The sequence below is a fragment of the Amblyomma mixtum genome, chromosome 1 (assembly GCF_055824585.1).
Source record: "Amblyomma mixtum isolate Tamu chromosome 1, ASM5582458v1, whole genome shotgun sequence".
NCBI lineage: Eukaryota > Metazoa > Arthropoda > Arachnida > Ixodida > Ixodidae > Amblyomma > Amblyomma mixtum.
In genome coordinates this window covers 60708210-60849638 of record NC_143012.1, presented here as the reverse complement: position 1 = coordinate 60849638, position 141429 = coordinate 60708210, and the positions used below count along the sequence as shown (strand labels likewise).

Genomic DNA, 141429 nt, shown 5'->3' with positions numbered 1-141429 from the left:
CTCAGACGGCGTCGTAAATCTACGCAGCTGGTTGAGATGTCGGCGTGCTACTGTGCCATGTATGTTGACGAGCCAAGAGCGCAGGCCTATGCGTCTGACAATTGTAGCTTCCTCCCAGCGTGGCTTTTTCAGAAACTGTCGGGCGAGGACGCGCTGCCCCTCATTAAGCGTGCCGCAGCGCGGAATTGCTTTTTCTTCCCGGAACGTCTCTGCCTTTGGCTCGGGGAGGATGGCTGTGAGCTGGGTTCGCATTTCACGCTCGAACATCATTTTCGAGGGGGTCTCGCCTGTTGTGCTCTGAACCGTCGTGTGCTGCTTGAAGAGAAAGCGCGCAAGGCGGCGCTGCAGCGAGCCTGTCTGATCTCTTTCAAGGTCGCGTTTTAGCTCGGCTACGTAGCGCTCGGCTTGTCCGTTTGTCGCTGGGTGGTAGGGGGCCGATGTAACTGATGAGATCCCGTTGTCGCGATAAAACTTGAGGATCTCCGCAGACACAAACGGTGTTCCGTTGTCCTCCACTACCTTGCGCGGCAGGCCGAACGTTGCAAATAGTGATCGGAGGTTGTCAATGACTGCTGCCGAAGTCGTCTGTCCCATTTGCCTTATCTCAAGCCACTTTGTGTAGGCATCTACGACCACAAGGAAAGTGCAGCCCTCAATTGGTCCTGCAAAATCAATGTGCAGTGTGTGCCATGGTGTGTCTGGCTTTTCCCATTCTGGGACAGGAGCTTTCGGCGGGGCGCTCCGGCTGCTCTGGCAAGGCTTGCATTCTCGCACCACTGTTTCGATGTCGTTGTCAATGCCAGGCCACCACATGTAGCTTCTGGCACACTTTTTCATTGCAACGATGCCCCGATGTCCGGCGTGGATGAGAGACATAGCTTGTGCGCGTAGTTCTCTCGGCATCACAACTCGGGACCCAAATATGATGCAGCCGCGATGGGTGCTCAACTCTGTAGCTCGCCTGCGGTAAGCGTCGAAGTTGTCCCCTTTGAGTTTATGCACGTTGCCTTGTTGAACAGCTGTGTAAACTAGCCGGAGAGCTACGCACTTCTGCGTAGATGCTGCAACTGTGCCTGCTGTAAGCGGAGGTTCTGGCAGTGCTTCGAACATCAGAACGTCTCCTGGTGGAAATGGTTCGTCAACAGTTGCGTCTAGTGGCAGACGGCTTAGCGCATCGGCGTTTTGATGTTTACCAACCATGTTCTGGCTCGGCGTCTGGTGTATGCCGCATATCATCACGCCTAGTGGAGAAAACCAGTTTCTCCCTAGAAGGCTTGATCCTGTGCCCTTCACAACAAGCAGAGGTAGCGTATGGGTCTGGCCGTTGTAGTTAACCTGCACGTTGGCAGAGCCCAATAGTGGCAGATTCTGTCCTGACCACGTTCGCAGGTGCGTGTCGTCTTGTTGCAGGGCGGGTGCGTCAGATGGCCATGAAGTTCGGAACGTGTCCTCACTGATCAGAGTACAGGCTGCGCCGGAGTCCACCTCGAACTTAATCAGCTGGTGATGTACGCTTACTTCTGTAAAAATCTTCGGTCGCGTGCCGAGATTCATGGTGTTCAGGTCGTACAACACAGATGGTGTTGCTGATGTTGTTCCATGGAGATCAGATAGCGGCGTATTCTCTGAGGCGTTGACGCTGTGATTAGGCTGGGAAGGTGACTTTATCTTGGCAAGTCTCCGTTTCGTAATGCATGCTCTTTCGATATGCCCTCGCTTGTGGCAAAAATTACACGTGGCTGACTAGAATCGACATCCCTGGGGGTTGTGTTGGTCGTCACACCGCCAGCAGCGTTGTGCCTTTTTGACCGATTTTACAACAACAGAAGGCTTGCGCACCTGGTTGCTTGTCTGGTGTACCGGCTCGGTGTTCCGGCGAATCCCTCTCTGCTGGTGACCGGCGCTCTCCGCTCGAACGGCGATGTCGTAAGCTTTGCTGAATGTGAGGTCCTTCTCAGCGAACAGGCGCTGCTGCAGTGACTCGTCACTCAGTCCGCACACAAATCTGTCGCGTAACATCACGTCCAAGGGAAGCATGGTGGTGTTAGCAGAAGAAGCTGCGTCTCCCTCCTGCCCGGTAGCTGTTGTCGACAGCGTTCCAAAATTGCAGTCGGCAGCGAGCTTCTTGAGCGCGGCTACGTAGGCGCTCACAGTTTCTCCTCCCAGTTGATCTCGTCGTTGGAAGCGAGCCCGGCTGTAGACCTCGGATGGCCTTGGGTCGTAGTGCTTTTGCAGTGCTGATACGATGTCGTCGTAAGACACTGCCGCTGGTGTGCTTGGCTGAATAAGGGCGCAGACAGCATCGTAGGTCTGCTCCCCGCACAGCGTCAGCAGGTTGGCCCTCTTCAAGGCTGGGTCTGTGATGTTGTTAGCTTCAAAGTAGAACTGAAGGCGTCCAACCCACGATGACCACGATGAGCCGTTGAATTCTGGTATCTGATTGGGAAACCCTCGCGTAGCCATGGCTTGTCAATAGCGTTGCGTAGCGCGGGTCGAATCCACTTTCTCGTCGCCACTGTCGTGTCCGGTCGCTGTGTTGAATGCAGCGAAAGACGCACACGGTACTTTAAGACTTCGTTTATTTAAAGCCGATGAGGGTGCGACCAGCGTCGACCGAGGCAGGAGCCGAACTGGCCGCCTGAAGAAAGGGGGGAGCTGAGAAGCGTCCACGGGAGGGAGTGGCTTCCCAGAACAGGAGGAGGGTGCGGGGGCGCACCGTGGGGGGGCATCTGGTGACAGCGTGCGACGAGGGGCAAGTGTCGTTAGGAGGAGGATTGAGTGGTCGTTAGGAGGGGGCGCACACACACAAAAGCGATAAGGGGACACAACAGAAGGTGAACAATTTTTCGAATCAACAACAGTTTCAACCAACAGCGCTTACTGCGACGCCCCTAGCTGCATTTGGCCTATGAAGGAAGGAGGGTGCATCTCTGTGGCGCCGTGAATTCATGTGTTGGCGATCATAGACCTCGTGTATCCAATACTGAACAAGCCCCGCCGCGGTGGCTCAGTGGTTACGGCGCTCGGCTGCTGGCCCGAAAGACGCCGGTTCGATCCCGGCCGCGGCAGCTGAATTTCGATGAAGGCGAAATTCTAGAGGCCCGTGCACTGTGCGATGTCAGTGCACGTTAAAGATCCCCAGGTGGTCGAAATTTCCGGAGCCCTCCACTACGGCGTCCCTCATAGCCTGAGTTGCTTTGGGACGTTAAACCCCAATAAACCAAACCAAACCAAACCAATACCGAACAACGTGAAGAGATAGCCGGGTTCAGGAAACCCTGCCGCCAGTACCCGAACTCGGAAGCCGTGACTCATACTTCGTGCTTCTTTCATCTACCAAAATGTGGTTCTAGTTTATTTATCAATTGCAAAAGCATATTTCTTATTCTTAAGTTATGTTGTGTCTTCTACTGAATGGATACGAGTGTACCTTTATTTAACAGCCACAGCGATAACTCTATGCTGTTCGCTATAGCGCGTGGTGCAGCGCAGGCGCTTTGCTCATTTCGCACGCACTCCACGACTAGGGAGTATATGATCGAATTTTAGCATGATCATTTAATTCGTAATCGACATGGTAGCAACACTATTCTATCTGTATTCTATTCGGTTTTGGAGAATTATCATTCGTACATCTCTAGTACGGAGTAAAGGACCGATAAAAGTATCATTAACACCATTATACCCATGTTTGCTGAATAAGTCAAGCAAGCCTTGCAAGCCATAAAAAAGGCCGACTGGTGTGTCAAGCGGCCGCCGATCTAATGAAAAAAAAAAGGCTGTGAAGCTTGCAAGGTTGTTTCCAAAATTATAACTCTAAGTGCACGAAAAACAGAATAATGTGAGTGTTATATCAATCCAAGGTAGGCGATGTCAAAGGCCTGAAAATCATTCACTACAGTACCTTATTCTCTAGGGGGTTGAAGGCTAAAGCAAGCTTATATTAGCAGTTTTCATAAAATTGACACCACGCTGCGGCGGCTCCACGAACTAGCCATAATGATCGTCGCGCGAACCGCGCCATTTGCTTCGTTGTGTGAGTGGTTCGCTAGCACACAGACGTTTTTGTTACAGTTTTGGTGCAAAGATATACCTGTTACATAGATATATGCATGCTCACGAGAAAGTCGAGGCGACACGTGTCAGTGCGCGAGTTTTATGGAGCCAGCAACCCATTCGTTCAGACGTAATCGTGCGGACAAGCTCATGCAAACATAGCCATACAATGCTTACGCATTAAGGACATTTTTGGCTCTAGTTAAATAACTATTTAACCGACCTCAACCCCCCAATTTCCGCTACGAGAATTTTTGATGCTCCTTCCGATGGCACCATTCCTTTTCGCGTAAACTTATTGGTTCGGACGTAATCGTGGGGACATGTTTTTGCAAACATAGCCATACAAAGCTTACGCATTAATAATCTGGAATGTGAAATAATTCCTTCACTGTCTCTCCTTTCCTTGAATTCCTTCCTTGAAATCCTTGAAATCGATAAATTGGTTAGTTTGGTTGGTTTATGGTGTTTAACGTCCCAAAGCGACTCAGGCTATGAGGGGCGCCGTAGTGGAGGGCTCCGGAAATTTCGACCACCTGGGGTTCTTTAACGATAAATCGATAAATTACATCTACTGCCTGATCTATCGACCGCCAAATGGTCAATTCAGTAATTTCATTTCCCACATGGAATTGCTGTTCAACTACGTGAATGTAAATAATTTGGAATTGTTACTTGCGGGTGATTTTAACACTGATGTGCTGAAATCTTGCCCTGCGCAGGAGACCTTTCTTTTGACAGTAGAAGCAAATGGTCATGCTATCTTTACTAAAACTTCAACACACATTGTACTCAGAGACTTTGATAGGTATTTTTATCACCCACATTGATGCAAAAAAATGCAATATCGGGAGTTCTATATAATGAAGCAAACGACCACTTTCCGTTATACCTTTTTGTTGAATATGAAGATGAAAGAACGCATGCGCAAACCTCGACGAGAGTAATTATCCAGAACATCACCCCTGTAACCTTGGAATCTTTCTACTCGAGTCTTGTGAGTGAAGACTGGGATGATGTGTTCCACTGTGACACTGCAGATTAAACGTATCAAACATTTATATCCATTTCTAAGCGCATTTGCGCTGAACAATTTAGAGAAATAATTTTAAAGCCGCTTCATAACAACCGAAAGCCCTGAATCAGCCGTGAATGTTTAAGACGAATAAGAAGGCTAGATTGTATAAAAAGTTTGTCAAAATGAGATCAATTTTAGATTTAAAAATATTTAAGCAATACAGAAATAAGCTTAATTCCTTCCTGAGAAATGAAAAGCGGTGTTTCCTGCAGCATCTCTTCCAATAGGAATTCTGTAAATATAGTGCAGACGTATGGAAAAAACTAAATAAGTTGCTACATCGAACCCCATCGTCGCCAGTTATCAAAGATATTCTTTTCCAAGGCCACCGCATACATATAACAGAACTTCCAGAAGAATTTAACAAATTTTTAAAGATGTCAGCAGTTCTCCAAACCCTCATTCTATGAGCTGCACAATACCTAGGAATAACCGCAGCATTTATTTTGATCCGACAGATGGACGCGAGGCATGTACTGTATTCAACTCGCTGAACAATACCAAACCACGCGATATTGATGGCGTCCAAATTCTTCCAGTTAAATATCTGCTCAATGTTATTTCCCCTCTACTTTCTTACATATATAATGTAAAGAGGAAGATGAGCAACGGCGGCAGCCGCACCGCCAGCACACGGCGCGAGATCGTTGGGTTGATGACCGAAGCTCGGACAAACATTTTGGCTTGCTGTCCTTAGGCTATTTCCCCGTAAATCCTGCTACAATTTGGTGGAGGTGCTGGGTACAGCCTTTGGCCTACGTCCCGGAGCTTCGCAGCAGAACCATCGCTTCGGCTATGTCAACCGACGCAAGCCAGTCACCTTCCCTTTCACCTAGGCCCGTCGTTTGCCCTGGCGCTCTCCGACAGCGGGACCCAGCCATTTTTAGCGGGTCCGATGATCACGACGAGGAGGATTGGCTTGCCTCCTACGAACGGGTGAGCGGCTACAACGGTTGGGACGACGCCACGAAACTGAACAACGTGGTGTTTTGCCTCTCGGACGTAGCCAGCCTATGGCACAGTAACCATGAAGCAGACTTTACCAGCTGGTCTGCCTTCAAACGAGCCTTTTCAGATATCTTCGGGCGCCCTGCAGTACTCAAGCTGCGCGCCGAACAGCGCCTGCGAGTGAGAGCCCAGCTGCAGGGAGAATCGTTCACGAGTTATATCGAGGATGTCATCAACCTCTGTTCAAGGGTAGACTCGTGTATGTCCGAGGCAGACCGGATTAAGCATGTCCTGAAATGCACCGAAACTGAAGCATTTCAGATGCTTATCGCCCGGAACTCTACCACCGTTGCCGAAGTATTCAATCTGTGTCAGAGCTACGATGAGCTCCGCAAGCAGCGCATTTTGGTGCCATCACCTGCCGTGCAGCCTGATTCGCTTTCCAGCCTCGCTGTGACAACCTCTCACAGCTCGCTGCATGCTTGACCAGATAAAAGACTTTGTACGTCAGGAGGTGGCTGGACAGCTGTCACTTCTTCACGGTGTTCAGGGACCTCCCTCCAACCTGGCTCTGACCCTCCAAACTGTGATTCGCGAGCAGCGGCAGCAAGCCGTGAACACCATTTGAAAAACTGCTCTTTTGCAGTGCCGTCTACTTCGAGGCCCCACCGAACGTGCATACGAAGCGCTGCGTCGACTTCTGGCTCTACATTTCACGGATCCGCCCTGGTGACGAGGGATTTCCTGGCAAGAAGTCATCTGCACATGCGCACCCAGCCAGCTCGACCCAACAAAAAGCGGAGTATCTTCGGCCACCCGTCACTTGGCAGCAGCGGCAGCAAGCCGTGAACACTATTTGAAAAACTGCTCTTTTGCAGGTTAGTAGCCCTATGTTTCCATAATATCCATTTAATAGTATTTCTGCTGCTGCTGCCATTTGCTGACATTTGTTGACATTTGCTATGCTTTTTGCATTACTGAGATTCATTTTGCGAGTACTTCTGTACACTTCAAGCAAGGTCTGATTCCTGTATCACGTGATGTGATCATCTCTGAAGAGCCATTTGTGGAATATTCCAAATGCGAGAGCAACTATCACTTTGGAAAATGTGCTGGTCTTACTGAAAAGACCTTCAAATCGAAGTATGAGGCCACAAAGAAAGCGTGGCAGTGCCCATCATGCAGAAGTGCAGGAAGTAGCAACACATGTAGTAAAGAGAGTAGTGGCTCTGAAACAGATATCAAACTTGCGCTCTTCTCAATTAACCAAAAGTTAGAGCGGCTGATGCCCCTGGCAGAAAAAATTGAAAGCATGGAGGAGTCTCTTAGCTTCATATCTTCGAAGTTTGATGAATTTGAGCAAAAGGTCGGCCATCAAGAGGCTGATATGGACCTAAAAAAGAGGATATCGGAGCTTGAGAAAAAGGATGACTTAAATCAGGCCGCACAAGCTCAGTTTGAAAAGGAGATACACGATCTTGAATTCCGAAGCAGGCAGCTGAACTTGGAACTGCATGGCATACAAGAAGTGCAGGATGAGGATCTAACAGTCATATTAAATAACGTGGCTGATAAACTTCGAGTGCCTCGCTTGATGGAATCGGAGATAGCAACTGTTCATCGACTTCCCGCTAAACGTGATAAGACGCCAGGCATCATTGTGCGTTTTCCGAAGCAAGCTACAAGAGAAAACTGGTTGAAGAAGAAGGAGAACCTAAAAGATAGCGACCCGCCCATTTTCATGCAAGAAAATTTAACACGCCGAAATAGAGAACTGCTTCAGGCAACTAAAGTCTGTGCCAAAGAAAAAGGCTATAAGTTCACTTGGTATGTCACTTGGTATGTAATCTTTATGTATCCTGATCTTTATGTACTCTGTAATCTATATATAATCTGCATGTAATCCGCCCATCCCTCATGTAATGCCCCACAACCGGGGCCTTTGAGGTAATAAATAAATAAATAAAAAGGTTTTCGTTAGGCGAAGTGAGGGAAGGAGTGCCATTCATGTGAAGGGAAAGAGCGATTTGGATCGGCTATAGCACTCAGCATGGTATCTTTCGAGTTTCTTCTTGAAACATAATCGACATGCAGCAGATGTATAATCTGCGGAGTGACTTGAACCGCACTGCTTCGTGTGTTGCGCTGACAACGCTTAACGCTATTCACCTGAACGCACGCTCTGTAAAAAAAAAAACAAGATATTGTGTTTAGAGGAGTTCTTTGGCGAATTTTCATTTGCTTTTTCTTTGATCATGCTCAGTGAGACTTGGAGCACAGATGATTCCAACGTTTTCAGGATGACCAATTACAAAACTTATTACTTGAACCGCTCCGGCCTCCGGGGGGGTGGAGTGGCTTTACTGGTGTCAGATGACATTGAATGCGACAAGCTGGACTCGTACAGTCTTATTACTGAAGATTTTGAAGTGCCATCAGCCTGTACTGGAAGGTTCGTGTTTTCGGTTTGCTATCGTCCACCGAAGGGAAATATGGTTAGGTTTTTGGAATTTTACGACTGTTTTCTTTCATTTATAACAGATAACAAATACACTCTAATAGCTGGAGGTGATTTTAATATCGATATGTTGAAGGATAACTCCTCTACTAGAGACTTTAACGCAGTCTTGGCCTCGAACGGATTTATTAATATTATTAACGATCCAACAAGGGTAACACAAGAAAGTGAGTCACTTCTTGATCTGCTGATTACGAACACTTCCCAACCGATAGTTGAGTCGGGCGTGATATCATGTGCGATCAGTGACCACCTTCCAGTGTTTGCATGCATAAATAAGACTAGACTGGTAAAGTACCGACAGGAGAAAGCGAAGTACTAAAGTATAACCAATGCTACCCTCAATTCATTCCACAGCTCATTGGAACAAGTTGAGTGGGATAGTATTGACGTTACCAGTGACGCAAATGAGGCTTACGATGAGTTCCTCCGAGTATTTAAACAGCTCTACCATTCCTCTTTCCCGCTAAAAGTGCGTGCAATAAAGCGTAAAACTCGCCAACATTGGATATCTTCTGAGTTGCGCCAAGAAATTAAAACGAAAGACAAACTGTACAAAATCTTTTTAAACACAAGTTCAGCAGATGACCTAAGCATTTTTAAGAAATACAGAAATAGATTAACAAAACAGCTACGTCTCGCTCGTGCGGAATACTTCGCGACATTTCTTGAAATTAAAAATGGTCGCCACGATCTGTTGTGGTCAAGGTTGAATTTCTTACTGAGGCGTGAGCAACCACAGGCTGCCCCGCGGGCTTTAAAGCTTGATAATAAAGATGTATCCGGCAGAGAGTTGGCAGATGCCTTCAACAACTTTTTTACCACCCTTGCCCATAACACCCTGTCAAGTGATTTCAACACCTATTTTAGCTCTTACAATAGGGACACAATATTTCTGAACCCAGTTACGAAATAGGAGGTTATCTCAGTCGTACAAAGCCTAAATAACAGCCATAGCTGTGACATTGACGGCATTCAAGTGAGGCCTGTCAAGCATGTTATAAGAGTTATTGCCCCTGTTCTTGCAGATATATTTAACTTATGCTTTACTACTGGCACATTTCCTAAAAAAATGCAAATAACCAAAGTAACGGTTTTGTATAAGAAAGGAGACCGCAATGATTTAGGAAATTATTGACCAGTATCGATACTCCCAATCTTCTCGAAAGCCTTTGAAAAAGTTCTGTATACACGGTTGTCTGATTTTATTGATAAACATGACATTTTGTCACCTAATCAATTTGGGTTTTGTAAAAATAAATCTGCCGAGTTAGCACTACTCGAACAAAAGGAATATATACTAACACAGTTTGAAAATAAGGCCTTTGTTATTGGTGTCTTCGTGGACTTCTCGAAGGCATTCGATTTAGTAAACCACAGTGTACTCCTGAAAAACTTGGAGCGTTGTGGTATTCGTGGACTGGCTCAAATGATCCTGAAATCATATCTTTCGCATAGAAAACAGGCTGTAAGCATAGACAATGTGACATCTGAACTAAAACTTGTTACTTCTGGCGTTCCCCAGGGTAGTATATTGGGACCATTACTTTTTAATATGTACCTAAATGATATCTCCAACATTAACTCCGCCGCTAAATTTATTATCTACGCTGACGACACTAGCATCTTTTTTACTGGAAATGATCTTGATCTCCTTGTTCGGGAATGCAATGACACCTTGAGTGAATTACAAAAGTGGTCCGAATCCAGATACATGCGTATAAATGAGAAGAAAACAAAAGCTGTCATATTTCGTCCTAAAAACAAAGTACTTCCTTCCCCCATCGAGATTAAACTAAACTCGCGACGTATAGACATAGTTGAACAATTTAAATGCCTTGGAGTAGTTTTTTCTTCCAGAATGTCTTGGGAACACCACACGGACCATATTGTCACGAAACTGGCTCAAATAACCGGAGTCATAAGTCGGCTCAGATACGTCATTCCAAGAACAGTAAAGTTACTGTTCTGTAATTCACTTTTCTACTCCTATTTAAACTACTGCCATCTAGTGTAGGGCACAGCTACGGTTAGCTGTCTTCAGCGTATCTACATTTTTCAGAAAAAGTTTCTTCGTCATGTTTACAATGTCCCCTGGGACTCGCCAAGCAAAGAACTCTTTCTACAAAGTGGTGTGCTAAAAATACACAACTTGTATATATATCGCTTGAGTGTCCGGTTTAAACTCGAAACACGTAGAAATGTAAACCACATACGTAAACTTGCTGAACTACATACCCGAGATGCAAGCTACACAACAAGGTATGCGGAGACATGGATAGTCTCGACCCCACGGTTAAACTCGGGTAGAGAACGCCTGCAGTTCACTCTTCCGTCCCTGCTAAACGCGTATATATATAATAATTTTGACCTTTTCAGTTCGTCAAACAGGTCTTTGCGTGCTTTGTATGCTAGCATGTAGGATTTTTGTTTTGTGCTTTTTTTTCTTCGTTCTCTTTTTTTTTCTTTGCTGCCATTACCTGTGTCTACCCAATGGGAATATTGTGTCAATATTGTATAATGTTCTTTCGTTTTCTCTTGTACCTGCTCATTATTGTATACTTGTTATCACGCTTTACAACTGCCTTTTGTATTAAAAGCCTTGCTGTCAAGCTGCTGCCAAGCGAAAGGGGGCTGCGGCTTAGTCAAGCTGTCTCAGCTTTTTCTGCGCCTCCGCTGTCTGTATCTTTACAAGGCAGAAATAAAGATTTTGAATTTGAATGTCCTAAGCGCTACCACCTGTTCGTCCGCCGGCTCCTGCTGCGACGCCGCTCGCATACGCTGACGCCGTCCGAAGACCAAGGGCCGAGCCGTTTGTCCCGTTCTATCCTCCGACGTCGCCGCCTGCCTTTCAAACCCGACCACCTCCTGCTCCTGTCAACCCTTGGCGCACGCGTGACAACCTTCCCATTTGTTATGCATGTGGTGTCCCTGGTCACGTTGAGCGCCTCTGCCCACGCCATGTGCTACCACCCGTGGATGACCCCAGAACCTATGTCTACGCGGCACCACACCCCCGCTACGTCCGTCGTCTGCCGAACAGCTTGATGCCTCCGATCGCCGCCCGTATTCTCGCCGCCGTTCGCCATCCCCTCGGCGCCGTTCTGTTTCGCCACTGCGAACTCATTCCCCTACGCGCCAGAAAAACTAGTTGCCGCAGTTCCCGAGGCAGGAACTGCGTATTCGGCGACAAGTTTAAGGCCTCGTTTGTCCCCAGCGAATGTGCTCAGCGTTTTTTTGGAGGGCCACACCGCCTTGGCGCTTGTCGATACTGGCGCTGCTGTTTCTGGGATGAATGAGAAACTGTGCCGCAAACTTCGCAAAGTAACGACGCCGTTATCCGGATTTTCGCTTCATGCAGCTAATGCGCAGCGAATCTCGCCTTTGGCCGCGTGCACAGCCAGTGTCATCATTCACGGTTCTTTATATACTGTCGAATTCGTCGTTCCCTGATCGTGCTGGCATGAGATTATTTTAAGTTGTGAGTTTTTCTCCAGACATGAGCCCTTCATCGACTGCGCTCGTACCGAGCTCGAACTTCTTCCGTGCAGTGCTACCTCGCCTGATACGTCATCTTCGTGGGGAAAACTGTCTGTGGCTGACGAAATTGAGAATCCTCCATGCTCATCTGTTCCTGTGCGTGTATCCTGCCTCACTGCATCTGATGGCGCCGTCGTCTTTACACCATCCGACGTCTTCATCTCTCGACACGGTCTGCCTCTGCCATTCGCTGTGCTCACTGTTCAAGACGGCTGCAGCCTCATCCCGATCTCGAACCCTTTTCTGAGCCCCTGCATATTTCTCCGTGGCGAATGCCTTAGCCATATTCAGCCCGTCGACTCTTTGCTCGAACCCGAACGTTGCGCCGAATCATGTTCTCTTCCTACTCGTTCTCTTACTTTGCCCGCATCTCCCGCTTTGGCCACAGACGACGCCTTTGCTGATTACGTCGACGCCAGTATTGCCACACCGCAACGCGCCCGACTACTTCACCTACTGAACCAGTTTCGCTCTTCTTTCGACGTTGCTCAAAACCGACTCGGCCGCACGTCTACCGTGGCCCACGAGATGGATACCGGAGCTTACTTGTCTCTTCGGGAGCCGAACGCCAGATTATCAACACTCAGGTGGACGACATGCTTCAGCGAGGCGTCATTCAACCATCCAGTAGTCCGTGGGCCTCTCCTGTCGTTGTAGTGAAGAAAAAAGATGGCACAATACGGCTTTACGTCGATTATCGGCGCCTTAACTAGATCACCCGCTAAGACGCTCACCCGCTGCCGCGAATCGATGACGCCCTTGACTGCCTCCAGAGCGCGGAATTCTTTTCATCTTTAGACCTGCGATAGGAATATTGGCAGCCTCTGCCCTGTGGCAGAGGCTGACCGTGCCATGACGGCTTTTTTTACACCAGATGGCCTGTCCGGATTTACCGTCATGCCTTTCGGTCTCTGTAATGCCCCAGCGACTTTCGGGTGAATGATGGACTCCATTTTACGCGGCCTGAAGTGGACAACATGTCTGTGCTACTTAGACGACACTGTCGTCTTCGTGCCTGATTTTGAGACGCAACTTCACCGCTTGGAGCACGTGTTGACATGTTTAACCGCCGCGGGGCTCCAACTTAATCTCAAAAAGTGACGCTTTGGCGCCCCGCCAACTGACAATTTTAGGTCACGTCGTCTCTAGAGACGGCGCGCTTCCTGACCCAGCCAAACTTCGTGCCGTCGCTGATTTCCCCAAGCCGTCGACTCTAAAGGAACTTCGCAGCTTTCTCGGCCTGTTTTCTTGCTTCCGACGTTTCGTCCGAAGTTTTGCCTCTATCATCGCGCCTCTTACGAGCCTTCTTCGGAGCGCCAACGACCTGTCCGGTTGGTCACCTGGCTCCGACGACGTCTTCATCACCTTGCGCCGGCTGCTCACAACGCCTCCCATCGACCCCACTGCTCCCACCGAAATTCACACCGATGCCAGTGGCGTTGGCCTCAGTGCTGTCCTTACACAACGTGGGAACGCTGAGGGCGCGCGAAGGGAGAAGACGGGCGCACATCGGCTCCGATTCTGATCGCTCCTTATTGCGGTCTGTCAACCCGGACCCCACGAATCTTGGCACCATCGTCTCCGCGAAGATCAGCGGCACAAGTGGGCCCCACTTCCATCAAGGTGGGCCCATTTTTGACGAAATTCTGAGATTTTGAAGCTTTCGCCCACCGCCGCGGCGCTAAGCCTAACGGCGGCGGGGCGTTCGCCGGCGTTCGCCAGCCCCGGCTGGGGATTCCCCGGCGATGGCGGCTCCAAATACGATTACCGGCTATGATCCGCTGTCCATGCAAGTCGTACGCATGGAAACCGTTCAACCCGAGGACCTTCCAACATCGGAAGATGACTATTTGGCAGATATGGTCAAAATCTGGAGACGCCGGCAGAAGACGAACGCTCCCAAGACAACTGGAGCCGCCGCCCAGCACCAGGCGGCAGTTCGGTCCGCGCACGCTTCGCAAGGAAGTGTCGGTGGCGCGGCCTTGAAGGACGCAACTTGCAAACCCCAGTGGCGGCCGCAGCAGACGCCGCGCATTGGACGCGACGACCTCATCGTGGTGCTCAAGCCACGCAAGACGCTGGATCTGAAGGCCACCTTCGCTCCAGGTGAAGCCGGAGTTGCCGTGCGCAACATCATACGGGACTGTGGAGAGGTGCAACTCTCTGTATGGCCCGTGTGGGACCAAAATGTGCTGGTGTGTGGCGTGAACTCTGTGCCAGCCGCTGAGAAGCTCCTCGGCGATGTCACGCTGACGGTCGGCGACCGCCAGCTTCTGTTTCGCGGGCACGCCAAGGCTTCTGGCGAGGTCTGCAAGGGAGTGATCAACGTTCACCCCGGCGAAACGTCGGCCTCCCTCAAGCAGAAGCTGGAGTGGAGACACGGAGAAATCCTTTCTGTGCGAAAGCTGGGCGGCACCGCCATCGCAGTGGTCACCTTTCAAGGGAAGAAGGTACCCCGCCAAATCTTCTGCAGCGACCAGGGCATCCCTGTGAGACTGTACAAGAAGACGATCCCCGCCTGTCATCGATGCGGCACGGTGGGGCACCGGGCTGACATCTGCCCGCGGCCGCAGTCGGGACGCTGCGGCCTCTGCGGCTCTCAGGTGGCCACCACACCCGAGGGCATAGCACAACATGAGTGCACCCCCCGATGTCTGCTGTGCGCGGGTGCCCACTTCACCGGTGCTGCCGGCTGCGTCGGCAAGTACCGGAAACCGATCAAGCCGGGACCATCACGGAATCAAGGCAAGCGGAAGTCGGCTCAGAAGCAAGCTCCGCCCACCAATGCAAAGGACAGCAAGTCCACTTCTGCGCCAGGCAAGTCCGGTCATGTCAAGACGGCTGTGAAGTCCGGGACCAAGGCGAGGTCGCCGAACTTCAGCGCTGGGGATTTCCCGCCTCTAGCGACCGCCCAAAACAAGGTGAGCGATTGGGCTAGGGCTGCCTCCGGGCCTCTTTCTCCCTCCCTCTCTCCTACGGAAGCCGCCCTACAGAGGCAAAATGCTGAACTTAGGCGCCAAACAGAATTCCTAGTGCGGAAAATTCAGGAGCTGGAGGCTAAGTTAGAGGGACGTAAAGAACCTCAAGCTGCTCCTTCCGAGCCTATAGAACTAGCCGAGCCGGAGGACCGAGATGAGAGTGCCTCGGTCGCATCTGGGCTGACAAGCGTGTCGCAGCAGTCGGCCAGCACAGTGGTTGGTAGGCTGCCAATGGTGGAGAGCCGCCTGTACAACTTGGAGAGCGAAATTGATGCTCTGCCAGGTAAAATCATGGAAGCGGTCCGGGGCTCCATTCAGCAACTTCTTCAGGCCGAATTGGCAAAAATCATGCCTGCTATAGGGGCACAGGTTGCTGAGACAGCTCTCTCTGTCGTTCAGGACCAAATTGGAGCTCAACTCAGTCAAAGCCGCTCCCGCTCGCGGTCTCCGCGACCAGACCTCCGCAGGCGGAAGGTGGTCCTTCGCCAGGCCACAGGCTCACTAGAAAACATTCCGGCCGCTCTCTCTCCGGACGTGCTGGTGCCTCTGCCTGAGGCCCCATCACCTTCGGGGGTGGGACTTGGCCCCCAAAATTAAATAATCACGTTCACGATGGCTAGCCGACCCCAGCGGAAAGCCAACAACAATTCGGAGCAATTCGAGATCATACAGTGGAACTGCAGGGGTCTACGGAGCTGGAAGAAACGGTCACACCTCCAGCTCTACCTGCAGTCTCTCGGTACCGCACCGGCGCTCCTAGCTCTTCAGGAACCCGGCGCAGATGCTAAATTCACAGGGTATAGCTCGTTTCAAGGGGGTCCTACAACGTGCATCCTGGTGAACAAAGCGTACACCGCAGTCCCAGTAGACCTCGAACTGGAGACTGAACAGGAATACAGTATGGTCAAGGTCCTGCCGCTCAAGCGCCGCGACCCATCAATACATGTCCTTAACATTTACTGCCCCCCGCATAAGCCGCGCGTGACCTTCAACGAAATCTTCTACCGCGCGCTCAAATCGGCTGACAAGGAACCTCTAGTGATCGTTGGGGACTTCAATGCTCCCAGCCTACATTGGGGCTACCACTTTGAGAAGGCCAGAGGACGCAAGCTGGCGGAGCTCATCTCCACACTTCGTCTTACACTCCTCACGGATCCGTGTTGTCCCACACGTGTGGGTAACTCGGTTACGCGAGACACATGCCCTGACCTGACTCTCGTTACGAACACCAGAGACGCTACTTGGGAGAACCTGGGAGAGACTCTTGGTAGCGATCACTGCCTTCTCCGGGTTACTCTTCTGGCGAAGGCGGCTCGCAAAAAGTGGGACCACACTAAATTGACCGATTGGCATAAGTTTCGAACAAAAGAGATACCTCCCGTGCTCTTTTCCGGCGGATATGCGGAGTGGGCAAAGCAATTAGACACAATACAAAGACAACACGTCACGACACTTCAGACCACTGAAGAGATCCCTGCAGTGGACAATCACCTCCTGCACTTGTGGGAGGCTCGCCGGAGTCTTACCAAACGGTGGAAGAAGCAAAAGCTGAATCGCAAACTTAAGGCTCGCATTGTCGACCTCACGGAGCAGGCTGCGGCGTATGCTGCCCAGCTCACCGATTCAAACTGGATAGAGAAGTGTAATTCGGCAGCGCGTCAGATGAGCTCGAGAGGAACATGGCGCTTCTTTCGCAGTCTCATCGACCCCACTCAAACGAGAGGGGAGACGCAAAGACAGCTCCGGCGGGCTTTGCACGGGTACCAAGGTACGACGGCTCAACTCGCGGACACCCTGTGTGACAGATATCTCTGCCGCATAGAGGACCCAGTTGGGCCCGAGTACGAGTACGCGGGAAAGCCGAATCCCGACATTGATGCCCCTTTTGAGTTACACGACCTTAAGGCGGCTTTAGCTAAAATGCGGCGAGGTACGGCTCCGGGTCGGGATCGCATAACAGTCAATCTGTTGGCCAACCTCCCAGATTCGGCCTACCTCCACCTGCTAGAGTACATTAACCAGATTTGGGACGGGCGTCCACTCCCTCCCGAATGGAAGACCTCCTTGGTCACTTTCATCCCTAAGCCAGGCAAGCCAGTGAATACCGACAACCTGAGGCCCATCTCACTAACCTCTTGTGTGGGCAAGCTTATGGAGACGATGGTTAGGGATCGCCTCTCTCCACACATAGAGACCAAGGGCCTCTTTGCAGACACTATGTTCGGGTTCCGACCACATATGTCTGCGCAGGACGTCCTCCTCCAGTTACACCGCTACATAATACGACCCACTTCCATGCGCCACAACGACAAGGCCATCCTTGCCCTCGATCTTAAGGGGGCCTTTGACAACGTTCGTCATAGCAGCATCTTGGCTAACTTGAGTACCACTGATTGTGGGCGCAAGGCATTCACATATGTAAGAGACTTTCTCTCGAAGCGTCAGGCCTTCCTCAAGATTGAGGATGACGAATACGGACCATACACGATGGGTACACGGGGTACACCCCAAGGGGCGGTCTTGTCGCCACTTCTTTTCAACATTGCCATGATGCAGCTTCCCCACCAATTGGCCCGGGTGGAAGGCATTCATCACGCACTATACGCGGACGACATAACAATTTGGACTACCGAAGGGAGCCTTGGGGAAATGGAGGACCGCCTTCAGCGGGCCGCCACCATAACCGATAGCTACGCTATCGGCTGTGGTCTCCAATGTGCTCCCGCAAAATCGGAACTTCTGCACATCAGATCCGATCCTAAGGACAACACGAGTTTGCAAATCTCTCTGACGGGAGGCCCTATCAAAGAGGTCGGGGAGCTCCGCATACTAGGTCTGTTCATCCATAACAGGCTCAGCCCGGAATCCACTATTGCCAAACTCAAGCGCGTAGGCGAACAGGTCGGACGCATGATCCATCGCGTTTCTAACAAGCGCGGCGGGTTGCGAGGCAGGGACGCGCTTCGGCTCGCCCATGCCTTCGTGACCAGCAGGATCCTCTACTCCGCTCCCTACCTTCGCACTACGAAACAACACGAAATAAGAATCGACACCATCGTTAGAAAGGCTACAAAGCGAGCACTGGGCCTCCCAGTGGCCACCTCCAATGCTAAGTTGTCGGCGTTGGGGGTGATCAACTCCTACCAGGAGTTACGAGAGGCCCACCTCGTGAACCAATATACGCGACTCTCGCAGACGGCATCCGGGCGCCGCCTGCTAGACCGCTTGCACATCCAACACGAGTGCACTCCAGAGGAGACGTGTCGGATTCCGGAGCTATGGCGTCACAAGCTCTGGGTCCCTCCACTCCCGCGCAACATGGACACACATACACACGAAGGCAGACGAGAGGCGCGCGCTCGGGCCCTCGAACACCAACACGGATCCAAACAGGGTGTATACTACGTTGACGTGGCAGGGCCGTCGCCCAATGGATTCTACACGGCCGCAGTAGTTCACCAGGATCAATGCGTTAACGGGCTCTCCTTTCGAGCTCGAAATTCAGCACAGGCTGAGGAAGTAGCAATTGCGCTTGCCGCCTCGGACTTGAATTCGAAGGTAATCGTGACAGATTCGCGTCGAGCCTGTCAACACTACCTGGCTGGCGAGATTTCACCTTTAGCCTGGAGTATATTAAAGCGCGCAGTGAGGGAATCGGACCCTTCGCCCAAACGCATAGTTTGGACTCCAGGCCATCAGGGCGTTAGAGGTAATGAGGCTGCGGACGCGGCTGCCCGAGCGCTTACCTACCGGGCACCTCACCCAGGCTCTTCCGGCTCGGAGATTGTGCAACCGCTTCTGCGGTTCAGAGAAATTCTGGACGACTATTGCGAACGCCATCGTCTTTTCCCGGTCCCTGCTAAGGGCCTGAGTAAAGCTGATGAGCGAACTCTGAGGCGCTTGCAGACCAACACTCTGTTGTGTCCTGCAATAGTGAAACATTTCGACCCCAAAATTGATGGGCGCTGCCCTCACTGTGGGGAAGTTTCCGATACCTTCCACATGGTTTGGGCCTGTCAAAAGAATCCTTCCCTTCCCCCCAATCCTTCCCCTTCCCGAGAGGCATGGGAGGCAGCCCTGCTCAACTGCTCGGGGCTGGAGTCTCAAAGGGCTCTAGTCCAACGGGCGCGAGTAGCGGCCTCGTCCAGCGGGGTCCCGGACTAAGGACTCCACCTATGTAAACGGCCATTTTTGGTCTGCAAACTCTCCTGTTGTTTATTAAAAAGTTTTCACCACCACCTACACAACGTAAACCCGGATTTCCCGAGTATGTCGTTGCCTACGTGAGCCGTGCACTTACAAAACCGGAATCCAACTACTCAGTCACCGATAAAGAATGCTTGGCCATTGTTTGGGCGATCGGAAAGTTTCTCCCTTACGTTTATGGCCGCCCTTTCGACATCGTCATGGACCATCACTCCCTGTGCTGGCTGGCCTCGTTGAAAGACCCTACAGGCCGCCTCGCTGGCTGGGCCCTACGCCTAAAAGAATAAGATATCCGTGTCATCTATCGCTCTGGCCGAAAACATAACGACGCCGACGGTTTGTCCCGCTCTCCACTGCCGCCAGACGTTGTCTGCCACTCGCCAGTCGGTTGCGCTTCGCTGTCGTTTCCAACAGATACCATGGGCAGCGAGAAACAAAATGACCCCTGGATATCTTCGCTTGTAAGTACGTTTTCTCTCCAATTCACCGGCGGCAGCCGAGCGTCGTGCCCTACGCCGCCAGGCTGCTCACTTCGCCATTCGTGATGGCCTCCTGTACCACCGCAACTACGTCTATACCGACCAGAAGTGGTTGCTTGTAGTCCCTGGTCATTTCCTGTCGACATTCTGCGCCCTGTTTCACAATGACCCGCAATCTGCTGATGCCGGGGCCTTTAAAACATACACGCGACTCCGTCTCCGCTATTATTGGCGCGGTATGTTCACCTACGTCCGCAAATACGACCGCTTGTGCACTGCTGTCAACGTCGCAAGCCGGCTCCTCACCACTCAGTCGGCCTGATGCAGCCTCTCCCTTGCTCATCCCGTCCTTTTGACTGAGTTGGGATTGACCTCTACGGCCCCCTTCCTTACACTGCTGCTGGCAACCGCTGGGTTATTGTAGCCGTCCACCACCTCACGCGTTACGCCGAAACCGCGGCTCTTCCTGATGCTACGGCACCACACGCTGCCTCTTTCACCTTGCATCACTTCATTCTTCGCTATGGAGCGCCCCGGGAACTGCTGAGCGACCGCGTGGGCGCGTCTTTCTGTCCGAGGTCATGGAATCTCTTCTCAAACAGTGTAAGATCACTCACCATACCACCACGGCCTACCATCCTCAGACTAACGGTTTGTCAGAACGCTTCAGCCGTACCTTGGGCGATATGCTGTCAATGTACGTGTCTTCCGACCACTCCGACTGGGACAGGATCCTACCGTTCATCGCCTACGACTACAACACCGCCACGCAGACCACCACCGGCTTCTCACCGTTTTTACTTCTCTACGGGCGAGAACCTTCCTCACCGCTCGACACTGTACTTCCTTACCGGCCTGACGAGTCTGAGTGCACCACCATTTCGGAGGCTTCGAAGCATGCCGAGGAGTGCCGTCAGCTCGCTCGGTCGTTAATATCCGGCGAGCAGGGGCATCAAAAATTCCGTTTCGACACAAGCCACACTGACGACAGTTTTCTACCCGGCTCTCACGTCTGGCTTCACATGCCGTCTAACACACCCGACCTCTCCTCCAAACTTCTCCCCAAGTACCACGGACCTTACCGCGTTGGTTGGTTGGTTGCGACTGAGAGAAGGATGAAAGGGAAAGTGCACGGGCCTGCCTACTGGCTCAAGCCGAGCCACCACCGCTGCCACGTGCAGATAGAAGAGAGGTGAAAGACATGAGGAAAGATATAAAGAAAGAGACGCGCGTCGCAACAACCGCGTCCGCCGAAGCGGACGCTGGCTGAAAATACAGATATGCGGCCGAAGCTGCGCTCGTTTCACCTCCTCCCACCTTACTTACCGCGTCGTCAACTACCCGGTCAACTACATTACCCATTCAACTACATTACCCGGTCAACTACATTGTCGACCCCGTGACACCCGCCACAGATCAAGGCCGACGTAGCCGCGAGACTGTTCATGGGTCCCGCCTGAAACCGTACTATGACCCGTGTATATTGAGGCGAAAGCCTTTAATCGCTCATACTGTCGTGACCAAGAAGTGTTAGCAAATTTGTCCGCGTTTCAGATTGGTCGAAATGGCCGTGACGTCACTGCGCGCGAATTTTGACGGGTGTCCACCGAAATATGCGAGTTTTTTCCTCAAATACAATTTTCATTTTCTTCATTACAGGCCCTCTTTGTCTTCTTTCACTCACACTTCCTCCCTTCCTGTACGGTGCGGTTCAGGTGTCCACCGAGATGACAGAGAAATACAGCGCCATTTCCTTTCCTCAAAAAGCGTTACGTTCAAAGGGCAACGCATCGCGCCGAACGGGTGGTGGCGTTCCGTGGACTCCCTGGCAGGGCTACAACACGCTGTCGCGTTCCACTCCTAAAAGCGATGTCAGTGCACGTTAAAGAACCCCAGGTGGTCGAAATTTCCGGAGCCCTCCACTACGGCGTTTCTCATAGCCTCAGTCGCTTTGGGACGCTAAACCCAAATAAACCAAACCAAAGATTGGTTTATTGGTTTATTGGGGTTTAACATTTATTGGTTTATTGGGGTTTAACTCAGGCTATGAGGGACGCCGTAGTGAAGGGCTCCGGAAATTTCGACCACCTGGGGTTCTTTAACGTGCACTGACATCGCACAGCACACGGGCCTCTAGAATATCGCCTTGATCGAAATTCAGCCGCCGCGGCCGGTATCGAACCCGCGTCTTCCGGGTCAGCAGCCGAGCGCCGTAACCACTGAGCCACCGCGGCGGCAAAGATTAAGCGTCATTAACTGGCAGTTAATTAATGCACCAACAGAATGTGCAGTGAACAATCGCGTAGCAGAATGCAGCACTCAGGCTTTCGCCTTTCACTACTTTAGCCGCTTAAGTTCCTCGTAATTTTTGTCTCTCTGACTCGCCAGGATGGCTTCGCCTTCAGCCGGGTGTGATTGTAAAGAGGAAGAGGAACAGCGGCGGCAGCCGCACCGCGCCAGCGCACGGTGCTAGATCGCTGGGTGGATGACCAAAGCTCGGACGGGCATTTTGGCTAGCTGTCCTTAGGCTATTTCCTTGGAAATCCTGCTACAATATATAATCTGGCGTTATGAACAGGTTGCTTTCCCTAATTAATGCAAATCTCTAGACTAAATATGCTTTTTAAGAGTGGCGATAAAAACGATATGTCCAACTATCGACTCGTTTCTATTCTGCCAATTTTTTTCTAAAGGCCTAGAAAGAGCACTTCATAAAAGACTAATGAACTTCCGCAATAAGCTTAACGTCATTAATCCGTCACAACATGGTTTCCGCCCAAACAGGTCGACTGAAACAGCCTTACTAATGCAAAAAGAGGTAATCCTCGACGCACTCGAAAGCAGGGAGCAGCGCACAGGTGTTTTTGTGGATTTATCGAAAGCTTTTGATCGCCACAACCATCAAATACTATTCAACAAGTTATAAAGATATGAAATCTGTGGCACTGCAGCTTGTCTATTTAACCACTCTAACCACTTTATCAAAACCCGTCGGAATGCTCGCAAAATTTTGCTCCTCTCTATCCGTATCGATTAAATTAATAATATACAACGCATTATTCATGTCGTATGTAAACTACTGTTTCCTTGTCTGGGGCACTACTACTGAAACTAACCTGCACAAGATGTACATGCTGCAAAAGAAAGCAGTACGTTACATAGCAAATGTTGAGTACATCGCACATACCGACGAACTGTTTCAGTGATTACAAAATTACGCCGGTTCATAACTTTTACGAATTTTTCTTAGCCATACGATATAGAAAATTCATTTGTCACTGTGACCACTTCTTGTTATCATTGTCATCTCTAGAACCAAACTCAACGCCATACTCATTTCGAAAACACGAACATTGGAACATTCCCTTTTGCTGTACAGAACATGGTCGAGGGATGATGCATCATGCAGTTTCTAGGTAATTGAATAAATTCATATATGAACGTTTTTCTCTTGAAACGTACAGTTCACAAACTCTGAGAGAGTATTTTTGTGAGCCGCTGTGTTGCCTTTGTGCTAAAATGTGAGACGTATGACATTTGCGTCTGTGCTAACACCTATGATTTGCGCATTAATGAGCATGTACCAAGAGTTCACATCGATGGTTCTGAGTTTCTTGTATTATATTCTGTTATTTAGGATGTATGAATTTTTTAACTTTCTTTTAACTTTTGGCCATGCTGTTCGCCCTGTAGGGTGCTCGGGCTCCCTCAAGCGAAAATCGTTCGCTTTTGCCTGAGCCTGCCCACATCAAAATGATGAAAATAAATCTGACTTGACATCTGCCTAGTTTCCTCTTCATCGTTTTTAGACTATTTCTGTTCTTTAGAGCAAGCTCGATTCTCTCTATACATTACTTGTCACTTTCCTTGAGGTTATTGATTAACTTTAATAGCTTTGCCAGTTCTGATCTTTCTTGTGGGTTAGATGCTTCCATGCTTCGGCGTTTCTTAATCAGATCTTTCGTCTCCTGAGAGAGCTTGCCAATATCCTGTCTAACCACCCTAGTGTCTACTTCTACTGCGCGCTCTGTAATAAAAACCGTAAGATTATCGTTCATTGCTTGAACATTAAGGTTGTCGTCCTTAGTTAAAATATCTGTTGTGCAGCGAAATCCTGAATGCATCTATTTATTCACAAAGAAAAATTTGGTCACTGACCAAGTCAAAAGATGAAAAATGACGTTTCGGGTCCCATACGGGGCCCTTGTTCACAATAAGGCTATCACAGAAGAAGGGATGGTTATATACGCTTCAGAATCTTCTGCAAACTTCTGCAAACTACGGAACACCCTGACCAGACGGTGTTCCGTCGAACCCTGGAACATGAATGCATCTACTTTCCCTCTTAACGCTAACTCGTTAACTGGCTGCTGCTGCACTAGTTTCCTCCGTTCCCTCTTCAAATCTAAGCTAATACGAGACTTTAGCATTCTGTGGTCGCTGCAACGGACCTTTCTGAAGATCTCCACATCCTCTACGATGCCAGGGTGAAGTCTATTTCAAGTCTCACCATTGGGGCTCATCCACGTCCACTTCCTGTTGTGTTCTAACTTAGTTCATTGCTGATTCCATGTCTTCATAGCAGCTTTTGATGACTTGGTCATCATGTCTGGATGCTGGCGCGTAGGCCTGCGCCACCTTCCGTTGGTGCCACTTGCTAAGCCTAATACGATACCTGTCACCCTCTCATTAATACTACAGAATTCCTCGATGTTGCCAGCTATATATCGATTGATGAGGAATCCTACAATTAGTCCATGTCTGTCCGATAATGTACGATAAAATAGTACGTGTCCATTCTTTAGCACTCTATACGCCTCATCTGTCCTAACCTCAATAAGCCCTGTGGCATCCCATCATCCCATTTAATACCCGCTTGTTCCTCGAACAGCCCTCCTAGACTAGCCTCACTAGATAAGGTTGTAGTGTTAAACGTTGTCAGGTTCAGTTTACAGTTCACCTGGGCTCCGCTGATTTCTTATCACGGCGTTGGAAGAACAGGGGTTAGCCACAGTTAGGAATTGCAGAAGTGTTATTAGAAAGCAGTTGATAAAAGTCGCTGGACTGGGGATACCCACAGTTAACTTCATGCAAAAGCACTTGCAAAACAAGGAAGAAGCTTGTAGTAAGGCTTTAAAAAAAAAATCTCTGCCTCTCCCGCAACCGAGAGTAGAGTAAGCTTGAAATGTTCACGGGCATAAAACATTGGTTGTAGATGGTACTAGTCAAAACCTTGAAATGGGTCTAGTGTTCAACACACCACACTCTTCTTGTTGGTCGAAGCGATCGCCTGCTATAGTGCGGGCTTAGGTAGGCAGTCGCGAACCGTGGCGGCCTTGTCGCTTTCGGGAGCGGCCACATAATCATGGCGTTGTCGGCAGGGGCGAGCAGTCTTCTGCTGTGGCGTATCACTCGCAAAGCGATCGCTTTCCGCAAGACGCTTCCTAACTCTCCTTTCATCAGGCTCCATTGCTCGGCTTAAGCAGCTGTGACGGTGGCGGCATTGAAATGCAGGACGATGCAGAAGCGTACGCGGACAGGACGAGACGCATGCCTGACAAGAATGTATATGCAGCGCGTTAAAATACTCCGCGAGCGTGTACACATCTGCCTGCTAAAGGGGGGAACTTCATAAGCTGAAGGCCCAGCGGCCGGTCTTTTACATGCGTGAGTGTGGGACCGCAGCGCCATCCTTGGGGACGGCGCGGAAGCGCGGCCCTCTCTCTTAGAGAGTCTCGTTAAATCTCGTACGGTGCCCGGATGCTCTCGTTTCAGTGCCCGGATGAGTGGAATTCGGTGCCCGGATGTTGGCTCTCGGTCTCGGCGTGACGTCACCACACTGCCGACAACGGGAGCTAATAAGCATTTCATGCTTAAAAAATAAAAAAAACTTTACCTGCTGAAATATAGATTGGGTCATTTTATCGGCCTGGATTCCACCTGAAAGTCCAAAAGACAGCAGCGCTGTTAAAGGCAAGAGGCACAGTTTCTTAGCCATGTTTTTTCAAACCCGCAACTATGCTATCTGCTCCGAGAGAGAGTCTGCATCGCAAAATATGTGACAGGTTCTGTATAAATATAATGCAATTACTTGTACGCTCTTCGACTTTTTGCTCAAAGAAAAGTTCACCGGAATCATCTTGACACGTCACCTCGCGAGAATAAATGAAGAGGTAAAAAGACTGTGGAGAACCAAACGACAGCTGTTATAAAGCGGTCAACGCCCACGCCTGAAAGTCATCGCCAGGCTGAAACTGCAACTAATTTGCACAAGACACTCTATTAGCCACTAGCAGAATGCATAAATATGCGACAGATAGAGGCTTAAGCAACGCAGCTAATAGGAATTTGCGTTACATTCGAGAAAACGAACAGTTCATACTACGTTTTATTACGAATTACGGAGAATTCTAGTGAATACTGGTCGAAAATCAAAGTGAAGACAGGCAAATTGTCTATTCTATAATCTAAAACAACATGGTGGCACTCTTTCTGAACGAATATGACGCTGCGTGCGCAGTAAACTGGATATTACTGGAATTCATTTTTAGCGCAGAAAGACACCACAGGAAGGAACAAACTTGGCAGGAAACTACTCTACTCTTTGAAACCACTCAAAATATTTCCCATGATTGCCCATGTGGCCTGCAAGTCCACAGTACTTGGTTAGTGCTCTGTTCTGTCAAGTTCGTTTCTTCCAATGGTACCTTTCTGCACTAAAAACGAAAGTACCTAGTAGCCTGCAAAAACATTCTCAAAACTGGATACACCTAGCTCGTGTTTTTTTTCGCTGTTTTCGCTCTATTATACTAGTACTAACTAGCCTATGTTGCTAGTCTGTCAAAAATTGCGGCACTCAATGCGCGTTAGTCATTGCGTGACCACATCAACCTTTAGCAATGCCTCCGCACTAACAACCACAAATGTTTTGAGCCATTCTTTGAAAATAGGAATTTCTCAATAGCCAGGACTGAACGACTGACCTGTCCACAAAGGCTTCCTGCCACCGCCGGCTGGTTTCACAGGTAGGAGCGTGTAACTGAGGCAAGAGAAGTATTTATCATTATTTGCCGGTAATAACTAATTTTATCATAAAGTCAGAAGCAGTGGGTATTGAAGCATTTCTGTTTAAAGAAGGATATGCGTAATGAAAGGAACATATTTGCGCTAAAATCATACGATGGATGCAAGTAAGTCTTTTTCAAGGGTCACACAAATCGAGGGTACACAGTCAACTACATTCGTCCGAACTGAAAAAAGACATTGCATTTTGAATGAACCACAGGCTGGTACACGCGCGATGGTGGCAGGGTACATCATTATTCCAGGTTATGTAGATTTCGGTTCCAGTAATACAACTGACCCGACAGCCGATTCGAGTTCTGTAACTTAACCAGGGCTCATACTACAAACGGGAGTGCGCTAGAGGACTGCTTACTCTTTTTTAAGGGCTAATGGGCACATGTGCCCATATGGCCTCATATCACCTCCCATATCAACTGCACTTGCTCCCCTATACCCTATAAATGTGATATTGGTTCCCATATAGCACACAGATGTGTCCCATACAAAATCATATGGGACTTTTTCAATAGGGTTAAATTTATAACTAATGCAAGGTAGGATACTCAACGTAAACATGATTAACTACACAACCCCTATGTAACCCAGGTAGCCCGCAATGTCGGCAATCGATGCTTGGACACCACTTATATATCTACACTGCCCTCATGTGAATGACGTGTTGAATAATCAATTTTGGGCTTAAACTAGCACAATCCGGATCTCCCCATGTCGGTGTTGGAACGGCAAACCCACGAGCAAATCAAGCATTTATCCTCATAGGCTGGCCAAATCTGTTTATGACGAAAGGGAGCCTTGGTGTGTTACCCACATTGGTCTGACGTGGGCTGGAGGTTTAGAACCCTTATAGGCTTCACATGGGCTGCTTGCATCGCTCCAATGTACGACCTATAGAGAGCTTAGTGGGCTGATCCCTTTGGATCTGTGTGGCCCCACATCGCCTGCCCGCATCATGCCCAAGGGGCTGCCACTTACACCCTACTTTCAGCTACATGGGAAATTAAAATTATAAACCTCGAATCAATTAAACAGAAGTGTCCATATAAGAAAGCCTCAAATATTGCCTACTTCAGTCTAGGAATGTGGTCTCTCCGCACCTCTAATATTAGTAGATTTGAGGTGTGAATGCACTCTGTTATTTTTGACACCAAAGGCCTACGGTTGAACAAAAAATCTGTATGTTCATTTCCCATCCTCTTAAACATGGGGAGCAGATGGTGAAATTCAGTTACCGCACACAGAATCGCAAGGGCTGCAAGAGCGCACTGTTGCAAGAACGCTTTGACACGAACTTCATTTTGCAGAACTGGGCGGAAAACCGCTGTGTGGTGGTAGCGCTGGTATGCGGTTCTGTGATCACAATTGTCGACCTTCGCCATGACGCGTGTACGTACTTAGCCTGAACATATGCTGCCCTTCTTGGAATTCGAAGAGCAAGTATGATCAGTAACAAAAAAAAAATGTAATATTCACTCTCGTAGCTTGGTATCTGCATATCGATTGCTGTTCGAAACAGCATTCCATGTGCTGCACTTACATGCATGATGAGTAAAAAAAAAAGCCATATTCACACTCGTAGGTCGTTGTCCGCATAGCGAGTGCTCTTCGAGACAGCATTCCATGAACTGCGCTTATATGAATCAAAGGTTGCGCTCTGACATTTGAGAATGAGCGTACTCTCTATACGGTTTAATATCATGCGGAGACAAAGGAAAGCAAGGTGGCAGTTTACGCAGCATATACAGAGTGCAAAACTCTTGTCTAGAACACGTTCAGGGCCTGTTTCGGGCTGACCACGCGATATCTAGCGATAGCTTTTTGTTAGAAAAGGTAAGGATGTAAGCATGTGTACTTAGCCTCATAAATTTCATTGACATTTTTTGATATATTGGTCGCAGCGGCTTTGGGGGCTGTGGAACACACAGTTCATTTGTTCTAGACATGCGTTTTTCCCTCAGTACTTCCAGCGCTTGTGCTCACAGAATAGATCCAAATATTTTCCTGCATGGAATCATTCGTATTCAAACACCCAATCAGGACAGAAAAGCTGACCGACCTGAACATAAATAAAATCACTGAACACATATAACAAAAGCACAGTACTTAAATGCAGAAACCATTCCGGATGCATAAACCATATCACTGGAGTAATCCGCACTTGAATGGGGTTCGAACATTCGGTTTTCAGCTCGGTTTCATGCTCCAGATCGTCGGCGGTCCAACCTTCGCCGGATATACAGGGTGTTTCACATAACTTGAACCAAGGATTTAAAAAAAAGCGGCAAACTGCAGCCCGCTGAAAGCAGCGATACATTGTTTTCCATCATGTGGCGCCCCTCAAAATATTTTTTATTGCGCTTAGTTAGTTAAGTAAAATGAATTATGCAAATTTTCAAATATTCATTTTAGTGCCAAGACCGTTACGTTAGGTTGTAAAGCAGGTTTATAAACAACCGATCCAGTTTATTGTAGCATAGTATCTCCTACGGGGTCCTTTTTTCCGGCATCTAAAGAAAGCCCGCGAAATAAGAGAAAAAATACCGCGTGACTACGCTCGTGCACTACCAAATTGCAGCGCTCTCAACGCGTCGCTTCGACCAAACGGAGCGTGCCCGCTGACCGCGGCAAAGTGAACGGCCGCCGCTCTTAGCAGCGGTTGACAGTGCGTCAGCACTTTCCGCAGCGGCGCGGCGGCCGTTCACTTTGCCGCGGTCAGCGGGCACGCTCCGTTTGCTCGAAGCGACGCGTTGAGAGCGCTGCAATTTGGTAGCGCACGAGCGTAGTCACGCAGTTTTTTTTTTGATATTTCGCGGGCTTTCTTTAGATGCCGGAAAAAAGGACCCCGTAGGAGATACGATGCTACAATAAACTGGATCGGTTGTTTATAAACCTGTACTACAACTTGACGTAACGGTTTTGACACTAAGATGAATATTTGAAAATTTGCATAATTCATTTTACTTCATTAACTAATTAAGCGCAATAAAATATATTCTGAGGGGCGCCACATGATGGCAAACAATGTATCGTTGCTTTCAGCGGGCTGCGGTCTACCGCTTTTTTTTTTTTAATCCTTGGTTCAAGTTACGTGAAACACCGTGTAGATCACAACAACAAAGTCGGAATTCCATTTTGCAAAACCAATGCCACGTTTCAGTCATTCCTTCCGCGCACAGCTGCTCAGTGCAGACACCTTCCCGCATCAACCGCTACAATTCCTGACAACCAACGCTTCAAGACAGCATTAGAAAACATTGTATTAGTAGGAGCATCTAATTATTTTTCTCCAGCATTTTGTTTTCACTGTATTGCTGCACTGTATGTATTGTATTGTATTGTATTAACCAGCACATCAAGAACCCATTATATAATATTGTACAACTAAGAGCCATCATTTCTCTATCGCTAATTACTTTGCTGCACTGTACGTTGTTTTATTTTTAAGTTTATGTAGCCACTCCCCTCCTAATGCTTCTGGCCCTGAGGGTGCATGAAATAAACAAATATACTCGTTCAAACGGCGAAGGATGAAAGAAGAAAGAGATAAGGGGACTGCACGACTAGCCTACACGAAAATAGCCGTGAATATGTGCCATTAAGCCTGAGGACATCATCATCATCATTGAGCTAACGGCGTCCGGGTGTTGGCTGCTTTATGACCCTCTGCGCAACGGGCCTCCATCTTAACTGCTGCAGCCTCCGGTTTGCAGAAGCGTGTAAAGTAGCGGAGTAATACCTCAAAACGCAAAACTGCGCCACTTAACCTGCTCTTGATGCTGGGCTAGTTGGTTTTGGTTCATAATTGAATAGGTTTTAGGCGCAAAAAACAGACGAGACACATAGGAAGGTAACAGGACGAAGCGCCACATTTGTCTCGATGTGTCTCGTTTGTTTTTTGCGCCTAAAACCTATTCAATTATTTTAATCTGCTCATTTTATCCTCTGAGTGTAACTCCTTCGATAGTCAGCTAGCTGTGGCGTGTATAATTAAGAATACTCGCCTTTTTCGGTTAAAACAGAATATCGAAAACTGAATTCGGCTGACGTGTATATTTTTTTTGGAGGGGGGGGGGGGGGGGGGGTTGTAAACCGAAAAGTCTAGCAAAGCCAAAACTTGAGCAAGTTGGATAACGTTCATGATGTAACAATAGCGCACAAGGAACACGAGGGACTGATTGATAACAACTTTTATTTCCACCGATGTAGGAGGCCCCCTACTCCCCGTCCCTGGCACGCAGGCCTAGGGGACTGAGGACGGGACCTCCGCGACTAAAGACTGGCGAAGTTACATTGTCTCTTCGCGGCTTCAGCCGCCAGGCGGACAGCTCGTTTCTGGTCGGCGGGGACCTCGCTTCGCAGAAGGGCCTCCCAGGCTGCTCTACTCTTAATATTGTCCTCAGCACCCGGGGATCCAGGGCATTGCCAAATTTTATGATCGAGGGTCCCCCTCGCTCCGCAGGTCTTACATTCGTCATCTTTTTTATCGCCTAACGTGGTTTGAAATAACCAGATGGGGTTAACGAAATTTCCGGCCTGTAATCGTCGCCAGGTGATTGTCTCTGTATTGGTTAAGTTTGGATCTGGTGGTGGCATTAGAGCCTGCCTAAACTGTAGTGCACGGCGATTTCCGCGTACGTTTGCAAACGTTCGTCCATCCCCTAGGGGTCGGGTGGCTCTATTGTTCCCCGGAAGTACAGATCTCGGGCTAACATGTGGGCCGCCTCGTTACCGGGGACGGATGTGTGTGCTGGGACCCAAATTAAGGTGATCTTGCGATCAGTTTTGGCTGCGGACAGAATTCGAGCCGTTTCTGGCGAGACCCTGCCCTTTCCGATGTTGCAGATTGCTGTTTTGCTGTCACTAAGAATCAAACTAGCCTTGGTTCCGGCGCAAGCAAGCGCTATTGCGACCTCCTCGGCCGTATCTATGTTTCTACTCCTAATGGAGGCGGCGGCGACTGGTGCACCTCGGCCGTCGACTACTGAGGCGACCGCCGCCCCCGACCTGCTACTCGCTGCGTCCACGTAGGCAACCTCATTCGCCCTGAAATTCCCGGCCCTTTTAACCAGCGCCTCCGCCCTCTTCTCCCGTCTTTCCCTGTGATGTTCTGGGTGCATATTGCGGGGGAGGGGGGGAACGATGATATTCTCGCAACATTGTGGCGGTAGGGCGACCTTGTCGCATATGCCCCTATCTACATTTCGGCCGACCCACTCTAAGATGGTCCGGCCCGTATTCGTTGTACTCAGTCTTTCGAGCTGGGCGATTCGCACCGCCTCAGCGAGTTCAATCCAATTATTATGCACCCCCATTTCCAACAGGCGGTCTGTAGAGGTGGAAATAGGTATGCCCAGCGCCCTCTTGAAGCAACGCCGAATAATTGCGTCGATCTTCTCTCTCTCGTTTACCCTAATATCGAGGAATGGCGTGGCATAGCATATTCGGCTAATAATATACGCCTGCGTCAGTTTCAAGAGGCTACTTTCTTTGAGGCCCCTGCCCTTCAGCGCGACCCTCCTGAAGATCCCTGTTACTTGCGCAGCGTAGTTGCTGAGCTTCTTGATCGTTCCTTCATTATAACCGTCCTCTTGGATAAAAAGTCCGAGGATCCTGATGTGATTAACTTTCTGTACAGCTTTGCCCTGTACCTTAATTTCAAAATTCCAGTCGCGCTTGCACCGGAGCGCTTTCGGATTGTAAACAAAAAGTTCCGATTTCTGCGGCGAACACACAAGGCCCCTTTCGACCGCGTAGGACATTACAGTGTCTGCCGCTGCCTGCAGCCGCTCTTCTATGCTACTGTCACTACCAGGGCCGTTCAACCTTATGTTGATGTCATCTGCGTACAAGCTAAATTTTATGCCGTCTATATTCCTGAGTGCGGCGGGAAGGCCCCTCATTGCCACACGGATAGGAAGCGACGCAGAATAGCGCTTGTCTTCGAAAAGTCTAGCCCTTAATTATGCGCATTGTCCAAGTGCTCTGAAGGCAAAGAACTGTACGATGAGAACAGCGCTGTTGTGCTACCGATTTCCGAAATTATCCGAGATGCATTGTGTCGATAGAAGACCTCGCCTGCACTACAGTTGTATGGCGAGCAATATGCGACACAATGCTCATTCAGTGAGCTTCAGGGGCAATTAAGGAATGGGCCCCTAAAGTGAAAGTTGGTCTGATGTAAATAAGCCCGCAGCTACTTATTGAGATTGCCGCCGCTGTGGCTCAGCAGTTATGGTGCTCGGCTGCTGACCCAAAAGACGCGGGTTCGATCCCGGCAGCGGCGGCTAGAATTTCTTTGGAGGAGAAATTCTAAAGGTCCGTGTACTGTGCGATGTCAGTGCACGTTAAAGAACCCCAGGTGGTCGAAATTTCCGGAGCCTTTCACTACGGCGTCTCTCATAGCCTCAGTCGCTTTGGGACGTTAAAGCCCATAAACCAAACCAAACCAAACCACTTATTGAGATTAACTAAAGTACATTTCAATCATTTCAATTCTCCCTAAAGCCATTTTTCTGGTGTTCATGAAGTATGTTTGAAAAGGACTCCCATGATGGGGAGAGAGCGAAGCCCGTCAAAAAAAAAAGTCAGTCGATTTGGGTAATAAGGTCAGATCCGGATATGTGCGCTAGTATCACGTGAATTGTCGATTGGAGTAACGACCTACTTGGTGGTGCCAAACTACCACCTAGTTACCACCCCAACTCATTTGGAAAGCAAAGGGTTGAATACGTGCACTAAATATGGACATACAATGTTAAGATCGAGGACATGCTTTATAGGTCTAATGTGAATACTCTCAATGTCGAGCGCTTTACTATTCTTTAGGCACAAGAAACGTGTGGTACACTTCCGATTCGTAGGTGGGTTTCAAAAACAGGGTCTCCGGGGTATAGTATTGCAAGAAGCACGAAGTGTAACTTAGCGGCGCGTCTTTTTTGGCCTGGCGACAAAGTGGTAGTCAATTCGCTCAGATAATTGACGCTGAAATCTTATCGCAATAAATAAAAACGCAGTTTGTCCTTGTGTCCGCTTTCCGTTTTTTAGTACGCATCGTTGCCAGTTATTCTTAAGAAAAAAAATTAGGACGCATCTAATTCGCACTTCTATAAGGCACTAATGCAAACAATGCTTTAAATGCCACAGAAGGCGCTGCTGGCAGCCTCTGCCTTCTGTCCGCTTGTCGGCTCAGCGCGTGTGCTTCTGATGAGGCCGAGCAAGAGTCCCACAATGATTCCAGCCGCGTTCCCAGCCGTCCAAAGAAACGGCATAGCAGCGCGAAGGAAGGCAGCCTCGAGGATGGCGCCCAGGAGCGGAGAACACGGCAGCTCGAGCCAGAGGAAAGGGTACCGCCCTTTAAGCCATCCGAGGCACCACGGCGCCGACGCTGGAGCGACGCGCCGGGCGCCTTGGGACAGAGAAACCTGCGAGAGCGGTTTTAAGGCGAAAGCCTTTAATGCCTCATCTTGTCGACAAAAGCTTGTCGACAGAAGGTTGTCAGCAGAGGTGCCACGCTTTTCGCTTGGTCGAAATTATGACGTCAGAGTGCGCGGATTCGCAGTAATGAGGTCCCCCAAGGATGCCTAACGCCACCTTTTGGAGCAGACGACAACTGATAAAATAGTTGTCGCCCGCTCCGACAGGGGGCCTAAGACGTTCGTGGGTGACCACATTACAGACCTCATTACTGCGTACAGAGCCATCGATACAACCGAACTCATCGAAGCAGAGAGAGAGTCGTGATGAAGAAGCGCTCAAAGTCGGCATTCAAAGTGTGTAGTCGTAATGTGTAGCCAAAGTTCGTAGTCAAATAAAGCACTAGTACAGCACAAACAGTCTCACAGTCAATGCCAAACAGTGCGCCAGGAAATGTTTTCGCCTTGCAGCACTTTAGAGAGCCAAAGTGGCCCGTAATTTTTTATGCTGAACCACAGTGGGACATCGTTTAAGCTATGAATGTTGGAAAGCTTATCCATGGACTCATACAGACGCGGTTTGTAGGTTGCAGCGCGAACTGGTATAGATAGATAGGGCTACAAACCGAAATGTGCACTGCGAAACAGCCACTTACGATCACATATTATGGAACAGTAAAGAGGAGCCGCCACCGGAATCTCTGATACAGGTTCCTACACTCGAGCAATGGGAGGCCGTGTTGGTCAGCTCACAGCTGGGCATTCAGTCCCGGGCCGTTGAGTGGGCTACTCAGGTCTCTGTCAGCTATGAACTGATAGCCACCCAGCGCGGATCATATGCATTTGCATTTTCTGACGAAATAAATGTTTTGTAATCTATCGATATCACGGGTCGATGCCACTAGACGGATCAGCTGGCCCACAGGGTCTACTGCTGCGTTCAGTGACTTCCTTGTAGCGGTGCTTTTTTTTTAAATCATATCCCACATTCTCGGACAGAAATTTTGAAAATTAGAAAAATGTAAGATACTGTTACGGAAATATTGAAGGTAATGGTCCATTCTTGTGATATGTAGCAAAATCTTTCTTCAATCGCATCGAGCAGTTCAGACTGTCATAGAAAACCAATGGGGAAGGCTTTTGACGATAGCAAAAATGTGAACAGAAAAAAAAAATGCTAGAGCGCCGTGGGTGATCCGCGGATATATTGATTGTTATAGAGAAATATTGATTATAAGGAAAAATTTCGTTTATAAATGGGTTCCCGCTGAACAATGCTTTTGTTCCGGATTGTTTGGTATGAAGCCTGAACTTGCTAAAGAGAAAAAAAGTGTTAATTTGCACCAAACACCTAAAAAATTACAAGGAATTTCCACAAAATACTTTTTTTAGCGGTAATGGAAACTGCACTTCAAGGAGGCCTCCAGCACATAACAGATGGCGCTTCGCATATTACCGTCATGACATATCCGCTCTCAAAAATGGCCAGGGGCTGGCGATGAGATCATTTGTTCATAATCGGACTGTCCACCCAGCGGCTTTATCGTAAGTACCGTAGATAAATTGGCAGATAATTTCCTAACATCAAGGTTCACGTAGACGACATGCAGCAAAGGCTAGGAGCAAGCTGTGCACATTAATCACGTCTCTTGTAAAGTAAAAGCTTGCAAGCCGCAGCTGGGAGTATGAGGCATGTATTAAAGGAACACTCTGGACATCATCATTCATTTTTTGTTGTCAAAATTGATTCAATGACCTTTAACAGCTATGTTAATCTGCGTCTGGGAGCAAGAGGTGCATTTCTGGGCTGCAAAGAATTGGTTTTTAGTTTTTAGGTCACTCGATCCGGTAATGACGTCATGACTAAAAGGACTCCATAGTCACCGTGAAAGCTGAATAGCGATGTAACCTGCCCTCAGAGATCTGTGCGAAAAAAAAATCGCCTGGACGCACCGCAGTATGCTTCCGAATACGGCCGGTGGGGGCAGCACCTGTTTTTATTTTTTTTACCTTTTTTATCTTATAAAAGCTTCGTTCTCAGAGTAGCACCCTTGTTTGTACGCGTAACTAGAAAGAATTAATTTATCAGCACAGGCCAACTTCAATTTCCCCTGAATGTCCCTTCATAAAAGAACGGCGTGCACTTCTGCACACGTTCAATTACAGCATGTTCTGTAGCACAGATCATTCATCAAGGGAATGAACAATATTCAGTAGAATACTCTCCATGATGCATAAACTGTAACCTGAGCAGAGAATCATTGTTCATCGAAGAAATCACGCGTGTACTTGCTCAGTGATAATCTTATATTTGTATAACTTTCAACTTATTTGTTAGTCATTCTGTTTTTCATTTCTGTGTGCCCCACCCCTTATGTAATACCCTCTAACGAGGGTCTTTAAGGTATTAAAGTGAAGTGAAGTGAAGTTACGTGAAATAGCGTTATTAACCGCTGCCTTCAGACAGCATTGCATCGTTCGCAGACGTGGCACCTATTTTCTTTGATCGCCGTTCGAGCGTACTAGATACTTTTGTCCCCAGCTGCAGTGTGGGAGAAAGGAACGCTGTGCAGCAAATGCCCTACATGTCCATTTTTTTCAGGCTCTCAGAATAATAGACTATCATTATCTTAGTACGCTTTTCACTATCTGTCAGTCCTTACTGAGGATCAACATTGGTGGCAGATACTACGGCCAGTGCAAGCATGCCTTGTAAATAAATAGACCGGTAGTTTTGCGCACTGATCATCATCATCAGCCTGACTACTCCCACTGTAGGACAAAGGCATCTCCCATGACTCTCAATTAACCCTGTCCTTTGCCAGTTGCGGCCACCGTATCCCCGCATACTTCTTAATTTCATCTGCCGCCCCCTGCTACGTTTGCCTTCCCTTGGAATCCACTCCGTTACCCTTAAGGACCAGCGGTTATCTTGCTTTCGCATTGCATGCCCTGCACAAGCCAATTCCTTCCTCTTGGTTCCGACCAGGATGTCATTAACTCACGTTTATTCCCTCACCTATTCTGCCCACTTCCGAACTCTTAACGTTACACCTATCATTTTTCTTTCCATAGCTCGCTGCGTTGTCCTTAACTTAAGCTGAACCCTCTTTGTTAGCCTCTACGTTTCTGGCCCATAGGCGAGTACCGGTAAGATAGAGCTGTTGTAGACTTTTCTTTTGAGGGATATTGGCAAACTGCCAATCATAATCTGAGAGAACCTGCCATATGCGCTCCACCTCATTCTTATTCTTCTAGTTATTTCCTTCTCATGATCCGGATCTGCAGTCACTACCTGCCCTAAGTAGACATATTCTCTTACTACTTCCAGCACCTCGCTACCAATTGCGAACTGCTGTTCCTTTGCTAGACTGGATCCAGGCTCCGGATCAAGGACACGTCACGGGTATTTACGCACAAGGCTGTACACCCTGGCAGAGTGTGCTTTCCTCGACTCTCACCTTTAAAGCCAGGAGGACAGCGGTGCAACCCGTGAAGCACTTGTACGGCACCTCGTACGGGTGTACGCCGTCTATGCTCCACGTGCCCAGCAAAGGCGACGGCAGGATCGTCCAGGCGCTCAAGCAGTACACGAACCCCGTGGCCAGCGTGACCGTAAGTATTCGAATCGCGAACTTTATTGAGCCCAGCTCCCTCTCGTAGCGACTGGCGAGGAACATCAGGGAGCAGACAACGTAGGCCGCATGGAGGTCACTTGGCGCATGGAGCGGGGACAGGATCAGCAACTCCCAGTGGCCCCTGCCGGGGATGAATCAGTGCACAGTAGGAGTGATTATGAACCAGGCTTAAAGGGCAACTGCAGCACTTTTTTTGGAAATTTCACGATATTCAAGGATTCAAATCTATATAGGCTGTAGGTAAAGCATGCCAAGTGTTTTTGCTCTAGCATATAAAATAGTGACGTAATCGACTATTGAATTCTGCGCTCCTCCTCAACGCATCGGAGGAGCGCAGGGAAGCTCAGTGTGACGTCACGGAAGGTATGATTTCAAATTACCGCTGTCGTCAGCCACACCCTGCCCTGACTCGTTAGACGCTGCCAAAGAACTCTCGACAGGGTTCGCCTTCGGTGGCGTTTTTTTTTTTTCCTTGAAAGCAGGCGTTTGTGCATTGGAAATGTACCGATACTTTCGATGACGTCATCATGCGCCCCCCACTTGGCGTTTTGCGCTGCGGAGAAGCTTGATTGCCGTCCAGATTTTAATCAGCGATTACTTCACTATTTCAAGTGCTAGCCCAAAAAGACTTCGCATGCTTTACCTACAAGATTCACACATTCAACCCTCTTAAGTTCGTTGATTTCTAAAGCCTATGCAGTTTCCCTTTAATGCCAAGGGAGAGAGATTCGACGCGAATGCACTGTGCCTGAAAACCATACAGCATGCAAACTTAGCGATTTCGCAGGCACACTTTTCTACACCTTTATTATCTGCAGTTTTCTTTTTGCAGAGACAGCGCACTCAAACACTCCAGTACCCTTAATACATCTATGCACCATTTAAGGGTGCAAATTCAGAAGCTCAGTAGCTTAATACAGGTGCAACGTCCTTGAAAATCACTAGCCATCGTCCAAGGCACCGTAGGCAAGGATCAGCGAACCAGCTGGCTACGATACTATTTGGAGCATCTCAACACGATGAAAAATGTTCTAGCTGGCAAGAACTGCCCTTCAAAGTCGTTGAATATGGTCTGCCAAAAAGCAACTATAGCTTTGAACGAGGAAATGCACTCAGTAAACGACCAAGAGCTAACAATGAGCGTCCCACTTCATAACTGGGTATGGTGTCCTTCCTAATAAACAATTACTGTAAGCTTGTAACAGCCGATAACAACTAGGAACACCCCCCCCCCCCCACCCCAAACACACAGGCACGTCGTCTCAACGAATTATTCCCGAAAAAGCCAGGGCCATATGCAGACGATACGCAAGCCTCAGAGGTTTAGCGCTTGTTAAACCTATAGTGATGCTGAGCATAAGCTCTGTTAAGCATGGTTACGCATGGTTTGGCACCGGAGTCGGTCCGGCGACCCCCCCCCCCCCCCCCTCTTGAATTTTTTTCGAACCGTCACGCACCGCTGACCAAAACAACCACCGGTGCCGGAAGTCATTCTGGATTTTGTAATCTACAATGTCTTTTTCAGACTAGAAAATACATTTTTTTTTGCTCGAACATGGCTAACTCGGGTCGGATTTCATTAAACGCCCATGCACCTGGAGTCACGTAACGTAAGGAGCCCCATCTTAGTACAAACTTTCAAAGGCGTATCGATGGCAAGCGGGCTCGCTAGGGTATCTCGCGGCGGCCGCGGTATAGTGCCTAGAATATACTGGCATATTCTAGGCACTATAGACGCGGAGTCTACGGAGCCACGCATTTCAATTCAGAAACTTAATGAGTATGAAGTTCTCATAAAGTTTTGACGCGAAAGCTCCACTGAGATTTCAAAAGTCGTGCTTTAGATTTTCAAATCGCGAGCTTCAATTAATTTATTATTCTTATACTTTGCATATTCCTGCATATTTTTCAGAACTCTTTTATACATGTGCTCGCTGTTGCGACTAAAAATTTGGTGCAATTACTCGCAACACATGACCGGGGATAGCTGCTGCTGCGCAGTACACTGGAACAAAGGACAGCATTATTGAGATTTTTCCGTGCCGTTGCATCTGTGTAAAAATGTAAAGGTTCTTGAACAAGAAGCATTTGTCCTCTACTTGCTGATTTCATGACATTTACGTTGTTCACATCAGCGGCATGCACTGCTTTGCTGGTTTCGGACTGATATAATTCTAGACTTCGCGTGATATTTTCTTTGCTCATTAAATACGCAAAAACATAAAAGCATTGGTATCAGTTACACCTGCCACGATTTTTAAGACATACTAATAGATTCTTTTATTTTAAAAATGCATATTTCACTTTTCTAGAAAGTGCGCAGCATTATCTAATACACAATAGCACTGTCAATGGCAATGCAGTTATTATTCATGCGTTTGATCTCTCCACAATTCCTTCTACCGTAGTGGCTCAGTGGTTATGGCACTTAGCCTCCCCGAACATAATTTCTGGCTACGCCACTGCCGCAGCAAGAAAAGCAGCTGTAAGCGCTAGCAAGGAACTGCGCACCTGTTGAAGACCAGGTCGGCGCTTAAGCAAGGAGCGTGAAGCATGGCTGTCCACGATGGCGGCAGCGCCGGGGCTCGAAGCGCCACGATCAGACCCGAGACCAGCGTGGCCACAAAAGTCGGGGTAAGGAGTGACGAAGAAAGCGACATGCCGTAGACGTATGCGAAGCCGACAAGCACGCCGGCCATGTGACCCAGCAAAGAGCTCTGCGGCGCCACGACGTGGATGAAGACCACCTCGAGCCAGACAAGCCAGGCAGGCAAGGCTTTATCTTGGTTCCACTCCATGTTTTTCAGCACCTGAGGGCACGGAGCAAAGAAAAAGAAATGTTCTGTAATATTAGCTGTGCAAATCAAATCAGGGAGGGAGGCGCTAGCCAAGCATGCTCTTTGGTTTTGTGTATCATGCGCTTCCCTGAATTCTGTAAGAGCGGATTCCACAAGAGAATAACACGAAGCGCACATCAACGTCCGGCCGTGTTCTACTCCGCATTGTGCTTGCCTGGAACGAGCTCCAATACAGGGTTCCACATAAGATTTTACACAGTTTTTAAAAATAGGCTTTTTGAGTTAGAAGATACCATTTTTTTGGCAAAGCATTGTCAGCGGAGTAGTACAGCACAATACAGCAAAGGCGTGCTAACTACCAGGCTTTTAACTAAGACTGAATGGTTAACTTTTTAACTATTACTGTTAAGCTCCTTAATTATTGGGAGGCATGTAGAACATCGCACGTAATACCCATATCAGTTTTTAGAATTTCAAAACGCGGTTACCCTCGGCGGTGTGGCCCAACAAATTCTGGCTATTTGGACGAGCTGCGTGCACTGGAGAGGTTGCTTTGCGTTCAAGCTTCTCGAAAGCGCATGTGTTTTGGTAGCCAAAATTTGTTGGGCCACAGCACCGAGGAAAACAGAGTTTTCGGAATTCTGAAAACAGATATGGATATTACTTACGGTGCCATACACGCCTCCAAATAATTAAGAAGCCAACAGTTATTAGTTAAAAATAAACTCTTCAACAACAGTTTACCAGCCTGCTAGTTAGCCCGTCTTAGCTGTATTCTTATGTAATACACCGCTGGCAGTGCTACTGCGAAAAAAAAGCGTGCTTGTAACTCAAAAAGCCTATTTTTGTGGTTTATGGTTTATTGTTCATGGGGGTTTAATATCCCAAATCGACTCAGGCTATGAGGGACGCCATAGTGGAGGGCTACGGAAATTTCGACCACCTGGGGTTCTTTAACGTGCACTGACATATCGCACAGTAGACAGGCCTCTACAATTTCGTCTGCATAAAAATTCTTTAAAACTTGTGTACGATCTTACGTGAAACGTCCTGCTTACGCCGTATATCATCGCTAGCCCAGACAAATTTATTTCATTTTGTGCCGTGTTCATAAATACATTCGTCGGAAATGTAACATATACAGCCTGGTGTCCTTCAGCGCTTCGACCACCGCGCTATTTCACGCCATCACTTCACTCATTTTCTCTTCCGTCGTTTGAGGAGGCTAACGATTACAAGCTGCCACGCAATACTGGCATTTCTGTTGGTGCCCCCTCACCCCCCCCCCCCCCCTACACGCTTTGTTGCCTTTCGGTAGCATTTGTAGTGGTAATTAGCGCACAAACGAAGCGCAACCTAACTGCATGAATTCTCGCGCTCCTCCTTTATTCAGTACGTTAAAATTAGGCATTAATCACCTTTAGCTCCCATTGTCGGCATACAAAACGCCTCGCATTATACAGCCTGTATGATACCGATTAGTCTACTTTCAGTAACGCTTGCGGAGAACAAAGAACGACTGTCTTCAGGCAAGCGCTTTTACTGCAGATGTCCCTCATAAGTGGCCGCTATAATGTCACAGCCGATGATATAAGGTTGAAAGCGAGTAGCATAAAAATTTAATATCAAAAATTGGCAGTGATTTAGCTCTGGTCAAACCTGGAGGATTGCCACAGCAACTAGCAGAGAGAGAGAGAGAGGCGATGGAGAGCGCGCAGCAGCGGCGGCGGCCCCGGCACGCTAGCTATGCGCCGCTACTGCGCATGCGCAACTGGCGAGCGAGGCAGCGGCACCTCTGAGTCACCCGCGCAGCGACGGCGGCGCGCCAGCCAGCTGTGCGCCATGTGACGTCACTGCTCCTCGCGCATGCGCAGTATATGGCCTTTCGTCTGCTCCGCGAAATGGCTCGGCGACTCGCGTAGTGTTGCTTTCGCAACAAAACAAACTTGTGCACACTAGCATTAACCACCAAGTGGATTTGTGTAAGCTATGCAGGCATTGGAACCAATGGTATGGTATCAGTGGCGTAACCTGAAATATTTTGCGGGGCGTGTCATACGCCGCCTGTAAAAAAAATTAATGAAAAGAAAGAGAGCCTGCGCTCAAAAAAGTAGTCATTTTTTTTTCTGCTTTAATTAAGCCAAAGGGTTAGTTGTCTCGTTCACTAATATTTACACGAAAGTACCAGTGCATGCAGGACTCCGTGGGCTTGATTTGACTTTTTCTCTCACAAAAAAAACACTAGTCTGAAAAATCGCGGCTATTTGTAACATTTTTAATATATATAAAACCATGCAAAAGCTTCTGCTCTACAACAAAGTCAGCAACTGTGAACGAATATACATTTCTCAAAACTTGCCGCCGCGGTGGCTCAGCGGCTATGGTGCTCGGCTGCTGACCCAAAAGACACGGGTTCGATCCCGGCCGCGGCGGCTAGAATTTCTTTGGAGGAGAAATTCTAGAGGCCCGTGTACTGTGCGATGTCAGTGCACGTTAAAGAACCCCAGGTGGTCGAAAATTCCGGAGCCCTTCACTACGGCGTCTCTCATAGCCTTAGTCGCTTTGGGACGTTAAACCCCATAAACCAAACCAAACCAATTTCTCAAAACTTCTACCCCATGCATGTGAACCTGCGCCCGGCCGCAGAGTCGCTTTAAAAACACACACACACTTTTTATTTTCGCGAAAGTACATGATCATTTGACGACATATACAGGATGAAAAAGTACGCTGACATGAAAAGCTATGCTTAATTGGGTGAACTGTGCCTACAGTTAAAAGGAGTGCCATACGTCGTGCGATGGCGAAGAAGAGTGACTCTTTTCTGCAATAACTTCCGGTCCCTATTTTAGAGCCGTGACAATGTACGTCAATAGACACCTTTAGCATACCGTGTACCGTGCCATCGCTACCGTTTCCGGAGTACCGGGTGGCCGCCCACCGGCGGTGAGCGCGCGCTGATTGGTTCCGACGCTGCGTGCGCGATCACAGCTGCCGGGTATGTGGCGCCATCTGGCGCCGTCAAGGCAATTTACGCATGCGCATTGGCTGCGCGCAGGCTCCCGGTACTCCAGTACCGGTAACACGGTGCACGGCATGCTAAAGGTGTTTATCTATTTTCGAGAATAGAGAATGCAAATACATCGGAACATTCCTGAATAATTACTGAAACACAAAAATAAGGGCCACTGTTTAAAATTCAACACGGAACTGTCACTGAGGAAAAATAACGCTATTAAAATATGGTCATGGCAATGCATCAAATTTCTGTGAGTTCCTCTACAAGGTGAACATTACTTAAAATCGTCCGTTCACCTCCGTGACCGTAAAATGTTGGAGTATGCAGCGCTCAGAAAATTTCGGGGGGTGTTCTGACACCGAAACACTCCCCCCCCCCCCCCCTGGCTACGCTCCAGTATGGAATGGTATGGTATGGTATGGGATGGGAGGGTATGTTTCGTGGGGCTTTTATGAGCGCCGTGGTGGAGGGCGCGGGATTAACTTAATCCACCTGGAAATATACTGGGCAACAAGGGCGTCCGCAGAACTTTTTCCATGGGGGGGGGGGGGGGTGGAGGGGGACTCCCGATATCCGGGGATGGGGGCGGCGGAAGGTTAGCACCAAAAAGAAACTAGTGCATAAATAATATCTGTAATTCCAGGGGGGCGGGCAACCGCCCCCCCCCCCCCCTTGGCCCCCCTTCCGGACGCCCATGCAGGACAATGACGACACTGACACTCCAAATAGGCCCATTCACTGTAAATACGGGCACCCCGTTTAGCGCTTTTTTTCCACCGTATATAAGAGTAGCTCGCTGCCATGGCAACTCTTTGCTAAGAGGCGAGCCTTACTGCTGTTCAATTTGGTAGCTGAGGACGGTGTGCAGTTACTAAACGTAGACAGCCAATGCTCTCTTGCTGCTATCAAGGTGCTCCTTGGCAATGCGTGTACCAAAACTGAATCCTAAATCTTGACAACAGCAGACAATTAGCGGCATTACACACTTTAACGAACTATGGCGAAAGTCATAACAAAAAGTAACCCCCCCCCCCGCGTCCAATGAGCACATTCTGTAATTAGGTAGGCCTAACATAATATGCCGCCTCTTTTGTAACATGGCACAACCGCAAGACAGCAAGACACCGTCCTCCCTTCTAGACTTCGACCTTTGAAAATAAATGGAATCCCACAATATATTGCCTGTACAGCTGGAGGTCATGGTGGCGATAGAGGGAGAGAAAGGAAGTGTTATTTGTGAAAAAGTGCAGATGAAGTGCTCAGTATTTCCTGCACCTGCAGCTGCTTAACCAGGGTGACCTGGTCTTCCAGCTTGGTGGAACACTCAAGCACCCTAGAGGAGGGGTTATGGAAGGGGATGAATTCTAGAACGCTTCAAAGCAGTATCCGATGTACAAGTAAAGGAGTCGCCTTGCCTTGAGCGCGAACACGACGCCGGAGAAGCCGATGGAGCAAACGAGGCAGGCAATATCTCCGTAGAGCAGGCCGCCGAAGTTGGCCGTGAGAAGCAGGGAGACGGCCCCGACCTCGACCAGGAAGACCAGCAGAACGCGAGCGAATCTGGCGCTTCCCATCTCCTTCTCCAGGCGGATGCCCTTCCAGACGAAGGAGGTCATGTTGCCGTAGAGATGCCAGCTGTCGGCGTGCTCCAGCTGACTCAGGATGAGCCGCCTCCACTGCCTCCGCCACAGGACGGTGCTCACGCTCATGCACACGTCCCAGGGCGAACGCCACGGTACGGGCAAGAGCCTGCAGTAGATGGCCACCTGCAGCATCGCCGCCGTTGCGGTGACGGGTGGGATGCCGCGGGGCCCAACCTCGAAGAGCATACGCGCCAGAAGGAAGCCGACCCCCCACAGGTCTCTCACCCGACGACGCAGCAACACCGCGGCTGTCTTGGGCCAGGACATTTCTGGTAACACCTTCTCCGTGGGGCCGCGCGTGTTCACGAGCCCCAGAGAGCTGTTGTTTATTTTGTACCAAAAGAAAAAAGGAGGCACTGTCAGCTTACGAATATGTCCCGTAGCATCGGTGTTACAATAAAACACGCACACAAACACATTTCTTAGTTGTTGTTGCTGTTGTAGGCCTCTGGTGGCGTGGTTGCTGTTGTTGTTGTTGTCCTCTAGATAATGGCGCGTACCCACTGCGGGGGATTGGTTGGTTGGTTGGTTGGCCTCGAGTAGAATGGCACATACCCACTACGGGGGAGTGGGGGATGTTTCAGCTGCCTGAGCTTTCGTCTTCTTTTCTTCGAAGCGAATAGCGTACAGGTGAATACCAACCTTTACCTCTCGATTCTTGGCCGATCCCTCAGTGTGGGTATGTGCCATTCTGTCAAAGGCTACAACAACAACAACAACAATAGGAGACTGAGAAGAAAGGATGGGCACGAATGTTTTTTGAGCACCTTTTTTTGTTTTTCTGTCTATTTCTTACTTTTTGGCCATGAGAATGTGCAGTTTATTACCCTTTCTATGCCTCCCGGTTTTTGGCTGGTCTCCCGCTGCGGGTATGGGCCATTTGTTGTTAGGGCAACAACTCTACAGCCACTGTCTGTAGACCCTTGACTCTTGCTCTCTTTGCACGGTTTCGAATAGTCCTGATCATCTCTTGTGACAGGTACTGTGCAATAAAGTTTGAAAGATACTTTCCTAGGAGGCACTGCTTCTCAAACAAGATGAGAAAGGACTACGTGAAGTCATCCGTCTCCACCCGGGCGCTGCTGAGATCCAGGAGATCCCGCTCGAAGGCTGAGGGGGAGGACATGGACATGGTTGGGACCAAGCTGTGCCTCGGATCCCTGTTAACTTTTTGATGGGTGTTAATAAATGTTATTTCTTTCTCTCTCTCTCGCTCTCTCTCTCTTGGAGAATACTTAGTTGCATTACGTGCGTGATGGGATAGTATGGCGCCACTTGACGCCCGAGCGCCAACTTCCAAAAACTTCCGGTCTAGTGACCTCACTTCCCGTTTAGTCGACGTCACTTCAGATCTGGTGACGTTACTTCCAGTGTATGTCCCGAGTCACGACTGGTCCTGTGACTCATACTCACATAAATAGTTGACACACAGAGCATTCGTCACTTCCAGCCTGGTGGCGTCCCTCCAGTCTATGTCATGAGTCATAACTTTTCATATGACTCGTACGCAGTTGCCACGCACGATCACGGCACTACCATACAGCGAAACGCCACGTACAGTACGGTCCATTGTTAAAGGGAGCAGGCGATCGCGTGCCCTCTGCGCTTCACGAAGCACTGCCGCCTAGATGCGGCGAGAATAGGCGGCATCAGGCGCATGCGCGGAATGACCAGCCACCATGCTTACTGCGCATACGTCTTGTGCCGACAATTCCCACAAGTTCTCGGCGGCAGCGCTCCGCGAAGTGCGGAGGCCGCGCGATCGCATGTTCCCTATAACAGTGTACCATACTGTACAGGCTAGGCTCTGGTGTGACGTCATGGCGTCAACGCAAAATGGACCGACAAGCTCCTTATGCTGTCGCATCATAGTTCCAGGAAACAGATTTTTTTTGCCAAAAAAGTTGTGCATCAGAACTGGCCGAGCTATCAACAGATAGATGAGTTTATTGAATGGAAGTGCAGAGAGGTCGGCCGGATCGATGAATAACTGGATTGCTACTCTGAACTGGGAAGAGGAGAAGATATTGTACATATTTGTTATTTCATGCATTCTCTTGTTATTGTTTTACTGCTGTCTGTCATCGCCGTGCCAAGCCGCTACGGGAGATGGGAGCTTTGTCAAGCCGCGTGCGCGGCTTTTTTTTCCTTTCTCCTCAGCCATTGTACATGACTGAAATAAATGCACTGAACTGAACTGAAAGGGCGTCATGACAAGGGACGACGTGGTGAGAAGAGATAAAAACATACAGAGGCACAGTTGTTAGCATTACAATCGCGAGTCCATCTAGCTATCCGCTTATATTTCTCCCCATCATATACAAACATCCTCCTCGGACACCATAGACTAGAGAATACAAACTGGCATATTTTCTAATCATCCCATTTCAAACACGATAAGTCACAAAGTACCCAGGTTACTGTCCTTGATGCAGGGCAAGTCCCAGCTCTGTCATAACTTTGGGGAATGCCAGGACAAGCCAGACCAAGACGTTAATAGTGCCACACCCGACACACGAGCAGTGAAAGTGGCTTTTGGCAGCAACTACCTGGACCAGCAAGCCTGGATCATCCAGCTAGTCCGCAAGTCAGCTGCCGCCAGCGGAGCCTTGGAATAGAATTACCGACCGCCAGGCTCCTGCAGTTCTCTTTTCGAATGAAGTTTCCTCTTTCCCTCTCTCCTACTGCTTACGCTTACCGAGCTATCAAAGTTCATCAATAAGCGAAAGGTAACTGATCTAAGGAAGTAGAATATAGAGAATACAGCATGCTCTAAAGATCGGAGGAAGCCTAAAAGCTGTCGGGAGAAAATTAAGCATAGGCAGAAGTCAGACGTATGCGCTAAGAGACAAGGAGGCAACGTCATTGCCATTACGGATAAGATAGTTATAGTATCCGAGGTGTGCTGCACAGACCCACACAGCAGCCGAAGCAGTCAGGACGCTAACGAGAGAGGCAATATACTACAGAGCAATTTTACATCCCTCCAGTAAGGAAAAATTGGCAGTGGCTTAGTTCTGGTTTAACCGGGTAAATTGCGTTAGCAATGGTGCACGCGTTCTTCTGGCGATTCCTCGGCGCGTTGCCTTCGCCTGGTAGCATTGCGGCGTTCCCGAGCAGTCAGGTATTGAAATTCATCAGTGACCGATGACGTGTAACCACTCTGCGAGGTAGAACGTTGTCGCCGAGCTGCATACTTAGCACGACGCCTTGCAAGATGTTATTCACGCTGTTCTGGCGTCTCTTGTGCACGTTGTCGCTTTCTCGCTTCTTCCTGTCACTGCCAATTCTCCTTAGAGGACTGCACAGCAAAGCATTCACGCCAAGCGCGCATTCATAGACGGTTTACAGCGCGGGAGCATGGGCGCCGCCATATTTGGTCACGTGACCATTCCGCCACGCTGCCAGGGAGTCCACAGAACCCCATCGCCCGTTCGGCTGTACGCCTTGCTCGTCGGTGAATTGGTTTTTGAGGAAAGGAAATGTATCTGTCTCGCATATCGCGATGGACACCTGAACCTCGCCGTAACGGGAAGAGAGGACGATGGTGCACGAAGACACCATATTCACTAGACGCGCCTTTGTTCATTCCAAACCATCGAGCTGGCATGGCGGAGTGGTTAGCGTGCTCGTCTCCCACTTTGCAGACCCTGGTTCGACTCCCCAACTCGACCAATTTCCTACTGGGTGTTATTTATATATGTGGTCTGACTAGAAATTAGGCTAATTGCTTAACCGATATCATGGATGCCATCGACGCACTGCGCGCCAATGTTGCTAACGCGGGCTTCGAAGGCCAGAAGTGGCGAACCTTCTAGTGGCGCCATTTATCGTAGACAGAGCAAACTGCTCTGCGCCGCTGCCCCGCTGCGCGCTGACGGCGCTGCCGTCTGGCGGAGCGCGGCTGAAGCAGCGCTGTTCAAGGTCATCCGTCCCTACCGACCCGGGCTACGCGACGAGGCGAAACCTACAGCAGTATTGCTAACGCAATGAAAGGAATCGAAGGATATGGTGGGGATACTACCCTGGAAAAACTAGCCGCTCTGTATACGCAATGCGTTATGACTTCGATCGAACCGGAATCTTGAAAGAATGCTAACATCACCTTAATTCATGAGCAAGGAGACGTCAAAGCCTTGAAAAATTACATACCAACCAACTTACTGTCCGTTTCCTACAAGGTACTTTACTAAGGTAATCGCTAATAGAATCGAGACAATCTTAGACTTCAATCAACCAGATGACCAGGCAGGCATTCGTAAAGGCTACTGAACAGTATACCATATACATACTACCGATCATGTGGCAGAGAAATGCATAGAATATAACCAACGCCTATGTACATAACCCCTTATTGATGACGACAAAAAACTTGACTCAGTAGAAACATCAGCAGTCATGCAGGCATTACGCAATCGGGTCTCCTTGGCCTCCTGGATCGTCCCCGAGGGGAGACTGATGCGAAGCGGAGTTTTGTCCCGGGCGGAGAGACCTGCGTGCACAAATTCCGATTTAGCTCGGGCCCACTGGAGTCAGCAGTAGGCCGCGCGGTCGTCGACTAGGGTCGCCGCTGCTTGCAGGCAGGATTACATGTGGCCCAGGCTACCTTGAGTGGCCCAGATTGTAATGCCATCCACATAAAGAGCGTGATGTATCCCGGGCAGGGAAGACAATTTGGAGGGAAGATGAAGCATTGCCAAATTGAAGAGGAGGGGAGACAGGATCGCGCCTTGTGTTCCCCTCGAGACGATGGTGTTTGGCCCATGTTTCACATCTTGTATGCATGCATATTGGGCTTGATAGTCTGTAAGAAATTGTCTTATGTAATGGATTGTTTTGTGGCCACAATTGGTCTGACGGTTACTTCGTGTATGACGTACGTTGTCGAATGCACCTTTAAGATATCCAAGGCGACGTTGTCGTTGTGGGGCATTCGACAGGATCTATAGGATGTCGCGGTGGGGCTGCAGAAGTGTATCCTTTGCTGACTTGTGAGGGCGAAAACCGAACATGGTGTGCGCGAAAAAGTACTGTTTCGATATTGACCCGGAGTGTTTAAACCCTACCGCGACGGCCGCGTTTCGATGGAGGGGGAATACGCAAAAGGCGACTGCATGCTGAGCGACGTCAGTGGACGTTAATGATCCCCAGGTGCTCTAAATTATTCCGGAGACCTCTACTGCAGCACCTCTTTCTCTCTTATTTCTCTCGCACCTTCCTCCCTTCCCTTACGGCGCGGTTCAGGTGTCGAGATATGCGAGACAGATCGATACTGCGCCATTTCTTTCAAAAACCAATTTACCAATTTTAAGGCAAGATAACGAATGATCCTAAGGGAAGCGTAGCAGGGGGCGGCAGAAAATTAGGCCGGTGAATAAGATTAGGAACTTTGAAATTTAAAGGTGGTAACCACACGCGCACGCACGCGCGCACACACACACGCAAGCAGGCGCACACACGCAAGCACACACACGAGAAGTGGGCAGATCGCCCCTCAAAACTGATTTATTTTACAGAAACCACACACACACATATACAGCCAGCCAGCGCCTGTGCAAGGAACAAATTTACGCATCAAGTCGTACATGATGAGCATCGCTCAATAAACTTTCTTCTGTGGAGAAAAACGAGAACAACGAAAAGACGAAATGCCAAGGTGAAAACAGAAACCGAGACGGCGTTGCCTACTTCCGGTGGCTTCAACTTTGAAAGTGCGTCATCCCCATCATTATCCAGTGGAGGTCAGTGACGTCAACAGGCTCGGTTTCTCTTCGGTAGGCGCGCTATTTTGTTTTCTGCTTCGTTTGGTTCGTTAGACCGTTTTTCGAAGTTCTACCTTTGTCTTTCTCGCGTCATGGACCCCGAGCTCGAAGCGCGAATTCGGCAGAGGACCGCCGAGGTTTTCCTCGAGCCCTACAAATTTCTTGACAACGTTGAAAATGATTATGATGAGTGGTAAGTGACGAAATAATTCGACGGAACGGATAATGACATTCTGCACATCTTGACGGTTATATCAATTATTTACAGCGTTGTACAAGTCGTACAACGCTGTAAATAATGGGTAGTGTGAGTGCTTGAAGGCTGTAACATCAGATCCCTACGTAATGACTCTGCAGAGCATCTCGATTGTGCGCGTCCGATGGCATTGTTTTCAGCTGTCGCTTTTTTTTACAACATTGGCACCTACATGTTCCGCAGGTATACATTTAAGGCTAACGCAGGTGCAGTTGCGGCGACTGCGAGAAAATGGCCTCGCCATCCAAACAGGTGTGTTGCCGCAACATTCCCGTGGACGTAGCCCATCGCAGGAACGGCTGCATCACCCGCAGCCCCGTGTTCAAGGCCATGTGTTGTACCCCAGAAGTGCTCAGGGCCGCGTACTGGGAGTTGCGCGACAACGGCGTCGACGTGGAGGGCGACCTGGAGGTGGACGAGGAGAGGCACAAGTAATGATTGTTATTAAGGCGAAAGCCTTTAATGCCTCATACTGTCGTTAGCAGACGCGTCGGCAGCCGTGTCGACAGACGCGTCGGCAGCCGTGTCGACAGACGCGTCGGCAGGAGTGTCAGACGCGTTGGTAGGAGTGTCGACAGACGCGTCGGCAGATTCGTCCGCCTTTCGGCGTCACTGCTTAAAAGGCTCAAGGTTCCAGCAAGAATAAAGGCTCATCTAGTGAATGCATAGGCTTCATAAATAAAATAAAAGAAGTAAAGTCAAGAAAAGGAAAATAAACAAAAATAAAGATAAGATGTGAAAATAAAAATAAAAACAATAAAATTAGGAGAAGGAGCAAAAAATGAAAAATAAATACAAAATATGAAAAATAAAAAAGTAGGGGTGTGCGAATATCAAATTTTTCGAATACGAATACTTGAATCCGAATATCGAATCGAATATCGAATAATCAAGGATAGACGCATTTAACCACTACAAAACATTTATTTGAGCACCCAAGAACATCACAGTTCAACTATCGATGATTAAATGAACACAAATGGTGTGTGTGGCTGCACAAAAAGTATCAAAGTCTCAAACATTATTCTTAGAAGAGCGGAAATATCGGAAAGGATGGCTAGTACCCAGCATTGATTAAGGCAAGCTTGCCATCAGCACAAAACTGCGTTGCTGGGATGAACATAAAGGGTTGTCGTGAAGGAAAACCAGCTGCTCCACATGGTCAGGCAGAAGTAGTTCCCTTCTAGCTGAAATGACTCCCCCAGCCACAGAAAATGACCTCTCACTTGGCACTGACCTGGCACGTATTGCGAGGTACTTCGTGCACAGCTCTGACTATAGCAGCTTCGCAGGTATAGCCACAAAAAAGCTCACCAGCGCAGTCAGCTACGGAATGGCCCTTGGAGGAAGTAAAAATTTTCCTTCCTCCAAGGAAAAATTCCAAGGAAAACTTTGCCTTCATCCATGCGCATTGCTCTGGGCGCCGCCATGTTGTTATGTCTCTGTCGATAGGGCTTGCGGAGCGAAATGAATGCCGGTGGTCTCAATGAATATTGGGCTAGATACGAATATTCGCGTCGGGTCGAATAATCGAAAGAACCCGAATACTTGGATTTCGAATCGAATACGAATACTAAAAATATGATATTCGAAATATATTCGAAAATTTCGAATATTCGCACACCTCTATAAAAAAGTAAATAAAAACAAACAGTGGCCAGGAAATGCTTTCGCCTTGCAGCACTTTAGAGAGCCAAAGTGTCCCCTCTATTTTTGTTGTTGTTGTCTCGCACCTGAAACACAGTTGTGCCTCACCGTAATCCCTGGCTTTTTTCAGGGCGTACCGCTTCATTGCTCAACGATTGTTCGTTCGTTGGATCTGGTTAACACTCGAAACGGCAGATGTGCTGCTGCCAGCATGCGTCGTCTGCCAAATTCGGCGAGCATTTCCTTCTGCTGACGACTGACTGTGGGTAATGGTCTGCTGGTATCAAGGGACATCTACATTTTTGTATTAAAGGCTTGTTTGCCGTCTAATGCTGCCAACTGCTTGTGTCTGTCATGAACTGTTGTGATGATGTTGGCTAGTAACCTGAACCAATGGCTTCAACTAGAGAACACCAGGTGATGACATCAGCCGTGCTCAGGGCCAACGGATACATGCAATTTGTGCATTTAATGTTGTGTGCGCACAGTCTCATGTGCATGCCCCTTTCATTTTTCTCCCACCTGTGAAGCAAGGCTGCAACATGCACAAAGAAAGTGTAACTTGTGCTTGCTTGAATGGCAAATAAAATATAAAGATCACGAGTACATGAGTGTTTAAAGACTGGCAGCAACTGGCATACTGAGACAGCCTAACGTGTGCATAGAAACGAGACATACTGCAGATATTGTCATTGTCTCTATAGGTAAACGTCACTCATTTTGTTTTTCATCTGTACTCTCCTATATCCCTTCAGTACCATTGTCGTCGGTGGATAAGAATTCTTGGTTTCTGTCTGCCACTGAGTTAGGTTTTCTTTTTTACCAGAAACAATTCTCCAGTGGTTAGAGTTGTTGTGTTTGCTTTCATACTGTGCTGTTTGCCTCGCTACAAAGGTCAAGAATGTAGACATCCACCTTTGTCAGAATAGGTGCGCGTGACTCAAGACGGATGCAAGAAGGACCCATGTTTGCATCTGCCAAGAAAAAATTGTCTACTTGCTTATTGTTTTTCACTGGTTTTGCATTTGTATTCTTTCCCTTTTTAAGTGTTCTTTTTCAAGTGTTCCCTTGACCATTTTCCTCAACATCTCGATCTCCATGCCTCTTCAGTGGCGTCATGCTCTCGGGAACGGGCTCACAGGCTTTACATTTACTGCCTGTTACGTCAGCCAGTGTAATTGGCAAAAGCTCACTCACTTTGTTGTATGTGTAGGTTAATGGCTGATCGTTAGGCATTACTTCCACTTTTGTTGTCGGTACCAACCCTTGGAACAAAAGCATCGCCCAGTGACCATTCTCTATGGCAACGTCATTTGCTTACCGTTATCCTTTCTAGAAATTCTTCCAGACTTGCTCTTACTTAAATCCATGTGCAAGCTTTGCTTCATTTTGGAGACGCATTCTATAGCGCCTTAATTGTGCAGCATGTCTTTATTGGCTCTCTTGAGCATTATTGCAATCTTGCGTCTTACGGCGTCTCTCATAGCCTTAGTCGCTTTGGGATATTAAACCCCATCAACCAAACCAAACCAATCTTGCTGTAGACAACCGAGCCTGATCCTCCTCTTTGCTGCAGAACTTCAAAAAGCTTGCGAGAAACTGCCTGTTGTGCTGCTATGACTTGCAGATGTACAGCTTTTGTCACTGCACGTTTCACATGAAAAACACAATGTACAGTTCCATGACTTGCACGTTCGCTTTTCTGCACATTGGTCAAGTAAAGTCTACAGGGGCTGAACAGTGAACTTGCTTTCAAACTAGCCTGGTTCTTAGCCAGATGGCTTTGCATGAAACCATTGGTAATCGATGCTACCAAGTTGGCTTCTTAGCCAGTTGTCTACTAAGCGTAATTCTAGTAACTGGTGTTCACAGCTGGAAGTGTTGCAGGGATTCCTCCGTGTAAGGTTAGACGATTGTGCCGTACAAATGCCTCTGCATCCGCAGAATTGGGGAGCAATATATGGTGATGCCTGTTACTCGGTCCAATTTCTGCAGGCATTTTTTACACCTGCCTAACCCTTCTTTATCTCTGAATATCTCTGTCTGATGAAAAAAACTTTCCATCTTTAGTTGCCTGGTAGTTGCCTGGACATACCAGTTATTCATGTCCTTTATCGGAACTTTTCCCCAATTCCAGTAATAACGGCTCTTATGATCTTGCCTATTCCGAGTTGAGAGTCTCCATTATATTCCGTTGCCCTCTTGCATTCTGTAATACCTAAGAAGCCAAGCTGTTACTCTGAGAAGGCATCCACCTGTTCCACATTTTTGTGCTTTCAATGCTAGTGATATTGCTGCTGTCAAAGGATTAGTTGTAGACACTTCACTGTTTTTTTTTTCTTTCTACTCTTGTAACCTTTGCTACCTCTGGCATCTTTTTTTCTTCAACCAGCCATTTTGGTCTTCGACACCATAGTCCTAGCAGTAAATGTTCTGCAGACAAGCCTCTTTTCTTCATGTTGACAAGATTTTATTGGTTGATATTTTTCCAAGCTGACCTTTATGTCCGAGGAAGTATTTGTGTTTTCCTGCTTTCCGGAACGGGGGTTCTCGCCTTTTGTTTGTTTCATCCGACTTACAATAGTGTTGGAGTTGGAGTGTATCATCATGCTAGTCTGCCAAATGTGTATGTGTTGAGAAAGGATGGGCTCTGTCCGAAACGTCAAATCGCAATAAATGTTTACCTAAATGAAGCATTTCCCAATTTCTCATATGTATATATATGTATACATACACGCACACACATATTAGTTCTGCATGAAAATGTGCTTATAGCAAAAACACTGCAAATGCGCCTGGTCTATCGTCATTTGGTGCTACCATACGATCTTGACTTGATGTATATCTATTAGGCACTCTGCCTCTTTAATCTTGCTTTCACATTTATTAAGGCGGAAGCCTTCAATGCCTCATCGTAGCAGGAGTTGTCGACAGAAATGTCATGCTTTTCAGTTGGTCGAAACGGTCATGACGTCACAGTGCGCGAATTTCAAACGAGGCCTAATGTACTTTGGCTAGTAACCATGCAACCAATTAAAGGGATAGTATAGTGATGTGCTAAGTAAGTGGGACTGAGTTTAGTTAATTAGTTATTAACCAATTAGCCTAATTAACCTTTCTAGTCAGACCAGATAAATAAAACCGGGTAGGAAATTGGTCGAGTTGGGGAATCGAACCAGGGTTTCTGGAGTGGGAGACGAGCACGCTAACCACTCCGCCATGCCAGCTCGATGGTTTGGAATGAACAAAGGTGCGTCTAGTGTCTAGTGAATACGGTGTCTTCGTTCACTCCCATCTTCCTCCCTTCCCTTACCGCGAGGTTCAGGTGTCCACCGAGCTATGACAGATACATTTCCTTTCCTCAAAAACAAATTTACCAACGAGCAAGGTGTACAGCTGAACGGGCGAGTGCGTTCAGTGGACTCCCTGGCAGCATTGCAAGATGCTGTCGTGTTCCACCCCTGGAGGCGAAGTTTAACATCTTAACCACACATCAGTGACACAAGCAGCAACACCACACTTGAGGCTTTCGCCTCACCACACTTTAGGTCAACAAAGTGTCCCCCTGAATTTTTCTTTTCATCAAGGAAGGTAGATCCCACCTCGTTCCTTTCTTCCATGTAATTTCCATATATTGCTTTACTCAAACAGTTAAAAAGTACCTCAAATCCCAGGTAGCCACACAGTCTTGCCACTATATCTAATAGCACTCCTTTTGTTTACGGGCACTGTATTGAGCTATTTGCAACATCAGTGCGCAGGAAAGACTATCAGTTTTGACCTATGTTGCGTATGATGCCCAGAAGTTTTGACTCTCTTAGCTTCTCTTCTTATCTGCATTTCTGGGAACCCACTTGATTTGTGACAATTTTCACTTTCATTGAGAGCTTTTCAAAAAACAAGTCTTCTTCTTATGGCCCCCATAGTGATGTCACTGAAATAATGTCCTCCAGCTTTGACATCTGTCTAGGGATGTGCTTTCAAGCTTACTGAAGTGGTGTTGAACGTTTGCTGTAGGAAGTACAGGCCTCGACTTGGACAACACATTCCTTTTTCTTGCTCAAAGAACGAGCTGGCTTGCAAGTTTTGGCGACTCGTCCACCTTTCCTTCACCATAGCCGTGTAAAGCTACAGCTTGTTACTTTACAACTTCTGACTGGCGCCAATAGCTATAACCTTTTCCAGCATCAGCTCCACATTCAGCTGCATTCATTCTGACAACTAGTGGTCACTGATGCCTACTACATGCAGTGCCCTGAAGTTGCACAGCATCGCAAGTCAGTTACACTCTTAGACTGTTGCCTTTTAACGTGATAGCATTTCAAAAGCCCGGTTCACCAGGAACTGCAGTGTCGGCACTGTTGCCAGAGTCTGCGTAGTGAGCAAAAAATCACGAGTATGACTGCGGCAGGTGGTCCTCAGAGAGCAAGCTAGGAAGTAGGTGGACCATCCAGGACACATGACCTTGAGCTGTCATCACAACCTGCCCACCAGATAGTGAGCAAACTGCCCAGCATGCAGGTGGCAGTTAAGTTAATAATTGGTGGCTAGGGAAGAGCAACCTTGGTCGCACAACACCCTCTGGTGGCAGCACCTGCCATCGCAGGGCAATGGCGCATCATTTAACTGCTGCACCATTGTGCCAGGAACGGTATGGGGACTCCCAGGGTTCTATGAATGTAGAGTGACCAGTTCTGCATATATGGGAATTAACCTATTACAGTATCGCGTCATACCCTTAAGGCAGAGCTTAACTGCCACCTCTAATTTTCTTCTCTCTTCTGAAGAACACAGCCTGTTCGTAGATATTTCCAGGTAGTACAAAGTGCTTCTTGAATGCCTGCAGTACGTCATCGTAATACCTCTTCTGATCATCCGTTAATTGAGGATGAGCAGATTATAGTCTGCTTTATCTCCCACGAAGTAGATAAGTGTGTACACCTGCTCCTTGAGAGGCTTTGCAGCGAGGCTGCTCTACTCGAAAACGTTCAAACTGGTGCTTCTATTATGGCCACTCACTTGGGTTTGTGAAGCTGAATTTTTAAGAAAGCTTGCACTGGAAGCTGAATGTGGCCATCTCAGTCCAAAGCGTGCACCCTCCATTGGTGCTGCTTTCAGGGTCCATTCATGTACTTCAAGCATATAGTATTGCATGCACGCAGCAAGCTTAGAGAATGACCAACATGTTCGGTGTCTAGGTACAAAAAGGTGTTTATTCTTTCACTCGCATTCCCATGTTCCAGCTCCCCAGTGCAGGGCCTCTCTCGTATGGTATCATCTTGCAAATGATGTTTATTCCGCCAACCGCAGGAGCATCACCTCCTCTCTCCATTGTTGGTGCTACAGGCCATGTGACTTGCTGCCTACAGCATTTTTCTGTCTTCTGAAACATCATTGGCAAAGCTTTTTGTGCCCAATAAAGAACAAATGAGGACATTATGCTGTTCAGTACCAACAAAGCAGTGTTAGTACAATTTATTTAAGACTTGTTTATTTGGCACTACAAAGAAACACGAGACGAAAAAACTTTTTTCAAGAACAGAAAAAAAGCTGCAGGACTTGGACGTCACCAGTCGGATACTGTGGGACACTGTGAGTGTGAAAGTTTAGAATATAGTTGCATTTAACCTGCACTTACTGACTAGTTTTGATAACCGGGGTTAGAGGCTTCTATGCTTTTTGCACTTGTTAATCAGATCTTCCATCTCCCGAGACAGCTTACTGGTATCCTGTCGAATCATCCTACCGCCTACCTCTACTGCGCACTCCGTATTGATAGCTGTGAGATTATCGTTCATTGCTTGAACGAGACCATTTTCCTTGGTTAAAACTGATTATCTGTTCTACAGCAAGATCCTGAATTCCTCTACTGGCCCACTTACCACTAACTCGTTAGTGTGCTTCTTCCTTACTAGTTTCCTCCACTCTCCACATCTAGGCTAATTCAAGACCTTACCATCCTACGGTCACTACATCACACCTTTCCAAGCTCCTCCATATCCCTACCAATCAGGCTCTTCCATGTCCACTTCATGTTCTCCCATTGGCAGAAGAAAGTATTCATGATCCATACATTATTTCTTTCCACAAACTCTACCAATGACTCCTCCGTGCTGTTCCTAGAACCTGCACCATAATCACACGCTGCCTGGTTCGGGCTGGTCTCCTGCCTCCTCCTTGCCTACCTTGGAACTGAAGTCGCCCATCAGTACGGTGTAGTGTGGTTTTGCTTTACTGATTGGCAAATTCACATCTTCCTATAAGGTTTCAACTATTCCGACTATCTGGTTATCATGGCTGGATGTAGGCATGCAGGCACCTACATCCAGCTTTACTACTACGTTCAGTTTATACCTCTCCTTAGCACTATAGAATTTCTCTATGTTGCCAGCTGTATCCTAATTGATAACGAATCCCACATCTAGTTCTCGTCTGCCCACTAAGCCACTGTAGCATAATCATGCCCATTCTTTTCTTTAGTACCATAAATGCCTCATTTGTCGTAACCTCACTAAGCCCTGTGTCATCCCATTTTTACACCCACTAGTTTCGAAAAGCATTGCTAGGCTAGCCTCACTGGATAAGGTTCTCGCGTTAAGCACTGCGAACTTCAGTTTCCAACGGCAACCTGTATGCAGCCAAAGATATTTAGCACCCTCCACTGCATCACTGGTGTGACCGCCGCCTTCGACAGTTGCTCTACAGCTACTGGGGACCGAGGCCAAGGGGTTAATTGGTGTACTCTTAAAGAAGGCTGTGGCCAAATCCTGCTCCAGTGATGGAGTGCGTTGCCAGCTCCGGTCGGCTCAGGTCACAGCTAAGCCGGTTTGCTGTTTACATGATTCCATCAACAAACGGATTTGATTTTTATATGTGTGTTTAATGTGGTAAAGAATTGCACCATATCGGGATTTTAATTTCAGTCCTCTTGCACACAAGGCAGATGTCCTACCTTTAAGCCATTGCTGCGTCACCCCTGTGAAGTACCTGTCTGTTAACACGAAAGTATATTGTTTCCGTTCGAATGTTTCCATAAGACTCTTAGCACAGCTTTCACCAAGACAACTCCTGCATGCCTTGATCCCAAATTGTGCACTTGCCAATATAGATAGCAAAGGCCAGAACCAAGCCACCTGGAGATGCCATTAAAAAAAATTAGACCAAGAGGATTCCGCTTCAAAGGAACTGATTGCCATGAAGAGCACCTTCCTGAAAAATTGCGAGGACACTTTGGCAACTAAAGTGTTGAGAGGCAAAAGCTGAGGACACTACCCAGATAACCACTTATGTCCTTTGAACATCCTAAGAATGCCTAGTGCTGGATATTGTGTACTTCTTATAGACATCCCAATTAGTGCATGGAATGCACCGGAGATGTTCCATAGATCATCAGAAATGCATCGGTACCTCTAGCATAGGATGTGCATTAGATCAAATGGTTGGATATTTGTCGCATCCAGGGGATATCTATGATCATAAAATGTTCTTCTAATGGATATCCTAATTTGTCCATGGAACACACTGAAGATATTCTATAGATCACCAAAAGGGCTTCTTTACCCCTAGTAATGAATGTGCACTGAACCTCGCAGTTGGATATCTGTCGCATCCACTGGATGGCCACAAAAGCTACATAGCCAGCGTTGTAGAGCAGCAATGGAGAGCTGCTGAAGCATAATACAGCCCTCTTACAGCAATACGCAGGGACTTGCAATCAATAGTGTGTGCACTAAAGCAAGGAAGGAAAAATTAATTACCTTTGTAATAGAACTGCACCATTTTAAAAACAATGACAAGTTAGTTAGCATCAGTGCTTTTTATTTAGAATATCTGCATCAGAAAAGTCATAACAAATAAATCTAGCACAGGGTGGTAAAAATGTCATAATAAAGAAAATGAGAACATGCTTTGACTTTTTCAGCTTCCGATGGAAGAAAACTTTAATAAATTCATTCCATGGCGCACATCTTAGGATTCAGGCTTTTCTTATATGTTCGAATGTGGTACTAAAGCCGCCGAAGGTATATGGCACGTCCAATGTCTATGTTTTTTGGACATTAACATACTTTGCACATCTATTGTTCACGCTTGGTGGACATGCACGAGATCATATATTAGGCATCTAGTGTCCATGCTTCGTGGACGTGCTCTAGATTTAAAAGCAATCATAATATTGATGTCCTATAGACGTCTAGCGCATCCAAACATGCCGGTGATCCTTATGATGCACATCTAATGACGCCCCTTTTAGGACATGACGTTTGGATCTTTCCGGTACGTCGAATGGATATTTGTGGTTCACTGGGTATGCCGTGATGACTTCCGGTGGATGTAACGTCGTACCGTTCCCGTGGGTATAATGACGTCTGCGTTATTTCAATGCAATTTTGACATTTTTGACTATAAATAAATAACTAATTACTCTACAGTCATCAAACGTGGCTTCTAGGTTCATTTTTTTCCTCCTCTATCTGAAGCAACCATTCATTTTTTCCTATCTTTCTTAGTTCCCAAGGTAACATGCTGCCAAAGGTGTGACGCCCTCTGCTAACGGATGACAGTATGAACCATTAAAGGCTTTTGCCTTAAAATGGGATCATCTGTTTGTCAGTGGACGCGTCACGAGGCCGGGGTAGATCCAAGTAGGCATTTCTGAATAAGTCAGTGACTGGCTTTACTAGAAACAGCACATTTTCTTCTTTTTCTGGTAGTGACACCTTGCAGGCAAAGTGGACATAGCTACTGAGCTCAAAAAACTTGTTTTGGGTTATTGCCTTTTCAATTAAATAGACTGAACATTCAAGACCAGTAAAGTCTCGCTACTGGGGGTTTTAGAACTTCTATGACACTGTGGATGCTCACAAATACCGAATTGCCTTGAACCTGCTTGACGTGACTTCCGTCTTGCCTGAATGGAATTGAGGTGTTTGAAAGGCACATTTCTCCCACAAACCTTCAGGAAAGTGTTTAATAAACAGTGTGTCCCAGACTGCGCAGCACTTCCTCAATTCATTAAGCCAGGAAATCTGATTGGAAGGAAAACGTGAATTTAAGTGCACAGTTTCAATACTACTCTCTAGAGATCACCTTTTATTTCACTTCATGTGCGTTTAGAAAGACAAAAATGCATACATTCCGCTTGTCCGCCTGGTTGCAGTCTTTCCTTTTCGTTGCTGGTCATTTGTGTTGTCCTGCATGTCTTCACTGTCATCACTTTCAGATTCTGTGTCAATTTCTGACCAGATAAAACTGTTCATGTCATCCGAATCTGAAATAGCAGTGTCACTTTCATGCAGAAGAGCATGGATCTCTTCATCAGTCAAGCACTTGGCTGAAGGCTATGAAGGGAGATGTTTTCCAGGCTGGTGAAGTCACTTCTAAGCCAGTAATGCCAGTGATGCACTAGCGGTGTGCAATATGAAGTGATGAGAGTTACGACAAGGTGTCTGAACCAGGCTCGTTAAATGAGTTTAACTTCACTGAAGTTGACTTGTATTTGCATGGTGCCTTCATGAACTTGCACAAAGCTTGGCATGCTCAAGCCTTGTGGTCGTTTCATGCAGCTGGCTTTAACAGATCATTCCGAATTAACTTTTTTTGCAAACAGTGGCCGTAGGACTAGGTTTGGAGATGTGTAGTAATACATCTCATACTCCTCATTCTTTACTGGTTGGTCATTGTTGCTTCAGGGAGCTCTAGCATTGCATCTGCTACTCATATTTCCTCCACTGTGTTGTCTGTGGTTTAGGGTGGCCCTCACTACCACTCGTACCCAATGTGATGTATTATCTGACAAGCCAGCAGGAAGATAGACACCATATGATTCTCAATGTGCAAGTCATGGAGGAACATAAGCAGTATTGCATTTCCAGAAGAAATTCGTAGCAGTTTAATTCACTGGTAAACGGCTGTCACTCCGCAGGAGCCGATGAAGTGTGCTGCACGACCCATCACACTGCAAAACGTGCACAATGGTGAAGCTGCTGGAGTGATCTTGAGCAACTACACTCGCACCAGTTCAGCTGGTGGCAGTTAGAGGAGTGTAGCCTCCTCTCTTGGTGGGTCTCGCGACACAGCACTGGTTCAGTTATGCCGGGATTGAGAAGTGGATGGCAGAGAAGGCAGCAGGAGTGGTTGTGGGGTAGATTTTAAATACCAGGAATGCCAGGTAGAAATAAGGTCTTGTCCTGCGGGCCTGCAATAGTGGCTTGCCATATGGTTCAATGTCAGTGGCACATTTCTCATCAAGCTCTCTTTGTAGGATGGGCCCCGGCACCTTTCCAATACATCCTTCAAGAGATTTTCAGCGTAGCCTGGAGAGAAAAGCATCAAACTGAACATTCTTCGAGTGCAGAACAGCAGTGTACAAATATCTGCGCAGGTTTGCAGAATTCTCATCAGTATGCTGATAACTCAATAAAACATGCGTTTCCATTGAACCAAAGACTTGTAGTAAATCTTTTGGTGTTACTCTAAGTCAAGGAAGTAGCCCATGTGACAAGGATATAGTTCCATAAAAGTGCTTTTTTCAGTGCAGTGTTTCTAGTGCATGCAATTGGCTGGCTGGTTGATTTTGGGGAAAGAAAGTGGCGCAGTAACTGTCTCACATATTGTGGTGGACACCCGAACCTGGAGTAAGCAAGAGATACAGGAGGGAGTGAAAGAAGAAAGGAAGAAAGGGGTGCTGTAGTGAAGGACTCTGGAATAATTTCAATCACCTGAGGACCTTTAACGTGCACTGATATTGCATAGCACATGGGTGCCTTTTGCGGCCACCGTGTTCAATTCGAATCCGAGTGCCTCGGCTCAGTAGCCGAGCGCCCTAACCACTGAGCCACCGCAGTGGGTGGCATGACTGCTATCTGCAAACGTGTTAGGAAGTCGTCATGCAATAGCCAGTGCAAACTGAGCACAAGTTATGCACTGTTTGCTTGCTGTATATAGGCTGCTCTTTTAGCGGAGAAACTGAGAGGTGCCCCCTTCTTGGTTTTGGAGTTATTAGAGTTTCCACTTGCCCCACTTGGCATTTTCATTGAAGTGCATCACAGCCACGTGAATTCTGAATGAAGAGAAGTGATAATGCCATTTGCTTGCATGCCACGCGTCAAAGTTCATCATAGTTACAGAATAAACACAGTTTCCTTCCCCAAAAGAATCTCTAACTTTGGCCAGGTGCCTTCATTTCAGCCATACAAGTGATGTATGCATGTTTGGGCCCTGTAGCATGAGCTGCAATTCTTCCCTTGAGTTTCTTAGCAGAGTTATGCCGTCAGCGGATCAAAGGTCATTGACAACTACTATAACAAGGTACCCATGTGGGCCAGTTGGTGTACATCAGACATAACTTCACCAGCGAAAGAACGAGACACGAGGAGAAAAAGAACACAGGACAACGCTGGACTAACAACTGAAGTTTAATCGAGAAACGTCTTCTGGTAACCTAGGTTGGCCGTTTCTCGATTAAACTTCAGTTGTTAGTCCAGCGTTGTCCTGTGTTCTTCTCCTCGTGTCTCATTCTTTCGCTGGTGAAGTTATGTCTGACAACTACTACTTTTTATCTCCAACTCTTCCCAGTCCAACCCCCTTAATACCACTTGTAAACATGCAGTGAACAGTAGCGAAGTGAATGTGTACCATCTGAAACTTTCCGACTGGGATTTGATCACTGAGGAGGTCCATGGTTGATATGTGCCTCCCTGGAGGTCCTTTCAAGCATCATCATGATGATTATCTTGATTATGTATGTCCTGCTTGTGTTTCCACTGAATTAAATGCCTTTTTGTAATTTAGCCTGGTTGTTATGTTTCGTAATCGCTGTTCCTTCTCCCCTTACTGGTGGAGATTTGTGGTGGCATCAGAATTTGAACCGTGGACCTTCGTGCATGGGAAGCAGATGCTCTTTGCCATTGTTGTATTGCACCTTGCATTCACAGATAATAAAAACTCATCTCCTTTACTGCAACCAGCTCAGTGCAGACAATTCGGCCAACATGCATGGCTAGCAGGCTTTAGGTAGGTTACTTGGCACAGTACCCTGGCGAGTCACAGCAGCCATCACCATCAAGGCCTCCAAGCTCAATGCCAGCTTTGCCTGTGGCCCCTGAAAAACCTGCAGGCAATATAACACATGCTTTTCATTCTCCTTGTTTAATTAGTAGGCAGTTCACTATCTGGAAATGCATAGAAGCTATACTTTTCAGGCAGAGAACTACACCTGCAAGAACGCTTTCCCGCATCTTTTTTGAAATGCGCGTGGAAGCTACCTGGCAAGGATGAGCAATGGGCGCGGGGATTAGGGGTACGTTTGTTTGCCAGGAAGCCTTCTTAAAATTTTTTCTCTTCTCTAGCTTGCCTTGAGAGTGCTTTGCAGACACCTCCGAAGCACTCAAAGGTTCACAGACACGAAGTGTCTTCAAACCTTTAAGAAGAATCGCTTTGGTTATGGTTGCTGTGAAAGTTTGTCTTAACCAAAGATGTGAAACAGGTTGTCTTAAGATTTTTTTTATCATTGGGTCTATGAGAAATCAATTGAATATTCTCATATTGTTCGCATAGCTGGCACAGAAAAGAACTCCCAGTAAGCGTTGTGTGAACACTTTTATGAACTACATCATAAGTTTGGAGCACACAAACTCGTCCTTCAGTAAGCAGACTTCTAATATGCAACAAACAGAAAATACACGTGGTTAGGTGAGACATTCTTTTGGCTCGACTCTACTTTTTCTCAGTGATACAAATGATGTAGCTGTTAGCACAGCTTTTTGTAATAGTCTTTTGGTTGTGATTGTGTCATTTACCAAAATATCAGCAGTGATTCTGATGGTTTTTCTCCTGTATCAGATATTAACCATGTTTTCTGATGGTGTAATATGTGGCGTAATAACTATGTTATGGCTGCCACACAGGCCAGTCGTCTCAAATGTGTTCATTTATCAAGGGACGTTCATACGCTGTCCGATAATATTAACGGCAGGAGAAAGCATCATGAGGGAGAACTACAATAAATCGGTTCCTGGCCCACCCACCCAGTACATGTTTGCTGTCGACTATATGTAGCGTGCGTAACCACTAATCTCCCACGAAAAACGCACGTCGAATACATCCTTAACAACGCTCACCAAGTGTTCGGATGTCTCCACCGAAATGTTTACCTCACACTTGCCTAAGTGGAACAGTTGGAGCTAAGAGTTAATGGAGAATACATAAGTAATCTGCGATTCGCTGATGACATTGCCTTGCTAACTCACTCAAGGACATGAACTGCAAAGTACGATCAATGAATTAGACAGGCAGAGCAGAACAGTGGGGCTAAAAATTAACATGCAGAAAACCAAAGTAATATTCAAGAGTCTAGCAAGAGAACAGCAGTTCGCAATTGATGGAGCAGTGCTGGAAGTAGTAAGAAAATATGTCTATTTATTGCAGGTAGTGACAGCTGATCCGGATCATGAGAGGGAAATAACTAGAAGAATAAGAATGGGGTGGAGCGCATATGGCAGGTTCTCTCAGATCATGAATGGCAGTTTACCAGTATCCCTCAAGAAAAAAGTATACAACAGCTGTATCTTACCAACACTCACCTATGGGGCAGAAACGTGGAGGCTAACAAGGGTTCAGCTTAAATTAAGGACAACGCACCGGGCTATGGAAAGAAAAATGATAGGTGTAACATTAAGAGACTGGAAGTGGGCAGAGTGGATGAGGGAACAAGCACGGGTTAATGATATCCTAGTTGAAATCAAGAGGAAGAAATGGGCTTCGGCAGGGCATATAATGCGAAGGCAAGAGAACCGGTGGTCCTTAATCTAAGAGAAAGCGAACATAGCAGGGGGCGGCAGAAAGTTAGGTGGGCAGATGAGATTAAGAAGTTTGCGGGGATACGGTGGCCGCAACTGGCAAAGGACAGGGTTCATTGGAGAGACATGGGAGAGGCCTGTGCCCTGGAGTGGGCGTAGTCAGGCTGATGATGATGATTATTATTAGTAATATGCGGTTCGCTGATGAGATTGCCTGGCTAAGTAACTCAGGGGACGAAATGCAAAGCATGATCAATGACCCATAGACAGGCAAAGCGGAACAGTGGGTCTAACAATTAATATGCATGGAGATAGCTAAAGTACTGTTCCACAATCTCGGAAGCGAACAGCAGCTTACAATATGCAGTGATGGGCTGGAAGCCATAAAGGAAAACATGCACGGTACTTAGGGCAGGTAGTGACAGCATATTCATGCAGACCACTGTAGTGAAATCACTAGAAATATAATAATGATGTCTATAGCATGTGGCAGGTAATCTGAGATCACGAATAGCAGTTTACCAGTATCCCTCAAGAGAAAAGTATTTACCAGCTATTTTACCGGCACTCACCTATAGGGCAGAATCGTGCAGCCTAAGGAAAAGCGTTCTTAATCTGAGGACAACGCAGCGAGCTATGGAAAAAAAGATTTGAGAGGCGCTTAACCTCTGCCTCAATGGAATGACGCAATAGTGTTGATGGGTTAATGTCCATATATGTAGAATTGGTGATTCTCTATGTTGCATTCATAGATCGCTGGGAGACCTCGTACTATTCCTGGCGCAGTGGTTATGCGATGAGCCACTGCCCTAACAGGCCTGTTTCCAACTCAGCTACTGGTATGGCTTGTGAGACCCTTGTTGCTCTTCCCGAGCAACCTGCAGTGTCTAATCGTTAATTTTAACAGCCACCTTTCACCTTGGGTAGTTTACTCCCAGTCCGGTGGGCAGGTTTTGGTGGCTTCACAAGGTAACATGACCTAAGTGGCAGATGGGCCACTCTCTTTTTTGTTCACGCCGCCGTCGACGACACCAAATTTTCTGCAAAACGGAAGCCTTAACGTCCTCGCATTAAAAATAATAGGTGTAAGGTTAAGAGGCAGGAAAAGAGAAATGCGGCAAAGAGCAATGCATTTACTCGAGTCAACGATGTCAACAAATCGAGTTAATGACAACTTAGCCGAAATCAAGAAGGAATGGGAATGGGCAGGTCATGTAATGCAAAGGCAAGATACCCGCCGCGGTGGCTCAGTGGTTAAGGCGCTTGTCTACTGTCTCGGAGGTGATGGTGAAAAACATTTACCGTCTATTTTTACAGAGAGGTGAATGGAGTAGGGCCCTATTAGCACTTTGCCCTCACAATACTAGGTGGAGCTGCTATTCCGGAGCCCCATTAGCAAGCAACACCGCTCGCGTCCATTGAACCAAGGCCTTTTGGGTCTTTAGGTCATGACAGCCAAGCAGGGCTGCCTCCCAGTCCCCTCTGGTGGGGATGGGGTTGGGGGGGATAGATTCGTTTTGATTGACATGCCTAAGCCATGTGGAAGGTGTCAGTCACCTCCCCACAGAACTGGCACATGTCATCAAAGGATGTGTTGAAATGCTTAAGCACCACTGGGCACAGTACAGTGTTAAAGAGAATTTTGATGAGGAAGCCCTCGTCAGCGTGATCCAGTCCCTTACAAGGGGACAGCTAGCACCAGTGCTCCTCCTTGTAGTAATCGGTGATGTGTTGGAATGTAAGGGCCAAATCTGATCGGGAGTAGGCTTCCAAGGACAGGGAGATTGCCCGGGGAGAGAGTGCCTGGGCGGCTTGATCAGCCCGTTCGTTTCCCTGGAGTCGGTGACCAGGGGCCCAAATCCGGTTACGTGGAGTTGGATCTTCGCATCAGCCTCTATATTACAGTATGCACCAGGCAAGCGGGGGCGCCCAGCCCAGCTCATAATTCCGACAGTCCCCTCGTGAGTCGGTGATGATGTGTTTCAACTTGGGGTTAGCGAGAGCCAGAGCAATGGCAATCTCCTACACGTGTGCTGCACTGTAGGCTTTGAAAGTGAGCCCTTTAACTGTGTTTGTGTCGTGTACGACTGTGACCGTGTACCAAACCCCGTGGTGTGGGCCGGCAACGTCCACGTAATACACGTTTTGTTGGTTACCATAGTATCGCGCCAACGTTTCCGTGTGCGCCTGGCGACGACTGCAATGGTCTTCTCTGGACATGTTGCGGGGAAGGGGTCGGACCCGGAGTGCACGTCTCCAGGGTTCTGGCACTCTCTCCCTTTCCTTAACATGGTAGTCGTGTTTGATGTGCAGCCGGTCCAAGAGGCGGCGACCAGACGTGGTCTGTGCAGGACACGTGTGCTGGTTGACTAAGTAGGCTTTTCGAATCTCCCGTAATGTGTTCACCACGTCCAAGGCAAGAAGTCTCTGGTTGGACGTGGCGACCGGGAGGTCGAGAGCCCACCTGATGACTTTCCAGTGGATGACCTCCATCACCATGTTTGCTCAGGTGCAAGTAAGTGGTTGAGTAGAGGATTCTACTCGTTACAAAAGCATGGGCAAGCATCCTTGCTTCGTAATCCGCCCTGCTTGTTGGAGACCCGGCGGACCATGCGGCCCACCTGCTCTCCCACCGTGCGAAGTTTGGCCAGGGTGGTGTCGGCCCTGCGTTGGTGGTGTATGAAGAGGCCAAGGACGCGGGTCTCCTTGGCCTCCCGGATCGGCCCCGAGGGGAGACTGATGCGAAGCGGAGTTGTGTCCCTGGGGGAGAGACGTGCGTGCACAAATTCCGATTTAGCTGGGGCGCACTGGAGTCAGCAGTAGGCCGCGTGGTCGTCCACTAGGGTCGCCGCTGCTTGCAGACAGGATTCCATGTGGCCCAGGCTACCTTGCATTGCCCAGATTGTAATGTCATCCACATAAAGAGCGTGATGTGTTCCAGGCAGGGAAAACAATTTGGAGGGAAGATGAAGCATTGCCAAATTGAAGAGGAGGGGAGACAGGATCGCGCCTTCTGTTCCCCTCGAGACGATGGTGTATGGCCCATGTTCCACATTTGTATGCACGCGTATTGGGCTTGATGGTCTGTAAGAAATTGTCTTATGTAATGGATTGTTTTGTGGCCACAGTTGGTCTGACTGAGTTGGTCCATGATTACTTCGTGTTTGAAGTTGTCGAATGCACCTTTAAGATATCCAAGGCGCAGGAATGCGTCTGGCGACGATTGCAGACTAGATGTTTCTTCAACCCATACGTGTTGAGCAAAATCTACCCGGACATTCAGCCGGAGTGCAAATGGTGTCACGAATTGGCAACCTATGACCACATATTATGGAGCTGTAGCATAGCACCGCCACCGGCGGACATTATGCGTGATCCTTCCCTCGAGCAGTGGGAGGCCGTGTTGGCCAGCTCAGACCCGGTCGTCCAGACCAGAGCCGTGGAGTGGGCCACCCAGGTCGCCGTCAGCCATGGGTTGATGCCCATCTAACACGGAATCGTCCACACATGCTCTCTGACGAAAATAAAGTTTTTCCATCCATCATGCCGAGATATGCGAGACATATACTGCGCCATTTCTCGCAGAAACCAATTTACCAATTTTAAGGCAAGATAACCAATCATCCTAAGGGAAGCGTAGCAGGGGGCGGCAGAAAATTAGGCCGGTGGACGAGATTAGGAACTTTGAAATTTAAAGGTGGTAACCACACGCGCGCACACACACACGCAAGCACGCGCACACACGCAAGCACACACACGAGAAGAGAACTGGACAGACCGCCCCTCACAACTGATTTATTTTACAGAAACCACGAACGTAACTCCGGCGCCGACGGAGGCGCCTCTCGCGGCGAGCAGCGCAGCGGAGACGTGGATACGCTCGCCGTCGCACGCATTGGCAGTCAGCTCCGTATGCCATCTGATCGCCGCGGCTGGGCTGCGTACTCTTTTTGCGAAGAATGCCGGGGTCAAATACGAATGATTCTCCTGCTGTTGTCAATCTGAAATAACAATGAGAGATGCGAGCCAGAAAAATACAAGCGATGAACAGACGTAGCTTACCTCGAGATCTGCACGCTCTTCGGCGGCGCGTTGATTATACCTGTTCTACACGGGTACTTTCGAATGACATCTGAGTCGAATGGCAGTCGAGACTTGGAATGGAATTCGAACTCGACGGACTCCCGCGGTGCTACACGGCACTTTCCAAACGCATTCGAAATTCTCAGCTCGTTTTCAGTGTACAACGACGACTACGGTCACGCTAGTCCGACAACGGCACTATCACGGTGAACAGCAGCATGTGATTATAGCGAACTATCTAGTTTATTATAATATTATTGTAGTGGCACAAGTTTTTTGGCTAAACGACACCGACTAGTCCGATCAGCGGACGGTCAGCTTTCATGCCCTCGGGAGTTCGGCGGCTGAGCGAAAACGCGCGCTGAGGTGACGGTGCGAATACATGCGCGCTTATACATTATGCGGATTGGAAATAAGCGAAACGAGCGCCTATATTTCACATGTGCACACATGGACACTCACTAGCGACAACCACTTGCCAAATTAATTTCAGTCGACGACAACTCCGTTCCCTTCAGCGACGACTGGCGAGCCCGCAGGGTTGGATCGGTGATTGTGAAGAACGAATTCACAAGTTTTAGCGAATGCAAATGGTCAACGATTGTAGTTTTGACAAGAGTGACATGAAAGCAACTATTGCTTACATCGCAGGACGAGCATACGATGAACGGGAAGCGGCGGTGTGACTCGGGCTGCCGAGCAGTGCTTTACGGCCAGCAGCAGTCGTCGCCGTCGCTAGCTTGTGGGTATCAAGTTAAGCCATTTCAGTTAACGCGAACGGTCACCAAACATGCTTCTGGATAAAGTAGTTTAAAATAAAGTACGGGGCATGTCGGAGGAAGCCGGGAAAATTAGCGAGAAGCGCCGGTCCTACGCGATGTCAACAACCCGGCTGTCAAGTGTTTCTCAGGCGAGCGATCGTGTCGGCGCTTCCCACAGATTGTCGCACTGCGTAAACAGGCACGGGTACAACCGGTACAGAAGAGAGGAGATTATTTAATAGAACTAAAGCGCATATTTCGTTTTATGTCTTGCAAACCAGTACAAGCTGTTCATACGCAATGATGTAAACAGCAGCATGAGTACAGTCGTCCTCATCAGCGCACTCCTGGGGAAATTTCATGCACACGCGGTAAATGTTCGTTGGTGTACTATTATCTGCAAGCACTCACTTAGACGGAACATGAACTATTTGCTAAACAAACAGCAGAAAAAAGCGAGTAGCGGGTATCGAAATGAACAGCCACAGAGCCGAAAGCAGTCGCGCGGCTGTGGGCGGGGCGAAGCGACGGCGGCAGCGACGGCTTCGGGCTGTGCTCGCGTTTCGAAGGCAAAAATCTGGAATGTCTCCGCGGAGCTCCGTCGACTCGAGTGTCATCTGAACCGAATGCCGTTGAAAAACTTTGTGTAGCAGCGTTAGCTCGGCAGTCGAGTCGAATGATATTCGGTTGGAAGGCATTCGAAACGCCCGTGTAGCAGGGGTCTGCGCCATGCATTTCCCCCTTATTTCGGAGCCGCTTGAAAGCACGAGCTCTTTCAGGTTGTGCACGTGACCGGCTTCAAGCAAAAGCTTGCCCTTTTTCAAGTTCGCTCCTCGGAAGAAGGAATTCAAATCGTCCAAATCGCGAAAGGCCGCCGATATAACCATCGGCACGCTTTCCACCGCCATTCTACCAGCCTCGCGCAAGGCTGCCATGCCGTCTGCTACGGCGGAGCAATCCTGCGATATGTTCCCCGCCTGCCCGCTAGATGGCGCTGGTTGTTCAGCGGTTGTTCAAACGGGGTTTTATGGGTGTGTAGGTATATCCAGCCGGGGCACCTTTGGTAGGCGCCCACTCGTTACAAAGGGAAGGCTACATCATCATCATCATCATCGTGGCGGCTCCTGACGACTGCCCGTTGCCTATACAGCCAGCCAGCGCCTGCGCAAGGAACAAATTTACGCATCAAGTCGTACATGATGAGCATCGCTCAATAAACATGTTTCTGTGGAGAAAAACGAGAACAACGAAAAGACGAAATGCCAAGGTGAAAACAGAAACCGAGACGGCGCCGCTTGCTTCCGGTGGCTTCAACTTTGAAAGTGCGTCTACCCCATCATCATCCAGTGGAGGTCAGTGACGTCAACAGGCTCGGTTTGTCTTCGGTAGGCGCGCTATTTTTGTTCTCTGCTTCGTTTGGTTCGTTACACCGTTTTTCGAAGTTCTACCTTTGTTTTTCTCGCGTCATGGACCCCGAGCTCGAAGCGCGAATTTGGCAGAGGACCGCCGAGGTGGTCCTCGAACCCTACAAATTTGAGCCGTTCAAGGTCTCGGCTTTCAATCCTGACAACGATGAAAATCATTATTATGTGTGGTAAGTGACGAAATAATTCGACGGAACCGATAATGACGTTCTGCACATCTTGACGGTTATATCAATTCTACAAGGCGTACAATGCTGTAAATAATGGGTAGTTTGAGTGCTTGAAGGCTGTAACATCAGTTCCTACGTAAGACCTCTGCAGAGCAACTCGATTGTGCGCTTCCGATGGCATTGTTTTCAGCTGTCGCTTTTTTTACAACATGGGCACCTGCATGTTCCGCAGATACACTACATTTAAGGCTAACGCAGGTGCGGTTGCGGCTACTGCGAAACAATGGGCACGCCATCCAAACAGGTGTGTTGCCGCGCCATTCCGGTAGTCGTAACCGATCCCTGGGGCGGCTGCGTGACCCACAGCCCCGTGTTCACGGCGATGTGTCGTACCCCAGAAGTCCTCACGGCCGCGTACTGGGAGTTGCGCGACAACGGCGTCGACGTGGAGGGGGACGTGGAGGCGGACGAGGAGAGGCACAAGTAATGATTGTTATTGTTGTTGTTGTCTCGCACCTGAAACACAGTTGTGCCTCACCGTAATCCCTGGCTTTTTTCAGGGCGTACCGCTTCATTGCTCAACGATTGTTCGCTCGTTGGTTCTGGAAAACACTCGGAACGGCACATGTGCTGCCAGCATGCGTCGTCTGTCAAATTCGGCGAGAATTTCCTTCTGCTGACGACTGACTGTGGGTAATGGTCTGCTGGTATCACGGTACTTCTACATTTTTATATTAAAGTCTTGTTTGCCGTCTAATGCTGCCAACTGCTTGTGTCTGTCATGAACAGTTGTGATGATGTTGGCTAGTTACCTGAACCAATGGCTCCAACTAGAGAACACCAGGTGATGACATCAGCCATGCTCAGGGCCAACGGATGCATGCAATTTGTTCATTTAATGTGTGCGCACAGTCTCATGTGCATGCCCCTTTCATTTTTCTCCCACCTATGGAGCAAGGCTGCAACATGCACAAAGAAAGGGTAACTTGTGCTTGCTTGAATGGCAAATAAAATTTGAAGATCAGGAGGACATGTTTGTTTAAAGACTGGCAGCAACTGGCATACTGAGGCAGCCTAACATGTGCATAGAAACGAGACATACTGCAGATATTGTCATTCTCTTGATAGCTAACCGTCACTCATTTTCTTTTTCATCTGTTCTCTCCTATATCCCTTAAGTACCGTCGTCGTCAGTGAATAAGAATTCCTGGTTTCTGTCTGCCACTGAGTTAGGTTTTCTTTTTTACCAGAAACAATTCTCCAGTGGTTAGAGTTGTTGCGTTTGCTGTCATACTGCGCTGTTTGCCTCTGGTCTGCAAAGGTCAAGAAGGTAGACATCCACCTTTGTCAGAATAGGTGCAGGTGACTCAAGCCAGATGCAAGAGGGATCCATGTTTGCATCTGCCAAGAAAAAATTGTCTACTTGCTTAATGTTTTTCACTGCTTTTGCATTTGTATTCTTTCCCTTTTCAAGTGTTCCCTTGACCATTTTCCTCAACAACTCTTTGATTCTGATCTCGATCTCCATGCCTCTTCAGTGCCGTCATGCTCTCGGGAACGGCTCACAGGCTCTACATTTACGGCCTGTTACGTCAGCCAGTGTAATTGCAAAAGCTCACTTGCTTTGTTGTATGCATAGGTTAATGGCTGATCGTTAGGCATTACTTCCACTTTTGTTGTCGGTACCAACCCTTATGACAGAAGCATCGCCCAGTGACCATTCCCTGTGGCAACCTCATTTTGCTTGCCGTTATCCTGTCTAGAAATTCTTCCACACGTACTCTTCAATCCATGTCCAAGCTTTTTTTCTTTTGGAAACGCATTCTGTAGCACCTTAATCGTGCAGCATGTCTTTATTGGCTCTTGAGCATTACTGCAATCTTGCTGTAGACAACTCGGCCTGATCCTCCTCTTGCTGTGCAGCTTCAAAAACCTTGCGAGAAACAATCTGTTGTGTTGCTATGACTTGGAAATGCAGCGTTTGTTACCGCGCATTTCACATTTAAACCACGATATACAGTTCCATAAAGCCTTGCAGGTCCGCTTTTCTGCACATTAGTCAAGTAAAGTCTGCAGGGGCAGAACAGTGAACTTGCTTTCAAACTAGCCTGGTTCTTAGCCAAACGCCTTTGCATGAAACCATTGATATTCGATGCTACCAAGTTGCCTTCTTAGCCAGTTGTCAACTAAGCATAATTCTAGTAACTGGTTCACAGCTGGAAGTGTTGAAGGGGTTCCTCACGATTGTGCCGTACAAATGCCTCTCTATCCACAGAATTGGGGAGTAATATATGACGACGACTGTTACTCGGTCCAATTTCTGCCGCCATTTGTTTACACCTGACTAACCCTTTATCTCCGAATATCTCTTTCTGATCTTTGGTTGCCTGGGCGTGCCAGTTAGTCATGTCCTTTATCCAACTTTTTCCCAATTCCAGCAATAACAGTTCTTATCATCTTACCGATTCCGAATTGAGAGTCTCGATTACAGTCCGTTGCCCTCTTGCATTCTATAATGCCTAAGAAGCCAAGTCGTTACTCTGAGAAGGCATCCACCTATTCCACATTTTCGTGCTTTCAGTGCTAATGATATTGCTTCTGTGAAAGAATTGGTTGTAGACTGATCACTATTTTTTTTCTACTGCTATGACCTTTGCTACCTCAAGCATCTTTTTTTCTTCAACCAGCCATTTTGGTATTCGACACCACAGTCCTTGCCGTAAATGTTCTGCAAACAAGCCTCTTCATGTTGACAAGATTTTAATGGTTGGTATGTTCCCAAGCTGACCTTTATGTCCGAGGAAGTATTTGTTTTTTCCTGTTTTCCGGAACGGGGGTTCTCCCCTTTTGTTTGTTTCATCCAGGGTTAGAGCTGATGTCTGTTATCATGCTAGTCTGCCAAATGTGTGTTGAGAAAGTGCAGGCTCTGTCCAAAACATCAACTCGCAATAAATGTTTACCTGAACGAAGCATTTCCCAATTTCTCATATATATATATATATATATATATATATATATATATATATACACACACACACACACACATGTACATACGCACACACACATATTCTGCATGAAAATGTGCTTATAGCAAAAACAATGCAAATGTGCCTGGTCCATTGTCATTTAGCACTACATTACCATCTTGACTTGCTGTATATCTGTTAGGCACTCTGCCTCTTTAATTTTGTTTTCACATTTATTAAGGCGGAAGCCTTTAATGCCTCATCGTTGTAAGCAGGAGTTGTCAACAAAAAATGTCCCGCTTTTCAATTGGTCGAAATGGTCGTGACGTCACAGTGCGCGAATTTCAAACGAGGCCAAATGTACTTTGGCTAGTAACCATGCAACTAATTAATGGAATGGTATAGTGATGACCTGCAGCGGTGGCTCAGCGGTTATGGTGCTCGGCTGCTGACCCGAAAGCCGCGGGTTCGATCCCGGTCACGGCGGTTGAATTTCTGTGAAGGCAAAATTCTAGAGGCCCGTGTAATGTACGTTGTCAGTGCACGTTAAAGAACCCCAGGTGGTCGAAATTTCCGGAGCCCTTTACTACGGCGTCCCTCATAGCCTGAGTTGCTTTGGGACGTTAAACCCCATAAAGCAACCAAACCTATAGTGATGTGCTAAGTAAGCGGAACTGAGTTTAGTTATTTATTAACCAATTAGCCTAATTAACCTTTCTAGTCAGACCAGAAAAATAAATAAAACCGATTAGGTAATTAGTTGAGTTGGGGAATCGAACAAGGGTCTCCGGAGTGCGAGACAAGCATGCTACCACTCTGCCATGCCAGCTCGATGGTATGGAGTGAACAAAGGCGCGTATAGTGAATACGGTGCCTTCATTCACTTCCATCTTCCTCCCTTCTCTTACCTCGAGGTTCAGGTGTTCACCGAGCTATGCGAGAGAGATACATTTCCTTTCCTCAAAAAGCAATTTACCGACGAGCAAGGCGTACAGCCGAACGGGCGAGTACGTTCAGTGTACTCCCTGAGAGCGTTGCAAGATGCTGTCACGTTCCACCCCTGTAGGCAAAGTTTAACATCTTAACCACACATCAGTGATGCAAGCAGCAACACCGCGCTTAAGACTTTTGCCTCATTGCACTTTAGGTAAACAAAGTGCCCCCCTGATTTTTCTTTTCATCAAGGAAGGCAGACCCCACCTCGTTCCTTTCTTCCATATAATTTTCATATGTTGCTTTACTCAAACAGTAAAAAGTACCTCAAATCCCACTTAGCCACAGAGTCTTGCCACTATATGTAATAGCACTCCTTTTGTTAACCGGCACTGTATAGAGCTCTTTGCAACATCAGTGGGCAGGAAATACTGTCAGTTACGACCTATGTTGCGTATGATGCCCAGAAGTTCTGACTATCTTGGCTACTCTTCTTATCTGTCATTTCTGGAAACCCGCTTGATGTGTGACAATTCTCAGTTTCATTGAGAGCTTTTAAAACACGTTTTCTTATGGCCCCCATAATGATGTCACTGAAATAATTTCCTTCTGCTTTGACATCCGTCTAGGGGTGTGCTTTCAAGCTTACTGAAGTGGTGTTGAATGGTTGCCGTAGGAAGTACAGGCCTCGACTTGGACAACACATTCCTTTTTCTTGCTCAAAGAACGAGCTGGCTTGCAAGTTTTGGTGACTCGTCCACCTTTTCTTCACCACAGCCGTTTAAAGCTGCAGCTTATTACTTTACAACGTCTGACTGGCGCCAATAGCTATAACCTTTTCCAGCGTCAGCTCCACATTCAGCTGCATTCATTCTGACAGCTCGTGGTCACTGATGCCTACTACATGCAGTGCCCTGAAGTTGCACAGCATCTCAAGTCAGTTACACTCTTAGACTGTTGCCTTTTAACGTGATAGCATTTCAAAAGCCCGGTTCACCAGGAAATGCAGTGTCGGCACTGTTGCCAGAGTCTGCGTAGTGAGCAAAAAATCACGAGTATGACCGCGGCAGGTGGTCCCCAGAGAGCAAGCTAGGAAGCAGGTGGACCATCCAGGACACATGACCTTGAGCTGTCATCACAACCTGCCCACCAGATAGTGAGCAAACTGCCCAGCATGCAGGTGGCAGTTAAGTTAATGATTGGTGGCTAGGGAAGAGCAACCTTGGTCGCACAACACCCTCTGGTGGCAGCACCTGCCATCGCAGGGCAGTGGCGCATCATTTAACTGCTGCACCATTGTGCCAGGAGTGGTATGAGGACTCCCAGGGTTCTATGAATGTAGAGTGACCAGTTCTGCATATACGGGAATTAACCTATTACACTATCGTGTCGTACCCTTAAGGCAGAGCTTAACTGCCACCTCTAATTTTCTTCTGCTCTCTTCTGAAGAACGCAGCCTGTTCGTAGATATTTCCAGGAAGTACGAAGTGCTGCTTGAATGCCTGCGGTACATCGTTGTAAGACCTCTTCTGATCATCTGCTTGACTTGAGGAGCAGATTATAGTCTGCTTTATCCCCCCCCACGAAGTAGACAAGTGCATACACCTGCTCCTCGACAGGCTTTTCAGCTAGGCTGCTCAACTCGAAAACGTTCAAACTGGTGCTTCCATTATGGCCACTCACTTGGGCTTGTGAAGCTGAATTGTTCAGGAAGCTTGCACTGGAAGCTGAATGTGGCCATCTCAATCCAAAGAGTGCACCCTCCATTGGTGCTGCTTTCAGGGTCCATTCATGTACTTCAAGCATATAGTATTGCATGCACGCAGCAAGCTTAGAGAATGACCAACATGTTCGGTGTCTAGGTACGAAAAGGTGTTTATTCTTTCACTCGCATTCCCATGTTCCAGCTCCCCAGCGCAGGGCCTCTCTCGTATGGTATCATCTTGCAAATGATGTTTATTCCACCAACCGCAGGAGCATCACCTCCTCTCTTCATTGTTGGTGCTACAGGCCACGTGACTTGCTGCCTACAGCATTTTTCTGTCTTCTGAAACATCATTGGCAAAGCTTTTTGTGCCCACTAAGGAACAAATGAGGACATTATGCTGTTCAGTACCAACAAAGCAGTGTTAGTACAATTTATTTAAGACTTGTCTATTTGGCACTACAAAGAAACACGAGACGAAAAAACTTTTTTCAAGAACAGAAGAAAAGCTGCGGAACTTGGATGTCACCAGTCGAGTACTATGTGACTGAGTGCATGTGATAGTTTAGAATATAGTTGCAGTTAACCTGGACTTACTGACTAGTTTTGATAACCGGGGTTAGAGGCTTCTATGCTTTTTTCACTTCTTAATTAGATCTTCCGTCTCCCGAGACAGCTTACTGGTATCCTGTCCAATCATCCTACCGCCTACCTCTACTGCGCACTCCGTATTGATAGCTGTGAGATTATCGTTCATTGCTTGAACGAGACCATTTTCCTTGGCTAAAGCTGATTATCTGTTCTGCAGCGAGATCCTGAATTCCTCTACTGGCCCACTTACCGCTAACTCGTTAGTGTGCTTCTTCCTCATTAGTTCCTCCGTTCTCTCCATGTCTAGGCTAATTCGAGACTTTAGCATCCTATGGTCACTACATCACACCTTTCCAAGCTCCTCCATATCCTTACCAATCAGGCTCTTCCTTGTCCACTTCATGTTCTCCCATTGGCAGAAGAAGGTATTCATGATCCGTAAGTTATTTCTTTCCACGAACTCTACCAATGACTCCCCCGTGCTGTTCCTAGAACCTGCACCATAATCACACGCTGCCTGGTCCGGGCTGGTCTCCTGCCTGCTCCTTTCCTACCTTGGAACTGAAGTCGCCCATCAGTACGGTGTAGTGTGATCTTGCTTTACTGATTGGCAAATTCACATCTTCATATAAGGTTTCAACTATTCCGACTATCTGGTTATCATGGCTGGATGTAGGCGTGCAGGCACCTACATCCAGCTTTACTACTACGTTCAGTTTATACCTCTCATTAACACTATAGAATTTCTCTATGTTGCCAGCTATATCCTAACTAATAACGAATTCCACATCTAGTTCTCGTCTGCCCGCTAAGCCACAGTAGCATAATCGTGCCCGCTCTTTAGTACTGTAAATGCCTCATTTGTTCTCCTAACCTCGCTAAGCCCTGTGACATCCCATTTAATACCCACTAGTTTCGAAGAGCATTGCTAGGCTAGCCTCACTGGATAAGGTTCTCGCGTTAAGCACTGCAAAGTTCGGTTTCCAACGGCAACCTGTATGCAGCCAAAGATATTTAGCACCCTCCACTGCATCACTGGTGTGACCGCTGCCTTCGTCAGTTGCTCTGGGGTTAATTGGTGTACTCTTACAGAAGGCTGTGGCCAAATCCTGCTCCGGTGACGGAGTGGGTTGCCAGCTCCGGTCGGCTCAGGTCACAGCTAAGCCGGTTTACTGTTTACATGATTCCATCAACAAACAGATTTGATTTTTATTTGTGTGTTTAATGTGGTAAAGAATTGCACCACATCGGGATTCGAATTGCAATCCTCTTGCACGCAAGGCAGATGCCCTACCTTTACGCCATTGCTGCGTCGCCCCCGTGAAGTACCTGTCTGTTAACACGAAAGTATCTTGGTTCCGTTTGAATGTTTCCAGAAGACTCTTAGCACAGCTTTCACCAAGACTGAACTCCTGCATGCGTTGATCACAAATTGTGCACTTGCCAATATAGATAGCGGAGGCCAGAACCAAGCCACCTGGAGATGCCATTAAAAAAAATTTTTGAGACCAACAGGATTCCTCTTCAAAGGAACTAATTGCCACGAAGAGCACCTTCCTGAAAATTTGCGAGGACACTCTGGCAACTAAAGTGTTGAGAGGCAAAAGCAGAGGACACTATGCCGTGACGACTTCCGGTGGATGTAACGTCACACCGTTCCTGTGGCTATATCGATGCCCAAATTATGCATCTTTCGGGGATCTTAAGTGTTAATTACGCTTAGTTACACATTTTCTATCTAATTTGACACAAATCCAGCGTTTTTCCAACCATTCTGTGACAATTTTCACTATGCTGTGAAGGCTTCCGGTGGATGTGACGTCACACCGTTCCTGTGGCTATATCGACGTTTGCGTTATTTTAACGCAATTTTGGCATTTTTGACTATATCACGTGCTGCGGAAATAGACGCGCCCCGTAAAATGCTTCTTTCAGCTAAACGGGCTCATTGTTCGAGCTCAAATTTCGCATAGAAATGTTTAATACCACATTTGCTTGGGGTACTTACTTGATTCGAACAGAATAAGTCGGATATTCACATCGTCTGCGGCGAAGACGAAGGAAATTAAGCCGCTCCGTCAGCTATCGCACCGATGGTGCCATCTCGTTTGTTGGTCGTGAACAACCAGCAAAGGAGGGGGTTTTAGGGGGTTTGAAGACGCTCTTTCAATTGGTTTTTTAATGCTCAGAGAAAACTTAGCTTGGCAAAACTTAGTTTTCAGCAAGCTAAGTTTTCTGTGAGCATTAAAGGGACACTGAGGAGAAATTGAAGTTGGCTTGTATCGACAGAATACCAGCTCCCGATTACAAAAACGCCACTCATACTGACAACAAAGCTCTTGTAACGTAGAAAAGGACAAGAACCAAAATACAGGTATCGCCGCCACAGGCCAAACTCGCAAGTACAAGCGTGATGAGGTCATAGGACAAAACAGTGTTGCTAGAACGAATGGTTCTAGCAACACCAGGAACCGAGAAGCCATGAACCACTGAGGCGCAGCCAATGCATGCGCAAATCTCCTTGACGTCGCCAGATGGCGCCACGTGCCCGGCAGCTACGCGCGCTCATGAAGCATCGGGACAAATCAGCGCCTGTTTTCCGGCGGTAGGCGGTCTCCCGGTATTCCGCTAGCGGTAACAAGGTACACGGTATGCTAAAGGTGTCTATTTGCGAGAACTTCGTTGACGACTTCGAGAATGAGATCCATCGTAACGCTGGCAAAACGCCAGTGCAAACGTAATCGAAGCAACTGTAGCGACGGCCGCAATAGCCGATAGATGCCTTCAACGTGCGGCCGGCGGTAGCTTTCTTTTCGGCTGCTGCTAGGCCGCACTGCTGGCCGCCAGAAATCACGGAGTCTGCGTTATGTCATGCGCACGTCATGTTTCGCGTCTCTTAGTCCTGTGTCGTCATAGGAGAATCCCAAGTCTGAATCAGAGCGGCGGGAAAAACTTTTTCAACTTCGAATCCAAATTTCTTAGAAATAAATGCATCTTTCGCTGCCGGCCAAGTGGCAACAAAGCCATAACATGCCGAACTATCGGATTTTACTATAAAAAAAATATTAATAGTGCTCTCCTCAGTGTCCCTTTAAAAAACCAGTTGAAAGAGCGTTTTCAAACCCCCCGAAACCCCCTGCTTTGCTGAATGTTCACGACCAACAAACGAGATGGCGCCACCGGTGCGATAGCTGACAGAGCAGCTTAATTTCCTTCGTCGTCGCCGCAGACGATGTGAATATCGGACTTATTCTGTTCGAATCAGGTAAGTACCCCAAGCAAACGTGGTATTAAACAATTCTGCCGACCAAATGCCATTTCTATGCGAAATTTGAACTCGAACAATGAGCCCGTTTAGCTGAAAGAAGCATTTTACGGGGCGCGTTTATTTCCGCAACAGTCGATATATAAATAACTAATTACTCTACAGTCATCAGACATGGATTCTAAGTTTATTTTTGCTCCTCTATCTGAAGCAACCATTTGTTTTTTCCTTTCTTTCTTAGTTTCCGAGTTAACATGCTGCCAAAGGTGTGACACCTCTGCTAACGGATGACAGTATGAGTCATTAAAGGCTTTTGCCTTAAAATGGGATCATCTGTTTGTCAGTGAACGCGTCACGAGACCGGGGTAGATCCAAGTATGCATTTCTGAATAAGTCAGTGTCTGGCTTTACTAGAAACAGTGTATTTTCTTCTTTTTCTGGTAGTGACACCTTGCTGGCAAAGTTGACGTAGCTCCTAAGCTCAAAAAACCTGTTTTGGGTTATTGCCTTTTCAATAAAATAGACTCTGAACATTCAAGATCAGTAAAGTCTCGCTACTGGGGGTTTTAAGACTCCTATGACAATGTGGATGCTCACAAATACCGAATTGCCTTGAACCTGCTTGACGTGACTTCCATCTTGTCTGAATGGAATTGAGGTGTTTGAAAGGCCCATTTCTCCCACAAACCTTCCAGAAAGTGTTTGATAAACAGTGTGTTCAAGACTGCGCAGCACTTCCTCTATTCATTAAGCCAGGAAATGTGATTGGAAGGAAAAAGTGAATTTAAATGCACAGTTTCAATACTACTATCTAGAGATTACCTTTTATTTGACTTCATGTGCGTTTAGAAAGACAAAAATGCATACATTCCGCTTGTCCGCCTCGGTGCAGTCTTTCCTTTTCATTGCTGGTCATTTGTGTTGTCCTGCATGTCTTCACTGTCATCACTTTCAGATTCTGTGTCAATTTCTGACCAGATAAAACTGTTCATGTCATCCGAATCTGAAATAGCAGCGTCACTTTCATGCAGAAGAGCATGGATCTCTTCATCAGTCAAGTACTTGGCTGAAAGCTATGAAGGGAGATGATTTCCAGGTTGGCGAATTCACTTGTAAGCCAGTAAAGCCAGATACCAGTGATGCACTAGCTGTGTGCAGTCTGAACTGATGAGAGTTGAAACAAGGTGTCTGATCCAGGCTTGTTAAATGAGTTTAGCTTCACTGAAGTTGACTTTTATTTGCATGATGCCTTCATGAAATTGCACAAAGCTTGGCATGCTCATGCCTTGTGGTCGTTTCATGCAGCTGGCTTTAACAGATTATTCCGAATTGACGTTTTTTACAAACAGTGGCCATAGGACTAGGTTTGGAGATGTGTAGTAGTACATCTCGTACTCCTCATTCTTTATTGGTTGGTCATTGTTGCTTCAGGGAGCTCTAGCCTTGCATCTGTGTGCTCATATTTCCTCCAATTTATTCTCTCTGTGGTTGACGGTGGCTCGCATTTGTACCCAATGTGATGTATAATCTGACAAGCCAGCAGGAAGATAGACACCATATGACACTCAATCTGCCAGTCATGGTGGAACATAAGCAGAACTGCATTTCCAGCAGAGAATTCGTAGCAGTTTAATTCACTGATAAATGGCTGCCACTCTGGAGGAATCAATGAAGTGTGCTGCATGACCCATCACACTGCAAAACGTGCACAATGGTGAAGCTGCTGGAGTGATCTTGAGCAACAACACTCGCACCAGTTCAGCTGGTGATAGGTAGAGGAGTGTAGGCTCCTCTCTTGGTGGGTCTCACGACACAGCACTGGTTCAGTCGTGCCAGGATTGAGAAGTGGATGGCAGAGAAGGCAGCGGGAGTGGTTTTGGGGTAGATTTTGAATACCAGGAATGCCAGGTAGAAATAAGGTCTTGCTCTACGGGCCTGTCATAATGGCTTGCCATATGGTGCAATGTCGGTGGCACATTTCTCATCAAGCTCTCTTTGTAGGATGGGCCCCGGTACCTTTCCAATGCATACTTCAAGAGGTTTTCAGCGTAGCCTGGAGAGAAAAGCACCAAATTGCACATTGTTTGAGTGCAGAACAGCAGTGTACAAATATCTGCGCAGGTTTGCATAATTCTCATCAGGATGCTGATAATTGAATAAAACATGTGTTTCCAGTGAACCACAGACTTATAGTAAATCCTTTGATGTTACTGCAAGTCTAGTAAGTAGCCCATGTGACAAGGATATAGTTTCATAAAAGTGCTTTCTTCAGTGCAATGTTGCTAGTGCATGCGATTGGCTGGCTGGTTGATTTTGAGGAAAGAAAGTAACTGTCTCACATATTGTGGTGGAACCGTGGAGTTAGGAAGGGATAAAGGAGGGAGTGAAAAAAGAAAGGAAGAAAGAGGTGCTGTAGTGGAGGACTCTGGAATAATTTAAATCACCTGAGGATCTTTAACGTGCACTGACATTGCATAGCACATGGGTGCCTTTTGCGGCCACCGTGTTCGAGCTCGAATCCGAGTGCTTCGGCTCAGTTGCCGAGCACTGACATTGCATAGCACATGGGTGCCTTTTGCGGCCACCGTGTTCGAGCTCGAATCCGAGTGCTTCGGCTCAGTTGCCGAGCGCCCTAACCACTGAGCCACCGCAGTGGGTGGCATGACTGCTATCTGCAAATGTGTTAAGAAGTCATCATGCAATAGCCAGTGCAAACTGAGCACAAGTTATGCACCGTTTGCTTACTGTATATAGGCTCCTCTTTTAGCAGAGAGACTGAGTGGTGCCCCCTTCTTGGTTTTGAAAATATTAGAGTTTCCACTTGCCCCACTTGGCATTTTCATTGAAGTGCATGACGGCCACGTGAAGTTCCCTGAATGAATAGAAGTGATAACGTCATTTGCTTGCATGCCACGCGTCAAAGTTTATCATAGTTACAGAATAAACAGTTTCCTTCCCCAAAAAAATCTCAAACTTTGGCCGGGTGCATTCATTTCAGCCATACAAGTGATGTATGCATGTTTGGGTCCTGTAGCATGAGCTGCAATTCTTCCCTTGAGTTTCTTAGCAGAGTTATGCTGTCAGCGGATCAAAGGTCATTGACAACTACTATAACAAGGTACCCATGTGGGCTAGTTGGTGTACATCAGACATAACTTCACCAGCGAAAGAACGAGACACGAGGAGAAGAAGAACACAGGACAACGCTGGACTAACAACTGAAGTTTAATCGAGAAACATCTTCTGGTGACCTAGGTTGGCCGTTTCTCAATTAAACTTCAGTTGTTAGTTCAGCGTTGTGCTGTTTTCTTCTTCTCCTCGTGTCTCGTTCTTTCGCTGGTGAAGTTATGTCTGACAACTACTACTTTTTATCCCCAACTCTTCCCAGTCCAACCCCCTTAATACCACTTGTAAACATGCAGTGAACAGTAGCGAAGTGAATGTGTACCATCTGAAACTTTCTGACTGGGATTTGATCACTGAGGAGGTCCGTGGTTGCTATGTGCCTCTCTGGAGGTCCTTTCAAGCATTATCATCATGATGATTATCTTGATTATGTATGTCCTGCTTATGTTTCCACTGAATTAAATGCCTTTTTTCAATTTAGCCTGGTTGTTATGTTTCGTAATTGCTGTTCCTTCTCCCCTTACTGGTGGAGATTTGTGATGGCATCAAAATTTTAACCGTGGACCTTCGTGCATGTTAAGCAGATGCTCTTTGCCATTGTTGTATTGCACCTTGCATTCACAGATAATAAAAACTCATCTCCTTTACTGCAACCAGCTCAGTGCAGACAATTTGGCCAACATGCATGGTTAGCAGGCTTTAGGTAGGTTAGTTGGCACAGTACCCTGGCGAGTCACAGCGGCCATCACCAACAAGGCCTCCAAGCTCAATGCCAGCTTTGCCTGTGGCTGCTGAAAAACCTGCAGGCAATATAACACATGCTTTTCATTCTCCTTGTTTAATTAGTAGGCAGTTCACTATCTGGAAATGCATAGAAGCTATACTTTTCAGGCAGAGAACTACACCTGCAGGAACGCTTTCCCGCATCTTTTTTGAAATGCGCGAGGAAGCTACCTGGCAAGGATGAGCAATGGATGCGGGGAAGCTCTCCTTAGGGGTACGTTTGTTTGCCAGGAAGCCTTCTTAAAATTTTTTTCTCTTCTCTAGCTTGCCTTGAGAGTGCTTTGCAGACACCTCCCAAGCACTTAAAGGTTCACAGATACGGAGTGTCTACAAACCTTTAAGAAGAATCGCTTTGGTTATGGTTGCTGCGAAAGTTTGTCTTAACCAAAGATGTGAAACAGGTTGTCTTAAGATTTTTTTTATCATTGGGTCTATGAGAAATCAATTGAATATTCTCATATTGTTCGCATAGCTGGCACAGAAAAGAACTCCCAGTAAGCGTTGTGTGAACACTTTTATGAACTGCGTCATAAGTTTGGAGCACACAAACTCGTCCTTCAGTTAGCAGACTTCTAATATGCAACAAACAGAAAATACACACAGTTAGGTGAGACATTCTTTTGGCTGGACTCTACTTTTTCTCAGTGATACAAATGACGTAGCTGTTAGCACAGCTTTTTGTAATAGTCTTTTAGTTGTGATTGTGTCATTTACCAAAAGATCAGCAGTGATTCTGATGGTTTTTCTCCTGTATCAGATATTAACCATGTTTTCTGATTGTGTAATATGTGGCGTAATAACTTTATGTTATGGCTGTCACACAGGCCAGTCGTCTCAAATGTGTTCAGTTATCAAGGGACGTTCATACGCTGTCCGATAATATTAACGGCAGGAGAAAGCATCATGAGGAAGAACTACAATAAATCGGTTTCTGGCCCACCCACCCAGTACATGTTTGCTGTCGACTATATGTAGCATGCATAACCACTAATCTCCCACGAAACACGCACGTCGAATACATCCTTAACAACGCTCACCAAGTGTTCGGATGTCTCCACCGAAATGTTTACCTCACACTTGCCTAAGTGGAACAGTTGGGGATAAGAGTTAATGGAGAATACATAAGTAATCTTAATGTTTCAGCAATCTTACCACTTCATCGACAGTCAAGCCACACCAGCCATCCTAAAGCCGTCTATCCGACCCCAGCACAGACCACAGCCCATCTTCGTTCGTTTTTTGTTCAGATCGCTCGGGACTGGAACAAACTGCCTGTCGACGCTGTGCACCACTCCGACCCACATTTCTTCAAGACTGCCATCGAACCACTCTTCACTTGAACATTATGCCCATCCCTCATGTAATACCCCACACCAAGGGGCATTTGAGGTACTAATAATAATAAATAAATCTGCGATTCGCTGATGACATTGCCTTGCTAATTCACTCAGGACATGAACTGCAAAGCACGATCAATGAATTAGACAGGCAGAGCAGAACAGTGGTGCTAAAAATTAACATGCAGAAAACCAAAGTAATATTCAAGAGTCTAGCAAGAGAACAGCAGTTCGTAATTGATGGAGCAGTGCTGGAAGTAGTAAGAAAATATGTCTACTTATTGCAAGTAGTGACAGCTGATCCGGATTATGAGAGGGAAATAACTAGAAGAATAAGAATGCGGTGGAGCACATATGGCAGGTTTTCTCAGATCATGAATGGCAGTTTACCAGTATCCCTCAAGAAAAAAGTATACAACAGCTGTATCTTACCGGTACTCACCTATGGGGCAGAAACGTGGAGGCTAACAAGGGTTCAGCTTAAGTTAAGGACAACGCACCGGGCTATGGAAAGAAAAATGGTAGGTGTAACATTAAGAGATCGGAAGCGGGCGGAGTGGGTGAGGGAACAAGCACAGGTTAATGACATCCTAGTCAAAATCAAGAGGAAGAAATGGGCTTCGGCAGGGCATGTAATGCGAAGGCAAGAGAACCGGTGGTCCTTAATCTAAGAGAAGGCGAACATAGCAGCGGGCGGCAGAAAGTTAGGTGGGCAGATGAGATTAAGAAGTTTGGGCGGATACGGTGGACGCAACTGGCGAAGGACAGGGTTGATTGGAGAGACATGGGAGAGGCCTGTGCCCTGGAGTGGGCGTAGTCAGGCTGCTGATGATGATGATTATTATTAGTAATCTGCGGTTCACTGATGTGAGACTGCCTGGCTAAGTAACTCAGGGGACGAAATGCAAAGCATGATCAATGACCCATAGACAGGCAAAGCGGAACAGTGGGTCTAATTATTAATATGCATGGAGATAGCTAAAGTAATGTTCCACAATCTCGGAAGTGAACAGCAGCTTACAATATGCAGTGATGCGCTGGAAGCCATAAAGGAAAACATGCACGGTACTTAGGGCAGGTAGTGACAGGATATTCATGCGTACCACTGTAGTGAAATCACTAGAAATATAAGAATGATGTCTATAGCATTTGGCAGGTAATCTGAGATCACGAATAGCAGTTTGCCAGTCTCCCTCAAGAGAAAAGTACTTACCAGCTATCTTACCGGCACTCACCTATAGGGCAGAATCGTGCAGCCTAAGGAAAAGCGTTCTTAATCTGAGGACAACGCAGCGAGCTATGGAAAAAAAGATTTGAGAGGCGCTTAACCTCTGCCTCAATGGAATGACGCAATAGTGTTAATGGGTTAATGTCCATATATGTAGAATTGGTGATTCTCTATGTTGCATTCATAGATCGCTGGGAGTCCTCGTACTATTCCTGGCGCAGTGGTTATGCAATCAGCCACTGCCCTGACAGGTCTGTTTCCGACTCAGCTACTGGTATGGCTTGTGAGACCCTTGTTGCTCTTCCCGAGCAACCTGCAGTGACTAATCGTTAATTTTAACAGCCACCTTTCACCTTGGGTAGTTTGCTCCCAGTCCGGTGGACAGGTTTTGGTGGCGTCACAAAGTAACGTGACCTAAGTGGCAGATGGGCCACTCTCTATTTAGTTCACGCCGCCGTTGACGACACCAAATTTTCTGCAGAACGGAAGCCTTAATGTCCTCGCATTAAAAATAATAGGTGTAAGGTTAAGAGGCAGGAAAAGAGAAATGCGGCAAAGAGCAATGCATTTACTCGAGGCAATGATGTCATCAAGTCGAGTTAATGACATCTTAGCCGAAATCAAGAAGGTATGGGCATGGGCAGGTCATGTAGTGCAAAGGCAAGATACCCGCCGCGGTGGCTCAGTGGTTAAGGCACTTGTCTACCCTCTCGGAGGTGATAGTGAAAAACATTTATCGTCTATTTTTACAGAGCGGTGATTGGAGTAAGGCCGTATTATGCCTTTCCCCTCACAATACTAGGTGGAGCCCCTATTCCGGAGCCCCATTAGCAAGCAACACCGCCCGCGTCCATTGAACCAAGGCCTTTTGGGTCTTTAGGTCATGACAGCCAAGCAGGGCTGCCTCCCAGTCCCCTCTGGTGGGGATGGGGTTGGGGGGGATAGATTGGCTTTGACTGACACACCTAAACCATGTGGAAGGTGTCAGTCACCTCCCCACAGAAGTGGCACGTGCCATCAAAGGATGTGTTGAAATCTTTAAGCACCGTTGGGCACAGTACAGTGTTAATGAGAATTTTGATGAGGAAGCCTTCGTCAGTGCGATCCAGTCCCTTACAAGGGGACGGCTAGCGCCAGTGCTCCTTATTGTAGTAATCGGTGATGTGTTTGAATGTAAGGGCCAGATTGTGTGATCGGGAGTAGGCTTCCAAGGACAGGGAGATTGCCCGGGGAGAGAGTGCGTGGGCGGCCTGATCAGCCCGTTCATTTCCCTGGAGTCCTTGGTGACCGGGGGCTCAAATCCGGTTACATGGAGTTGGATCTTTGCATAGGCCACTATATTACAGTATGCGCCAGGCAAGCGGGGGAGCCCAGCCCAGCTCATAGTTCCGACAGTCCCCTCGTGAGTCGGTGATGATGTGTTTCAACTTGGGGTTAGCGAGAGCTAGAGCAATGGCAATCTCCTCCACGTGTGTTGCACTGTAGGCTTCGAAAGCGAGCCCGTTAACTGTGTTTGTGTTGTGTACGACAGCGGCCGTGTACCATCCCCCGTGGTGTGGGCCGGCAACGTCCATGTAATACACGTATTGTTGGTTACCATAGTATCGCGCCAACGCTTCCGTGTGCACTTGGCGACGACCGCAGTGGTCTTCTCTGGATATGTTGCGGGGAAGGGGTCGGACCCGGAGTGTACGTCTCCAGGGTTCTGGCACTCTCTCCCTTTCCTCTATGTGGTAGTCGTGTTTGACATGTAGCTGGTCCAAGAGGCGGTGACCAGACGTGGTCTGTGCAAGACACGTGTATTGGTTGACTAAGTGGGCTTTTCGAAGCTCCCGGAATGTCTTCAGCACGTCCAAGGCAAGAAGTCTCTGGTTGGACGTGGCGTTCGGGAGGTCGAGAGCCTGCCTGATGACTTTCCAGTGGATGACCTCCATCACCATGCTTGCTCAGGTGCAAGCAGGGGGTTGAGTAGAGGATTCTACTCGTTACAAAAGCATGGGTAAGCTTCCTTGCTTCGTAATCCGCCCTGCTTGTTGGAGACCCGGCGGACCATGCGGCCTGCTCTCCCACCGTGCGAAGTTTGGCCAGGGTGGTGTCGGCCCTGCGTTGGTGGTGTACGAAGAGGCCAAGCAAGCGGGTCTCCTTGGCCTCCTGGATCGTCCCCGAGGGGAGACTGATGCGAAGCGGAGTTGTGTCCCTGGGGGAGAGACGTGCATGCACAAATTCCGATTTAGCTGGGGCGCACTGGAGTCAGCAGTAGGCCGCGTGGTCTTCTACTAGGGTCGCCGCTGCTTGCAGGCAGGATTCCATGTGGCCCAGGCTACCTTGCGTGGCCCAGATTGTAATGTCATCCACATAAAGAGCGTGATGTGTCCCGGGCAGGGAAGACAATTTGGAGGGAAGATGAAGCATTGCCAAATTTAAGAGGAGGGGAGACAGGATCGTGCCTTCTGTTCCCCTCGAGACGATGGTGTAAGGCCCATGTTCCACATCTTGTATGCATGCATATTGGGCTTGATGGTCTGTAAGAAACTGTCTTATGTAATGGATTTATTTGTGGCCACAGTTGGTCTGACTAAGTTGGTCCACGATTACTTCGTGTTTGACGTTGTCGAATGCACCTTTAAGATATCCAAGGCGACCACCTTGTCGTTGTGGGGCATTCGACAGGATCTAATATGTCGCGGTGGGGCTGCAGAAGTGTATCCTTTGCTGACTTGTGAAGGCGAAAACCGAACATGGTGTCCGCGAAGATGTACTGTTTCGATACCGACCCGGAGTGTTTAAACCCGACCGCGGCGGCCGCGTTTCGATGGAGGCGGAACGCAAAAGGCGACTGCATGCTGTGCGACGTCAGTGCACGTTAATGATCCCCAGGTGGTCTAAATTATTCCGGAGACCTCTACTACGGCACCTCTCTCTCTCTCTTATTTCTCTCGCACCTTCCTCCCTTCCCTTACGGCGCGGTTCAGATGCCGAGATATGCGAGACAGATACTGCGCCATTACTCTCAGAAACCAATTTACCAATTTTAAGGCAAGATAACCAATGATCCTAAGGGAAGCGTAGCAGGGGGCGGCAGAAAATTAGGCCGGTGGATGAGATTAGGAACTTTGAAATTTAAAGGTGGTAACCACACGCGCACGCACGCACGCACGCACGCACGCGCGCACACACACACGCAAGCACGCGCACACACGAGAAGAGAACTGGACAGATCGCCCCTCACAACTGATTTATTTTACAGAAACCACACACACATATACAGCCAGCCAGCGCCTGCGCAAGGAGCAAATTTACGCATCAAGTTGTATATGATGAGCATCGCTCAATAAACTTTTTTCTGTGGAGAAAAACGAGAACAACGAAAAGACAAAATGCCAAGGTGAAAACAGAAACCGAGACGGCGCCGCCTACTTCAGGTGGCTTCAACTTTGAAAGTGCGTCATCCCCGTCATCGTCCAGTGGAGGTCAGTGACGTCAACAGGCTCGGTTTGTCTTTGGTAGGCGGCAAATTTTGTTCTGCTTCGTTTGGTTCGTTACACTGTTTTTCGAAGTTCTACCTTTGTTTTTCTCGCGTCATGGACCCCGAGCTCGAAGCGCGAATTCGGCAGAGGAGCGCCGAGTTGGGCCTCGAACCCTACAGATTTGAGCCGATCAAGGTCTCGGCTTTCAATCCTGACAAGGATGAAAATGGTAAGTGACGAAATAATTCGACGGAACCGATAATGACGTTCTGCACATCTTGACGGTTATATCAATTCTACAAGGCGTACAATGCTGTAAATAATGGGTAGTTTGAGTGCTTGAAGGCTGTAACATCAGTTCCTACGTAAGACCTCTGCAGAGCAACTCGATTCTGCGCTTCCGATGGCATTGTTTTCAGCTGTCGCTTTTTTTACAACATGGGCACCTGCATGTTCCGCAGATATACATTTAAGGCTAACGCAGGTGCGGTTGCGGCTACTGCGAAACAATGGCCACGCCATCCAAACAGGTGTGTTGCCGCGCCATTCCGGCAGCCGTACCCGATCCCTGGGGCGGCTGCGTAACCCACAGCCCCGCCTTCAAGGCCATGTGTCGTACCCCAGAAGTGCTAAGGGCCGCGTACTGGGAGCTACGCGACAACGGCGTCGACATGGAGGGCGACGTGGAGGTGGACGAGGAGAGGCACAAGTAATGATTGTTATTGTTGTTGTTGTCTCGCACTTGAAACAGAGTTGTGCCTCACCGTAATCCCTGGCCTTTTTCAGGGCGTACCGCTTCATTGCTCAACGACTGTTCGTTCGTTGGATCTGGAAAACACTCGAAACGACACATGTGCTGCCAGCATGCGTCGTCTGCCAAATTCGGCGAGAATTTCCTTCTGCTGACGACTGACTGTGAGTAATGGTCTGCTGGTATCACGGTACATCTACATTTTTATATTAAAGTCTTGTTTGCCGTCTAATGCTGCCATTTGCTTGTGTCTGTCATGAACTGTTGTGATGATGTTGGCTAGTAACCTGAACCAATGGCTTCAACTAGCGAACACCAGGTGACGACATCACCCATGCTCAGGGCCAACGGATACATGCAATTTGTGCATTTAATGTTGTGTGCGCACAGTCTCATGTGCATGCCCCTTTCATTTTTCTCCCACCTATGGAGCAAGGCTGCAACATGCACAAAGAAAGGGTAACTTCTGCTTGCTTGAATGGCAAGTAAAATTTGAAGATCAGGAGGACATGAGTGTTTAAGGACTGGCAGCAACTGGCATACTGAGGCAGCCTAACGTGTGCATAGTAACAAGACATACTGCAGATATTGTCATTTTCTTTATAGGTAAGCGTCACTCATTTTCTTTTTCATCTGTTCTCTCCTATATCCCTTAAGTACCATCGTCGTCAGTGGATAAGAATTCCTGGTTTCTGTCTGCCACTGAGTTAGATTTTCTTTTTTACCAGAAACAATTCTCCAGTGGTTAGAGTTGTTGCATTTGTTTTTATACTGTGCTGTTTGCCTATGGTCTACAAAGGTCAAAAATGTAGGCATCCACCTTTGTTAGAACAGGTGCGTGTGACTCAGGCCAGATGCAAGAAGAACCCATGTTTGCATCTGCCAAGAAAAAATTGTCTACTTGCTTAATGTTTTTCACTAGTTTTGCATTTGTATTCTTTCCCTTTTCAAGTGTTCACTCGACCATTTTCCTCAACAACTCTTAGATTCTCATCTCGATCTCCATGCATCTTCAGTGCCGTCATGCTCGGGAATGGCTCACAGGCTCTACATTTACGGCCTGTTACGTCAGCCAGTGTAATTGGCAAAAGCTCACTCGCTTTGTTGCAGGTATAGGTTAATGGTTGGTCATTAGGCATTACTTCCACTTTTGTTGTCGGTACCAACCCTTATGACAGAAGCGTCGCCCAGTGACCATTCTCTGTGGCAACGTCATTTGCTTACCGTTATCCTTTCTAGAAATTCTTCCAGACGTACTCTTAAATCCATGTGCAAGCTTTCTTTCATTTTGGGAACGCATTCTGTAGCGTCTTAATCGTGCAGCATGTCTTTACTGGCTTTCTTGAGCACTGTTGCATTCTTGGTGTAGACAACTCAGCCTGATACTCCTCTTGCTGTGCAGCTTCAAAAACCTTGCGAGAAACTATCTGTTGTGTTGCTATGACTTGGAGATGCAGCTTTTGTTACCGCACATTTCACGTTAAAACCACAATATACAGTTCCATAAAGCCTTGCAGGCCTGCTTTTCTGCACATTGGTCAAGTAAAGTCTGCAGGGGCAGAACAGTGAACTTGCTTTCAAACTAGCCTGGTTCTTAGCAAAACGGCTTTGCATGAAACCATTGGTATTCGATGCTGCCAAGTTGCCTTCTTAGCCAGTTGTCAACTAAGCATAATTCTATGATTGGTTAGACAATGTTTGGTAATCGCTGCTCCTTCTCCGCTCACTGGCCTACATATCTCACCATCATACAAACATCCTCCATAGACTGGAGAATACAAACTAGCATATTTTCTAATCATCCCATTTTAAACAAGTCACAAAATACCCAGGTTACTGTCCTTGATGCGGAGCAAGTCCCATGCACTGTAATAACTTTAGGGGAGGCCTGGGAAAACCGGACAAAACATTAATAGTGCCGCACCCTGCACACGAGCAGTGAAAGTGGCTCTGGCTAGCGACTACCTGGACCAGCAAGCCTGGATCATCCAGCTAGTCCGCAAGTCAGCTGCCGCCAGTGGAGCCCTGGAACAGAAGCACCGAGCTCCAGCAAATTCCCTTTTAGATTAAAGTTTTCTCTCTCCTTCTTTCTCTCTCTTACCACTTATGCTTGCCGATCGAGCTATCAAAATTGATCAATAAGCGTAAGGTAACCTATATAAGGAAGTAGAATATCGAAAATAGAGCATGCTCTAAAGATCAGAGGAATCCTAAAAGCTGTCAGGAAAAGATTAAGCGCAGGCAAAAGTCGGACGTATGTGCTAAGAGACAAGGAGGCCAACGTCATTGCCATTATGGATAAGACAGTTAAAGTAGCCGAGGAGCGCTGCACAGACCCACACACCAGCTGGAGCAATCAGGACACTAACGAGAGAGGCAGTATACTACAGAGCAATTTTACATCGCTCCAGTAAGGAATTAAAGAAAACTGTAGGAGCAATTCAAAAGCGGAAAGCAGCTTATGAGAGCCAGGTAACAGCAGATCCATTGAAGGGTGGTGGGGATATTACGCTGGAAAAACTAGCCACCCTGTATACACAATGCGTTATGACTTCGATCGAACCGGAATCTTGAAAGAATGCTAACACTGTCTTAATTCATGAGGAAGGAGACGTCAAAGCCTTGACAAATTGCATACCAACCAACTTACTGTCCATTTCCTACAAGGTATTTTGCTAAGGTAATCGCTAATAGAATCGGGACAATATTAGACTTCAATCAACCAAACGACCAGGCAGGCATTCGTAAAGGCTACTGAACAATATGCCATATTCACACTATCAATCAGATGACAGAGAAATGCGCACAGTATAACCAACGCCTATATGCACCCTTCATTGATGACGAAAAAAAACTTGACTCAGTCGAAACATCAGCAGTCATGCAGGCATTACGGAATTGGGGTGTAGGGCAGCCATATGTAGAAATACTAGAAGATATCTATATAGCGGCTACACAGCCACCTTGGTCCTCCACAAATACAGTAATAAAATAACAATAAGGAAGGGTTACAGGCAGCAAGGCATGATCTCTCCAATGCTATTGACCGCGTGTTTATAGGAGGCATTTCGAGACATAGATTGAGAACAGCTCGGGATAATAGTTAATGAAGAATGTTATTAGTATGCAGCGATGACATAGTGGTAGAGCATCTGCCTCGCGTGCAAGAGGACCGGGGTTTGAATCCCAGTGCCATGCAATTCTCCATCGGGTCAAAAAAAAAAAAACTGCTCGTGTCAATGGAATTGAATAATCAGGCCTGGAGTGCTGCCTGATCCCTGTGACCAGAATCGACTACGCACTTCCTCGCCAGAACAGGATTTGGCCACCCTGGTGTAGTACTTGGCCGAAACCTTCTTAGAACAAACCAATTAACTCTCGGCCCTCAGTCCCCAGCGGCTGCAGAGCAACTGACCAAGGCGGCAGTCAGACCTGGGACACAGCGGAGGGTGCTAAGAATCTCTGGCTCCGGACAGGCCACCATTGGAAACTGAACCTCGCAACGTTTAGCGCAAGAACCTTATCCAGTGAGGTTAGCTTAGCAGCGCTGTTGGAAGAATTAGCAGCTATTAAATGGGATGTCATAGGGCGTAGTGAGGTTAGGAGGACAGATGAGGAGTATACAGTACTAAAGGGCGGGCATGTACTGTGCTATCGTGTATTAGCAGATAGACGAGAACTAAGTGTGGGATTCCTCATAAATCAGGATTTAGCTGGCAACATCGAGGAGTCAGGCAGGGAGACACGATCACGCCTATGCTATTCACTGCCTGTTTACAGGAGGTGTTCTGTGGCCTGAAATGGGAACAGTTGGGAATAAAAGTTAATGAAGTATACCGAAGTAATTTGCGATTCACTGTTGACATTGCCTTGCTAAGTCACTCAGGACATGAACTGCAAGCATATCAATGAATTAGACAGGCAGAGCAGAGCGGTGGGGCTAAAAATTAACATGCAGAAAAGCAACAATGTTCAACAGCCTAGCAAGGGAACAGCAGTTCGCAGTTGGTGGCCAGGTGCTGGAAGTAGTAAGAGAATATGTCTATTTAGGGCAGGTAGTGACAGCTGATCCGGATCATGAGAGAAAGAAATAACTAGAAGAATAAGAATGGGGTGGAGCACATATGGCAGGTTCTCTCAGGTCATGAATGGCAGTTTACCAATATCCCTGAACAGAATAGTTTACAACAGCTGTATCTTACCGGTACTCACCTATGGGGCAGAAACGTGGAGGCTAACAAAGAGGGTTCAGCTTAAGTTAAGGACAACGCAGTGAGCTATGGAAAGAAAAATGATAGGTGTAACGTTAAGAGATCAGAAGCGGGCGGAGTGGGTGAGAGAACAAATGCGCGTTCATGATATCCTAGTTGAAATCAAGAGGAAAAAGTGGGCTTGGGCAGGGCATGTAATGTGAAGGCAAGATAACTGCTGGTCCTTAAGGGTAACAGAGTGGATTCCAAGAGAAGGCAAGCGTAGCAGGGGGTGGCAGAAAGTAAGGTGGGCGGATGAGGCTAAGAAGTCCGTGGGTATGCAGTGGCCGCAGTTGGCCAAGGAGAGGGTTGATTGGAGAAACATGGGAGAGGCCTTTGCCCTGCAGTGGGTGTAGTCAGGCTAATGATGATGATGAATCGAGTTTTACAGTATTAACGAGAGGGTGGCAGGTATCATAATTAAATTTAATAAGAGGTACAAACTGAAGGTAGTGCAGGCATACACGCCTACATCAAGCCATGATGACCAGATAGTTGAAAGCTTCTATGAAGACGTGGAATCGGCAATGACCAAAGTAAAATCACAGTACACTGCACTGATGGGCGACTTTAATGCGAAGGTAGGTAAAAAGCAGGCTGGAGACTAGGCTGTAGGTGACTATGGCATAGGCTCTAGGAATAGCAGGGGAGAGTTAGTAGTAGAGTTTGCAGATGGAAATAATTTACGGATCATGAACACCTTCGTCCGCAAATGAGCAAACAGGAAGTGGACGTGGAAGAGCCCCAATGGTGAGCCTAAAAATGAAATAGACTTCATACTGTGCACTCAACTTGGTATCGTAGAGGATGTGGAGGTCCTCGAAAAGGTCCGTTGTAGTGACCACAGAATGGTAAGGTCTCGTATTAGCATAGATTTGAAGAGGGAACGGAGGAAACTAGCGAAGCGGAAGGCTACTAATGAGTTAGCATTAAGAGGGAAGGTAGAGGAACTCAGGATGTCACTGCAGAACAGATTTTCCGCTTGAACTGAAAAAGACGACCATAGTGTTCAAACAATGAATGATAATGTCACAGCTATCGTTACAGAGTGCACCACAGAAGAAGGTGGTAGGATGGCTAGACAGGATACCGGCAAGCTATCTCAGCACGCTAAAGATCTGATTAAGAAATGCCAAAGCATGATGACGTCTAACTCCACAGACAGGATAAAACTAGCAGAGCTATCTAAGTTAATCAATAAGGGCAAGGTAGCCAACATAAGAAAGTTTAACATATATAGAGAAAATCGAGCATGCTCTAAAGAACAGAGGTAGCCTAAAAGCAGTGAAGAGAAAACGGGGCATGGGTAAAAACCAGATGTATGCGCTAAGAGACAAAGAGGGCAATGTCATTAGCAATCTGGATAAGATGATTAAAGTAGTCGAAGAGTTTTACACAAATCTATACAGTAGTGATTGCAATCAGAATGTTTGAGAGAGGCAGTATATAGAGCACAGCAATGTGACTTGTGAGGGCGAAAACCGAACATGGTGTCCGCGAAAATGTGCTGTGTTTCGATACCGACCCGGAGTGTTCGAACCCGACCGCGGCGGCCGCGTTTCGATGGAGGCAGAACGCAAAAGGCGCCCGTGTGCTGTGCGATGTCAGTACACGTTAAAGATCCCCAGGTGGTCTAAATTACGCCGGAGACCTCCACTACCGCACCTCCTCCTCTCTTCTTTCGCTCGCACCTTCCTCCCTTCCCTTATGGCGCAGTTCAGGTGTCCACCGAGATATGCGAGACAGATACTGCGCCATTTCTCTCAAAAACCAATTTACCAATTTTAAGGCAAGGTAACCAATGATCTTAAGGGAATCGTAGCAGGGGGCGGCAGAAAGTTATGCGGGTGGATGAGATTAGGAACTTTTGAATTTAAAGGTGGTAAAAACCACATGCACGCACAAACACACGCACACACACACGCGAGAAGAGAACGGGACAGAGCGCACCTCACAACTGGTTTATTTTGCTGAAACCACATACACATGTACAACCAGCCAGCGCCTGCGCAAGGAACAAATTTACGCATCAAGTCGTACATGGTGAGCATCGCTCAATAAATTTTTTTCTGTGGAGAAAAACGAGAACAACGCAAAGACAAAATGCCAAGGTGAAAGAAAATGAGACGACGCCACCTACTTCCGGTGGCTTCAACTTTGAATGCGCGTCATCGGCGTCATCATCCAGTGGAGATCAGTGACGTCGACAGGCTCGGTTTGTTGTCAGTAGGCGCGCTATTTTGTTCTCTGCTTCGTTTGGTTCGTTACACCGTTTATCGAAGTTCTACCTTTGTTTTTCTCGCGTCATGGACCCCGAGCTCGAAGCGCGAATTCGGCAGAGGACCGCCGAGTTGGGCCTCGAACCTTACAGATTTGAGCCGATCAAGGTGCCGGCTCCCGATCCTGACAATGATGAAAATGACTCGTGGACGACAGACTCATCAGACATTTCCGACGGCAGCGAGGGCGATTATGTTGAGTGGTAAGTGACGAAATAATTCGACGGAACGGATAATGACATTCTGCGCATCTTGACGCTTGTATCAATTCTACAAGTCGTACAACTCTGTAAATAATGGCTAGCGCATGCTAGCGTGAGTGCTTGAAGGGTGTCACGTTACTTCCCTACGTAATGGCTGTGCGGAGCAACTCGATTGTGCGCTTCCGTTAGCGTTATTTTCAGATGTCGCTCTTTTACAACATGCGCACCTACATGTTCCGCAGATATACTACATTTAAGGCTAATGCAGGTGCACTTGCGACTACTGCGAAACAATGGCCACGCCATCCGAAGAGGTGTGTTGCCGCGGCGTTCCGGCTGTTCGTTCCCATCGGAGGAGCGGATGTGTCACCCGCAGCCCCGCCTTCAAGGCCATGTGTTGTACCCCAGAAGTGCTCCGGGCCGCGTACTGGGAGTTGCGCGACAACGGCGTCGACGTGGAGGGCGACGTGGACGTGGACGAGGAGAGGCACAAGTAATGATTGTTATTATTGTTGTTGTCTCGCACCTGAAACGCAGTTGTGCCTCACCGTAATCCCTGGTTTTTTTTTCAGGGCGTATCGCTTCATTGCTCAACGATTGTTCGTTCGTTGGGTATGGAAAACACTTGAAACGACACATGTGCTGCCAGCATGCGTGGTCTGCCAAATTCGGCGAGAATTTCCTTCTGCTGACGACTGACTGTGGGTAATGGGCTGCTGGTGTCACGGGACATTACATTTTTAAATTAATGTCTTGTTTGCTGCCTTATTCTACCAACTGCTTATGTCTGTCATGAACTGTTTTGACAATGTTGGCAAGTGACCTGAACCATCTCAACTAGAGAACGCCAGATGATGACATCGGCCTTAATATTGTGTGCACAGTCTCATGTGCATGCCCCGTTAATTTTTCTCCCACATATGAAGCAAGGCTGCAACATGCACAAAGAAAGTAACTTGTGCTTGCTTGAATGGCATAAAATTTGAAGAAAAGAAGGACATGAGTGTTTAAAGATTACCAGCAGCTGACATACTTATGCAGCCTAACGTGTGCATAGAAACGAGACATACTGCAGCTATTGTCATTGTCTTTATAAATATGCATACGTCAGGCATTTTCTTTTTCATCTGTTCTCTCCGCTATCTCTTGAATGTCTTGCAAAATTTTAGCGCGAAAAACACGAACAGAAAGAGTAGACGACACGAGCGCTCGTGTCGTCTACTCTTTCTGTCCGTGTTTTTCGTGCTAAAATTTTGCAAGATGTATGTTAACCAACTCGCCCAATCTGCAGTATTGTTAAATTACATCTCTTCAATGTCATCATCGTTGGAGGATAAGAATTTTTGATTTCTGTCTGCCACTGAGTTAGGTTTCCTTTTTTACCAGAAACAATTCTCCAGTGGTTAGAGTTGTTGCATTTGCTGTCATACTATACAGTTTGCCTCTTCTCTACAAAGGTTGAGAATGTAGGCATCCACCTTTGTCAGAACAGGTGTGCATTACTCAAGCCAGATGCAAGAAGGCCCATGTTTGCATCTGCCAAGAAAAAATTGTCTACTTGCCTGATGTTTCTCACTGGTTTTGGTTTTGTGTTCTGCTTCTATAGTTCCTTTTGAATTGTCCTATGAGCCATTTTCCTCAACGGCTCTTTGGATCTCACTTCGATCTCCATACCTCTTCAGTGCCGTCATGCTCTCGGGGACGGCTCACAAACTCTACATTTACTGCCTGTTACATCAGCCAGTATAATTGGTAAAAGCTCTCGCTTTGTTGTATGTGTACGTTATTGGCTGATTGTTAGACATTACTTCCACTTTTGTTGTTGGTACCAGCCCTTGTGACAGAAGCGTCACCCAGTGACATTCTCTGTGGCAACGTCATTTGCTTGCCATTATCCTTTCTAGAAATTCTTCCAGACGTGCTCTTACTTAAATCCATGTGCAGGCTTTCTTTCATTTTGGAAATGCATTCTGTAGCGTCTTAATCGTGCAGCATGCCTTTATTTTCTCTCTTGAGCATTATTGCAATCTTGCTGTAGACAACTCAGCCTGATCCTCCTCTTGCTGTGAGACTTTCAGGGGACGTTTTATTTTGGTCCATGGAAAACAAAATTCAAGAATACACGTGTAAATTTTAATGTAGCTTTTTTTCTGCGCTCATGCGAGCACGCCAGCAAAGTGAGAACCTGCAAAAAGCTTGGAAGAAACTGTCTGTTGTGCTGCTGTGCCTTGCAGGTTTGCTTTTCTGCACGTTCGTCAAGTAAAGTCTGCAGGGACTGCAGTGAACTTTCTTTCAAACTAGCCTGGTTCTTAGCCAAGCGGCTTTGCATGAAAACATTGGTATTCGATGCTACCCCCAAGTGCCTTATTAGCCAGTTGTCTTCTAAACATAGTTGTAGTAATTGGTTCACAGCTGGAAGTGCTGCGGGGGTTCCTGCTTGTAAGGTTAGATAAGGTGAGCATGTTAACAACTGTAACTCCACCACGAATTCAGGAAAGTTGGCGGCGCATTGTCATCGCTGCAAGGACGCAAGCCCATGTTCGAAGGAGCCACAATCGTTTCGCTTTCCAATAACAAAATAGAAAGATCACAGAAGCTTTTAAAATCAAATCCGCCGGTGCTGAAAGGTATGTCAGCAATGTGCCGTTGTAGTTGTCCAAGAAAGAAGTTGACCTGCTTAGGCTACCGCGATGAGTGTGTTTTGTAGTGTAATCTGCTTGTGATTCATGATATCAATGTGATCTCTCGTTTCTTTATGTGTCACTAATGACGCTCACGTCTTGTGTATAAAAGAATACCAGTTCCTCCATTAAAATCATTGGTAAGTTTGCGCGCTTTGTGTTGTGTCTTCATCTCGTTTTGCGAAAAGTTACGCGCGTTGAACCACCATGAACAACCTACTAGGCCCAATTCTCGTTATGTTAGATAATGGTTGTGCCGTACAAATGCCTGCGTATCCACAGAATTTGGGAGCAATATGTGATGACGCCTGTTACTTGGTCCAATTTCTGCAAGAATTCCACCTGACTAACCCTTCTTTATATCTGAATATCTCCGCCTAATGAAAAACTTTCCATCTTTGATTGCCTGGGCATATGGTTATGCATGTCCTTTATCGCACCTTTTCCCCAATTCCAGCAGTAACAGCTCTCATGATCTTGCCTGTTCAGAGTTGAGAGTCTCCATTAGATTCCGTTGCCCTCTTGCATTCTGTAATACCTAAGAAGCCAGGCCGTTACTCTGAGGAGGCATCCACCTGTTCCATGTTTCTGTGCTTTCAGTGCTAGGGATATTGGTGCTGTGAAAGGATTGGTTGTAGACAATAGTGCACTGCACGGGCTCGGGCCAGACCGAAAGCCCGGGCCGGGACACGACTTGTTTTGCTGGGAAGTTGAAGGGCCAGGGTCGGGCTTGGGTCCGTACGGAAACGGCTGGTGTCCGACTTTTCATTCACTATTGCAGAGTGAAGTACACAACTGCGGCATTGAAGCAGCGACATGGATGAGCTATGAGTTATAGCACGGACTGAGAAAAAAACTAAGCTTTATTCATTCACTTATTTAGCCGCCGCGGTGGTTCAGTGGTTATGGTGCTCGGCTGCTGACCCGAAAGACGCGGGTTCGATCCCTGCCGTGGCGGCTGGAATTTCTTTGGAGGAGAAATTCTAGAGGCCCGTGTACTGTGCGATGTCAGTGCACGTTAAAGAACCCCAGGTGGTCGAAATTTCCGGAGCCCTTCACTACGGCATCCCTCATAGCCTGAGCTGCTTTGGGACGTTAAACCCCATAAACCATAAAGCATTGACTTATTTATTTCCTTATTTTCACACCGCGGTGCAGTAAAATTCAACCGGTCTTAATTGGCCATTGATCGTTCGTCATCATACCTATACACAATTAGAAATGCGTTCGGGAAGAACAAATTAGTTTAGGACACTTATAGTCTTCAAACACACACTGTGAAATACTCAAGCCTTCCAGCTTTTCGTTTCTGCCGAAAAGGCGACCAGTTCGGCTATCAGTTCTACCTGTGAGATCGCGTTCACTAAAAAAATATCATCCCACTGCTTGCTAGGCAGCTTTAATGTTTATACTTTGTGGGCGGCAAAATATAACTGATTAAAATCATGGGGGAATGCAAAGTAGTCTATTACACGTGCATGCAGCCCTTTTTGTTTGGCTCTCGGAACTTCCGAGTTTATCTTTGCGCACCTACACAAGATCACTGTCCAAAAGACGGGCCTGGTGAGCACTACTCTTAATCGCTTCCTTCTGGCATAAAAAGAACCAACTTTCTGCAAGCCAAACTGTGGTTTCAGAACCTTTGTCAGCCAGTTTCTTATCAGTCTAGTAGCAGTCTACTTGCTCAGAGTGAGCAGTATACCTCAAGTGTTACTGTGAAACGGGCCGGGCCGGGCTGGGCTTCACTCCGGGATTCACAGGCCGGGCCGGGCTCGCTAGAGCGATAATTTAGTGGGCCGCGCCAGGCCCGGGCTTGAAGCTGCAAGCCCGGGCCGGGCTCGGGTTACATGTCTCGGCCCTGGGCCGGGCTCAGGCCTGACTGAGGCCCGTGCAGTGCTCTAGTAGAAACTTCACTGTTTTTTTCTACTCTTGTAACTTTTACTACCTCGGGCATCTTTTTTCTTCAATGAGCCATTTTGGTCTTCGACACCATAGTCCTTGCAGTAAATGTTCTGCAGACAAGCCTCTTGTCATCATGTTGACAAGATTGTAATGCTTGGTATGTTTCCAAGCTGATCTTTATGTCCGAGGAAGTATTTGTTTTTTTCCTGTTTTCCCGAACGGGGGTTGTTCCCATTTGTTTGTTTCATCCAGCTTACAATAGTGTTGGAGCTGGTGTGTATCATCATGCTAGTCTGCCAAATGTGTGTGTGTTAAGAAAGGACAGGCTCTGTCCAAAACATCGACTCGCAATAAATGTTTACCTAAATGAAGTGCTTATGTGCATTTATGTGCTTTTAGCAAAAATGTGCCTGGTCCATTGTCATTTAGCACTACCATACCACCTTGACTTGCTGAATATCAGTTAGGCACTCTGCCTCTTTAATCTTGTTTTTACATTTATTCTTTCTATCAAGGAAGGTAGATGCCACCTCATTTCTTCCATCCAATTTCCCTGTGTTGCTTTGCTCAAACAGTAAAAAGTACCTCAAATGCCCCTCAGTCGCACAGTCTTGCCACTATATGTAATAGCACTCCTTTTGTTAACCGGCACTGTATAGAGCTATATGCAACATCAGTGGGCAGGAAATACAGTCAGTTTTGACCTATGTTGCATATTGCCATCTGGTGTGACAATATTGCCTTCCGTGACGATATGATGCCCAGAAGTTTTGACTCTTAGCTTCTCTTATCTATCATTTCTGGGAACACGCTTAATTTGTGGCAATTTTCAATTTCATTGAGAGCTTTCAAAAAACACGTTTTCTTATGGCCGCCCCCATAATGATGTCACTGAAATGATGTCCTCCAGCTTTGACATCTGTCTAGGGGTGTGCTTTCAAGCTTACTGAAGTGGTGTTGAACGTTCGCTGTAGGAAGTACAGGCCTCGACTTGGACAACACATGCCTTTTTCTCAGCCGAAGAACGAGCTGGCTTGCAAGTTCTGGCGACTCTGTCCACCTTTCCTTCACCATAGCCGTATAAAGCTGCAGCTTGTTACTTTAGACTGGCGCCAATAGCTGTAGCCTTTTCCAGCATCAGCTCCACATTCAGCTGCATTCATTCCGACCGCTAGTGGTCTCTGATTCCTACCACAATCCTGTCGCATATCATTTCATCATGCAGTGCCCCGAAGTTGCACAGTTTAGCATGTCAGTTACAAACTTTTAGACTCTGTTGCCTTTTAAAGTGATAGCATTTTAAAGGGACAGTGAAGAGAGCTATATTAATATTTTTTTACAGCAAAATTCGATAGTTCGGCATTTCATGGCTTTGTTGCCACTTGGCCGGCAGCGAAAGATCCATTTATTTTTAAGAAATTTGGATTCGAAGTTGAAAAAGTTTTTCCCGCCGCTCTGATTCAAACTTGGGATTCTCTTATGACGACACAGGAGTAAATGACGTGAAACACGATGTGCACATGACGTAACGCAGACTCCGTGATTTCTGGCGGCCAGCAGTGCGGCCTAGCAGCAGCCTAAAAGAAAGCTACCGCCGGCCGCACGTTGAAGGCATCTATCGGCTATTGCGGCCGTCGCTACCGGCGCTTTGTTTACGTTTGCACCGCATTTTGCCGGCGTTACGATGGATCCCGTTCTCGAAGTCATCAACGAAGTTCTAGCAAATAGACACCTTTAGCATACCGTGTACCTTGTTACCGTCAGCGGAATACCGGGAGCCCGCCTATCGCCGGTGAGCAGGCGCTGATTGGTCACGATGCAGCAGGTGCGCGCGTAGCTGCCGGGTACGTGGCGCCATCTGGTGACGTCAAGGAGATTTGCACATGCATTGGCTGCACCTCAGTGATTCATGGTTTCTCGTGTTCTAGTGTTTCTAGAACCATTGGTTCTAGCAACACTGTTTTGTCCTATGACGTCATGACGCTTGTACTTGCGAGTTTGGCCTGTGGCGGCGATACCTGTATTTTGGTTCTCGCTCTTTTCTACGTTACACGAGCTTTGTTGTCAGTGTGAGTGGCGTTTTTGTAATCCGGAGATGGCATTCTGTCGATACAGGCCAACTTCAATTTCTCCTCAGTGTCCCTTTAAAAGCCCCATTAACCAAGAAATCCAGTGTCGGCAGTGTCGCCAGAGTATGCGTTGTGAGCGAAAAATCACGAGCACGACTCTGGCAGGTGGTCCCCAGAGAGCAACCTAGGAAGCAGGTGGGCCACCATAGTCACGTGACCTTGAGCTGTCATCACAACCTGCCCACTGTGCAAGTGGCAGTTAAATTAATGATTGGTGGCTAGGGAAGAGCAACCTAAGTCGCACATAGCTCCCGAGCTCCAAAAGCCTATTTTGGGCTGTTTGTTGCCTCTGCAATCAAAGATTATGAACATTCAAGACCAGTAAAGTCTCACTTCTGGGAGCTTCAGGATTCCCATGACAATGTAGATGCTCGCATATATCGAGTTGCTTTGAATCTGGTTGACGTGACTTCCGTCTTGCTTGAATGCAATTGAGGTGTTTGAAAGGTGCAGTTCTCCCACAAACCTTAAGGAAAGTGTTTGAAAAACAGTGGTGTGTCGAAGCCCTGCCATTCCAGACTGCTCAGCACTTCCTCTATTCATTAACCCTTTCAGACGCCATTTTTGTTTTGACTTAAATCATTTTTTCACCTAAGTAGTATATTCAGGCCTCAAGAAAGGGAATTTGTTTTCGAACTAAAGAGACCAGCATGTAAGTTTTTACAACGATGTGAAGAATTCCGTACAAAGTGTCAGATTTTTTAGAAATAGTAACATTGAAATGTTCTCGTGTCTCATGTAAACACCCTAGGGATCGTGGAATCGCTTTGCGTTTCGAAGATTCACCCTACGCTCGAAGCCGAGCAAAAACAATCGATGTTTTCACTCGCGGCAAAATCTGTCTGCACAAAAACGGCGGACAAAGTGCTACCTAGCTCACTCTTATGTGAAATATTATTTACTGCATTCGCTACATGCTACAAAAAAGCAACTTATTTGCAACAAGAAGGGTGCTCAATTTGACTGAAACAATGAAACCACTGTTAAGTGCTCCAGTTTCTCAGAAAAAGCTGCAAGTTTGCCACTTACACAATTGTGTACAAAGCGCCTGAAAGGGTTAAGCCAGGAAATCTGATTGGAAGGAAAAAATAGATTTAAGTGCACAGTTGCAACACTACTGTCAAGCGATCACCTTTTATTTGACTTCACGTGCCTTTAGAAAGACAAAAATGCATACATTCCATTCCTCCACTAGGGTGCAGTCTTTCCTGTTCGTTGCTGGTCATTTGTGTTGGCCAGCAACTCCTCACTGTCATCACTTTCACATTCTGTGTCAGTTTCTGTTGATGTCATCTGAATCTAACATAGCAGTGTCACTTTCACGCAGAAGAGCATGGATCTCTTCATCAGTTAAGTACCTGGCTAAAAGCTATGAAGGGACATGATTTGCACGTTGGTGAAGTCGCTTGTAAGCCAGTAATGCACTAGCAGTGTGCAATCTGAAGTGACTAGAGTTGCACCAAGGTGTCTGATCCAGGCTCATTAAAAGGAACCTGAAATCGTTTTTTGAGAATTCGAGGTTATTTAAGAATTCGAATCTATGAGGCTTCCAGGTAAAGCATGCAAAGTATTTTTCCCCAGCATTTAAATTTGTGAAATAATCGTAGAGTAATAATATCGTGATGGTGTTCAGGCTTCTCACTGCGTTGGAGAATGCAGGGAAACTCGTAGCGATGTCATTATCACTGAAATTTCAGATGTCTGCTGCCTTCGCCTGCACGCTGCTGTGCGTCATCTGATGCCGCCAAACATTGGTTCGTGAGCTTCACCTTTGATGGCATTGGTTTTCTTCCATAAAACTACCGTTTCTTTGCTAGAAACGCAGCACCATCATATGTGACGTCATTATCAGGGCCTCCGCCCGTAGCTGTGCACTGCAAAGAAACCAGAACGCTGACACCACTTTATTCGGCGATTATGCCACTATTTCAAATGGTAGCACAAAATGATTTTGCAGGCTTTAACTCTATGTTTCACTCATTCGGATCTTTTGAACCCATTAGATTCTAAACACATTTCAGTTGCCCTTTAAATGAGTTTAACTTCACCGAAGTTGACTTGTATTTGCATGACGCCTTCATGAAATTGCACAAAGCTTGGCATGCTCAAGCCTTGTGGTCGCTTCATGGAGCTGGCTTTCACAGGTTATTCTGAATTAACTTTTTTTTTTTTTACAAACAGTGGCCATACATAGGACTAGGTTTGGAGATGTGTAGTAGTACACCTCATACTTCTCATTATTCATTGGTTGATCATTGTTGCTTCAGGGAGCTCTAGCATTGCATCTGCTACTCTTATTTCCTCCACTGTGTTCTCTGTGGTTTAGGGTGGCTCTCACTACCACTCGTACCCAATGTGATGCATTATCTGACAAGCCAGCTTGAAGATAGACACCATATGACTCTCAATGTGCAAGTCATGGTGGAACATGAGCAGTATTGCATTTCCAGAAGAAATTTGTAACATTTTAATTCACTGGTAAACGGCTGTCACTCCACAGGAGCCGATGAAGTGTGCTGCATGACCCATCACACTGCAAAACGTGCACAATGGTGAAGCTGCTGGAGTGATCTTGAGCAACTACACTCGCACCAGTTCTCCTGGAGCGTCTCGCGACACAATACTGGTTCAGTTGTGCCGGGATTGAGAAGTGGATGGCAGAGAAGGAAGCGGGAGTGGTTGTGGGGTAGATTTTGAATACCGGGAATGCCAGGTAGAAATAAGGTCTTGCTTTGCAGGCCTGTCATAATGGCTTGCCATATGGTGCAAAGTCGGTGGCACATTTCTCATGAAGCTTTCTTTGTAGGACGGTCCCCAGCAGCTTTCCAACACATCCTTCAAGAAGTTTTTCAATGCAGCCTGAAAAGAAAAGGCATCAAATTGTTGTTTGAGCACAGAACTGCATAATTTTCATCAAGTTGCTGATAACTCAATAAAACATCCATTTTCATTCAACGACAGACTTGTAGCGAGTCCTTTGGTGTTACAGTAAAAGCTCATTAATTCGAACTTCACCGGACCGGGAAAAAAGTTCGAATTATCTGATGTTCGAATTATCGAATGGCCTCGAAAAAACTGACAAGAACCATTTGCATTACGGTGTACGTGCCGCATTTACTCGCGTAATAGGCGGTGCGCCAAGATGCTGCGCAGCGATAATATCACGGTGTGTTTACTTGACGTTAGCTCTAGCAAGGAGGGAAGCGAACTTGGCAGAGTGCCAACACTGGTCTGGTTGTGCCAGCCTCGTTTTCAGTACGTTCGCCTTATCGTGCCATGGGTGATTGGGGCGGACGGCGTCTACTGCCACTCAATCACTGGAACGCACGATAGCAGCAAACGTCCTTTGCAGCGAATGATGCCAAAAGCCGGCGTCATGATCGCGGCTTACCGCGTACTTCCGTTGGCGACTGATGGGTGGAAGGATGGACAACACTCGCAAAAAAAAAAAAGTGTTTCAAACGTAATTTGTAGCGCCCGTCCGAAGTCATAGCCTTTCATAGGCGTTCGTTGGGGCCGCGCCGACAGTACTTATCTGTATTTCCGAATTAACAGGGCTCGAATTAACGAGTATTTAGTTGCGAGGAAAAGAGGGTTGGCAGCCTACCCTCCGGCGCCGCGAGCCAAAGTGCCAGTGATGGCGCCATTTAGGCTTCACCCACTCTTCTATTACTTTATCTGGTTCCATCTTCTGTCCCCGTTTAATACGTGCGCAGCCTCTAACTAAGCGGGGGTGTTTTTTTTGTTGTTTTTTTTTGGCCATGTATTGTGTGCCAAGCCGCCCTGACGCGGTAGTGCGTAGTTCGAATTATCCGTAGCAGAACCGACTCGCTTTCGAATTAACGGGCTTTATTATACATAGATCTCTATGGAGCTTGGCCGGAGCAAGCAGTGTAGTTCAAATTATCGCGGTTCGAATTAACGAGCTTTCACTGTATTGCAAATATAGTAGCCTACGTGTCAAGGATATAATTCCACAAAAGTGCTTTCTTGAATACAATATTGTTGATGCATGCAGAGTTACGTATTGTTTGCTTACTGTATGTAGGCTCCTCATTTATCCTCTTTTAGCAGATAAACTGAGAGGTGCCCCCTTCTTGCTTTTGAAGTTATAAGAGTTTCCACTTGTCTCCACTTGGCATTGTCATTGAAGTGCATGACGGCCACTGATTCCTGAATGAAGAGAAGTGATAACATCATTTACTTACATGCCACGAGTAAAAGTTTACCACAGTTACTCGCACAATAAACACAATTTCTTTCCCCAAAAAATCTCAAACTTTGGCGGGATGCATTCATTTCAGCCATACAAGTGATGTATGCATGTTTGGGTCCAGTAGCATGTGCTGCAATTCCTCCCTCGAGTTTCTTAGCAGAGTTATGCAATCGGCAAATCACAGGTTGCTGACAACTACTACTTTTTATCCCCAGCTCTTCCCTGTCCAACCTTCTTGGTTTGGTTTATTGGGGTTTAACGTCCCAAAGCGACTAAGGCTATGAGGGGCGCCGTAGTGGAGGGCTCCGGAAATTTCGACCACCTGGGGTTCTTCAACGTGCACTGACATCGCACAGTACACGGGCATCTAGAATTTCGCCATTGTCGAAATTCATCCGCCGCGGCCGGGATCGAACCCGCGTCTTTCGTGCCAGCAGCCGACCGCCATAACCACTGAGCCACCGCAGCGGGGCCCGACCCTCTTAAAGGGAAACTGCATAGGCCTTAGAAATCAACGAGCTTAAGAGGGTCAAATGTGTGAAACTTGCAGGTAGAGCATGCGAAGTTTTTTTGGGCTAGCACTTGGAATAGTGAAGTAATCCCCGATTAAAATCAGAACACCCTTCAAGCTTCTCCGCAGCGCACAACACCAAGTGGGGGGCGCATGATGACGTCATCGAAGGTATCGGTACATTTCCGACGCACAAGCGCCTGCTTTGAAGGAAAAAACCAACGCCACCGAAAGCAAACCCTGCCGAGAGTTGTTTGGCAGCGTCTAACAAGTCAGGGCAGGGTGTGGCAGATGACAGCAGTAATTTGAAATCATACTTTCCGTGACGTCACGCTGAGTTTCCCTGCACTCCTCCGGTGCATTGAGGAGAAGCGCAAAACTCAATCGTCGATTACGTCACTATTTTAAATGGTAGTGCAAAAACACGTGGCATGCTTTACCTGCAGCCTACATAGATTTGAATATCGCGGAATTCTCAAAAAAGTGCTGCAGCTGCCCTTTAATACTTCATGTAAACACGCAGTGAACAGTAGCAAAGTAAATGTGTACCATCTGAGACCCTTCCTGATTGGAATTTGATCACTGTGGAGGACCATAGTGGCTATGCAGTCCCGAGGGGACCTTTCTAGCATGTTTATGCATGCCTTTTCTCTATCTTGGTTACGCATGTCCTGCATCACTGCTTACGTTTCCACTGAATCAAATGCCTTTTTGTAATTTGGCCTGGCTGTTCTGTTTCGTAATAGCTGTTTTTTCTCCCCTTACTGGCAGAGAAGTGTGGTGGCACCAGAATTTGAACCGTGGACCTTCGTGCATGTGAAGCAGCTACTCTGTGCCATTGTTGCATTGCACCTTGCATTCACGGATAAAAACTCACCTCGTTTACTGCAACCATCTCAGTGCAGACAATTCGGCCAACATGCATGGCTAGCAGGCTGTAGGTAGGTTACTTGGCACAGCACCCTGGCGAGTCACAGCGGCCATCACCACCAAGGCCTCCAGGCTCAATTGCCAGCTTTGCATGGGGCGCCTGAAAAACCTGCAGGCAAAAAAACACGTGCTTTTATTCTCCTTGCTTAATTATTAGGCAGTTCACTATCTGGAAATGCACAGCAGCTATATTTTTCAGGCAGAGTACTACACCTGCAAGAACGCTTTCCCGCACCTTTTTTCAAGATGCGCAAGGAAGCTACCTTGCAAGGCTGAGCATGAATGTGGGGAAGCTATCCTGTGGGGTACGTTTTCTTGCCAGGAAGCCTTCTTAAATTTTTTTTCCTTTCTCTAGCTTGCCTTCAGAGTGCTTCGCAGACACTTGCGAAGCACGTAAAGGCTCAAAAGATTGAAGCACGTGTCTGCGAAGCATGTTCACTGTCTGCAAACCTTTACAAGGAGTCACTTGGTTATGCTTGCTCCAAAGGTTTGTCTTAACCGAAGAAGATGCAAAACAGGTTGTCTTAAAATGTTTTTTTACACTGAGGCTATGTGAAACCAATTAAATGTTTTCATATTGTTTGCCTTATCCAAGTATTCATCTTAACAGGAATCTACTGTACAGTCAGGCCGGAATGAAACGCGAACAGAGCATGTCAAGAAAACAAAATATTTTACCTGCCTACTTTCAGCTGAAGTGTACAACTAGCCTGATTCATGTGTCTGGGTAAAGGGCCTACTGAAAGGCATAATCGAAAATAGGTTGCAAAGGAATATCTCGCTGAAAAGCAGAAATGTATGACATATGCGTGTTCGCGTTTCATTCCGACCTGACACTTTTCTTTATGCAGAAAATGATCCACCATACTTATTCTGAAACAACAGTGGAACCTGGGCATGTGAAGTCTCACTAACCGCTGTACACAATAGAGGCATGCATCTTGAGAAGCCTAGCCATACTGGCATCTTCAGTGTGCTAATTAATGTACTGAATTTCAAAAATTAAGATTGCGCCAAATTCCTCCAAGACAACAAATGTGCACATTTGCTCAGCCAAAGCCTACAGTGCAGAGTGATCCACTATGTTTGGTGCATTTCCTTTCCATGGCAACACCAGTCTGAGCTGCACAGCGATGTAAAGCTGTGCAAAGCATGCTCATACAGATGCATAAAGCTTTCAAAGCATACAGGAGACATCCTTAGAGGAACACTAAGGACAAACTGAAGTTGGCCTGTATTGATAATCATACTCTGATGACAAAGAGGCCATTTTCAGTGAAAGCAGAGCTGTTACACACTCGGAAAGCTTAAAAACAATGAGCTACACATGAACCTCTCTGCTAAAGCGGACCTCTCTGCCTATATAACACTTAGCAAGACAGCCTATGTCATGAGCCAGTACTTGAGCTGATAAGATATTATAGTGAAACAAAACTCATTTAAATTTTCTATTCCTGAAGTCCTATTCCTTGAGGTCCTGTTCCTCCCTGAAGTCTTCTGTAGTGTATTTATTGGGAGGTTGTTGCATATGGGAGCTTCGTCACGGTAATGCTGCTACTGACTGGTTTCTTGCAAGGGTAGGCTCTCCATCTGCCATGGGGTAGGACATGTTCTTGTTAAGGTCCAGATTCACTCTTCCTACAACTGCTGGTAGGTCTTGTAGCAGTCTTGTAGGTAGGTACGGGGGAGGTCTGCTCGTCCGTGGACTCCCTTATTTCTGGTGAGGTTGCCCAAGTTGGACCTAGAAGAATGCTTGCTTTGCACTTCTTCACTTCCATGCCTTGGGGCATCTGGAAAAGAACTCTTGGGACCTCTTAGCCCCCTAGATCAATCCCTTCACCATTCCCTGACGGTTAGTGACTTCGCCCTGTTGGTGGCTTGAGTCCACATAGTGACTTGTCTTGGCCACAGGTGATTAACATGAGTGAACTGAAGGCGACCTTGAACCCTAACCATGTCTGTGACTGGGCTGACAACTTGCTCAACAATACCTTCCTTCCATGATACAGGCTCACCACATGCGGTCTTCACATAGACTTCATCGCCCACAGAGGATTCTGCAGGTTCTCTTTTGTTGTTATATTGTTCTGTGTCTCGTCTCAGATGCTCCGCCATGTCCCCTGCAAAACATGGCTTCAGAAGAGACAATGTGATATGGGGCAGGTGCAAGGGGAAAAGCTAAGCAGGCGTCCGCAATGTCAACGAATGCAAAGTGTTTCTATAAAAAAAAAAGGAATTTTTTCACCCGTTCTAGTATTGTAGTCCTCACTCCTGCGTGTTCATTGCTCAGAACCTGTTATAGAAGAGCTTCCATGGTCATCTTTACCAGTCTCCCTGCAGCTCCAATTCAAAGCGGAATGAGAGGGAGGTCTCCTTGGGTATTTGATTCCCTGTGCCTCATGAATTCTCCAAAGACATCTGACTTGTGAACCACTGTCAGTAACAATTTCTTCGGGGTAGCCGTAGGCTGCGAACAGTAAGACCAGTTTTTCTCGGGTTTGAGCGGCTGTTGATCTGATGGTAACTACCTCAATTCATCCAGAGTACACGTCCATCAAAACTAGTAGATTTACATTGTCATTTACGATGTAGTCAGCGGGAACCCCTTGTCAAACTTTTCTTGGATACCGCCAGGGTTGCAGAGGCCTGTAGACTTCATTAGATGGCAGCTTTGACAAACTTGGCAATTTCCAACAGTTTCTTCTATGTCTCTGTCGAGGGAAGGGCACCAAACGTATACCTATGCGAGCACCTTCATACAGCAACGAGTCACCCCCGCAAGTGCTTCATGTAGCAACAAGAGTACATGTGCTTGCAAGGTTTTTGGCACGTCAAACATCCTTGCTCTGCAGACAGTTGATCTCTGAATATGAATAAGGGTCACAACTCTCCAGGTTAATACTCTGGCCATCCCAAAACAGCATGGCCTATAGTGATAGCAGTGAGTCTCGCTTGGTTTCCCAAACGACTTCCTCAGCTGTTAGCTGGGTTGCATCAAAAACAGCCACCCACTCCAGCTTGTTGTCACTCGAAGCTGTCGACAATGGTAGCCGTGACAGCGCATCAGCGACTTCCATTTTCTTGCCGCTCCAGAACTTCAGATCACACGCAGTTAATGACAGTGCCCATTTCTGCATCCATGCAGCTGGTAAAGATGGCAGCAGCCTACTGTGCTCAAGAATAACTTCAGCTCCTTTGTCTCCGGGACCCTGATAAGTGCCACCATATTTTCAAACCTCTTGAAATATTACTCGACCTTCTCGCTTCTTGGGTTGGGCATGCTTCTGATACGTCACGAAGCTACTGGAATTGCTATTCCGAAACGCCACCCTTCTGTTCTGTTGCAGCCACTGTGCCAGTGCTTGCTTCAGAATCATAACATCATACCAGTCTTATCACCAGCTGTTCTGTCGTGGCTGGGGAAAGACATGAACGCAAGAAGCCAGGGCAAAAACGACAGTGGACCATTACTGAAGGACACTTCTGCTTATTTAGCATCTATCAAGACGTTCCTGCATCATTAGCAGGTGCTTGAACTGATAACAGATCAGATATCACAGACATCTTTTGCATTTCGCCTCTGCCGAAACATGGCTGCTGCAGTCAAGGTTTGATCCTGCGGCCTTTGACTAAGCAGCCAGATGGCATTGACAGGTATTTCAGCGCACGCTCACGTCTGCATTATTCATTTCTCATCTTATAGATAGAGATGGAGGGGTTGTAGACAAAAGCTTGACCAGTCTACAATCCTACAGCACATACGATTCATGCAATTTTAAAACAAATGAGAAAACACCAAGGAAAATGTACAAAACAAGATTTACATATAAATAAACTGAAGCCATGTTATTTAAATATACAGTGCAGAGTTCTTGGCGCAAGCAGAGAAACAAATCAAAATTCATGAGAACATACCTACCAAAGGGGCTCTGAAACACTTTCTGAGGAGAGTATATAAACTCCCTCAATCACTCCGCTTCCTTGTCGTGAACACATGAGCCAAATAATACACCTCAAAATGCAGCAGAGAGCCCACAATTATGCGCAAAAGTTGCCGAGTCCTTTCCGCGACATTTTCATGCTTACACGTTCCTTTGTAATTCTGTTCGGAGGTGGCCATTGGCTAGATTTTCAAGTGTCACACAGCTACCATGGCCGTGGCCAATCGGCAATGTTGCCCAGTACGTCAGGAAGTTTTGTCCCCTGGGGAATTCCCACGCGAGAGGGCCGACCTTTGAATGTGCAAAAAGCGACGAGAGAAGAGGAAAAGGAGCGAAGACATTGAAATTTTGACTACAGATAACTCAGCTTCTACAAAATGCATTCGAAAAAGTCTTGCTGGAAGACACTCATGAAGCGGAAGCCTTCAGCAGCCCAGGAATACTGCACCTTTTTCGAGCCCCTTTAAAGGGCAACTGCATCACATTTCGAGAATTTCGCGATATTCAAGGATTAAGTCTATATAGGCTGTAGGTGAAGCATGCCAAGCATTTTTGCCCTAGCATTTAGAATAGTGACGTAATCAACGACTGAATTTTGCGCTTCTCCTCGAAGCATCGGACGAGTGCGGGGAAGCTCAGTGTGACTTCACGGACGGTATGATTTCAAATTACCGCCACCGTCAGCCACGCCCTGCCGTGCCTCGTTGGACGCTGTCAAACAACGCTCGACGGGCTTTGCCTCCTGTGGCATTGTTTTTTTTCCTTCAAAGCAGGCATTTATGCGTTGGAAATGTACAGATACCTTCGATGACGTCATCATGCGACCCCTACTTGGCATTGTGCGCTGCGGAGAAGCTTGAAGGCCTTGAAGAAGCTTGAAGGAGAGTATATAAACTCCCTCAATCACTCCACTTCCTTGTCGTGAACACATGAGCCAAATAATACACCTCAAAATGCAGCAGAGAGCCCACAATTATGCGCAAAAGTTGCCGAGTCCTTCCCGCGACATTTTCATGCTTACACGTTCCTTTGTAATTCTGTTCGGAGGTGGCCATTGGCTAGATTTTCAAGTGTCACACAGCTACCATGGCCGTGGCCAATCGGCAATGTTGCCCAGTACGTCAGGAAGTTTTGTCCCCTGGGGAATTCCCACGCGAGAGGGCCGACCTTTGAATGTGCAAAAAGCGACGAGAGAAGAGGAAAAGGAGCGAAGACATTGAAATTTTGACTACAGATAACTCAGCTTCTACAAAATGCATTCGAAAAAGTCTTGCTGGAAGATACTCATGAAGCGGAAGCCTTCAGCAGCCCAGGAATACTGCACCTTTTTCGAGCCCCTTTAAAGGGCAACTGCATCACATTTCGAGAATTTCGCGATATTCAAGGATTAAGTCTATATAGGCTGTAGGTGAAGCATGCCAAGCATTTTTGCCCTAGCATTTAGAATAGTGACGTAATCAACGACTGAATTTTGCGCTTCTCCTCGAAGCATCGGACGAGTGCGGGGAAGCTCAGTGTGACTTCACGGACGGTATGATTTCAAATTACCGCCGCCGTCAGCCACGCCCTGCCGTGCCTCGTTGGACGCTGTCAAACAACGCTCGACGGGCTTTGCCTCCTGTGGCATTGTTTTTTTTCCTTCAAAGCAGGCATTTATGCGTTGGAAATGTACAGATACCTTCGATGACGTCATCATGCGACCCCTACTTGGCATTGTGCGCTGCGGAGAAGCTTGAAGGCCTTCGCGATTTTAATCGGCGATTACGTCACCACTTCAAATGCTAGCCCAAAAAGGACTTCGCGTGCTTTACCTGCAAGTTTCACACATTCAGCAATTTTAAGCTCATCGGTTTCTAAAACCTGTACAGTTGCACTTTAAGGAAAGACGGAAGAGTGTGATGAAGCAACATGACGATGCAGTCCACATACCTGCCAAAACTGGCGTTAAACAATGCCATGACTGTATGTCGCACTCCGCAGCTCGCTTCCCTTGTCAAGCCTGTCCTCCACCGACTCCAACGTCACACCCACTGGCTGTAGTGGCTGCGGTGTGTGGGACAGTGGACGACCCATTGGCTGCTGTGGTGAGGCACCGGTGCTCTAACACCTGGGTGGTTTGGGAGGCACCGGAACCGGCAGCTCGGTCTGGGTCTTGGCCGCGACCAGAAACTTCAAATTCAAGTTGACCTGCGCAGCTGCAATGATTTTCACCGCTTACTGTCATATTCAGACATTCAATAGGGGATATTGAAAATTCCGCAAGTGCGCTTTCCCACATAACTATGTTGCCCCAAACAAGATGGCCGACTTCGCTATAAAGGAACTACGTGGGATACAGGACAGGCGCTAAAGGTGTGGATAGAATGTAAGAAACGTATTTTTGAAGAATCAAACAAAAGACCAGTCTTTCTTGCTTTGTTTCAGCTGGAAACGCATGGTCAGCCATCTTGTTTGGGACAACATTGTTATGCGGGGAAGCGCACTTGCGGAATTTTGAATATCCTCTATTCTCACCAATTTTACAAGGTCGTCTACTTACCAAAACACCGACGCTGTTTCGTGAAGGAAGATGCTTCAGGCTCTGGTTCTGTGGTCTGTGTTGTGACGTCGCGCATTTTAGGAAAGCACGTGCACTTCCGGACGGGCTCCTAGAGAAAGGCAGATGCATATACATAAAAGCTGAGAGTTCATGGCCTACTGAATAGCTTGGCATCACTGAGGAGGCACCACACATGCGGTGGGAGAGCTGCCGCCATTTCCTTTCATGCAAATGCTCACGAGATGCTCTTGCAGTGCAAAGCAATGACATTCGTACAGCTCACCTTATAGCTGACATTCAAACTACCCTAGAATAAGCAGTACTATCGGCACTTGCGTATGCCACAGCGAACTTTTTTTTGAACATGGCCAACTCATTGTGTGGCACATAACGGCCATGTGTGGAAGCAGGGGAGCACAGGCATAGATATTTAGAATGGTGTGCCTTGTGGCCGCAACATCACATGAACTTCACTGCTTTTTCTTCGTGCTATGAAACAGCTATCAGCGACACAAAGAATAAAAAGACTTTTTGGTTGCGTGCTACACACATACTGTGACAACAATGGTAACGAGTGGAGCCGGGACACATCAAGCAATAGAAAAATTGGTTTTTGAGGAAAGGAAATGGCGCAGTATCTGTCTCACATATCCCTGAACCGCGCCGTGAGGGAAGGGAGGAGGGTGGGAGTGAAAGAAGAAAGAGAGAAAGAGGTGCGGTAGTGGAGGTCTCGGGAATAATTCCGACCACCTAGGGATCTTTAACGTGCACTGACATCGCACAGCACATGGGCGCCTCTTGCATTCGCCTCCATCGAAACGCGGCCGCCGCGGTCTGGTTCGAACCCGGGTACTCCGGCTCGGTAGACGAGCACCTTACCACTGAGCCACCGCGGCGGGTCATCAAGCAATAGAAAAAAAAAAACATTTTTTGCATTAAAAGGTTAATATACAACTCACAACACACACAGTAACTTACTGGAGTTCCGATCTGGCTGACTGATGCTCTGGTAGTTGCACTGTTTTCTGGCAAAGTCTGTGGTTGGGCTTGATTCTGTAAGGAAGTCATGAACTCTTACTCGTAGCACCGTACAGAAACAGGTCATTTTAATGTGAGAGCACTAGTATTCCGATGGGTCAACCCCGAGCAAGATCTTGGGATGTTTGTATGCTTGCTGTCTATACGGGTTTGTCCCAAGTGAAACTAATAAATAAAAATTAAAAAAAAATAAAACAAATATCCACTACCGAGATTCGAACCCCCGGCGGCACAAACAGATCAGCTTTGCAGGCCACTGCATGACAGCACTGTGCCATCACTGCAGCCAAACATGCCTAGTGTTAAACTGCAATACACTCTCGCAATGTTCATTGTACATTGTCTTCTTCATCCGCTAATACTACTATTAAACTAATATTCGCACTTTGAGCTATGTGGAGGCAGTAACAATGAGATGTACGCTGCATGCGTCGGCGTGGACAATGCTGCGGCAGAAACACGGCACTAGAGGAATATGCGTTAGCGTTGACAACACTGCTGCAGAAACGCATCACTGGAGCATAGGCCGCCACTGTACATTAGGTAAATTAGCATTAATAATGAAAAAATTGAAGATGCACATAACTGGCCCCCTGGCTCTTTGGAAACCTCAATCATGTTCTCCGGTATGTGGAGGAGGTGTCCACCGGCAAAAAACTGATATTTCGTGCTTAGCAATGCTAAACCCCCAGCGATATTTTTATGCTCTGCACACACGCACACACATTAAAAAAGCAAAGGCTACAAAATCTAAACAAAATAGTAAACAAACTGCACTGCCTGATAAAAAATAGGACACCCAAGAACTCCCAAGGCAAACAAATACTGAAATATGCAAGGATAATAATCTGCCCATTGGCGTGGTCTTATTTGCAGAGAAAATAAATTAAATAAGTGTGAAATCAGCTGCTGGATTTTATATACTACAGCAATAAAGAAAATTTTCAGTTCTGCATTTAATAATGAAAATGCAGTTGCATGGCTGCAATTGTTAAGATTGAAAAGAAATTAGCTGTATTCAGAAGCTGCCAAAAACATACGCGAATAAAGAAAATTCTACCAGACCAGGCTTTTTCCTTTTACTGGGAGTGTACAGGAATAAAATGCGTCTCGCAGTCAAATGCACTGCACACTTGGGCATACACTTTTTCATAGTCCATTTTTTGTTTTTTATTAGCTGCTGTCTGTATAACGTTACTTTTCCTTACTTTCATGCTATGGCATATCTTATAGTCAGGAAATTTACATTAAAGACAAAAGGTTCTACAGTAACCAATAGAAACTACATTGGGTCACTGAAAAAGAACTGACCCTTTAATGCCCAATTACCTAGTTCTTTAAGCAGCTGAAAACTTTGCAATAACTTGCAGAGCATGAAGAAACAAAATATCATGTCAGGAAAAAATTTATTTACAACTGCACAGTGGGTTTCTCCACAGCCATTGCTCAGCTGTGTAGATGCAACATTTAGCTGCTTTGTTCTCTTCTTAAGTGACTGAAAGAAGCTATCTATGGTTATACGATGTCCAGCAACCAATAACTAATTGCTAACCTTGATTGTCAACACGCGACAGCTGATCAAGCGGCCTCATTCATTGCATCTTTTCAACGATAAGGAGTGAAACCAGCCATCTGCATTTTTTTTTTGTGTAATGAAGTTCAAATGACACCAATATAAAGATCAGAGCTGGAGTAATATGTGAAAAAAAAAAAAAATTATTCAGCTGTTGCTCCTGAGCAATGCTCGGCATTAAAGGTTAAAAGAACAATGTTCAATGCACAGCATCGTGCGTGGTTTGTGCACGATTCTTAGGGTAAAAAATGCCCCTGCCCAGCTACATTGCACATTCCCTTCTGGAACAACGCCATAATGAAGGCTCCGTGACATTTCAACACAGAGCAAAACTACTACACCCTAGCTAACTTATACGTAGGTGATCACTTCCAGCCTGCATGGTGCTTGGACGTTAGGCACACACTTGCGTTGCAGCCGTCAGTACAATATAATAGTGCTTCGTAACATAGGGGTCTGCGTACAATCGCAATGTAAGAAATGCGAAAAGTGGCGCGCGCCGCTTTATGCATTCTTTTCATCGCGAGTATGTATCGTAATGTTAGCCGCCGCGGTGGCTTAGTGGTTATGGTGCTCGGCTGCTGACCGGAAGGACGCGGGTTCGATCCCGGCCGCGGTGGTCGAAGAAGCCCGTGCACTGTGCGATGTCAGTGCACGTTAAAGAACCCCAGGTGGTCGAGATTTCCGGAGCCCTTCGCTACGCCGTCTCTCGTTAAATCCCATAAACCATGTATTGTAATGCGTATATACCTTCGTGGTTGGAAGAAACAGCGTCGGCACGGCTCTGGGTTTCAGCCTCAGCTTCTTCAATGGCACACCTGACTGCTTCATGAACTCGGGGTTGTACGTGTAGTCATCGGGCGAAAAGTGCCGGCCACAGACGCGGAGGTGCTTGCGCTTGTCCGACCGGGAGAGTCCGATGCGCTCAATCCAGGCAGCTCGGTCGCCTTCATCTTTTGGCAGCGAGTGTCGACGATCAACACTTCGCCCGAACCTCGGTTTGCAACCGGCAACACAGCAAGGGCGATTCATTTTGATCGTGCGTGCGGCGAAGATGCGACAAAAAATCACAGAAAAAGTGTCAGCGCCGCTTGAACCGCTCTGGCCGCTTCAAGGTGCCGCTTCGCTGAAGTACCTAGCGTCTCATAACATTCTGCATCCTTGATGTCGGCGTTCGCAGGCGCCATCTACCACGAGAAGGCGACACTGCCTCATACATGGAGAAACGTGGCCTCATCTGGACTTTAAATTGTTCTACTGCATTTCTCAGTGCTACAGAAACGAAATATGATATCATTAGACCACTCTCAGTTAAACGTTTTTGGAGGGCATTCATGAATCATGACCACCACTGGAGATCATGGCTGTTGTCATCTATCTAGTCTTCCTGGCGTGGGAAGACAACTGGAGTGCTAATTTTCTTTCCTCCAAGAGCGAAGTAAAGAAGCGAGGCGCCTCGTCGCGCCGCCTAAGTATGGTAACTGGACTTGCCAAAAAACGATTACAAGTAAGCTTCTCTCATAGAGTTAGTATAAAAAACTCTGATTTATGCGTGAATAGTTGTTTACGTATGTTGTATGCTTTTTGGTAACAACGGTGCTGTGGTTTTAGCAGGTTGAAAAGTCAGCCAGAGCCAAGTCAAGACCACGCAAGCCATCCCTCGAATTGTGCGCGCATGTGTAGCAAGACATTGAATTGAGCTAGTTGGTTGTAGCATGGCATGGTTTACGCAAAAACGTACTGGCGCTAAAAGACGGAGACAACACACACAAGACAGACAGGACCGTCTTGTGTGTGTTGTCTTCGTCTTTTAGCGCCAGTACGTTTTTTGCGTAAACCATGTCCAGCATGAGTAGTGTTGTCTAGCGTGTGCATTCATCCTCTGTGCGCGCAAGTGTCGATCATGATCGAGTTGCGTTCGCAAGTTATCCACCACCACCTGCAGCCTGTTTGCCATGCCGAAAAGTATCCTTCAAGACCCGCTCCTGTTGTCACAGAAGTAGCGCTGGCTGCTGCCATGTTGAATGTTTACGTTTGGCCACTCCGCTCAGCTGTCTATTGTAAACACGCTGCACATTGGTAAAAGACAACGGCAATGGAGCAGCATTGCAGCATATTGCGGTTTGTCGCACAGTGCCAGAATTTCTTTCAGTCGCCTATGGAGCTTAATAACGCCTACTGCTGTGTTGTTGGCTGCAAGAGCACTTGTCGGAATTCGCTGGGGACCAAGTTTATGCGTTTATGCTTTCCAACGCGACATTGGGTGCACGAACGGCGAAAACTTTGCATGGATTCAAATCGTTCGTTGTCAGAAATGAGCTCTTTCGGTGTGATTGTTTTCATCGCAAATGCATTTGTTGTTGTCTTAAAAGATCTGTAAAAGGCCACTTGTTGCATATATGCACTGTGGAGTGAAGCAACATAGTAATCCAATGATTCTCTCGTTTCCTTTGCCGCGGCTCGTTTGCTGTTGGCCTGTGAATAAAGGCTTAATGCCTTTATTCAAGTTTCCACATTGAAAAAAGGCTGTGAAGAATTAATTGGCTGAAGCCCCACTGCGTTTACAAACACTCTAGCCGGTACGCGGTTTGCTTTCGTTTGCTTATCATGCCGTTTGAGAACTTTTCACGTAGAGCTGTCTAAGCTGTCCAGTTTGAACGACTGCATCAGTGAGCAAATATAACACTCGCGGTGTGTGGGACATCACGAGAAGCTCGGAGTACGTCCGGCTTCACAACACGCATTCATCACTGTGTTTTAAAAATAGGTTTCCTTTGAAATGACATTCCACACTTTGTCAGTCATCTTCAAAGCACTCGCCTGTTAATGAACGGCTTCCACCATGAGTAGACTGCGAAATGAAAAGTTTTGTTTACGTGTGTTTCTATGGTCGCACTCCTGCCCGGCGCCCCGAGCCAGAGGTGACACTCGTCCCCCATATCGCGCCGCCTTAAAAATTATGCCTTTAAAATGGCGTTTCAGACTTTCATTATTTGTTCTAAGATGCACTCTGCTTTTCTTCACGAAGGGACGACACCATCGGTGCGCTTGAAATCATAAAACTGGTTTGAAAACTTTTTTTTGGCATGTATTCCTGTGGGGTGCTGTCCCTCTGGGGCCTCAAAAATGGCCACTAAAGAACACTAAAGAAGACAGCATGGCATGCTGTGTAACAATTCCCTGGACTCTTGAAAGAGGCGAATAGTGATTGGTATACCTAGTTGGATACCTCGGACTGCGTTTCACATCCAGCATGTCTTGGTTGAAGTACATCAATAGCATGCAGTAAAGCACTCCAGAGACTCTGGTATCTACGGCGCACATTACGTGCAGCACCACGTCAAACAAAACTTTTAGCTTACAAAACCATAATCCGACCGCTTATCGAATACGGCTCAGTTGTTCGGAACCCGTATCAACAATTGTAATGCGAGAAAATTAAATCTGTCCAGGAGAACGCAATTCGTTTTATCTACCATTGCTAGTACAGAGAATTTTCGCCCCTGTCTAATCTCGGTGCATTATCTCTAACCCCACTTTCAATGCGCCGGTACTCCAAGTGCCTCAGGCATATCTACATGCTCATTAATTCTCCGCTCCTCATAGCATGAGGACCCGTGTTAAATTTTCTACGTCATTATCAACTGGGCATCATCATAGTTTAAATATATATCCACTTTACGCACGCACTGATGTATATAAATATAGCTTCTTCCCTCGTACGATCGAAAGCTGAAACTCCTTGCCCGGCGAAATTTGTTCACTTGCACTTCTGCAGTTTTTGGCTGCCACTGAATATCATTAACACCTATGCTTTGTTCATTGTATACTGTATCTTGTATGTACAGTCGTGAGCAAAAGTGGAGAGATCGGCGCTTCGGCGGCGGGAGCAGTTGCGGGGCCGCCCCATGGCGCTGCTATCTCGCCGCGCTCGCTCGCTGCAAGAGTGCCTCGAGTGACGACAAGCTTCCCCCTCGCTCTCGCGCGGGTGTTTATCACGACTGATAAATTCCTAGTGCGGATTTCGGCTACTCTGCTGGTGAACGGTCACGTCGACGAGGAGTGTGAAAAGAAAAGTGTGTAGTTCCCGAAGGGAAAGTAGCGGCAGCTGCTCCCACTCTCGGCGCGTTTCGGCGGTAATGCCGTTGGTGGCTTGTCTGCCTAATCAGCCGGCGGCTGGCACTTTTCAAGAAAAAAAAAATGCTCGGGAACTACACACTTTTCTTTTCACACTCCTCGTCGATGTGACCGTTCACCAGCAGAGTAGCCGAAATCCGCACTAGGAATTTATCAGTCGTGATAAACACCCGCGCGAGAGCGAGGGGGAAGTTTGTCGTCACTCGAGGCACTCTTGCAGCAAGCGAGCGCGGCAAGATAGCAGCGCCGTGGGGCGGCCCCGCAACTGCTCCCGCCGCCGAAGCGCCGATCTCTCCACTTTTGCTCGCGACTGTACTTTTATGTATGTATGCATGCATGAATCAACATATATATGCAACTGCTTACCATGTATCCTATATCTTCACTCCTGCAATAGCCCTGTGCGGCTGCAGTATGTATAAGTAAATAAATAAATAAATATGACCAAGTCTGCAGTGAAACTGGCGACATTCATGACTGCGGCAAAATTTCTCAGTGACAGGAAAGTAGTGTGCCGTTTAAGTGTTTCTTGAGAAAGCTAATTGCGCACGAAAGAAGACGGCACAGCACCCAGTCTAATGGACTGGATGTTCGAAAGAGGTGAATTATCATTAGTATGGTCGGATACGACTAAGTCTGCAGTGAAACTCTGCCCACATTCATAACCACTGCACGGAATTTTTTTGTGATGGAAAAGTGATCTGTTGTTAAAGTGTTTCTTGTTACTTAAGAAGGCTAACCACACACTAAAAAAGACAGTGCGGCGCCCTGTGTAACAATGGAAGGGACGCTTGGAAGAGATTAATCATGATTGGTATGGTCGGATAAAGCTAAGTCTGCAGTGAAACTGGTCACGTTCATGACCGCTGGACAGAATTTCTCTGTGCTTGTTAGATATTGGGTGATAGTTGAGAGATCTTGAGCGGTTACTTTATTTAAAGATTGGTGTTGTTCTTGCATTTTGCTTGCTTGCAAGTCACGTGAGGCACGAAAAAACTGTGATATCATCACTGCTTTCTTGTTTTCGTTCACTATAATGCTAAACCCAGCCTGCCTCAAGAGACTGAATGACAACGAATGTAGAAGCAGCCAGTATATTGCAGTTTTTTCATGCCGCATGTGACGTATAAGCACACGTTGACGTCACAGTCATCGTTTGGCTGTTGAAATCAAAACAGCATGACTGACCAATTCGATTATAACAGAAGCCAACAGCCACTGAAACCAAGGGGCTTTTTTTTAATTCATTTATTTATTTTGTGGTGTTGATCAATTTAGAATATTACTGAATATGTCATCGCTTAAAGCTAATTGATTAGAAAAGCAGAAGAAAAAACAACCACATGCCGCCGGTGGGATCCGAACCCACGACCTCCGAATTACGTGTCCGGTGCTCTACCTCTGAGCTACGGCGACGGCTGTCAAACCTTCTGCTTATGGGGGTATTTATGTTTACAAGTAACCTAACCTTGAGAGTGTTCATCAGCGCCACCCACGTTCGGAGGTCGTCGGTTCGGATCCCACCGGCGGCATGTAGTTGTTTTTTCTTCTGCTTTTCTAATCAATTAGCTTTAAGCGATGACATATTCAGTAATATTCTAAATTGATCAACACCACAAAATAAATAAATGAATTAAAAAAAAAATCCCCTGTGCCCCTTGGTTTCAGTGGCTGTTGGCTTCTGTCATATTTACAACGAGCCCCTCATTCCCATTCCTTGTTTGCTTAATTCGATTATAAATTATTTAGCAGTCGTAGGCAAATACTACTTAGTGATTTATGCAAAGTAGTGTCTTCCACATCATTGTAGAGAAGAAAACATGCCACCAAAATTGGGTCCCTATACTTCTTTAACAAATACTGTGGCTTGCAGCCTTTCAGTTCTTATTCTAATCAACTTCTTTGCTCTCTTTCATTTTGCAGGCATCGAAATAAATACTGGCAACCAACAAGCACACAAGCTGCCCGAAGGACCATTTTCCAAAACCACTACTCCCATCTTTTGCAGGCTGAACTGCTTGATGTTCATGACGTGAAATAGCTTAGCCAGTGATCTCAGACTGTGGTGGCGGTGTACAAAATGGGGAATATCAGACCCTGCCTTGTTAACGCCTAAAACACTACCTCATCGTTGCAATAACGAGCCACAGTGTCTCTGTGGTTTTGGCATTCAGCTGCTGACCCGAAAAATATGGGTTCAATCCCAACTGCTGTGGTCACATTTTGATTGCAGCGAAATGTTAGAAACCCGCGACAGTGGCTCAGCAGTTAGTGTGCTCAGCTACTGAGCCAGAGTTCCCAAGTTCGAACCCGGCTGCGTTGGTTGCAATGGAGGCGAAATGCAAAAGGCGCCCGTATGGATGTCAGTGCATGATAAAGATCCCCAGGGTGTCAAAATTATTCGTAGCCCTCCACTACGGCACCTCTTTTTTCCTATCTTCTTTCACTGCCTTCTTTTTTTTCCTTACCATACAGTTTGGGTGTCCACCGAGATGTGAGACAAGTAGATAATTACTGTGCTATTTCCTTTTCTCAAAAACCAATTTTCAATGTTAGAAGGCTCATGTACTTACAAGTTGAAGAACCCCAGGTGGTAGACATTACCTAAAGCCATCTACTGTGTCCCTCATACCCTTAGTCACTATGGGATATGTCAAACACAATAAACCAAACAACCATCATTGCAACATGAACAGTGGATATCATGAAACATTCTACATGTGACATTGTGCATGATTGCTGAGGAAACCTTGTGACACAGCACATTGCAAGTACAAGTTGCACTTTTTCTCTATGTTCTGTGTAGCTTTTTCTGAAAAGAGCACACTAGCTAGAGAGTACACAGCAAAACAGAAAACTTGCAGTAGAAAAATGCCTGTGTTTGTGTGGCTGTGCCTTTTGTGCATCATACTGGGGTTTAACGTCTCAAAGTGACTCAGGCTAAGAGGGACGCCGTAGTGAAGGGCTCCGAAATTTCGACAACCTGGGGTTCTTTAACGTGCTCTAACATCCCACAGTACACAGGCCTCTAGAATTTCGCCTTAGTCGATATTCGACCAGCGTGGCCGGGATTGAACCCAAGTCTTTTGGGTCAGCAGCCGAGCGCCATAACCACTAAGCCACCGCGGCGGTCGGGCTTGCTTTTTATGCTCTAGTCTGACATGTTTAGGTCTTTGGTTTCCATTGTGGTTCTACCACCCTTTTGAGTTTCTATGTCTCATTTCATGGCTTATTGTTTTCAGTGTGCTTCTGCATACAACTTCCTCATAATGCGAGCTCTCAGATGTTGTAGCTGTCAGCTCTCAGAGGCGAGATGTCAGATGTTGTGATGTGAACCTTAATTGCTACTGGTTTACATGATATTTACAGGAGCCTCTAGTGCGTGTGCTTCTGGTCCTGTTTACTGTTGGGTAATGTTTATCTAGTCTGGTCCACTGCGATTTGGTATTAATGATTCATGCTTATTTTTAGTGCTATGTATTGCATTGGTGACACTACCAACAGAATTGGTTCGTGAAAAACTCTTGTGTAGACTTGCAAGATCCCCCTCCACGAAGCCAGGTACTCTGCAAGCACTTTGTCTAAGTTGCTGTGACTCTTAAGTTGGCTACAGAGTATGCTCACTGCTTCGAGTAATCGTTCAAAAAACAACATTCTCCCTCCAACTCCATGCAAATTTATAAATAATAGGAAATGTTTAAAAATTCAGCTTTCTATTTTGGGGATCAACCCTTTGACCTTGAAATAAACTTGTTAGATTAAATATTGTGTAATATTGCCACCACCAAATGAGCTGTAACGCATAGTCCTGCATTTCTCTGATAATGCCCTGCATTTCTTGGTGCAGGCCTGTTTACAGCTGATCCCAAGCTCGAAGTGCTGCCTGGGGAAAATACGAGTCAGCAGCTGCACCAGTCCCCCCACTGCAGTCAGAGTTTCATGAAGAAAAGTCCCCAAGAGCTGCACCTTCTCACCCGGATGGATGACCATCCCTACCAGTGTGACCACTGTGGAAAGAGCTTTGCAAGAAAGTATGACTTGGTGGTGAGACACATTCGTACCCACACTGGTGAGCGTCCATATAAGTGTCACCACTGCGAGAGCAGCTTTGCTCAAAAGGTCACCCTGACGCACCACCTCCGCACCCACACGGGTGAGCGTCCATACAAGTGTAACCATTGTGGGAGCACCTTTGCTCTAAAGGACACCTTGACAGACCATCTTCGTACTCACACTGGTGAGCGTCCATACAAGTGTGACCACTGTGAGAGCTGTTTTCCTCACAAGACCACCCTGGTTGACCACCTTCGGACTCACACGGGTGAGCGTCCATACAAGTGTGTCCACTGTGAGAGCAGCTTTACTCAGAAGCGAACCCTGGTAGCACACCTTCGTACTCACACGGGTGAGCGTCCATACAAGTGTGACCACTGCGAGAGTAGCTTTGCTGTAAAGAGCACATTGGTGGCACACCTTCGCACTCACACGGGTGAGAAACCATTCCAGTGCCAGCTCTGCCCCATGGTGTTTACACAGAGGTCGCACCTTGCAGATCATGTGCGAGCCCACAAGAGAAAAACCGTTTCGGTGTCAGCTGTGCTCAATGCCGTTCAATGAAAAGCACAGTTTAAATCTTCACAAAAGCAGGGAACATGCTTCAAAAGCCACAGTTCGTTAAAGTCTTGATGCCTTTTCTCAACATTATGTCAAAACCATTGCTAGCTAACTTGTCACAATTTTGAATTCGTCATGTTAGGAAAAAAATATGTGAATTTACATGCCTTCAAAGTGCATCCGCACAGAGCAATTTTTCGGTTGCTTTTCCTCCTCTATATGAAACCTGAACATACTAGGCTGGTACTATCATGAACGAGACTGAAATTGTGGCATACCAGATGTCATCATGTCATCAGTTTACTAGTTTCAGTAAATTCAGTGTTGTGTGTGAACTGTGGTTGCAGTGTTCGGCACTAGCTAGCAAACTGACATACTCACGTCAGAGCAGTTCTGTGTTCTTTTAAAATCGAGTATAATGCCACCAGAGAAGCGTGCTGTTTTATTATTCCTTCCATGCTTGTGTTGTGGCTGTATTATTGGGACAAAAAAGCAGAGAAACAAGGCACGGGCTTCTGATGATAAACATTGCTCGCTTTTGTATGCAGGTTTTCAGAGTAGTCTCTTGGTTTCAGTTTTAAAAAATAAATGCTTTACTGCACTAGATTACTGTGCATTATCTTTTGTCAAATAATCTGCTATCATTGCATGTGGCACGTTCTTATTACAAATTATGTTCTCAGCATTGTCAGCCTGGACGAACATGCTGTATATTTGGAGGTATACAATCACTATCCCAACAGAAGTTGCTGTTCTCGTTCCATTTATGGTAATAATTCTGAGGTATTTAAGCATTTCTACAGCAAGCCCTTGCAGATTGTGTTGTGGTTATAGAAGCTCAAGTGAACTTGCTTTGGTAACTGCATTGACATAAAAATTGACATAAAGTGAGCATTGACATAAAAATTATTGCAATTTATAAAATCTTGTGGAGTTTTATTTCTTGAAAACCAATGAGGGGCACTGAGGACAATACTATCAAATTTTTTCTGTTAGTAAAATCCAATAGTTTGACATTTTGTAGCTTTGTTACCACTTGTCCTGTAGTGAAAGATGAATTTATTGTCAAAAGATTTGGATTACAAGTTGAAAACCTTTTTGTCGCTGCTACAATTCAGGCTCAGGACTCTCTGATGACAAAATAGGAGAACAGTGGCTCCGTGACTGCTGGTGGTGGGGGTGCAGCAGCCGAAATGAAAACTACTGCCGACCTGACGTTGAAGGCCTCCGTCACCCGTCGTCGCTTCGTTTACGTCTGCATCTATGTTGCGATGGATGCCTTTTCGGATTCTGGCCAACGAAGTTCTCGCAAAGAATTGAGGCATGCATTCAGCAACCTCGACCCCACACAGCGCGCGATGCTTTTAAGGGCTGAGGTGGCAGGTCATGGAAGAAAGTCCTAGCACCGAGGAGTCGGCAGCATTACTGTCACCACTAAGCCACCATCATGACTGATGTGTAGCAACTGGCGCATGCGGGCAGCGTTGTAGGCATTGCTGAAAAAAAGTAACTAAATACGTTACTCGTAACACTAAAAAAAAAGGAACACGTTACCGCCCTACGTTACCTACAAAAAAAGGTAACGCATTAGCGTTACCGTTACCGAAAAAAAGTATCGCACGTTACTTTGCCGTTAGTCCATGGCCATAAATTTTAATCAGTGAGTCTTCACTGCAAGAACTCAAGATAACAAAGATAACAATTTTATCAAGCTCATAATTCATATAATTCCAACTTCACAAAGAAAACAGCTGAACTCAACAAATTTACAGAAATTCTGGTGTGCTTCTGCTTACGAAATTACGCGGAAATTGTGTAGCAATAAAGAAATGCTTAAATGTCATAGTTCCGGAAAAAATATATTTGCGCACATAAACAATTTTTTTTTTACTTGAACCTGCATAATTATCGCAAAAATGTGAGTGTTTACGTCAACGTGTTCAAGTTCAGCTTCGCTTGCTTAGGAACTCAATGACCAGAAACGTAGCCGCAGTTGCAGATAGAAACAGCCGGTTGACTGCAATCCCCTTTTCTGTGTTGTACCATTGTACTCTTTTAATGGCTCTCTTGGGGCCATCTTGCAGTAAACTGGCGACATTCCTGAGTTTACTCAGAAGAGGAAACTGCTTCCACCAAGAATGCGTGAGTGTCGCCTGGGAACGAGACCTTTTGGTTGGAAAACTAGCTTACACAGAAACTGACTTATAGATTTCTGCAAATGGTCCATTGGTGGCTTGGCATGCGTCCACACTTTAGAGAGTAGTGTGTGTGAGTGGTTTGGGGGTGAAGACAAGTGTGTGACTGCGTGTTCGTGCTTTTTTTTAGTTGAGTGCGTCGTCAAGGGCAGGTGTTTTTTGGCATGCATGCGAGCCGCAACAAGGGTCGTCGAGAACACCGGTAGATTTTGTTTATTTGCAACATCATTTTCGGCGTTTATTTTTTTGAAAAAAAGGCGGAGGGGGACAATTGAAATAAAAAGTAACTAGTAACGTGACACCTCAGCATGTTACCGAAAAATGTTAACGTAAGTGTATTAATCAGTGTGTTGGATGGTTTTGTTTTCCCTACGATGCCAGTGGCCTGCAGTGCGTTCTTCAACTTGCAGTATATGTGCGTGAAGGACGAAGGATTGGCACTGGGGAAAGCGTGAGATATTGTGTGCACGAATCAGGCTGTGGAGTATTTAGTTCCTTCTGATCAACATGCCGCTGTCACGTGGTTGCACTCTTTCTTACGCTGAAATGAATCTGCAGAGCTCAATACCATGAGTGTTTGGAAAATAGTTCTTCCTGAGTTTGGCAGCAAGAATAGTACAGAGAATTCGACGTTGCTTTAAGATGAAACGAGTATTTGTTGTTGCTGCCACATACAGTATTGGTAATATTCATGTACTAAATTTTGCGAATCACCTCGCAAAAGCAAGCACCACGACAATCAGCAAATCCTTCTACGATTATAAAAGCAGAATATGGACGGCATAAACCTCAGAACAAAGTAAGTGGTGCATCGACTAGCTGTAGCCATGCCCGCTAGAGCTGCAAGCAGCTATGGAAAGCCCACTTACAGCTGTCAGCAAGAGTAGCAGAACACAGAGATCCATTCAATTTTTAGCAGCTTGGCTGGCTTCGAATGGAAAGTACCGTAAACCTGCATCAAAGTTAACTGTTTAACTGCATGGTTACCCGTATATATAGCTTCGACTGCAGCAAAATTATTTGCATCTGTGGCCAGACATTTGCGGAACTTTGCTCTCATCGGTAAAAGTGCGAACGGGTCAAACCCCCCAAGCAAAGGCAAAGCATGATCTCATTATGACATGCTGCGGCTTGATATGCATGCATTGAGTCGCATGAAGCCAGACCTGCAGCATAAATGCAAAAAAATAACGGATCTGTTGAGCACAAATTTGCAAATATCTGAGCTTGCTTGCCATGGCAGCATTACATGATCACACTATTCGAGCATGCACTCGCAAGTGGTTGCCATTGTTGATGTTCACAGCCGTGGAGGAAAAAAAACTCAGCTGCCAGTGCAAAGCTAAATTGTGAAAGCTATATATCGACAAGGTACCGTATCTTCCAGTGTATAAGTTGCAGTTTTTTTCTTAAATTTTTGTCGGTGCGTCTTATATAACGATGCGACTTATATATGGAATAAATGTGGGCTGCTGCGGCCGCGCCCGAAAAGGTGCTTGCTTGCTGTTAAGGATGTGCTGCGCGGTGTCAGCGCACCCAGGCAGTCTCATCCGTAGCCTACCACTACCACATCCCTTATAGTCTATATGTCACTTTGGGACGTTAAATCCAACAACTTGCAAATATTAAACTGCAAGATGTCAGTGGACGCAGGGCTGGCACCCTGGCCAGGAAAATTACGCGACACCTTCTGCTGCGCCCAGCAACTACATTTCGGAAGGAACTCCAAAGTAACGTTAGATTGGCGTGCAAAAAACGAAATCCAGCTTATACATTCTTATAATGATTTTAGTTAAGGAGTTAAATGTGTTATTTTTAAAATGGGAGCATGTCAATAACAAGTTTCAACCTTCAACCATTTTCAAGCCGCTTTTGTGCATATCACTTCCGGACTTCCGTCCACCATTGCTGCCATGGGATCGTCTTTTCGGTGATAGTTGCGGCAAGGTCGACGAGGTCTTGATTGAGGCGTGCTTCATATCTGTCGTTTCGTTGGCCATGACGCAGTTAAGTAAGCGTGTTGTTCAAGAGAGTGAATAACTGCATCCAGCATACCCTTATCTTGTGTGTCCGGTGCTTGTCGTCGGCAGTTCAAATGAGCGCACGCTACCAGTACCAGGACTTTTTCCGGCGCTAGCTACGGTGCATATAAAGAGCGGTTCGCGCAGTTAGATGGGAGTAAGCAACTACCGCGCAGCGTCTGGTATGCCCAGCAGTGAGCGCATGCATGGTGACACCAGATTTCAGTGTTTGGCCGTGCAGTGCTGTTGTTACGTCGTGTCGCGGGGCACACCAGAGTTAATTGCGCGAACCGCTCTTTATACGCATCGTAGCCAGCGCTGGACAAAATCCTTGTACTGTATTGTGAAAATAGCGTGCACTCATTTGAGCCGACGATGACGAGCGCCTGATGCACAAGATAAGGGTAAGATGGATGCAGTTTTCCACTTGCGCATTATATTTACTTTTGACTGCGCCTTTACATACCATCTGTATGTATCTAAATAAACATTTTTGAAAAGTACTGTCTAGTTTTTATATCGTTTATCAGCTGCCACAACTTTGGCCGCGATTTGCGTGACCCGGAACGAATTTTTCAAGAAATCGAGTGAAGAGGTGCATCTTGTACACTGGTGCGACTTATGTATGTTTTTTTCGGATAAACAGCCATTTGGAGGGGGGTGCGACTTATACAAAGGTGAGACTTAAACACCGGAAAATACGGTAAATAGTTGCCATAATGATTCAACATAATATCATAATTCTGCAAACTACATGGCGTCGCAGCTCGATTCGGACATGTATTCGTGACTCGAGTATGCAAAATCTGTGGGGAAGCTGATTAATTATGTGAACATTACAAATACTGTATGTGGCTATACAGCAGTCAAGATCAGAGCACGAAATTCTTGTTTCGCTTTCAAGAAACAACGAATATCTTTCGTACTAATTTTACAAACGCTCTTGACATCAAACTCTACTGGGTCCGTTTCAACGCAACAGAAAGGTAAGAAAAACTTGTGACAATGTTTAAGCCCCAAGTGGTTGAGGAACTAAAAAATGGTGTGGTTAAACTACTGTTGAACCTGGTTACAGAGCTAAAGCTATGGCATATCATAAGCGGCTTGGTGTCTGTAAGGTTGAGTGTGTTCCAGACACTGGATAGGCAGCCCACCCACTCTGTCACCCTGGCAGGTGGAAGTTAATGGTTGATCGCGAGTGTTTGCTCAGCAATTAATGATGCAGCCTATTGCAGCAGTGCACGTGTCTGCCACAATGTTAACGCATGCAGGTAAAATTGGTTTTTGAGGAAAGGAAATGGTGCAGTATATCTGTCTCACATATATCGGTGGACACCTGAACTGTGCCTTAAGGGAAGGGAGGATGGTGGGAGTGAAGGAAGAAAGAGAGAAAGAGGTGCTGTAGTGGACGTATGCGCTGTGCACTGACATCATCGCACAGCACACAGGGCGCCTTTCGCCTCCATCGAAACACTGCTGCTGTGGTCGGGTTCAAACCCAGGTACTTCTCTAGATACCTTGTGCCACTAGCTTAAAGCATGAATGAGGTGTCCGCTGTTCCAAGGGGGCAGTTCTGCGCCTTTCCTTTGCTTTCCAAGCTCCCGCTTCATTGGACTCCATTGGTTTCAGCTTAAAGCTTGACTAAGGTGTCCACTATCTCAGGGGGCCAGTTATGCGCCTTTGCTTTGCTTTGGAAACTCAAGGTCATTTCAAGGTCAAATTTGCACAGTCCGTGATTGAAGCTCGAGGTCCCGTAATGAAGTTTTGCTTCAAAACACCGCAGCATGATTACGTACGAAAAGCAATTTGGCGCTTTTCCCGGTATCAATCCTTCACGCACATACGCTGAGAGTTGAGGAACGCAACCATCCATCACGTTGACATTTCGTTTTCTCGTGTTTCGCATATTTGGCCTGTGAAATCTGCAAGCTGGCTGACAGTTCGCAATTGACTGGTTGGGTTGCATCTAAAACACTGTTGGATCACACATTACAAAAGCCGGGCAATAATTTATACACTGTTTACATGTTCAGTGGGCACGCTGGCAAAATGTTGGTGAGGTTGACAGAAAGGAAAGCTGCATCGCGTTGAGCATCAACAATGGCAACAACTTCAAGTGCGATCAGAGTCCATCATGGCAAGTAAACTCAGCCGTTTCCAGATTTGTCCTCCACCAGTACGTCGTTTTTTTGTGTTTATGCTGCAGGTCTGGCTTCATGCGGCTCAATGCGTGTCAAGCCGCAGCATGTCATAATATTACGGGGGGTTAGCCCAGCAGCAGACGGGACAGGCCACAGTCAGAAACCACACCGAGCTAAATCACTCCACAAAATCACTCCACAAAAAAATCACTCCACTCCACTGCCACAAAAGGTGCCCGGGTCGCGAGGCTGCGCCACGACAACGGTCGGCGCTGGTGGTGATGCTGCGGCCGGAGGTGGGTTGGACGGCATAGTGATGGCTCGAAACTGACGACCGCTGCGGAGGTCCAGGGCAGGGTCCCGGTGTGATACCCAGCACCTCCACCAAATATTACGGGGGGTTAGCCCAGCGGCAGATGGGACAGGCCACAGTCAGAAACCACACCGAGCTAAATCACTCTAGCACAAACTGCCACGTCCTCATCGTCGTCCACTGCCGAACGTCCCAAAACAACGTCGTCTTTGCCTAGCAACTATGCACCGTAACAATATTGAAATCATGCTTTACCGTTGCGCGTGCTTGGTGGGTTTCCAACCGGTTGGCACTTTTACCAGTCAGAGCAAAGCCAAAGCTCTGCAAATATCTAGCAATGCAAATCATTTTGCCTCGGTCGAAGCCATCCGGGTAACCAGGTTTAGGTGCTAAGTCATTGACTGCACTGGCGCCTAGTCGCTAAAAATTTAATCTACTTCTGCGTTCTTCTGTGACAGTCTTGCTGACACAGTCGTGAGAGAGCTTTTCGTAGCTGCTTTCAGCTGTAGCGGGTGTGACTACAGTCGATGTGCCATTTACTTTGTTCTGATGTGTATACGGTCCCTTCTGCCTTTAATCGCAGGATGAGTGCTGTATCATGGTGTCATTTCGAGACCAAAGATTACTCGCCTCTGGGGGCGCTGTCTTAGCAGCACTGAGTCTATTTAAGGCACCGTGCTTTGAATAAAAGGGGCTCTCTCAACGTCGGTCAGCACCGATCTACGTCCGTGCCTCTCTCTCATTCAGGCCGCCATCCCGGCGTGCCCCAATGTGCTCCGGCGTGGAATTCGTGGTGGGCACGCCGACACAACAGTGAGTGCATGCAGTTCTCCAATTATCGTGGTGTATGCTTTCTCGAGGACTAGTGTAGCCATAAAAGGCATGGTTCATATGCGCCTGCCTGTGATATTGTGATGTGATCCTGTGATGTGATGTGATGTGATACTGGGATGTGATACTGTGCTTAAAGCGCTGCTGTCTATTCTGATGCCCGATGTAGCTGATGCAGCCGACAGTATTTGTAGCCAGCTTGTCGCGCCGACAAGTTGAAAGATGGAGCATATCAACATTGATTTTTGGGGCAAAGGAACCACCACAGTCTGCTGTTATAGATTCACTCAAGGATTAACAATTAAGCATTTTAATAGTCTGCACCCAGCAAGGACAAACTCTTGATACTCCTCCATCAGATTATTTTCCCTTTGGTATGTCCTCATGGCATTCATGTTGTTATTGTTAAATGCACCTAGCTTAACAATGCTGATTGGTGCTTTGTCACATTATTTTCACTTGGGCTGCTTTCGTGTGTTCCATCTCACAGGTGTCATAAATGATGTTGAAAAGATGAGGACTACAAATTTCCAGGAGAATCTTCCAAGGAGAACTGCTGCCAACGTCAGGAGACCCATAGGTTGATGCTTGTATCCTGTAAAACCGAATATCCTTTGATCTGAATGTGTTGACCATTGTCCAATGTGTTAAGGACAAACCCTGAACCTGGAATATATTCCAGTTAGAGAGTAATTGCATATTAATATCCACCAGAATGCACCCTTATAGCTGCTTCAGAAAGTTAGATTCAAGCTATTCCATTATTTTGCAAGTGCTCTGCCTTACTCGTTTGGGGTGATTGTGCCTTTCTGCAGCTTTCTTTCAGTCATTGTTGAATTGCTTATACCTGTATTTCTTTGTGGCATCACATTGCTGCTTGCAACTTTCTGGGCAAAACGTATGTAAGGGAGAAATGTCAAAAGCTGCAGTGCTCTGGGCAAGGGCATCCGCAGAAGTTTTTTCAGGGGGGGCACCTGATGGCCGAGGATGGGGCAGGCAGTAGGTTACCACCAAAAAGACACCATTTGTGGTCTAAACTACCCACATGAAACAAAAATTATGAACAGCAAATTAGTGCTATGCTTAGAGAACATACATTTTATTTTATTCATGAACAGAGAATTAAACTTAATAAGTGAAATGCGAAAAGTTACTGTCATCTAAGCTTGCTAATCAAGCTGTGTAGTTGTTTTCTGCTAGTGCATAAAAAATATCCAAAAAATATCCCCCCCCTCTGGGCATCCATGGCTCTTGGATATTCAGTGTTCAACACAAGGTAAAGTGGTAGGGGTTTACCGTAGTTAAGCTGAGTAGATGTGCAAAAGCATCATTCTTCAATTTGAGGGGACACTTAAGCTCTTTCTCAAAGGTATGACGCGACAGCATTACTGGGTTAATTTCCATATATGAAGAATTGGTCATCGTGGCAAATCCTCGTACCACTGCTAGCACAGTGGTGCAACAATTAAGCGATGCACCGCTCCACTGGCAGGTGGCTATTTCTATCACAGCCACCAGTAGGGATTGTGCGACCCATGTTGCTCTTTCTGAGCAACCTCTCGCGACCAATCATTAACTGCCACCTGCCAGCCACCGCTGTGGCACAGTGGTTATGGGGCTCGGCTGCTGACCCGAAAGATGTGGGTTCGATCCCTGCCACAGTGGTTGAATTTTGATGGAGGCGAAATTCTAGAGGCCCGTTTGCTGAGCGAGTCCGTGCATGGTAAAGAACTCTAGGTGGTTGAAATTTCCGGAGCCCTTCAATACAGCGTCCATCATAGCCTGAGTCGCTTTGGGATGTTAAACCCTCATAAACCATAAGTCATAACTGCTACCTGCCACGGTGGTCAGTTTGCTCACAATCCGGTGGGCAGGTTGTGGTTTCGTCTGGTTTATGGGGTTTAACGTCCCAAAGTTACTCAGGCTATGAGGGATGCCGTAGTGAAGGGCTCCAGAAATTTTGACCATCTGGAGTTCTTTAATGTGCACTGATATAGTGCAGTACACTGGTCTGTAGATTTTCGTCCCCTTTGAAATTCGACCGCCATGGCTGGGATCAAACCTGCGTCTTTCAGGACAGCAGCCGAGCGCCATAACCAATGAGCCACAGCGGTGGCTGTGATGATGCCACATGGTTACGTGGACTATGTTTCACGACGCCCTCCTCCGCGCAAAACTAGGTTCTTGCTAGGGTTAGTACGTATGGACTGGTGGTTTTGCACTAAACCTGGAGGAGACTATTAAGATCTGCCTAAAGGATATATGACCTGATAGCATTGTTGTGTTAGTGGCCATATATGGGGATGTGGTCATGCTCTACCTTACATGCATAAACCCCTCGGAGTCACCTCTCCTAGTGCAGTGGTTAAACAATGCGACTCTTCTCTGCGATAGCAGACGTCGCCACTGGTGGGGCTTCTGCAACCCTGGTTGCTATTCCCAAGCAACTTTTCATGACCAGTCATTGATTAAACTGCCACCTACCACGGTGGGCAGTTTGCTCGCGATCTGGTAGGCAGGTTATGATGGTGTCACAAGGTCACGTGATTTATGTTGCTTCTCTGGATTTTTCATGGATTTTTTACTCACAACCAGTGGCGCCAATAACGATGCTGGCTTTTATGTGACACGATGCCTTTAACTCAGTCTCATTAAAACTGACCTGTTGCAGCTTTTGTCTTGTTTACTCTGTAGTTCCACATTTTCATCGATCCAAGGATTCAAAGCATCCATATTTCATGATTTAAGATGCAGTTGTGTGTGAATTTATTTTTTGTCATTTCTAATTTTATATGAATATGTGTATGTGTGTTCTTTGCTAGTTTAAAATGTTTTTGAGCAGCTTGAGTCACTTGAGTCAGTATGCTTCTCTTTAAGAGTCGTACTCAGATTAGGAAATAGCTATATTTTTGTTAATTTTTCTAGAAGAAGCTTGGACCCTTTTAATTTTTCTCTTGCTCCTAGTCAGCATTTCTAGCTTGGCTTAGCCATGGTTTCTTGTCATTTCTTCTAACATTTTCAAAAAGACAGACTGCTGCTACTTACTGCCAGCGATGTCATGCTGCTGTTGCCAGAGACAGTTGCTGGTATCTATATTTAGATATTGTCACAAAGTGGTAATGCCAGTCTGATGAGCAAGAAGTCAGCAAAATGCTTCCAAATGTAACTTGATGGGGCAGATCTGTGCCCTCAAAGAACTGAATGAGTTGATGGCAGCGTAGCAACAAGCCTGCTTGGCGTTTGTCGAACAGAAGGACTGCAGCTCTTGTGCACACTCAGTCTAAAGCTTTGCAAGAAACCTTTGAGCTAAGGAACCAAAGGTAACCACAACCATCTGGAAAAATGTGGAAGCAGTTCCGTGTGGCTATGATTAATTAAGACTAGGGGTGTGCGAATATCAAATTTTTCGAATACGAATCGAATACAAATACTTGGTTCCCAATATCGAATCGAATATCGAATAATCAAGGACAGACGCATTTAACCACTACAAAACATTTATTTGAGCACCTAAGAACATCACAGTTCAACTATCAGT

At 47.0% G+C, this 141429-nt stretch overlaps 8 protein-coding genes and 1 long non-coding RNA gene across 15 annotated transcripts; 5 read left to right on the top strand and 4 right to left on the bottom strand.

The window, feature by feature from the left end:
• Positions 1 to 34016: 34016 nt before the first annotated feature.
• Positions 34017 to 40734, bottom strand: LOC149366439 (rhomboid-related protein 4-like). Its single transcript, XM_089558986.1, has 3 exons — positions 40448 to 40734; positions 37760 to 38057; positions 34017 to 34307 (listed from the first exon to the last, which is right to left on the bottom strand). Exons 1-3 carry the CDS (start codon positions 40732 to 40734, stop codon positions 34017 to 34019), a joined length of 876 nt encoding a protein of 291 aa, XP_089415112.1.
• Positions 40735 to 45117: 4383 nt separating this feature from the next.
• LOC149366438 (rhomboid-related protein 4-like) lies at positions 45118 to 45663 on the bottom strand. The gene has a single exon (XM_089570814.1). The coding sequence runs from the start codon at positions 45661 to 45663 to the stop codon at positions 45118 to 45120; it is 546 nt and encodes a 181-aa protein (XP_089426940.1).
• Positions 45664 to 51130: 5467 nt separating this feature from the next.
• Positions 51131 to 63521, top strand: LOC149366437 (uncharacterized). Of its 2 annotated transcripts, none has more exons than XM_089550790.1 (3): positions 51131 to 51351; positions 51621 to 51845; positions 63323 to 63521. In XM_089550790.1, the coding sequence occupies exons 1-3, from the start codon at positions 51251 to 51253 to the stop codon at positions 63396 to 63398; spliced, it is 402 nt and encodes a 133-aa protein (XP_089406916.1). In that variant the 5' UTR covers positions 51131 to 51250; the 3' UTR covers positions 63399 to 63521. The 2 variants fall into 2 exon arrangements, with proteins under 2 accessions (XP_089406916.1, XP_089406910.1); XM_089550784.1 differs by lacking the exon at positions 63323 to 63521 and adding an exon at positions 53192 to 53400.
• Positions 62208 to 65171, bottom strand: LOC149366436 (uncharacterized). The gene is made up of 3 exons (XR_016283855.1): positions 65095 to 65171; positions 63218 to 63374; positions 62208 to 62329 (listed from the first exon to the last, which is right to left on the bottom strand). It is a non-coding gene; the product is annotated as an uncharacterized LOC149366436 (long non-coding RNA).
• A 7924-nt stretch (positions 65172 to 73095) lies between these two features.
• On the top strand, positions 73096 to 84934 carry LOC149366435 (P2X purinoceptor 7-like). Of its 2 annotated transcripts, XM_089558919.1 has the most exons (4): positions 73096 to 73295; positions 73554 to 73778; positions 73856 to 74010; positions 84757 to 84934. In XM_089558919.1, exons 1-3 carry the CDS (start codon positions 73168 to 73170, stop codon positions 73980 to 73982), a joined length of 480 nt encoding a protein of 159 aa, XP_089415045.1. In that variant the 5' UTR covers positions 73096 to 73167; the 3' UTR covers positions 73983 to 74010; positions 84757 to 84934. The 2 variants fall into 2 exon arrangements, with proteins under 2 accessions (XP_089415045.1, XP_089415008.1); XM_089558882.1 differs by lacking the exon at positions 84757 to 84934 and having other exon boundaries at positions 73856 to 74052.
• A 1670-nt stretch (positions 84935 to 86604) lies between these two features.
• On the bottom strand, positions 86605 to 122792 carry LOC149366432 (uncharacterized). Of its 2 annotated transcripts, XM_089550780.1 has the most exons (8): positions 122390 to 122792; positions 120007 to 120081; positions 119029 to 119137; positions 118419 to 118684; positions 112496 to 112657; positions 110931 to 111064; positions 109593 to 109750; positions 86605 to 86681 (listed from the first exon to the last, which is right to left on the bottom strand). In XM_089550780.1, exons 1-4 carry the CDS (start codon positions 122669 to 122671, stop codon positions 118590 to 118592), a joined length of 561 nt encoding a protein of 186 aa, XP_089406906.1. In that variant the 5' UTR covers positions 122672 to 122792; the 3' UTR covers positions 86605 to 86681; positions 109593 to 109750; positions 110931 to 111064; positions 112496 to 112657; positions 118419 to 118589. The 2 variants fall into 2 exon arrangements, with proteins under 2 accessions (XP_089406906.1, XP_089406901.1); XM_089550775.1 differs by lacking the exon at positions 86605 to 86681 and having other exon boundaries at positions 109335 to 109750.
• On the top strand, positions 93185 to 93668 carry LOC149366434 (uncharacterized). The gene is made up of 2 exons (XM_089558872.1): positions 93185 to 93405; positions 93483 to 93668. The coding sequence occupies exons 1-2, from the start codon at positions 93206 to 93208 to the stop codon at positions 93607 to 93609; spliced, it is 327 nt and encodes a 108-aa protein (XP_089414998.1). The 5' UTR covers positions 93185 to 93205; the 3' UTR covers positions 93610 to 93668.
• LOC149366433 (uncharacterized) lies at positions 99881 to 101066 on the top strand. The gene is made up of 3 exons (XM_089558862.1): positions 99881 to 100179; positions 100448 to 100672; positions 100752 to 101066. Exons 1-3 carry the CDS (start codon positions 100004 to 100006, stop codon positions 100876 to 100878), a joined length of 528 nt encoding a protein of 175 aa, XP_089414988.1. The 5' UTR covers positions 99881 to 100003; the 3' UTR covers positions 100879 to 101066.
• Positions 122793 to 123458: 666 nt separating the features above from the next.
• Positions 123459 to 139557, top strand: LOC149366431 (uncharacterized). 4 transcript variants are annotated; one of them, XM_089550764.1, is made up of 4 exons: positions 123459 to 123760; positions 129624 to 130097; positions 132475 to 132532; positions 138382 to 139557. In XM_089550764.1, the coding sequence occupies exons 1-3, from the start codon at positions 123664 to 123666 to the stop codon at positions 132492 to 132494; spliced, it is 591 nt and encodes a 196-aa protein (XP_089406890.1). In that variant the 5' UTR covers positions 123459 to 123663; the 3' UTR covers positions 132495 to 132532; positions 138382 to 139557. The 4 variants fall into 4 exon arrangements, with proteins under 4 accessions (XP_089406890.1, XP_089406885.1, XP_089406879.1 ...); XM_089550759.1 differs by lacking the exon at positions 138382 to 139557 and having other exon boundaries at positions 132475 to 136768; XM_089550753.1 differs by lacking the exons at positions 132475 to 132532; positions 138382 to 139557 and adding an exon at positions 131509 to 132464.
• The last annotated feature ends 1872 nt before the right edge of the window (positions 139558 to 141429 follow it).

What these genes read in the sequence shown, in the direction of transcription:
- LOC149366432 (XM_089550780.1), bottom strand. Translation starts at nt 122,671, where the DNA reads ATGAATCGCCCTTGCTGTGTTGCCGGTTGCAAACCGAGGTTCGGGCGA. An exon ending in TCAGCCAGATCGGAACTCCA is followed by an intron (nt 119,138 to 120,006) that starts GTAAGTTACTGT and finishes GCCTTTCTCTAG; the next exon opens with GAGCCCGTCCGGAAGTGCAC. An exon ending in GAAACAGCGTCGGTGTTTTG is followed by an intron (nt 118,685 to 119,028) that starts GTAAGTAGACGA and finishes AAATCATTGCAG; the next exon opens with CTGCGCAGGTCAACTTGAAT.
- LOC149366434 (XM_089558872.1), top strand. Translation starts at nt 93,206, where the DNA reads ATGGCCACGCCATCCAAACAGGTGTGTTGCCGCGCCATTCCGGCAGCC. An exon ending in GTGGACGAGGAGAGGCACAA is followed by an intron (nt 93,406 to 93,482) that starts GTAATGATTGTT and finishes GGCCTTTTTCAG; the next exon opens with GGCGTACCGCTTCATTGCTC.
- LOC149366435 (XM_089558919.1), top strand. Translation starts at nt 73,168, where the DNA reads ATGGACCCCGAGCTCGAAGCGCGAATTTGGCAGAGGACCGCCGAGGTG. An exon ending in GAAAATCATTATTATGTGTG is followed by an intron (nt 73,296 to 73,553) that starts GTAAGTGACGAA and finishes AGGCTAACGCAG; the next exon opens with GTGCGGTTGCGGCTACTGCG. An exon ending in GCGGACGAGGAGAGGCACAA is followed by an intron (nt 73,779 to 73,855) that starts GTAATGATTGTT and finishes GGCTTTTTTCAG; the next exon opens with GGCGTACCGCTTCATTGCTC.
- LOC149366437 (XM_089550784.1), top strand. Translation starts at nt 51,251, where the DNA reads ATGGACCCCGAGCTCGAAGCGCGAATTCGGCAGAGGACCGCCGAGGTT. An exon ending in GAAAATGATTATGATGAGTG is followed by an intron (nt 51,352 to 51,620) that starts GTAAGTGACGAA and finishes AGGCTAACGCAG; the next exon opens with GTGCAGTTGCGGCGACTGCG. An exon ending in GTGGACGAGGAGAGGCACAA is followed by an intron (nt 51,846 to 53,191) that starts GTAATGATTGTT and finishes GGCTTTTTTCAG; the next exon opens with GGCGTACCGCTTCATTGCTC.
- LOC149366433 (XM_089558862.1), top strand. Translation starts at nt 100,004, where the DNA reads ATGGACCCCGAGCTCGAAGCGCGAATTCGGCAGAGGACCGCCGAGTTG. An exon ending in GAGGGCGATTATGTTGAGTG is followed by an intron (nt 100,180 to 100,447) that starts GTAAGTGACGAA and finishes AGGCTAATGCAG; the next exon opens with GTGCACTTGCGACTACTGCG. An exon ending in GTGGACGAGGAGAGGCACAA is followed by an intron (nt 100,673 to 100,751) that starts GTAATGATTGTT and finishes TTTTTTTTTCAG; the next exon opens with GGCGTATCGCTTCATTGCTC.
- LOC149366431 (XM_089550749.1), top strand. Translation starts at nt 123,664, where the DNA reads ATGTTTACGTTTGGCCACTCCGCTCAGCTGTCTATTGTAAACACGCTG. An exon ending in CAGCATTGCAGCATATTGCG is followed by an intron (nt 123,761 to 129,623) that starts GTTTGTCGCACA and finishes TTCTTGGTGCAG; the next exon opens with GCCTGTTTACAGCTGATCCC.
- LOC149366439 (XM_089558986.1), bottom strand. Translation starts at nt 40,734, where the DNA reads ATGGAGTGGAACCAAGATAAAGCCTTGCCTGCCTGGCTTGTCTGGCTC. An exon ending in GCCGACCTGGTCTTCAACAG is followed by an intron (nt 38,058 to 40,447) that starts GTGCGCAGTTCC and finishes CATCCCCGGCAG; the next exon opens with GGGCCACTGGGAGTTGCTGA. An exon ending in CTGTCCTCCTGGCTTTAAAG is followed by an intron (nt 34,308 to 37,759) that starts GTGAGAGTCGAG and finishes CCGCTCTCGCAG; the next exon opens with GTTTCTCTGTCCCAAGGCGC.
- LOC149366438 (XM_089570814.1), bottom strand. Translation starts at nt 45,663, where the DNA reads ATGTCCTGGCCCAAGACAGCCGCGGTGTTGCTGCGTCGTCGGGTGAGA.